General features: G+C 41.0%; 3 protein-coding genes across 6 annotated transcripts; all 3 read left to right on the forward strand.

Annotated features, from left to right (window-relative positions):
• Positions 1-2,655: 2,655 nt before the first annotated feature.
• Positions 2,656-60,476, forward strand: LOC130169851 (tenascin-like). 3 transcript variants are annotated; one of them, XM_056376877.1, is made up of 23 exons: positions 2,656-3,067; positions 14,935-15,510; positions 16,758-17,978; positions 21,123-21,386; positions 21,480-21,595; positions 22,121-22,274; positions 31,948-32,217; positions 33,462-33,647; positions 37,583-37,672; positions 39,439-39,702; positions 43,802-44,077; positions 47,445-47,717; positions 49,874-49,996; positions 51,320-51,463; positions 51,900-52,019; positions 52,479-52,622; positions 53,143-53,273; positions 53,366-53,498; positions 54,150-54,301; positions 55,211-55,307; positions 55,794-55,955; positions 57,087-57,250; positions 58,946-60,476. In XM_056376877.1, exons 2-23 carry the CDS (start codon positions 15,027-15,029, stop codon positions 59,054-59,056), a joined length of 5,079 nt encoding a protein of 1,692 aa, XP_056232852.1. In that variant the 5' UTR covers positions 2,656-3,067; positions 14,935-15,026; the 3' UTR covers positions 59,057-60,476. The 3 variants fall into 3 exon arrangements, with proteins under 3 accessions (XP_056232852.1, XP_056232853.1, XP_056232855.1); XM_056376878.1 differs by lacking the exon at positions 47,445-47,717; XM_056376880.1 differs by lacking the exons at positions 43,802-44,077; positions 47,445-47,717 and having other exon boundaries at positions 2,657-3,067.
• Positions 60,477-61,418: 942 nt separating this feature from the next.
• Positions 61,419-64,928, forward strand: b3galt8 (beta-1,3-galactosyltransferase 8). The gene has a single exon (XM_056375274.1). The coding sequence runs from the start codon at positions 61,538-61,540 to the stop codon at positions 62,495-62,497; it is 960 nt and encodes a 319-aa protein (XP_056231249.1). The 5' UTR covers positions 61,419-61,537; the 3' UTR covers positions 62,498-64,928.
• A 4,521-nt stretch (positions 64,929-69,449) lies between these two features.
• On the forward strand, positions 69,450-100,824 carry zgc:162952 (PKc_LIMK_like_unk domain-containing protein). Of its 2 annotated transcripts, XM_056376853.1 has the most exons (10): positions 69,450-69,681; positions 71,886-71,959; positions 85,495-85,688; positions 86,156-86,277; positions 89,413-89,461; positions 89,877-90,026; positions 93,764-93,937; positions 94,884-94,967; positions 96,614-96,700; positions 98,369-100,824. In XM_056376853.1, the coding sequence occupies exons 2-10, from the start codon at positions 71,929-71,931 to the stop codon at positions 98,471-98,473; spliced, it is 996 nt and encodes a 331-aa protein (XP_056232828.1). In that variant the 5' UTR covers positions 69,450-69,681; positions 71,886-71,928; the 3' UTR covers positions 98,474-100,824. The 2 variants fall into 2 exon arrangements, with proteins under 2 accessions (XP_056232828.1, XP_056232829.1); XM_056376854.1 differs by lacking the exon at positions 71,886-71,959 and having other exon boundaries at positions 69,453-69,681.
• Positions 100,825-125,144: the final 24,320 nt, after the last annotated feature.

Below are 125,144 nucleotides of genomic sequence, written 5' to 3' on the forward strand. Positions count from 1 at the left end.
GAAGGAGAGAGAAAGGGAGGAGAGAGAGAGAGAGAGAGAGAGAGTGTGTGACAGGAAGGTGAGAAAAGGAACAGATGGAGAGATGCAGGGAATCTACATTTACAGTCATTTAAAACAGGTGCTATACATAGCCAAGCTTTCAACCCATCATCTCATCTAAATGATATCATTACATCCAGAAGTCATTAAAAAAAGATCTTTTCCCTTGGACTCTATAGATTTCCCCCTCTCCCTGGGGAGCAGGATGAAAATGAATTTAGGGCCCCTCGAGTCATTGAATTTGCTTTTTATCACCCGATAGCCGTGCTACATATGTGCCATTGTGCTGTATATAGGATTAGAGAGGATCTTTTCTGCCTGACTGGCTACCGGCTCTCAGCAACAAGATGAGGATCATTTCCCCTGCTGAGAAAAGCTCTACTCGGCCTAGACGAGACACTCAGCACACACACCCCACTGGTGTTCAGTATGGATCTTCGCTCACATACCACCAATCTTTATCAACATGTTGAGCGTTTGAGATTGGGAAAGCGTACGTCCCCAAAGGCCGTTAAACATGAGCGAGAAAAACATATATTTATCTAGCTTCAGAATGACTTGGTTGCATCACTAGCACCTTTCAAAGTTTGCTCAACAAACTCCAATTTTTTTACTGAGATGCTCTTTTATGATACATCAAGCAAGAAATAAAACCTACACATCTGTGAAGATATTTATCATTTCCCCCACCGTCATCAACACCAGCCAAGCCCTGTATGATCAGTCTGAGGGGTCATATTCTGAATTAATGAGTGTCACGCCATCCTCCACACTGGCTCTCATGGTGGATCTTTTGATGTGCATTTCTCTGCCCTTTGAAGCCGGCGTTTCTTCCTCTGGATAGTGGATTGTGTTGGTGCAGGATCCTCCTGAGCTCTTTGTTCCTGTGTTTATTTGAGGAGGTTCTGCCTGTTTACATCAAATTCTTGACCGCAGAACGGCTGGTAATTGCAGCCAGTGAACATGGTACCGCGAGCAAACTCTAATCAAGAGATGGTTATACTGACACAACTTTTTGATCCAGTGTGTCAGGTTTCCACTCGGTGGTTGCCGCCTGAGCAGTTGAATGGATGAGTCAGTGGCAAGGAAACCATCATTCAGCTGTTCCACTAACATAATCACCATCTCGATTACATCTGGATTTGTTGGGCTTTGTTGGACATTCAGAAAATGACTAGAGCCAGTGACATGAATGACATGAGTATGACATGTCCAACTCCAATTCAAAGATACTAAAGCCTAATCCTTTTTTCATTATATCAGTACCATACTAGATACCATTTATGGCTGATATTTTGTCAGCTGCCCCCATCCTTTGCATTTGTTTTCCCTAATTTTTTTTCTATAGATTAGTTTTCAATGTAAGTAAATCCACTTTTCCAAATTGTGCGTCCACACACAAAGAAGTCACAGGAAGTGATGCATGCATGTTTTGGATATGATGCAGAAGACAGCAAACAATATGACCCAACCTGATAGTGGCATGGCCGAGAAGATATCCGTGAGTGATATCCTCATGGAGGTGTCATATCATATCATGGAGGTGTCATAGCCATTTACAATGTCTTGACAGAAAGCTTGTCAGGATTTTTTGGGCTTCTTCTGGCCTCTGACAAGTTCTGTAACATGGTGCTTTTCTGTGCATAAAAACAAATCAGTCAGCCAATCAGAAGAAAGGAGGCTCTGAGCCTCTCTTCTGATTGGCTGACTGATTTGTGAGTGATCCAATACAAATACAGCAGATTTCAAGTAAACACTAAGAGAAATTAAATCCTGCGAGGCTGAATGGTGAGTCCACATTTATTCCAGGCTTGGGGCATGCTGCTTTGCAGTGACATCACAAAGTTCCAGAAGTCCTGACGGCTGGTTTTAAGGCTCAGTTTCTGAATACAGACTGTGTGCATTTCTCTATGGACTGAGCACTTTGACACTTTCACAGTATTAATATAGAACCTAGACCTGCTTTATGATCAAAGAAGACATACACAGCTACCATTATATTAAATGACACCTTTAAAAGAACATGACTAAGTTTGCCTGTGCTATAAACTGTGGGAAAAAAAATCCCTCCTGGCACCTGTACTATAGAGGTTCATTTGGGTCCTAGTAACCAAGACCTGACCCAGTACTCATGTTTGGTGGTGGGTTCCAAATTATATGTAGTGTAATAGGAAAGGCGAGAAGCAAAAAAATAATTTATTGCCAAGTTTAACTTAAATGAAAAGCAACATGCAAAATCACATCAAGCAAACAACAGTGAAAATGGAGCAAGTTATCATAGTCAGCATTTTCAAAACTTTAATTGTGATGTCATAATTTTCTATGTTGATCTATCTATCTATCTATCTATCCATCTATCTATCTATCTATCTATCTATCTATCTATCTATCTATCTATCTATCTATCTATCTATCTATCTATCTATCTATCTATCTATCTATCTATCTATCTATCTATCTGTCTATCTGTCTAATCTCTTGCTTTCCATTGGCTTGGCTACTTCAATTTGCAGCTAATGGTCCAACCCCAACCCCCCACCCCATGTCTTTCTCTCAGTCACTCTCTCTCTCTCTCATTTCAGCCTTGAGGCGTCCTGTTTCAGCTCCTTCGCTTTCAGTCACAATGCTGTGGAGAGGGTGAATGGGTGGGGGGCATTTAAGAGAGCAGTAAGTGGGAGTGGAGTCTGACCGCAGAGGGTCTACTGTTTAAGAGAAAGGGAATTCTCCCCTTCACTCACTCTCTTCCTCTCTCTCTCTCTGCCGCTCTCTGTCTCTCTGTCTTCCTCTCTCACCCTCACCCTCTTTCTCTCTCTCTCCTCACTGGCTGCACATCAGCCGGCTCTCTAGGTAGACTCGAGTAAACACTCTAAGAGAACAGAGAGGAGAGGGAAGATGACAGAGCTGTCAGCACTCTGAGAGATACAGACTGGTGAGAACATTTGCCAGGGCTGGCTGATAAGGCTCCCTTCAACACTGCTTCTGCTTACATTTTCTAATCAGTGGAGAGGCTGTGAGCATTGTGTGTGAGGTAAGTCACCTTTTTCTTTTACCTGCGTGGAATGGATGTGTTTGAATGGGAGCAGGATAAATTGGCTGATTGCTTTACCTAATTAAGATGACTGAACCACACAGCTTGACACATTTCTAACTTCGACCACAATCCTCTCAGCTTTTCCCACCACTTTTATATAAGTTGATGTTAAAACTTTCTGGGGGGAATTATTTTCTGTATTAGTCATTTTTCATGAAATGTGCTATGAAGCTGCAACTAAAGATTTGTTTTTTCCTTTAGCAGTTTTTCTGTTGCTTATCATTTGTTTATTATACAAAATGTTAAAAGAAATATTGAAAAATGCTAATATCTTGAAATCATTTGTTTTGTCCATAACCTCAAAATATTCCATTTACAACGATATAAACCTAAAAAACAATCAAAATGTGACATTCTTGCTTGGTTAATTACACATATTCATTTATAATTAAAATTGCTGTCGATTAATTGACTGTTTCATGGCAAATGTACTTATAGTGACCACGCTGAATGCCACATTCTCACCCCAGCGAAGAGTATGGTGCGCTATTAGCAATAAAAGCAGCTTCTGTAATTCATCCTCATGTTTTACAAGAGAGGACTTCAGAGACTGGCTTAATTTTGCTCTTTACTACATGCACCTGGGTGCCAATTATGTTTTACTGTCAAAGTTTTTTCCTCTTGCTGGATATTTTCCATTTATTACCAGAGCAGTTAAAAAAGAGTAATGTCTCCAGAGAGGGAAGTCTATGATGATCTGCTGAATTATTCTGCTTGCATTAAGGCTGATGCTGAGTTGTGGTCTGATGGGCTAGAAGAGGAGAGATGGGTAGGGTTAGTGTGTGTGTGTGAGTGTGTGTGTGTGTGTGTGTGTGTGTGTGTGTGTGTGTGTGCTGCTTGCCGGACTAGGTCCAGCTGTACACTTTATGGTTGCCAGCAGACAGTAGGCTTGTGTAACCCAGGAGACAGACAGCTGCTCTGCATTAGATGCTGCTGGTTGGTTCCTCTCCCAGATCTCAAGCATACATACTTCGGGCTGTACACCGGCAGTTTCACTGACACACACACACACACACACACACACACACACACACACACACACACACACACACACACACACAGTCACAGACTCTTCATCTCCATGTGCTGCCCAGTCTCCTATCTCCAGGTCAGCTTCATTTGTTCGGGGAGATTGCAGAAAGACGAACAGACAATATGAAGGATGAATGATGGAGATACATGCATGCATACATGTACACAGCAGATACATGATTCTGGATTGCTGCCAATTGCTTACATTTATACTTTGCATCAATTTGTTTGATTTTAGCTTGAAAGTTTTCAAGAATTAAAGCAAGCCTGAGTAAACAGCAGCCTCTGTGGTCATGAGTATCAATTACAGGATAAGTGTAAAATATAGTGTAACAGTAGCACAAGTAGAGAGGAGTCGTACTGAGTCAGCGGCTCACTCCTTCCCTCAGGTAGTCGGGAGTATCAGTTACTCAGTGATTGTCTAAAGTTCAGCGAGCATTAGCCACCTTAAGCTAGTGGTCATACCAGACCAAGTAAGGCTGTAGCAGCAAAAGCTCTGGTGTATTGTCTTGACTGCTTATGATTTCAACTTTTAAGAGAGTACATGAGCTATCTCTGCTTTCAAAATGTACGAGCCTCCAATCCAGCTCTTGCTAGGGTGAACAAAACTATATCTAGACCGCACCTGGAATCCAAGCATCTAAAATCCAGATTTACCTCTGAAACTGTTTGAGGAGACTCGTATCGTCACGGTAGCGCCGTGTACATCTGCGCGGGTTAGAGGGAGGGAGAGAGGAAAATGGGTGAGTCACTGAGGAGAGAGAGAAGTGTGGAGACATGAGGTGGGCTGTGATAGAGGTGACCCACAGGATACCAAGGCAGCGTCTGCTGGATGGTATTTGTGTATGAGACACAGTGAAGCGGCTTGGCTGTGCTTCAGCAGATGTAACTTCAGACTCATCGCAGGCCGGTCCATCTGAAATATCCCTTGGAAGGATTTTGTTTCATTGGGATTTATTTTTCACAAGTGTTTTACAGATATGTCAAGCATAGGTTTATGCTCGTATGACTAGCTCTGCATGACAGGCGTGCTATCTGATCGTAGGCGGCAGTGCAGGCTTTGGTACATTAACATTTCATGATGCTTTGGCTGTGGATATGAGTAGCCACTGATAGTGACACTCGGCATAACGATGAGTGGGAAACAGGCCTTTGTTTGGACAGCTGTTAGCTCCCAACGCTGCGTGCCCTACAAAGCTCCCTGAGAGGGTGACTGTCTTTAACCCCACTTAGCTCCTTCACTGGTGATTGAAAGCAAACAATAATTGTGGGTATTCATGATGACCCACGCTGGGCAAGACTCAGGGGAGATGCAGAGATGTTTTGGTTGGACTAAATGCACGTCATCTTTAATTCAGGCCGATCCAGACTCCCATTGCTGCCTCCTCTGCCTTTTGTTTCTCTTCTTCTACATGGTCGCTGGTTTCTGACGAAATATCTTGCTCGCACTAGACGTTGTGGTGGTCACTGAAATTTAACCAGGTTTGACTTAATACATGGGTTCATTTCACCTGGACTGTGCTGCCCAGTGGACACGACCACCTGTGGTCCAGATGGTTCATGAATGCAGGAAACCCAGTGATGCATACAATGCAGCGAAACTGAAGATCTGTTGTTAAAAGTGTGTGGCATTTGTAAATTTTGTCAAACAGACATACAGGAATTGTTGCCTGAAGGATAGATATGCAAATTTTCCTGTACAGATATTCATAGTTCTCAGAGGATGGATTCTTGTGACTTTTTTCTAGCACCATCAGCTCAAATCTGAATTTTGATTTATCCACTACTTTAGAAATAACGTTAACATCAACCTCCGCTAAGGGTTTTTAATTTGTGCTAATTTGTAAATGCTAACAGTGTAACATGCTAAACTAATAGGGTAAACATTAGACCCACTTAACATCAGCACATTAACATTAGAGTGCTTATTACTAAGCACAGCAATGTCAAAGTAAAACTGACTTGTTGAGAGAAAGTAACCTAGTAACCCTTCCCACAAGGACACTGAATGGAATATCACTCATATTTAGTCACATTTTTACCTGATGTATAAATTTAGTTTTTGAATTAAGTTCATCTTACCCGATTAACAAATCCTGTTTACTCAAATTCTTGACTGAATTAATGATTTCTTTTACCCACTACTTTTGTGTTTAAATAAATGTTTGTAAGACTCAGACTTTGCACCAGTGAGTGTATTTCTCCCACCAAAGTCACCACAGTCTTTTCCTGTTTCCCAGTCCTCCCCAGTCAGATTAGCCATCACCACAGAACAAAGACCCCCCCCCCCCTCAAAGAAATCCAGTCTTTTAAGCATCCCAGATGGTTTTTAATGCTCCTCCGATGCTAATGTGTAACGGGAAAGGAGTGGAAGTCTTGGAGCTGTGGGATCCGGAATGCCTTTGTATTGCCCAGCCCTCCATTGGGGCAGCCAATAGATGAACACATGTGGTAGATACTTGGTTCACTCACACTTTACCACCACCAGTGACTTTGCACATTGGAATGCATGAGCTATAATGTTCTTGGAACATGATGGGGGTCCTTTTGAAGCGGGGTAGACAATTTAAATTGGAGAAAATGGTAAAAAACCGGGGAAGCCAATGAAGAGCCGACCCTGGGGATTCGGGTCATTAGGCTCATACAAGTGTCTGAATGGAAGGCACTCCCAATTTGGACAGGGAACACGCTTCAGACTTTCATCACAGACAAGGACAAACAGATGTCTGGGTATCACAGCCAACATGCATGCTTCCATTTGTAGTGGGGAGAAAAAAAAATCCTTTCCAGCCTGTTTGAATGGAAGTAACCCATAAACCTCCAGTGTAAAGTGCTGAAATGTGCAGTTTTGAAAAGCCTTGAAAACCCCATGTTTACTTAGCATACTACTTTAAAAAATCTCCTTCCAATGACTTAATTTACCAATCTAGACCCATACAACTCAAACGTATAAGAAACGTGGCATTCCAAATAGAAAGGGAGGGTTCATAAAAACAAGAATCTAGACATTTGGGTCTCTAAGTTTCAACTCGGTCTTTAGGTCAACTGATTCACACTTCTCAATGTCAAGTCTGCTGTTGGTGCCACTTAAGACAATACACTGGTAGCAATTACATGTTCAAAAGTTCACTTGAAGCGGCAATCATACAAAATAAGGCAGCCAGAGCTCTTTTGAGATTGTCAGGAGACCCTGTTCTCACCTTGCAGCTCATTACCCGAGAGGGAAGGTGTTGGTTACATGGTAAGTTTAGACGATTCCCAGAAGACAACACCAATACCTCTGTGTAGCATTACAACGCAGGCAGCCGCCAAGTATGAGTCAGATTTTTATAGTAATTGCAGCGTAAATGCAGAGGAGAGAGGAAGTAGGCAGAACAGAGGCCTACGCACTTACAAGTGTCTGGAGAAAACAGCAGGTGGATTTGCTGTAAAGGCGGCCAAGCCTCCACACCACACAGGGGTTAGGCTAATAAACAGTAGGCCACCAGTACCCAGCATGTTAAAAACCTCATGAACAATGACTAGCATCTAACCTCTCCATCTGGACCCAGTGAGAATAGCAGCGCAGGAGGGAGGCCCCGCAGGGGAAGAGCCATAAAGAAAATTGATGGGTCTCATGGCGTAGTGCGAGTTAAGTCACAAAAAAAAAAAAAAAAAAAATTGAGATTGCATTGTCTGCGCTACAACTGACCCAATGAGCACTGCTGTTCGCTCAACATTCGTTTTCACCATATCTTGGTGTCAAAGTCGGAAATTGGTTTTGGTTGAGCAAACAGACTTTTTTTTGGTGCGGTATCAGTCAGACATGTCAACTCTGGCTCCAAATCACTCTGGCGGTTCTGTGAGTGTGATAGGGCTCAGCCTTGGCACAGCACTCTCTCTGAGTATCCAGATAAGTGTTTCTGCCAGTATCTCAGATCCAGCCTCCCCGTCCGCCTTATCAGCCATGAGCACACTTACCCCCACCACTCCCCCGCTATCTGTGTCATCGGATCCAATGGGGTCACAGCGGAGAGCCAATAAGCATAGCTTCGGTTTGATGAAACCAATCTTTTTTTTCCTCCATCAAAAACAGTGTATTCCCCATTTCATCTCTGTTTACCATGTGGGAAATAATGATAACAGAGAGAATTGCAGTGAAAGTATTGATATGCTTTATTGATTTCACGTCACTGCCTTCAGTCAGATTTTATTTTTCAGAGCAATAGAACTGAGGGAAACCTTAGACAAAGGTTGAATATAATAACTGTACCTACATCTAATTATATGTTACTTCTTAATTTACACTCATCAATGCAACAATAATTAGCCTGGCTAGCTTGAATCCTAATTAATTCCTAGAATATGAATTGTCATTTTCAAAATTGTCACTGCAATCTCCATCTTTCAAGTCATTTTGTTGAGATGAGTAAAAAAGAATAATCTGCCAGTGTTTTGAAAATATTTGAAAATATTTGTAATTTAATATTTTTCCCGTTTGTTTGAAGACAGTAAGACCTGGAAGTACTGATAATTGATTTTGGCCACTTGGGGGCAGCAGAACAATATGTTAACATATTGTCACCTCATAAAGTGGCTGTACATGACGTGTTTAGAGTTGCAACAAATGATTATTTTCATTAGTGATTAATTATTAATAGGCAATTGTTCTCTTAATAATTTGATTCAAGTTTGATGTGTAACATATTAGAAGATAAGCACAAGATGATTAGACATTCACAATTTTTTTTTTGTATGGAAAATGATGTGAAAAATGAACTGCTATGAATTCATTTCCTCATGATTGACTAATCAGTTAATCAATTCAGCTTTAAACATGTTAACGAACTGGTGCCTATTTACACAAAGAGACAGAGAAGAGCTGCCTGCTGCTGCTGCTGGAAATGATAAGATGACAACAGTGGGAAATAAAACATGGTGAGGTGGCGATCTGCCATTGTTTCATAATTTAAAGCATGTTAATTAATCAATTTATGAAGCTGGTTCCCGTTACCGCGGAAATGACAGACTCTTGAGCCCAGGCCATATCTGTTATGGCCAGGCGTGTCAGTGTGCTGCTGACCTGCTGAACCTCACCTGCCTTTGAAATATGCATCTGTCAGAAGCTGAAAGACTTTCCAGAGGAGCAGACTGAGCGGAGGCTTGTCTGCCAATTAGCTGTGTCCTAATGTCACGGGCCTGACCACATCACTGCCACACTCCGCTTCAACCGATATCTCGCGCTCATACGCCTCGTATCACCTCCCCGTTCCTCCCCACAATGAAATGAGTTGATAATGATTGCTACTCAGTCTGGTTTTCTAATACTGCATCTCTTTTGGCCGTTAAGTGAGCGGTTTGCGTCTTTATTATGCCGTCTGGGTTTTGTGAAGCACAGCAAGGGCCACATCGGTCATAAAAGGCGGAGAGAGAAAGATGTGCCGTGTGTGTTCCAGAGCATGAGGTGATAAAATTTGAAAAACCTTTTCTGAGAAGCAGCAACAACTATACCATCGATCACGCGTCGAGCAGTTAACTCAAGCTATATGCCTCTTCCTGGAAATTCATTTCTGTGTTTGATGATTATAACTCACAGGCATAGTGCTGTCCTCAGCTATTCACTATCTATCTGGCCATGACCTTGGTGGAGATACAGTATCCAAATCAATATTCACCTGCTCCAGCTCAGGACATACGTGGGAGGTTTCTTTCACCTTGTAGGCAAGTTGATTATGATGAATATCTTCATCATCAGATCTGTGGCTCTGTGGGATATTAGATAGCTCTTCAAAAAAAATACCTTTATTTCATGACTCTTTACATGGAAGCGAGTGTCTGTCACTGAGGCCAATTTCCTGGTCATTTTCCCATGTTATAGTGTGACAGCATCTCAAGGTGAAAAGAGCCCCAGACAATAACCCTTCATTCAGTCCTTATACAGCGACCCAGATTTGGATTCTGTACCAAAGAAGGCAAGCTGAGTTTTTGTCATGGGTGACCTACAAAACTAAGCAAGCTTGATAAATTCTTCAGAAATGAAAAGAAAGCGTGTGTGCATCCTATCAGACCTGTTTAACATACAGTCCTGGGACTTGAGTTGTAGTTGTGGTCATTGAATATTTACAGCTTTTACACACCAAGTGGGGCACACTGCTTCATTATTCAGTTTGTTTGTTGTCGCGTTTACAGATGGATGCTGCGGCATCTGTTCACACTGCTGCCATTATCCACTGACTGTTAACAAATCTCGCTCTTTTCATTTCGTCAAAAGCCCTGACTGCATTTCCACGTTTGGTCTACTTGTACACACTTTGCTGTTGAACACAATGATAGACGGGTCACACACTTCATTTTCTTTTTCTTTCTTGTCCTAAACAAATGACATTTTCTCTTCAAAACAGCCGTATAGCCGTATTGCTGACTGACATGTTTTCTGTTCTCGGACCTGCCATATGGTCCGAGTCTCAGCAAAGGTGAACCACAGTGATTAAGTTTGTCAGCATGTGGTCCTCCTGGATGAATTTTAAAGAAATCCTGACTTCCGCATAAGATGTCTGCAATCGTCTCCAGACAGAAAGTCTTCTCATCAATCTCTCAATAAACTGAAAGTAAAACCTGCGAGAGGCGGAGGAAAAAAATAACACTGGTAAAGTAATCATCCATCCAGGATTTATTTATTTCAATTTAAACTGGACTGTCCAAGTGGAAACGAGATCAATTCTGAGTGACAGACCACTATAATAAGACAGATCTTTGCATGCCATGCTGGACTGGAGGTATCCAGTAGCTTATGGGGATTTGTGCTGACTGGACTGTCCTGGTTTTACTCTTATCTTGATCCTCTTGGTCCTCCTTTGTGTGAAATAAATACATTCTCTTGATTCACTCAAGGATTATGGTTTTAGACTCACACAACATGGCAGGGAAAAAAAGACACAACATCTAGGGACATGCTGGAAAACACTTCAAGTTCCTGCAAGGATGGAGGTAGTTGCTGCTGCTTGAGCTGGTTCTAGGTGCGATGGTTTTTACATTACACTAATGGGAAAATCAGGGATGTTAGAGAGGCAAGGATTATGTAAGGAGACGCTTCTGTGGATTGTAAATTTTAGACTCTTTGAGTGGATGCCTCTGTTTCTTTTGGACTGCACACATGGAGGAGTGTCAACTTTTGTCAAAGGAGGTTTGTGCAGCCATTAACATGCATTTTAGCTGCATGTTGCACACACAATGTACAGTGATCTGATGCTTTTACATGCTTGCAACATGCTTCACCAGGCTGCACCAGAGCAAACACATCTGTTACATTCATGTGGCTTTTTTCTTTTAATGAAGACATTTTTCTTTTCCAATCCATCAGCTTGTTTGATGCTCAGGTACACAAGTTGTGTTGTTGATATTTGGGGAGATTGTTAAAATGAGCCCGTAGGTCGTCTGTGCAGCAGGTTATTATGACCCATAGTTACGTTTTGTTGCTAGGCGACATCTAGTGGCTGTAGTAATTATGACGAGAACAAAAGGAAAAGTGCGGTGACGCAGTATAAAGCGATAAAGTCAGCATCAGGAGGAGGTTGTGGTGGATGGATGGGTCAACGAAACACAAGAATATGACACAGGAGAGCGGTGTTCGATTCCCATGTGGAAGTAGCAGTTTATGTTGTTTCTATTTTCTATGACCGTTTGATACATTTTACCATGTTGTTATTATTTTAACCATGACAACAAAATTCATTTAATGTTGAGGAAGTAGTTATTTTAACCCAAGTAGTTTTATTGCCTAAACCTAAACCAAGCCATGACTATTATTATAGTAACCATGGCGACAAACGTAGGTCCAACACTCTCGATACAGTTGGCGTGTTTATTGTCGTAACCATGAAAACCAAGGCAACACTCCTATGGGTCGTATCAGACGGGTGAACAAACGACGTACGTTGGTTCAGGTTGGAGGACTGGTTGGATTTGGGAGTTCATAACACCTTTCTGTGTGTGTGATCTTTCTCTAACCTCAACCAAGTAGTTTGAGTTGCAGTTCAGAAAACTGTCATATGAACCATTTCAGCAGTGGTCAAATATATTTTATATAACAGAAAACACTATTATGAGTCAATTTTGAATGACAAAAAATTGTGTATTTAAATCTGATTTGTTGACTTGTTGGTTGTGACGCATGATCCGTGAGCTTGGGAATATGAAGACCACAATGAATTGGTTTTCAGGGTTGGGGTTAAGGTCAAGGGTTGGCTGTTTGCAACAATAGCATAAAATGAATTGAACATTTCTGACAGTGAGAGGCCTAATCACTTTTGAAACGGACCCCCAGTAGAGCTTTAAAGCATTTCCAGCTCTCACTGTGAGACGTATAAAACTTAAAGTGTTTCCCGAGCACAATATGTGTATGTGCCAGCAGGTTTCCCCTGATAAAATTCTCCTCACATTTGACCACAAGGCGGGCAACAAGCTTTGTTGCTGTTTGAGAAGCTAACTATAGAGCAAAACCAAGTGAGGGAATTACAAAGCAGCAGCAGTCAGATTGTATCAAGTCCATGTCTGTGGTGCCAGCAACCAGCTGCATTAGCATAATGCCAGGGCCACAGGGTGCCCATGAAGGAAGTCCAAACAGAGGGATCAGCTCTGCGTTTCTCAGGGTCACACTCAGATTCTCTTATTGTGATTGTTGTGGCTTCACATTAAAGATTAGTAGATGGCGGCGAAGGGGGAGAAAAGGTCAAATCAAACAATTTCTCAAGACTCTGTGGAAGTTTCTTCTCTTAATCTATTTCTGAATGAAGCTGAGTTTTGCCAGAGCCACAGATTCTCAGACAAAGCCTGCTTTGGTCTCTCAGGGTTGCCTCGCTCAGAGGTCCATGTGGAGAGCAGCCACCCTTCAAAGTGGGAAAGCCAACCATTCGGCCAAAACTAAAACCTTAACAGCAACTCAAAGCAATTTTCTGCCTATTTTGTGATTTAATCCCTGGTTTGTGATGCTTGGGCACAGTGGTGTGTCTGTATTGGTGTGTGTGTGAGTGTGCGTGCGTGCGTGAGTGTGTGTGTGTGTGTGTGTGTGTGTGGCCGTGTCAGTGTGACATAGCGTGTTAGCGAGTGAGGGGGAGGTTCTTTCGGATCCCTGAGGGGCCAGATCCTCAGCGCTCCCATCAGCAAGCTACATTAGCACTTTTACAGTCTACCCATCATTGAAGCGCTCATCCCTTCCTGTCTAATCGGGGGATGAGGAGGGCTGGGTGGGAGGGTGGGTGGGGTGAAGCCGTGGGATCCCTCCAAGCTGAACTCATCTGTCTGCTTTCCTAATCACACGTCAGGCTGGGATGAGTAGACCAAGCATGTCTTCCTGGAATATTACCTGCTGACTGTCAAACCCCCCCCCCCTCCTTCCTGCACACATGAAAATGCCCAGCTAAGATGCCCCCGTGTTTCCACTCATCAGTGTGACTTAGTCAGGTAGTAGCAGAGGAAATGAAACCCCTTCATCCATATTCCAACACAGGCTTGGAATACGTTATATATGCCTGCAATCCTGCATTTTCATATCTGCTTATCCAGACATTTTCACGTTGGCTGCGAACAGCTACTCTTAACCTTTACAGATGCCAAAGCACACACTGGTTTTATTACAGGTAGGAAATGATAGTTGTCACGTCTGCACCGCACGTCCGTTGGGGTAAAAGTTGCAATATAAACTCTGAGACAGACACTTTGAAAAACAGGCAGACTTTAGCTGTGCTTGGAATCTATATTCATAATTTAGTTCTCCCCTTTGGTTCCAGTACAGTCCTCCATCAGCTTCCTACGTATAAATAACTGAAAATCTGATTATTAGAGAAACAAAATGCTTTAAGAATCAGCCCTGTTGTTCATAAATACACCTAACCTAACGTAACCGATGTAGAAGACGGGACAGACTCAGACTTACATGTAGCTAGGGGCATACCTTCAACCAACCAGCGTATTTAATTTAACGCTAACATCAAACAGCAAGTAAAAACATCTGGTTTAAAGGTTGGCTTCTGTGCCCCTACCTCAGCACATTTTTCCAGCAGACCTTTTAAAAGAATCATGTCTCAGAAGGTGGGAGCAATAAGAATCATGTTACAGTACTAAAAGAAAAACCTAGTGGCTGTCAAGAGAGCAGTCCGGGAATGCTGACCTGCCCATTTGCAGGTAGCACAAAAGGTCTTTGCACAAACACAGATGGTAAAGTATACGCTGGTATTAATCTGTCAGCTTGGGTTGCGGGTCTGGACTGTGGCGTAAAGAGGAGGCTCCCCACCATGCAGGTGTTGTTTGTGGCAACCTGTCTCAACATGATCGGAAAAAGAAAGCTTCAGATCTCCAAGGTCACATGCCGTCCCCGCAGTAATTGCTGCTCTTGGTGCTCGAATTGTGAAAAAAAAATGCCCCAATGTCATCCATTAAGTGTGTGTCTACTCCACTGGGAGCAGAGGGGCTAAAATGGGTCAGAAGCAGCAACAGGATTGGAAGTGGTCTTTTGTGGGGGGCAACAGAAGAAGGTTAATTGCTTTTTAGTGGGATACTGTAATATTTCACGCCAGCTATAGTCCATGGTGTGGATGTATGTGTGTGTGTGTGTGTGTGTGTGTGTGTGTGTGTGTGTGTGATGGAAATATGTTCGATCGATCCCAAATGGCAAGGGCAAAGCAGAGAAGTGAATATCAAACAGGATTCTGTGTGAATTCCTCTGTTTTATGTGGCTATTTGCTATTTTCCACACATGTGAACAATTAAGAGTAAAACATGAATCTTCCTCCTTCTAGGACTCAAGACAAGAACAACAATTTGACACTTGAATAGACTTTTCTCCACACGGCTGCTACTTCATCAGAAGCTGCAGAGCCAGGCCGTCATCATGCAGATGAAAGGCTTTCTTTTAGGCTGCCTGACCGTGGCCCTGCTCCTCCAGCTCTCCACGGCCGGCCTGGTGAAGGTCATCCGCCACCGCAGGGAGGCCCTGATGCCCAAGAAAACACAGGAGAACCTCACCCTGCCCCACCCTGACCAGCCGGTAGTGTTCAACCACGTCTACAACATCAACGTCCCCTCCACGTCCCTCTGCTCTGTGGACCTCGAGTCGCCTGGAGGTTCAGAGCCGAAGCACAAGAGCGCCCCGATGGACATGCAGAACACCGAGCACATGGAGCAAACGGTGGACGGCGAGAATCAGATTGTTTTCACCCACCGCATCAATATCCCCAAGCAGGCATGCGGTTGCGAGAACCAGTTGCCAGACATCAAAGATATCCTGAACAGGCTGGAGATGCTGGAGTCAGAGCTGTCTAGTCTGAGGGAGCAGTGTGGCAGCGGGGCAGGCTGCTGTGGCGCCCAAGTTACAGGTACAACTGTAATTGTATGCACTGTTGGACTGTAATTAATGTCTTCTAATGCCAGTGACTTTAATGTTTACTATGCATGTAGGCAACTCGGGTGAAATCTAATTTCTAAAGGGCTTCTAGTAAATCATGTTTAAGTGTAGAAAAGTCATGAATACAGATTTAGGGAATAAGGGAATGAATGCAGCATAATTTTAAAAGCTGCCACAGGCAATATTTTCATGAGACCGTAACACTGGATTTGCATCTTTTAGTCCATTAACCACAAATTGACTGTATTTTACATTACTGTCATCCCTTTTTCTAAAAACGCATAAGTTCATAGATTTATCAGCCAACCTTTTATACAGCCATTGGCTTCCATACTTTTTTTTTACCATGGTATGGAAGTCAGCATGCCAGAACACAAAATTATCTTGAGATAATGAATCCATTACAGTGAGTCATTATTGTTTATTGTCAGTTGCATTATTGCCTGTCTGTGGATTACAGGACCCGACATCTGATTTGTGTCATTCTCATCCCCTCTACAAGTTTCCTGTCCCTCTTCCTCACTGCCTCTCAAATATGGAAGCTGAGAAAGGCCATACTCACGAATATTTTTTTATCCTGTTTACGCGTTTTATCCCGGATAACATCTTGCGATAACAGAGCTTTGATATGTCAAGACAGCGGAATAATTGTCATTATCTCGAGGTTACAGTGTTATCTGGGAATAACAGATAACGGAGCTTTGTTCTCTCGAGATAACTGAATAATTACCCCGTTAATTTGAGAAAATAAAGCTCTGTTATCTCAAGATGGAGTATGGCCTTTCTTGGCTTCTGTACACAAATAATAGCAAACAACCAAATATTAGTAACTCTACCAAAAAATACAAGAGATGCAATGTTCACTGTGATAAACTACATTCAACCTGGCAAGTGAAAAGTAAATCAGTTTTTAGTTAACTGCCTAAAACATGTAAAATGATCCTGTAATCCTGTTAGTAAAACTACACTGATCAGTTCAGTATTCCACTAATTTATATGGATTCACCCAATTTGCATGAACAGTTTCTCTCATTCAAAACTAATTCTCACCTTCGATTGAAGGGGCTGATGTTCTTTTTGTATTCTGTGACGCTGCTTGATGCAGCTCAAGGATATGAGGCTTGAGCTTGTGGATGTACACACTGCCATACTGAATGATTTGCGATCACATTGGAATAATTTGGAAATACTTTCTTTCCCTTTCTTGCCCTCCTCAAGGGGAAGTGTCCATAAAGCCCTACTGTAATGGCCGTGGGAACTGGAGCACTGACACCTGCAGCTGCACGTGTGAGCCCGGATGGAAGGGCCACAACTGCACTGAACCCGAGTGCCCCAATGACTGCCAGGACCAGGGCCGCTGTGTGGATGGCAAATGCGAATGCTTTGAGGGCTTTGGTGGTGATGACTGCGGTATTGAGCTCTGTCTGCTGGACTGCGGTGACTACGGCCACTGTGTCGAGGGGTCCTGTCTCTGTGAAGAGGGCTTCATCGGTGAGGACTGCACCCAGACCAACTGCCTCAACAACTGTCTAGGCCGCGGGCGTTGTGTGGAGGATGAGTGTGTTTGCGAGGAGCCGTGGACGGGCTTCGACTGCTCCGAACTCATCTGTCCAAACGACTGCTACGACCGTGGACGCTGCATCAACGGCACCTGCTACTGTGAGGACGGCTACGCTGGGGAAGACTGCGGCGAACTCACCTGTCCTGGCAACTGTAACAATCGTGGCACGTGTGTGAATGGCCAGTGTTTGTGCCAGACCGGCTACAGTGGAGAGGACTGCTCAAAGCTCACCTGCCCCAAAAACTGCCACGATAGAGGCCACTGCTTCAATGGGAAGTGCATCTGTGATCCAGGATTTGAGGGTGAAGATTGCTCCATCCTTTCATGCCCTGACAACTGCAGCAACAGGGGCCAGTGCATCAACGGAGAGTGTGTATGTGATATAGGATACCAAGGTGAAGACTGTAGCGAGCTGTCCTGCCTCAACAATTGCCAAGATCAGGGCCGCTGTGTTGATGGACAGTGTGTATGTGATAAGGGCTACACTGGGGAGGACTGCAGCATCAAGACCTGTCCAAAAGACTGCATGGGACGTGGAGAATGCGTGGACGGCAAGTGCCAGTGCTTCGCCGGCTTCACAGGTAAAGACTGTGGTGAGCTGACTTGCCCCAACGACTGCCTGGACCGTGGCCACTGCGTGAACGGACAATGTGTTTGTCACAAGGGTTTCACTGGTGAGGACTGCAGTGAGAAGACGTGTCCCAAAAACTGTCTAGAAAGAGGTTACTGCGTCGATGGCAACTGTGTGTGTTACGAGGGTTTCACCGGACCGGACTGCTCCATACTGACCTGCCCGGGAGACTGCCAGAACCAGGGACGCTGTGAGAACGGAGTGTGCGTCTGTGATGAGGGCTTCATTGGAGAGGACTGCTCTGAGGGTAAGACAGACAGCGTATACACATTGTGTAGCTTTCCATAGGTTCATTACAGCAATAGAATGAATCTATTCTGCTACTTGTGACATCCACAAATCGCAGGTCAGTCCAGTTTTCACTCTGCTTTTAGGCGGGTCCACTATGGTCAGTTGCTAACAGACGTGCAGTGTACAGTGTGTAAAAAATCTGAATTTTTTCACTGAAAGCAACTGTCTTCTGCTGCTGACACTGAACCTAACAGTAAGCTTTCTGACCAAATAACAAAACAACGAGCTGAATGACGCTAAAATGGTAGAGCTGAAAAAACTAAACAGCAGCAGTGTGTCATCAGGGCAAGCAAGGTAAGCAAGGTGTTTGCCCAGTTAAAGCTAAAAATAGAGATACTGAGGTAGAAGTGATATCTCTTCTTACATCTGATCTCAGAACAGCGTTCTGTCCCATAAAGGATCTGATACATGTTTGCATTCATCATGTAATTTGTTGCCCTCTTGCGGAGGCAGCAGGGTCACGGTTACCCCTTACCCTGCAAGCTAGCTTAACTTCCAGTCGTTGTACCTGTTGTTTCTGTTATTTTCGTGGGTGTGACCGTGTCCCGTTGACAAAGGGAGTTTGTCAATGCGCCCAGTTTGCGCATGCGTATTGAGGATAAACCTGGTATCTGATGCTTGTGCTTGTCAAGCTGTCCGTGTCTCAGCTTCTACATATGCGCATGCGCGGACGTCTGTTGAAACTGAATTTGCTCATTAGGCATGAAGACAACAGTAGCAAGTAAACCAAATGACATTAATTTATCATCTCTGTGTAAGGTAAAGTTTGAGACAAACTCTTGTTACAGGAGTAGAGCAGCTCCTTTCAGGAATAGATCAGTACGTAGGTTGCGTGTGTATCGGGCAAGGGAGAGAGAGAGAGAGAGAGACGGCTGCCGACAGGAGCAGAGAGTTAGCTAGTTAGTTAGCAGTTAGCAGTACATACAGTGCCATGTATGTGCACTTCAAGCTGTTTGTAAGTAAATAAATGCTACGACTCCCGCGTCTCCCCTGTCCAGATGGTTTGAGCCTGGAAAGGTGAACAACACTGAGGCTAGTAAATACAGGATTCTGCATTGTTACTGAAGTCTGTCAGTCTCAGCTAATGGAAAATATTTTGCTCAGCTTTGCTTGCCTCTCTATAAGTCCTGACTATGCCACTGCTGCATAGTCAGGTGATTCAGGTGAGTCATTTGACTTGTTCATACACAAATACTCATTAATGTAGGGTAAAACAACATACACACAGAGATACACACACACACACGCACACACACAGTATATAAGATGTAGAAGGTGTAGCATGAGAGGCTCATTAGCAGAGCAGCAGCAGCTTGACTCATCTGTGGCTAAATCTAAACCCCAAATGTACAGTGATGTCTTAACTCATCATGCTAGGTCTGCGAGGCCGCAGGACCGAAAGGGGCATGAAGTGTGCTGTAAGGTGGGAATGAGATGGGACTTAAAGACCTCATGTGTTTCTATGGAGATGAATGTTTCTTAGGGGTATTGATATTGGCAACTTCTGTATGATATGAGATTACATAGTAACCATAAAAGATATGCTAAAATGGCTCAGTGAATAAAAGTTCAGTTTACATATGCTACCACACACAATATTATGCCAATATTCAACCCTCAGCTGAGAATCCTCACACCACAGAAGAACAAAAACATACCTACACAGTATTACTAATCTATATTATTCAGCCAGTTCATATTCTATCTGTGAAATATGAAGTCTTAGAACATCAATACACTTATACAACAAAAATGAAAAAAGCAGATGCCTTCAAAAATAAATATGGTACATATTAATCCACTTGAGCCCCCTGGTGCACTTGCTAAATGGTGAATTTGGCCTTCCTGGGGAGGCGCCTGTTCTGACAGCAAAAGTGTGGTGAAATCAAGAGATATGGATTCAGCCTGTCTGTGTCGACGCACCATGCGTTGAGGCACAGTATTGAGTGGAGGTCAGTTAGTAGCCGTTAGTATCTGTTTCATTAGACACACATGGGAAAGATGACAAAAAGCACCTGTATGAGTTACAGGACATTGTTCAGAATGCTGCCAGTCATTTTTTTGTCTTTTATTTTATATATATATATATATATATATATATATATATATATAGTGTATATATATATATATATAGTGAGAAAAATATACAGTGGGCTTTGTCAAGAGACACTCAAGGTTGACTCCAGTTAGCATCTAAGAAAATATAAAATGTAATACTTTTGTGGAAATTTACTTTAATAGGAATCTAATAATGAGTACTTGGGTGTCATCTTATTTTTCCTTTTCCAGAAATACAGACATTTTGGCATCTGATGAAGCCATGTTCGGTATTTCTTTACACTGCAAATATATTATCTGAACATTTTCTTCTTGGTAGTGTCTCTATTTCTACATATAGATCGAAAATGTTTCTATTCAATGTGATTGTGAAATGGTGGAAGATGAGTTTTGATTTCCTGTTGCAACTGACCATACAGTGAATTGCTTCGGTGTATATTGCTCAGCTACTTTCTGAGAATTCACTTGGAAAAAAGTTGAAATGCGGTGTTGGAAACTTCTGCTGTTGGAAAATTTGCCCGTGATGAGGGGCGAGGGGTAAATCTACAGTGAAGACAGTCAGAAAGTTCCATAGATCTCCGACTGCACAGCAGCTCAGATCAAGCATTGCATGAAAATGTCTACAAAGCACTCACTCATGTGTTAAACATGACATATATCAATTTATGTATGAATTTTGTCCCTCTTTAACTTTTCCCTATCTTAAGTCAATGAAAGAACCACTTAAATCCCTGAATAGTCTGTATTATAAAACAACAACAGCTTTCAACGAACTTTACAGACTTCTGTGCTCAGTCTTCAGTTCATACGTATATTTTCTGCAAAATATGAGCTGAGATAAAGTAAATCAATTTCCAAATTCTCGAGGCATCAACTTGACGTTATCTGTCTTCTGTCACTTGTGAAAATGCTCAGCGAGTCAGCTCATCTACCTACGGGGACATTTCTGACAAAACAGTACTTGGAGAAAACCTCCATCACTATGTTAGTCACATTTTAAAATCTTCAATACACATGATTGACTTTCAGTGTTTCTCCACAGTCTCACCACCCAAGGACTTAAAAGTAGTGGAGGTCAACCCAGAGACGGTGGACCTGACCTGGGAGAATGAGATGCGTGTGACCGAGTACCTGATCACCTACATGCCCACAGCAGCAGGAGGTCTGGAGCTAGAAATGCAGGTGCCTGGGGACCAGAAGATGGCCACTGTTCGGGAGCTTGAACCTGGTGTGGAGTACCTGATCAGCGTCTACGCTGTTCTCAGCAACAAGAGGAGTGTTCCCGTCAGTGCTAGGGTTGCAACACGTATGTGATTCCTCTCTGTGGAAATGTACAAAATGCAATACAAAAAATACAGATGAAATGTATTTAGATTTATTTTTGCTCCATTTCTCCCAGATCTGCCTGAGCCTGAAGGACTCAAGTTCAAGTCAGTGCGGGAGACGTCAGTGGAGGTACAGTGGGACCCCCTGGACATTCCCTTCGATGGCTGGAACCTCATCTTCAGAAATACAGTGAGTCCTGCTTCCCATTATGTTAATAGGGCTTCTGTATTCCAGGAGGTGGTTGAACTCTAGAGCCTACCACATCATTATCCATATTTTCCTCGGGTAGAAACCATATATGAATCACTCCAGACTCCCGTCTTCAAATTCAGTAATTCCCTAATGTGCGTACAAGAGGATCAGAGTGAATATCCAGTGGAAAGTGGTTTAGCCAAGCCAGAATGCAAAAACACAGCAGTCAAAGCTGTTAGCATGTCCTGACAGCTTCAATGACCCCATACAGCACATAGCAAATGTTACTTTGTTTACTGCTTTATTTTCCTTTCTGAGTGTTCATAGAAACCTTTCCAAACAGTGCCACTGAGATCTACTCAAAGCCACACTATTAAACTGAGTACCCTGTCAACTCTTAAGTCCAAACGCCACCCAGAGCGCCATTATGTTTGATTTGGATGTTTCTTTCCCCCACTGCTCACATTATGCCAGGACTAGTCTTTGAAGTGGTTGATGACTGCTGTGTTTTGGTGCTGGCAGAAAGAGGAGGATGGTGAGATTCTTAACTCCCTTGGCCGTCCAGAGACCACCTTTGAGCAGTCGGGCCTGGGGCCCGGCCAGGAGTACGAGGTCAAACTGGAGGTGGTGAAGAACAAGAAGCGTGGACCGCCTGCCTCCAAGAACGTCTTCACAAGTAAGTGTACGCATTCACGCTGCTAACTGGCTTATCAATCTTTTGTTTTAGACTTATTGGAATGGTTTTATTCCAGAAGGGTGAGCGTATAGTCTGTTTGCACTCGTTTCTCTGACTTAACCCTTTACTGTATGTCTTTTTTTTTTTTTACTTTTCCTCAAACCATTTCACCCTCGCTTCTGGAAAATTGGGGTCTTCTGATAAATGTATCTGATAATGTGTCAAAAAAAAAGATCACTGCACCACCTCAGCCCAGATTTCTTTTGTTGTGGCAACATGTGGATTGAATACCAAGAAGAATTTGATAATGAGGTGAAAACCAGTCATTTTTCTTTATTATCTGGATTCTGATTCTGTGTGGAACCACAGGAAGCTGGAGACTTTGGGTCATGAAACAAAAATGGGCATCACAGCTCTTCTTTCACTCTGCCTTTGCATGAGAAATAAGTTGTTAGTATTTCGTGGCTCTTTTAATGATGTCACCTTGTTGCATTCTGCAAGGGTTTATTGGGACCTGACTGGAGAACTATTACCACTGCTTGAAAAGTGCAATAATTAATGTTTGTTTTGTTTTTTTTGTGGGGGCTGTTTGTGCTATCATAAGTGATGAATATTAAGCATTCTTGGTTTAAGATATGGATGCTGCGTTCACATTTTTTTGGTGATGACACCGATACTGATCAGCTATGAGTGAGATACCGATCATTTTTGGCATGCATTGTAGATTTCGTACATTATATCAGTCTCATGTTTTGTTTTGGTGGCCTGTCAGGAACTGGCAGACACCAGATTATTAACCACAGGTGATTATTTTAAGGTGATTGGTGACTAGAGGCATTAATTCTGCTCTACCAATCACGTATTTTCAATAAAAATCGGCCGATAATGATCAGTGGAAGATCAATCGGGGCATCCCTAGTTTAAAAACATCTAGTCTGAACAAGACAGTGTGGTTTCTGTGAGTTGGCTGTGGCGTACGGGTGAGCAATCTGGCCAAAAGATCATAAGACACTTTTTGGGTAGAATCTTAATCCTGTATCTGAATTGTGAGTATCTCCACAGATTTAGTTGAATTCATGTGATTCACTTGATTAATACATGATTAGTACGCATATATTTGCCTGCACACAAGGCTGCCACTTCACCTCAAGGCTAAAGGCCCAACTCCCAAATGTCTGCATACTCTTTCTGCTCTGATTTTATTCTGAAAGCCTCATATCATTCCACCACTTTGATGCTTCTTTCAGAAGTCTTCTGTTTACAAATTGTGTCACAACCAGTTACACTTTGTTCATATGGAGTATTGGTCTGGACAATGCTGCTATTTATTTATGAGGTGTTATACCTAAATATTTTAATTTGAAAGTTCAGTCGCTCTCATGGCTCGTCCTGCTTTGTCACAGTCCGTCCCACAGATGGACTGTAACACCACGTCTTGGACTGCAGAACGAGGACTGCTGTCTCCAGCTACAGTTAGTGGGCTAGCTGTTAAACCATTAACAATGGGCTGGTTAGCAGCGACTCAACTTCTTAAATTAAACATGTAAATATTGATTGATTGATTGACTTTATCGTCCGCCTCAGTGGAAATTTGTCTTTGGCTTCTTCTAAAGAAAGTACAATAAAAAAAATAAAAAAAATACATGCAATCCATATAACAAAACACACCATTAAAAACATACAACATGTAAAACACACAATAGTGCAAATGGGTGCTTAGCAGCAGATAGGGTAAATAAATAAATACCAGAGAGCAAATCTTATAAAATAACAAAACAAGTAAGTAAGTGTTCCCTCGTGCAGTCATTTTGTGTTCAGTGCCTGTATGGCGTAGGGAATAAAAGAACCGACAGCCAGATGGAAGCAGTTCAAACTCGGAGTGTAGTGGGTGTGAGGTACTGTATCTGCAACTATGTGTTTAGCCTTCCTTTTAATGACGCGATCTGTATGATTCATCTAAAAAGTATCATAGGCCAAAGTAAGACTGTCCACGATTTAAGATCCAAGGATCGCCCACCCCTACTCTGGAGTAGAGAAACCTATAGAACTGCCTCAAGCTCACAATCATCACTATCAATGGAAAAAAGACCTACAAGACTTCATTAGATTCCTTTCACCCCTTCAGACCATATAATGTCCCTGTATCTATTTTACAAGTATTATTAGATCACAAAGAAATTAGGCAAGGTCATCATTTTACATTTTAATACATGACCATCATTTAGAATGGTATTGTTCTAGTAGGCCACAATATTGCCTTGACACAACAAATGGAAATCTTATTATATTTTGATATGTAGTGTTAAATTGTCAAATTCTTACCCCTACTAAGAGATGAGGGATGAACAGCACAGTTATGAGCACATAACACTGTGAATAAATGGTATATCCTTTACTGCTGGTCAGACCTACATACATCAGCAGTAGCTTATCATTCTGGATAAATTCTTTGCTCTTTATGACCCTGGAAAATACTTGACCCTCAGAAAAGTATCCATACAATGGAGGGATAAATCCCTGGCTGATGGATTCTAGAAAAGCTAAATTAAATATTAAAGCTGCAACGTATATCAAATAAATGTAGTCTTGACCTCTTGCTATTAATCCTTAAAAACACATTCTCCAGACAATAAGCCAAAACTCTCTTTTCAGCGTTCTGGGCCAGAGCTGCAGATTGAGAAAGTGGATTTTCCAGAAATAGAGGTTATTGTGGAATAAAGTGTCACTTACAGCTGTCAAAGTTAAGTGCAAAAACAGGTTGTCACCTTCATACCTTGTGTAGTTCATTGAATTCTATATCTGGCTTATCCATCTTGCAGCTCCCAGCAGAGCATTGTAAACAGGCTGACATGTCAACCCTGACTGATTAGCTCATTAGATTTCATTGTATTGTTGTGATTTAGTGGCGGTAGTAAAAAGAGATATGGATTTCCAGCTCTATTGGCAAGTTATGAGATATCTCCATAGCTCCATCAGGCAATAAAGCCCAATGGCTTGTAACACTCTCGGGAACTTGGGGCTGGGGATCAATATAAAGAGAGAAAACAGGGTTGAATGTGTGATTTCACCTGCCAGATCAAGCTATTTTTAGGTGACTGTACTGGGGGGGGGGGGGTTTAGCACATTCTGCTCCAACTCCTGCTGAAGTTGTTAAATGTGTATTTTCTTTAAAAAAAAAAAAAAAAAAAAGGGGGGGGGGGGCGCCAGGCTGAAACTGAAACCTTCACTCAAACCGTGCTCCTACCCTTGGGAGCTTTCTGTTTCAACAAAGCAGTATCAACAGTGGTCGCCATACATTCAGCATTAAGTTTAATACAGTAAATGGCGGCTTCCTTCCAGCAGTGGGTCAGGCCACTTCTCTGCTTATTTATGGTGTGAAAGTGGTGGATGCATGGAAACTCCATTAGAGGTCTGTCATTACTTTTTTTTTTTTTTTTTTTCATAAACCCAGCAGTAAGAGCCTGTTACTTAATAACTATGTGTAGAGCACATGAAGTCGTCTTTTTCTCATTTCTTCAGTGACTTCTATAGTTAAACCAGTGACAAGGAAATGTAGTGATAATGTCCATTGTGTAGCTTTATGTATTGTGATGTTTGAATCCTTTGTTCTTATGAGTAGCAGATATTGTTCTGGACTCTAACGAAAATGCACCCCATACTCTAAATCCCCATTATATTAATGAAATAACCCTGGGGGGTGACATTCTTGTGAGAAAAGTCCGATTGCAAAGAAAATCCTTTGCATGACTGGATTGCTGCCACCAGAAAAAAATAAATGTTGTCCAGGTTCAAATTCAAGCCATGATTTCTCATTTTAACAAAATCCTTTTAATGTAATCTCAATATGAGCAATATGTGGATACATGGATTCTTTGTACTCTACATACACTGAAACATTAAACCACAGTTTGTCACTTTTATGGATTAAACAAACAAGATGTGACATGTTAATCAGCCTCAGAGATGCTGGTAGCTGTACCTTCATAATAAACAGACATCTATCTCTACTTTCTTTGGTCACAAGTAGTGTAAGACAGTTTGAATTCAGTAATTACACTACAGTTGCTAATCCCAGTAACGCTCCATTAGGAGGACTATTTAGAGTTCAGCTTGTTTGACAAAGGGTTGATCTCAGTTCAGGGTTGAACTGAGGTTGGGGTGCAGGGTAGGCGGTGTCAACTACCAAAAGAGGAGAAATGTTATTCCAGGTTTGATAGAGTGCTGTGTCCTTGGTTGGCTCATTTAGCAAACGGTTGCCACATCATTGGCCAGGTCATAGTTTTATGCTTCAATTACACAGAATGAACAAGGCTGTCGACAGGGTACTGTTTCCCTGTAGGCGCCCAGTATTTATACTATGCATAAAACACTAAGCTATAATATGTTACTTTTCCACATTAAAATGTCAAAAAGCCCCAATCCCAAATGTGTCCAGAAATTTTCAGGCCTAGACTAACTGGGAGAAGCTGACTGCAACGATGGCAATGGTATTGAAAACTTACAACTCCCATGATCCCACACTACTTCACGTCACCAAATGTCATTTTTTTGTTATTGTTTCGATAGAGAGACCCCTAGTAGCAGAAAATTATGTACAATTACATCCCTTGTTCCCCATAGTCATGTTAGCTTCTACAGTACATTTAAATACAAGTAGGAACTGGTCAGTATTTTTTGGTTCTTTGGTTCATACAACAAAATTACACTGTAAATCGTGGCCTGTATTATAAAGTCCTAGCATATGTTGATTTTGTGTAATAGCGAGAAGGTTTTGTGTCATGAAAAGATAAAGTGAGATGTTGAAATGCAAAAAGTTTCATATAAAAATGGAATGATTTAGCATGCTATGATAACAAGGAAAAAATAGTATATTATTGTTATTATTATTATTATAATGTTAATTTTCTTGCAATTTTTATATAAAATGAACAGGAAGTTATTAAAAACATGAAACTAAATTTTCACATCTTTTGACAATAAAATGAGCATTCTTTTCTTTATTTATTTTTTGTTTATGGCAGGAGCAACAAGCTGGTGAAAAAAAACATATTTGGCAGAAAAATAGAGCAGTTTCTCTTTGGCTAAAACCTTGTAAGACAAGAAAAAATCAAAGAGGATGAATATTTTTTATAGCTATGGTTAATGCACACATTCATTGGTGCACACAAATATATACACCCACGTGTCAGCACTATTTGGATTATGAGGCTCAGACTCATCTGTGATGCTCTCTGTCGCTCTCTTAATGTCTTCCATTACACCACCTTGCAGAGCGTACTGTGGGATTTGCATGCTGAAGGGCTAATTGTGTGACGCTGCTCCGCTCCGCTCCACTCCTCTCTCTCCTTCCCCTCCAACCCATCCCACAATGTGTGGGAGGCACCAGTCAGTCAAGCAGTCAGGCTCAGAGGGTCACCGGCCTCCCAGGAGAATGGTATTGTGACATCTGAACGTCACATTCGCAGCCTTCTCAGATGACAAATCTGTGTTAATCTCAAACATAGATTCTTCATTTTATCAGCCCGGCACAGAGGCTTGACTTTCCTGAAGTTGCTTGCGTGTGACAAATCAATTTCAGCACCGGTGAAAAGGCGCCCTTCATGGGCACTGGGATTTGATCTATAAATAGTTTGAATAACCTCATAAATGCGAGAGGGCTGTCACATTTGTCAGTACCTACATTGCTGAAATGACTGTATTCATACATATAACGCCCAGGCAACCCTCCACACTCAACCTGTGCTTCCATCCTTCATGGTGTATGGTCAGGGTCACGATTCATTTCAATCAAAGGGTAAAAAAAAGAAAAATCTGCATTTTCTGAAAAAAATACATATGATTGCTACATCTGCTGCTGTCGTTTATGGCGACTCATGCATAAAAAGGGATTTTATAGTGGTCAAAGCAATGGACATGAACTTATAAGAAAAAATATAGGTATATAAATGTTAGTCAGTTAACTAAATAAATTAATAACTGCCCACATGGTGGCACGATTGCAATGATTTTTGACTATGTGATATGCATTTCACCATGGGCCAGTTGTCTGTCAAGTTTAATTTCACTGGCCTTTAAAATCTTTGAGATATTAGTAATTTTATCCGCTCCTCGTTAAAATAATGATCACTCATCAATTATGAAAGATATCAACAAATGCAAATTGAGAGACAAACACAAAGTTTGACAGTATCATTAAATCTAATGAACACTCAGTAGTTGAACACGAGCTTAAAACAACTTCTCAACTAGCAGTTGTATTACAGATATTCTCACTTATTTTAAATCATTCCTCAAATTATCTCTCTGCTGTTTCTGTGTTAATGAGAACATTCTTCTTACACACCATGTGATGTACCCAGTAGCTTCCCGTCCATTATCAATACTGGATATACTGCTTATCTTTATAGGGTTGCAGGAGGCTGGAGCCAATCCCAGCTGACATTGGGCGAGGGCGGGGTACACCCTGGACAGGTCGCCAGTCAATCACAGGGCGGACATACAGAGACAAACAACCAGTCACACTCACACTCACACCTATGGGCATTTAAGACTCGCCAAGTCACCTAATGTGCATTTGGATTGCGGGAGGAGAGAACCCACACAGGCACAGGGAGAACATGCAGACTGCACACAGGAAGGCCCCAGGCAAGGGGTTCGAATCCAGAACCTTCCCACTGTGATTAGTGCTAAACACTTCTTAAAGTACAACAGTGGCTACTCACTAGGAAACTGTGAAAGTTTCCCAAATGTGACTATACAGACAACTGTGGATGCGCTGGGGCCAATCACAGACAAACCTGTGCTTGATGCAGTACCATGCTTGACCACATGTTTGTGATGCAATATGTTTTCAGTTGTTGTTGCCGTTTAACTGAGCTACAAAACACTGGCTTGTCCAAATCGAGCTAAGTTTACCTTTGTTTGCCCCAGAGACAGCAGTCAACAATTCAAAGCAGCGCATGACAAAGTCTAGCTCATCGTCGTTTTCATTTTCAACGGCAGTGTAGCCGACAGCGTATGATGCTCGTCAAAACACATATCTGTTGTTTTCTATGTAAAGTCCTACACCAGTGTACAGGACGCTGAAGAGTGGTGCAGGAATGGTCTTGACTGGGATGGCCAGCTCAGGAACAGACTCGGGGGGGAAAAGACTTGGTGTCGGACAACTCAGGTACAGACAGGATGTAAGCTGGCATGGCCAACTGAGGAAATGGTGGGACGTTGATTGGGAAACAAACGAAAATTATGTTTAAATAGTCTTTGAAAAAAAGATTAGGTTCAAACATAAATAATTACTTGTATAGGTGCTCGTTGGGTGCATATTTTCGAGATGTGCCCTAAGGTTGCGAGTGCTGGAATGGTTGGCCAGGCTCACTGTAGCTTACGTAGCTTGACCACAATTTTGCCATCTACACACAAAATCCATGTTATTGTTGAATTACTTGCTCGTTTCAGCTTGACCTACATTTAATTTTCAAGTCATGGGGAAGACAACTGTGGTCGTGTTGCTTTTTTTTCTCAATCTAATATGAATTTTCACAATTGAATGTCTGGATTTTCTTACAATTCAATTATATAATCGAATCTCGAATGATCGCTGACAGCCCCACTGTGGAGCCGGGCAGCCTGGTTGATTGATGTCTCCGTGACTCAAGTTTCGTTCTATGGTCTCCCACCCCCAAGTTATCTGAGGGAAATTGCCAGATGAGTCCCAAAGAAAGGAGTCTGGTCAAGGTCTTCTGGGTCAGGATCAGACATGTCAGTCAGTTTGGGAACAGGAGCAGACAGTGGACTAGTTAGTTTGGGACGGGAAGGCTGCAGGCTCACGAACTTGAGCCGCATTGCCTGGAGAGCAGACTGAAGGCTGGCATGCCGATGGCCAGCAGGCTGGAGGCTAGCCGACTGGGAGGCTGGCTGGGAAACAGGCTGGAGGCTGGTGGGCCTGGGGCTTGCCGGCTGGGTAACTGGATGATGGCTAGCAGGCTGAAAGAATTGGAGTCTGGGGAATCAGAGGTGTTTATAAGGTCCTTAAGCCACTCAGGCGAGGGGTCCCTCAGCCATGGCTTTGAGGATGCTTCCTTGCATGCCAATTTCATCTCTCCCTACCAGCGTCTTTTCTCTTCCATTCACCAAACCAGATGTTTCTGCTCAGACCATCATTTGGTCAATTCATACTGTCACTGCACAGGCAGAGAGAACCCAAACTCAGACACATGGAAGGCTGCGGCAGAGAAGATACTTTGATAATGAAAATAAACAGGCTTACAGGCAGATGGATAAACGAACTGGTAGGTAGTTGACAGGCATAGGCAGGAACAAACAACTAAGAACACAAGCAGATTAACAAAGAAGACAGTCAGGAAATGACTCAGAAAACTAAAAAGACAAACTGACAAAGAGTGAGAGGAATACAGGAACAGGGTAATTGGGAACAAGTGAAACTAATCAGGCAGGACAGGCAATAAAACAGACAAGACACACAGAGGAGCAGGAAGTAAAACAGTTGTGGACGCAAAAGAGGGGTGATTTAGAATAAAAGAGGAAATAATAACAGTCCGGGCAGTACGTCACACTGAGGGGCAGATCATGACAAGTTATTAAAGTTACAATTATACAAAACGTGCTTCATCACCAGATATGCAAATGATGATGGGTCACCGTTTTCAACCGCTCGAATTTGCAGCAATGAGAGTTCTTAGTTGCTCAATTTTCCAGTTGGAGGAATGACATTGTATTTATTGAGGCACAAATATAACACCATTGACAGGAAGGTCTGCACAGAACAATAATGATATACTGTAACGAACAATGAAATGTGTTAATTGATTTGTGTTTTAATACTTTCCAATGCAGCTTTAGTTTTGTGAAACACAGTGTGTGAAAATCAGCAGATGAAAATCATTCATTGTCATTTTCAGAACAATAGTCATGTTTATTTAGAATTTGACATCGCACAATAAGTGCACTGGTCTAACAGGGCTTCAACAGCTGCTCCTCTTAAAGGTCCCCTCCAATGAAAATCAAGTTTTTTTCCTTGTTAACATCCATATGATGTTTTTTTATATAATACAAAACATACAGTATCATGAGTGAAATAATCATCAACACCATGACTGAGTGTTTTCCACCTTGAACTGCAGTGAACCAATGACAGCCAGGGTTTCATACGACACAAACCTAAGGAACCAATCCTGTCAACTTGTGGGGACAGGGGGCGGGGCTAAATAAACCTGAAACCTTGTCAGTACAGAGAGAGAGAGTTAGCATTAGCACAACTACTAACACTGCTAACTACATTAAAAGTTCTGATCCGTCTGGTAGTCTCTGATTCCACAACAGACTCCTCCTCTGAGTCTGGGTCTGACTGAGGCTCAAAGACATGGCTCACATTGTTTCACCTGTCAACACAGCACAAGAAGCTGTGGTGGGCGGGACATGAGCCAGATTTCTCAGTGAGGAAGTAAGCATAGATGTGCTTACAGTCCAAGTTTTAGTTTTTTTTTTTTTCACTTTTTATGTGGAAAAAACATTTTAAACACAATTTTTTCATCGTTTAAAAAATGTCTGGAGAGGAACTTTAATACCTATGGCCATATGTGTATGCAGATAGAATGAATTTAATCTATTAAGAGTCCTTTAACAACCTTTACTATGTTACCCCTTATCCCTCTAGTGATTGATGCCCCCAGCCAGGTGGACGTGCGTGACGTGACGGACACCACAGCACTGGTGACATGGTTCCAGCCGGTGGCCGCGGTGGATGGAATAAGCGTCTCCTACGGGCCCAGCTCCGACCCCGCTGACCGCAACGTTGTGGAGCTGTCCTCCACTGACACCCAGTACCACCTGGGAGGCCTCACCCCTGACACCCAGTACGAGGTGTCCCTGACAGCTCGGACAGGAGAGAGGACCAGTATTCCTGTTTATGAGTTTTTCCTCACAGGTGAGACTAGTAACAATTTGCTGTGCTTTATTATAGTCTAATGACTTCTACGACCATAAATACTTTACTTATGGCTATATGTTTACTAGGGATTATATCCTGTTGCATGTATTTATCCTAATATTTAAGATTTATCTTCATTTCTAGGTTAATATTTAAGATTTATGCATATTTGTCATTAAAACACAAATGAAACCATGACAGTTATGTTAAAGTATTAATAAATGTGTTTAAAATAGCCATGTTTATGCAATATAAACCTGGGCCCGTATCCAAAAAGGCATTTTATCTTACCACTGAGAGTAGTCCTAAGTCCACTAAACGTTTCAAAGTAAAGGTTTTCTTTTTTCTAAGTCCTATTCACAAAGCTGCTGAGACCAACTTTTACTAAGGAAAAGTGAAAACCCGTGAGCTAAGGGTGCGACTCCGTTGCTACGGTTGGCGTGAAATTTTCATGGACAAGCTTGCTTACAAGAACCACAGTGATTGGTTGATGAAAGACCGGTGTGTGCCAGTGAAAACGCATGTGCAACATCCCGCAGTAATAATAAAAAAACGCATTGAGAAATAAACAAATAATAAAAGCTTACATTCAGTTCACTCAATGGAAAAAATATAAATAAATAAATAATACATAATAAAATAAAAACCTCACCTGTCATCAACATGACTAAAGCTAACTGGCAGCCTATTAGCCACCTGTGTGAGAAGCCATGTCTCACATGGATATCCACTGTCCCCCGCCAAGTGACATCCAGCTGGAATACGATCCTGTCAAACAGCTGCCTCAGGTCACTCTCCATTAAGATCCATGACTCGACACTGTACAACAATGTCTACAACTGTACAGGCAGCAATGGACCAATAGCATCCTTCACAACAATCATTATTCCCTTGTGACTGTGGTTGTATCTTTTAAGCAATTCACCATCGTTTAAGGTTTCCAAAACATAACTTCTGTGATTGGGAGCTACTCTTAGCCTCAAGATGCTTTGTGACTTCAGACCCTGGTCATTGTTATGTAAAACATGCATATGGATCACATTAAGTTTATTAGTACAGATAAATAAAGCTTAAATATTTGTCTAAATATTTTTTTAGTGTATAAAATAATGATAATCCCCTGATATCAATGGGATTGGATTATAAAAGGAACTACTTAAATTTGGACCTGGACTAGAAGTACAGTTAAATGTAGGTTAGTGTAAAGTCACACCTATTTAAAGTCCATTTCTGTGTGTCAGACCTGGACGCCCCCAGAGACCTGCAGACAGTGGAACTGACAGACGAAAGCATCACTCTTGAGTGGAAGAACAGTCAAGCTGAGGTGGACAACTATCGCATCAAGTATGGACCTCTGTCTGGAGGTGAGCATGGAGAGCTGCTCTTCCCCCCAGGACCCAAGGACACCACCCAGGCTAAGATCACAGGTACTACCCCGCAAAGCCACACACACACACACACACACACACAAAAATCCACCCAGGTTGACATTACCACTAGCTATGTGCAGGGTACAGACACAGAGATATTGTTATGCAACATTTTGCATAACATCCTTGACTCAAGGTTTCAAGAGCTTTCATTCCCCTCTCAGGTTCTTCATCAGTGCCTCAGTTGTCATGGATATACAGAGGGGTCTGACTTTCGAAACCCACTGTATACATGCCTCTATTAACAGTTAATCAATAATTTGCTAATGCTAATTTACACACCATTAATAAGCAATTAAAAACTTCCAGGTTGTGAAAAATCTCTTTGGCTGGTAGTTATCATCCCCATGAAGACACGTCTTTGCCCCTTACCCAGTTTCTCACTGTCTTACATGTGATCCATCAACCAGTTGTTAATAAATGGTCCAGATGATCTTCCAGAAACGACGTGGTCTTACAGTCAATTGGAGGAGACTAAGTTACATTCTGGATATGGGTAAACAGCAGCCAAAAGAATTTTTCAAAACATCAACCAAAAGTTGCTCTTATTAACAGCTTATAATCATAATTAATCTATATAGGATGAGTAAGTAATTTTTTAAAGCGTTAATAAAGCCATATGTTACAATTTATAAAGCGTTAATGTCTTATTAGGAGATGGAAGGACTTTTTACAACCTGGCAAAGTTTAACTGCGGTAACTACGTTTTTAAAAGGAAGGAGTAAAAATATTATGTGGTAATAATGATGATTATATGGTAAAACTATTAAACTGAATTACATCTGTTGGCTACCAGCCGTATATGCGTTGTTATTTCCCAGTGAGAATTGCACAGAAAGCAACCAATTAATTCCAGTCAGGCACTTTGCAGTCTGTGCATACAAGAGATAATTACAAATATACACTCAGTTGGCAGTTTATTAGGTACATCTAGCTAAAACTAATGCAGTCTAATCCTGCATTAAATCTTCCTTTAAAATGTTCAGTTTTTATTAGAATTAGTGTAGAGAGTTGTTGATTCACCTGTATGATAATTATGGAGGATGTAGTGTGCAGAGCTGTTATTTAGCTTACCGCCATTGCTATAAATGGGACGAAATAGGTGGCAGGTGTCTTTACATAGCAATATTAAGCAACATAAATCAAACAGCTGCCACTTCATATAGAATCAACAGCAGAATAAGCAGCAGAAAATGCATCCCAAACCAGACAAAACACTATGTTGCTAGGCAACACAGTAGTTGTTGATGCTGTACAGTGAGTTGCAGCAATCAGCCATTTGCCGCACACACCTGTCTGAAGGTCACTCTTAGTCTCATGCAGCACAAAGTCCTCCACAGTCTGCTCTACATCATACTTCTCTGCTCGCTCATTCTCTGTGCAAAAATATCGTCAGTCCACTCAGCCTCTGTCTCACTGCTCCTCCAAGTTTTTAGACACTGAGCTGATGAGCTGCAGTAACAACATCCATCATCAGAAACAGCAGACAGGTGCTGCACCCCTCACTGACTCTGGCCAGGTGGTGCATCAAATCAGCAGAACAGGCTCTTTTCATTTGTTGCGTTCTCACGTGATTCATCGTAATTTCGTCATGTGACTTTGGCTTTTACTCTGAAGCAATTTCCACTTCAAAGGTTGCGAAGTAAAATTGTTGTACTTAAAAGTGAAATTACGGGTTTTTAAAAATACTCCAAAAAGTACAAGTACACAAAAAATGACTTTGTTTCAGTAGATGTAACTGGTTACTTCCACCCCTGCTTATCACTACTAATCCATTACTCTCTTTACTATGAATGGGACCTTACAGACTCATAATTGTCATGTCATCAATCAGAAATAAATACTGGTACCACTTTATGATAAGACTACCCTTGTAAAGGATTTATAAATGGTTTATAGTTAGGTTATTGATTAAGTTGTTAACACATTATAAATCATAAATAATTATAAAGGAATTTAACAGTTTTCATACAGTGATGCAGGCTCACTATTTAGCAAGATCAAGTTAATGCTTACTACTCATTAATCTTACTAATGACTTTCTGCCACTTATAACTGGTAAAATGAGCCTTAAATAAAGTGTAAAACATCATTGTTGCATCATTTATTAACGAGTTACTATAAGGCTTCTTTTAGCAGTTATAAATAACAGTAACTGATTAGTAAATGCTGGATGATGGAGAAAACAAAGAAAGCTAAGTAACTAACGAGAAATGAGGTTTAACAGTGCAGAGAAATGTGGCAAGCAACAGGTCACTTTTATCTAATGTGTTGTAACAGCTTATAAATGTTAACAAGCCAATTAATGAACTAGTTATGAACCATTCATACATCCTTTATAAGGGGAGTCTGATTGTAAAGTGGCGCCAGATTACTCACCCAGAATATTTGTCATATTGGCATCCTGTTTGTGATACCAGATCGTTGCAGAAGTCACTTACAGTGGGATGAGGTCTGTTCTGTTCATTCATCAAATAGGAAATTATTCAGACAACCACTTGGAGAGAGAGAATGAGGGAATGTTGAAGTTATAGGGAGAAGAAAAAAGCAAGGTTCCAGAAGCAGCGAAAAAGAGTAAAAAACATATTAATGTCAGTAGTATTTGTTTATTAAGTGTTACCAAAATATCGTATCTTATTATCGAAGACTTTTCATTAGAAGAGCAAAAGTTGTTATGATAAATGTGATGCTGGTGAGTTTCTGAGTTCAAAGAATCAGGGATTTTGCAGTAACTGAGAGTTTAATTAATTTATGGCCCTACACCCACTCACCATGTCGCCATGCAATTAGACCGAGACCAGTATTGATCGCTGCTACAGTATAAAACTGCCAAAATGCAAAATGGATGGCTGATCCACTGCATACTTTACAAACTCCAGAGTCTGCTTCAAGTTCAAAAGATAAAGTTTGATGTGTTTATTTTTCTAATTCTTTGGGCGAGTGTTTGTGTTGCTCCGTGTTAAATGGTCACTGTTATATTCAGCTTGCTCATTCCCAAAATGGGTTGCCTTTGTTTTGTGTACTGAAATGTTTGCCCATTGACAAAACAGGCACTTTATTAGAATACCACCCAGGGGGGTTTGGCATTCAGACTTTAAATGGAATAACACCACAGATTGTTTCACTGTGAGATCTTGCTCAAACAAGAAAAGTAGACGCTTTTCCATCTATCTGCTCCACTGACATTATAAAGCCATGCTTTAAGGCGGATGTGGTTTTTTTTCTGTTCTGTTTGTTTCCACACTTTGTGCTGCTGCACGGCAGGATTAGACACCATGAGAAACAACAAAAAAAAAAGCTTCTAAAAACGGGTTAACAGTGTCTTTGTCCGGCCCAATTCTTTGTCCTTGGGAGGCCCATCCCATGGAAATAAAGCACTGTGTCCATTCAGCCGATGTCCCCCTCCGCTCCACACACACCTCAGCACTTCTTTCACCCAGTTATTATCTGTAATTGCCTTCACGCTCGTGATTTTATTGATAATGAGTTTCCTGAGCATTAGGTGTAATTTCATGCTGCAAGACTCTGCGTGTGATGACCTCTGTGGGAGTTAATAAAGGAATTAGAGGCGATCAGGCCGAGAGAGGGCTTAATTGTAGGGACCAAAGGGCCACCAGAGTCTGGCGTATCATAGCAAGTAGTGTTTCTGCTCTGCGACAAGGGCCCTATAGATCCATCAATGCAAATACAACACTGATGTTCCACGGTGAGCGCAGACTTACCATGAAATGCAATTAGGCTGCAATCTATTATGCAATCAAGCCGCATGAGAGCGTTTTTGTGTTTGCCATAGGCACTGGAACCATTAGCTCAAACAGCTGGCCACTTGACTGCAGAGCTTCCCCATCATTCATTTAGTGACACCTCAGTGGATTTGTAGAAACAAAACATGATTCTGTATCACAGTGTTTTTATTTGGTGGTGTTATGCAGGCCTGAGACCTGGCACAGAGTACGGGATGGGTGTCACGGCGGTGAAAGATGAGCGGGAGAGTCTGCCCACGACCACCAATGCAGTTACTGGTAAGATGGTTTCACGTACTCAGTGTTCATATGTACGTTAATAGGCACACATACGTATATCCACATACATACAGTATATGCACCTTATGTAGTTAGAAACATACATGTGTATACACTTACACATGTTCTGCTTTCCATAGACCTAAGATCTCAAACTTCCAGCTCACAGTCACAAAAATTTCATGTATTGAATTTATTAAAAAATGTGGCCTGCGAAAAAATTGAATTTGTTAATTATTATTTTTATTATTATTATTATTATTATTATTATTAATAATATTATTATTTTCTTTATTTTTTATTGTGTTTCACAAATCTTTAGACTGATAATGTAATGCAAAGTAGAAAAATTTTTGGCTGGACCGCAACAGTGGGACCAGGCCTATAATCTGGAATGTGACTGACTGACTGATCGACTGACTGATGATATTTCCAACACTGGTCAGCCGAGAACCGAGCTGCAGTCCACCGAGCTGCTCTGGTTTCCCGGGTGCTGGGGAACTGCAGGGAAGAGGAGGAGCGCTTCCAGTACACTGAGCCTCACCTCTATTACAGCAAATAAACTACATTTATTACATGTATCATTATTACTAACGAAGGCAGAGGAATAACTAAACATAAGACACACTGAGCGGAGAGAGCAGGAGAGAGGGAGGGAGAAAGAGAAGTCATCAGTATCAAGGCTTCGTACTAACCGCTATGACAGACTCTACATATCAAACAGAGGGAGTTAGACATAAAGACCTGCCTCTAATAAAAGTCTGTTATGTTCTGGAGTTGAAGTAAATAAAGACTAAACTATTGTGGATCCAGACGGAGACTGTTAGCTGTGTGAGAGACTAAATAAGAAATATCTGTATGTGCCATTTGGGCTTAGTTCTTGCTGTGGAGGCCGGATTCCAGTCCGGCCTTTGGCCCTTTCCTGCGGGTTAGGGTGTCCCATATTGATTCAAATCCACCGAGTACCGAGAAAACAAGTACTAGAATTTTATCGGGAGGCGGAGGCATCCCACATTGATTCAATACGGGAAGCAGCATATTATTTTCAAATACGGGATGATACTGTATTGTATGGGACAGGTGGCAACCCTATTCACCTGTTTGTAGAGCCACAAAATCAGGCCGCCACCGCCTCCCGCAGGCAGAAAATCCAGCACGTTTGAATTCTTCTTCTTTGGCAATTTCGGGTGGCTCTGCCTGAGGCACAGATTATGATACAGCGCCACTACTTTGCCGAAATTTGATGCAAGCGGCCGCCTCGCAATTCTCTATGCAGGAAAAAACCCTGCAGTTATAAAATCAGGATTTGACCATAGGCGGTCCAGACATATATACTACTATAGACCTAGTCTTGTTTTTTCACATTTAACAAGCTGCATCCAAACTGTGCAACATAACTCTGCTCTCTCATTGTTACCTCCGCCAAGAATATTATTTCTTTGCAAACTGTTTTTCCAATACTTTGGTAATGCATGTATGGAACATAAAGTATGGTCCTGCTTTCTTTGACTGTGCAGCCACTGTGGCTTTTTCTGCTCCATCTTATCTGTCCAGTTGCTCTGCTCTTTATTTGAAATAAATGTTTGCTAGAGGAGAAGAAGTTTCATAACAATGTTATTGATTGGATTAATATTGTATAATTCTATGTGAATTGGCGCTCAAGAATAACAAAAGATAAATTCATATAAAAAAGTCTCAGATGATGGCCTCGAGGTTTGCCTTAGACAAGAATCCATTCACCACTTTTCCTCTACCCCTCTAATTAGCCCTGGATGCTCCGAAGGACCTGACCGTCGCAGAGGTGACGGAGACCAGTATTGTGCTGGAGTGGAAGCGCCCCCTGGCCAAACTGGACTCCTACAGGCTGGTCTATGTCTCAGCTGACGGCCACAGGTCTGAGGAAGTGGTCTCAGGCAGTTCTGAGTCGTACACCCTGAGGAGCCTGACGCCCGGCATGCTGTACACCGTCAGCATCGCTGCTGAGAGGGGCCGCAGGACCAGCGCACCGGCTACAATCTCAGCACCCACAGGTCAGTGCTGCCAAAAAATACACTTCCTATGTTCAGACAGAAAGTTTCTGATTAAGCTGGTGGCGTCTTGTTTGACATTACAGAGGTCTGTGAGGAAACAGAGGAATTCCACTCATTTCTGCATGATAATACTGACACTTCAGATACCTTGCTCTATATTATTACCCACATAAGATTTCTGTCGGAGGCTATTTCTGTACAATTGATTCATTTGAACTACAAAAACCTCAAGTAGTAGCCATGGAGATAGTCGTGGCTTTCCAGAAACACCGTCCTGAATATTCTAACTCTAAGACTTTGTCTCAGACGGTTTTCAGTGCAGCAACTTTCTATTAAAGAAATAGTCCTTATGAGCTAGTGTGTTCTGTGGATTAACCACAGTAACAAGGGATGCAGTTAAATTTTTTTTAAAGCTGCACTGATGTCTTTACGTGAGTCACATTTCTACATACAACCAGAGAGGAAGTAAAATTTTGCCTTTGACTGTATTAGTAGCCACACTGAGACTTGGCATGTGTGAGATTGAGTATGTGTAAAATGTGTCTGAGACAGAGGCTCCTCTGAATGTAGCTCTCTGTTTCCATGAACTTTCTAGCTGGTGGCGCAGTGTTAGAGAATAAGAGAAGTTCTCATTAACCATAGGTTCACTTTTTTTTGTCCTTTTAGTGCCGCAGCCAAACTGAGGCAATGAATTGAATTCATTGTTAGCCTCTCAATGTAAGAGACTCTGTCTCTACCCCCCTCCGTCAAGGTCCATTTATAGCATGTGGGATTATTTTTCTTTTTTCCCAGTTTTTTTTTAACCAAAACAAGAAAAGACAAATGAGGTGACTGTGGTATATTTTTCGTGCTGCGGTCAGGGTGCCTCCAAGCCAAACATTTCACAAGTAAATCTTCCCGTTATGCAACGAGTGCCCATTAAATGCATGGCTACGGGCAAAAATCGATATTGCATGAGGGAAAAGTTGGTGAGTTTCGGAATAACTGTCTTTTGTTGCATTTTTATGGACTGCAGGCTGCCAAGAAAAACAGAATACAGACTTCTGTGTGTGTGTGTGTCTCTGTGTGTGTGTGTGTCTGTGTGTGTGTGTGTGTGTGTGTGTGTGTGTGTGTGTGTGTGTCTCTGTGTGTGTGTGTGTCTCTATGTGTGTTTGTGGATGTGGGTGGGTGAGTGTGCACGTGCATGTGTCTACTCTTTATGTCTACTTGTCTGTGCGCTCATGTGTGGCACGTATGATTGAGAGACTGATAGAGATTGAGTGAAGCTTTGGGTGTTGGTGTGTGTATGTGTGAGTGTATGTGTGTGTGTGTGTGTATGTGTGTGTGTGTGTGGGAGGCTGGGAGTTTGTATGGACGTGTGTGCACGCTGCAAAATGTTCATTCATGTGATAATTGTTGGCGTAAGCCCTGCTCCCCTCTGGTTTTGTGCGATTTGACCACGATGAACTGTGGGTCTGTCAGATAAAAGGCCACATGCTGGGACTCCTGTTAAAACATTGTCTCGGGGAAAATCAGCAGCCCCTCTAATCCACAGCCTGGCCGATCTGCAGCCTTTATCATCCCCAGACATGTAGCACAAACACAGATCACACTCTCCTACACGACGGATTGAAGGAAAGAGGAGGGGTGGACGAGGTGAGATGAGGTTTGGAGGTTGGGGATTCAATGATTCTGACAATCGTCGAAACAATTGCAAGAATTAGATTCTGGGAGTGACCTGCTGAATCAATACCAAGCCGAAATGTGCTCCTAAAAATCAAGAATCCTTAATACCTAATAATAATAAAAGATGTAGAAACAAGCCAATATAATAAACACCAGGGAAATCAGTAAACAAAAGACAGGATTATCATAATTTAAACTAATCAGTTAACTGGAAGAGAATCACAGACTGAAAGAACAATGATAACAAATGTAGAAATTATAATGACTTCAGCAGTAGTCCCACATTCAATGCCTGTATTTGTACAAATGAACTGAACAAACATGTTTGACTGCCATTGTACAATACATTATTAAAACACAGAGGAGTCTTGAACTGATATGAGCTGCAGTGTCAGTAGTTCGACTTGTCTTACTTCACATGATGACGTGCATGAGCAGCTGATTCTCAGCAGGGGAAATCAGAAAGGCAAGATCATTGTCCTGCATGCACCGACATGATCTGTGCTGCAGTCTCCGGTCTCATTCTGAAGACTGATGCATTTTTAATGTAGTAGTATTATACCAGTGTGTGTGTGTATCAAATGACAGATATCAGAATGACAAAGTGATATCTCAGGAGTCCATTTGATTTCGCCACGACACACATCTCCAACTGCATGTGACAACAAGGAGTGAAACTGAGCTTAAAGAACTGCTTTAGAACTGCACCACTGACTTTATTACAAACAGTGGTATTCAGAGATATCTGTCTCTGAGATCTCTGTTTTTACTTCACTACAAGGGAGAAGAATTGAATTTTGTGGGAGGTTTTTACACCATTAGAAAAGGAGATTTCCAGAAACAGTGACCCTGTGAAAGTACTTCCTTCAAAAGAAATACAGTCCCTGAGAAAACTTTTGACAGCATGTTTCTGAAAAGCGAGGTTGCTGTTGTAAACACCACAACTGAAGTTCCATTCACATCCATTGTAGTGGCGTGGAAGCTTAAATCTCAGAGGTGAACGTTGCTAAACCTGGGCTAGAAAAACCAAAACCAAAACTTATTAATATTAAGGGAAAATGTAATTTATTTATTAAATTGTCATCTTTACTGAGTGAAAATCTTCAGATCATTTTATTTTTAGCTAGCTTTTTCCATCTTCTTATTTAGCAAGATTAGGAAATGTTTCCACAATGTTACCCTTTACTTCCTAATTTACTATTTTACTACCCTAAACTGCAGCTTAGAAAATACAGCAACCGTACTGTCATTTATTATCATTATTTTAACACACCAACCACAGAAGGAATTACAGCCATTAACAAATACATAAATAAACACTTATATCGTATATAAACCATTTATTAAATCTTTATAGATAGATTTATTAATGCCAACTAGGAGACTTGACCTTTTACTAAATAATCATCAGAGCAACTTTCTCACAACTTCAGGAAAAAAGTTTTGCAGCTGACTCAAATGCCGCCCACAATCATCAGACACATCACACAGTAAATGCATTTTCCTTGTCCATGCACACACACATACACACACACACACACACACACACACAGAGACACACACTCACATAGACACACACATACCCACACCCCATCCCATCCCATCACATTCCTATTGTCTACTTCCATTTGCTCTCCACTCTTCCACACAGTGAAAAGAGGATAATGGGAGCCTTGATGTTTACCTGGGCCATCTATCTCTGTGTCTTTCTAATCGACTGCCTGAATGCTTGCACACACAATGGACTCCAATTATATAGGCAGCTGCATGTGGCTCTGCATGGCCTCCCCACGGGTTTGAAGTGGACGGTGTACTTCTGCCATACCGGCCGGGCTACGCCGCACCTTCAAATGTTAATGGCTCATTCACAGCCATTAATGTGCACAAACTGCATCAGCATGTCTGCCCGCTTTAAGTCTTTCCACTTATATGGTAATTTAGAAGAGATGGCTATAGGCAGCCAATTGATAATGACGCTGTTTGTTCCCTCTGACCTTTTGTAGTGCAAATATGGGAATATTTCCACTCCAGACAAAGTAAAGGGCTTCTTTTTTCTGTTTCAGCTCTTGACAGCAACATGAAATGATGATGAAATACAAATGAGAGATCATCAATGTTTTTGCAGCTGATTTTGTCAAGGAGGGTTCATCCACTGTTTTGCAGAAGCTCTGTCTTGTTTGTGTGATATATTTCATAATTTTCATCAAGAAAGGACCAAATACACCCCAAGAATCTCCTGAGTCTGTGCATGTTTGTATGTTGTAAGGTTGGACCGATATGCAGAGCCAATTCTGGATTTAAAAAAAAAAAAAAAAATTCCAAATAGTCCAGCATCAGCTTTGAAACCTGTATTGGTCTAACCTTTTTTTTTTGTTCATCCTGCATGTGTGTCCCAGTCCTGTAACTCCATGTTGATGTGTTTGTCATCACCCAGAGGAGGAGAAGCCTGTGGTGACAAATGTCACTATCAGCGACGTGTCATGGGACAGCTTCCTCCTGTCCTGGTCTGCCGAGGACGGGGCGTTTGAGACCTTTCTGATCGAGGTTACAGATGCAGAAACGGGCGCTGAGTGGCAAAACCACACGGTGCCTGCTGATGCTCGCAGCCTCGCCATCTCTGGCCTCTCCCCCACCACCTGGTACAGGGCCAATCTGTACGGGGTGCACAAGGGGGTCCTCTTAGACCCTGTCTTTGCAGACACCATCACAGGTATCAACGCCGTCAATTCTAGGGCCTCGCTCTTTCCTCTGCTTCCTTTTTTATTCTGCTCACACAGTGAATTAACCAGTTTTCCCTGTGTGGACTTTCCAAATGACATTTACTTGTAGTTGTCAAATGGTGTTTGTTTACTCATGGAGCTCTGTTGTGCTTCATCCCTGTCTGTGTTAAACTGACTCTGATAGGTGCTATAGAGACATTTGCTTTCATACTGTCAGACGTAGATTAGCGCTGTCGCTGTGTTTCCATGCACTTCAACAAATGTCAGTGTCAAGGAGTTGTTTGGAAAGAAAATCTTGATTTTTAAGAATATTGTTTAAAAAAGTGATCCGGCAAAAGTGGGAGCTTGAGTCTGGCATTTGTCATATGCAATCAGAAAGACCACAATATAATAAATCTTTGTGAACTGAACCTTCTTCCCGCTGTACCTGTGGGGATGGAAGCTTGTTTTGTTCGTCCCCATGGAGATATTTTGAGGCAGCAACTCAGCTCCCATTTTCTGGGCACAAACTGTTTACCTTCAGCATTGGGAGAACATTTCAAAAAGGTGATTAAGGACAACCTACCTATCAGCCACTGTGGTGGAAGTTATTCTTCACAGGGTAAACAGAATCTCCTTGCCATTCAGACAGTGTGCACAATCCAAATCCCCAAACAAAACCCCCTCATCAGCCATCCATCATGCACAAATCCCTTTGTTAAATGGGCTAACACACCGAAGCAGCATGCACACAAAACCCATTCAGTCTATATTAGTCCAGCCACAGATCTGCGTTTGATCCACCTTTAAGCTGTCAGTCTGCGTGTTGGTACGAGTCCAGTCTGAAACAGCACCTGGTCTGTTATGTGAACAGGCAAAAAGACTGTAATTACAGTATGTGCCTAATTACTGGGGTGTAACCAGCAAAACCAAAAATATGCTAATGATGCCTTGTACCTCTGAACACCTTTACAAAGCATAACCACAACAAAATACCCTTCGAGGTACCTTATAAAAACCTTTTTAGCCGGACTAAAAGGTAAAAAAAAAAAAAAAAAACAGTTTTGGGTTGGTTGACAGTTTTTATGTCTGCGTCTATTCAGACATTATCATTCAACATTTCACTGATGAGGATCAGTCAAGTGGAAGAAAGATGGAAGGACTGACAGAGGAAAAAAACCCTTAGGCGCTTTTGTCGCTTTGTGTGAGGGCTCTCTTCTGTATGCATCCCCAGTTCCCCCAAGCCTGGACGGCTCTTCATTCTCATGCTGCCATTGCCCCTGGGCTCTGGTGCTGGAGTGCCAGGGGCTTCTGGGGCCACGCAGAATATGGCATGCACTCAGCATGGCCCATTGTCTGCATGCTAATGGCTGGTGACGCAGCTTAACATTTTTCATTAGCATCACTTAATCCATAAAACATTCCAACTTGTGAATACAAGTGTTGCCTAATTTGATTATGTTATGCACGGTGGTCATCGTCAGTCTGCCGGAGGACGACGTTGCAGGGAAAATAAAGTCCTTCGCTGCAAACAGGCTCTCTTTTGAGAGCAGAGATTGTGTGGAGGGATATGGGGTAGAAGGGTAGAAGTGGTGGTGGTGGTGGGAGGGTGAAATCAGAAGTAAACTAGCACATGTTAGCTGATGGATGTGGCCCTCCCTCTCTTCCACTGACCAGCTAAAGCTGCCCGGTGGCTAATGAAGAGTGACAGCTCCCTGGGATTTGTCTGCTCTGCTTCTCATTTCCACTGCTTCTTCTCACATCAAATGCCTCATGCGTTTCCCCTCACAATGAAAAAAGGGGGTTTCAGGCTAGTTCAAGGACCCCTGAGACCCTCACATTTGGTGTAGCGTTTTAATGAGCAATGGCGCTGGGCTTTATTGAGTTTTTTCTGAGCCCCCTTATATCTATTTCTGTCCAGGCTGCTTTAAAAGCTCTGTCCAGTCCTTGTATCCATCTGTGCTGCTACCGGAAGTTTTCTCCGTCTAATTAGCTGCAACAGACTCATCCTCTGGAGAAACAGAGCTTTTTCTCCAGCCACTGCTCCTGCTGACTCTCAGACTCTCTTCCTACCACTGCCATTATTAGGTGCTGCTAATGACTGCTTAATACTAGCTTTTACGGCATGTCATGCACACACTCGCATTTGTATGCATATAGTTAGATGTGTAGTTAGAAAGAGGTGTTGCCTCTTTACTTTGAAATCCCTCAGAATTGCTTGAGAACAAGACCAGGTCAGGGCTGTCACTTTTAAGCACTTAGCACTTGTCTGAACTAAGCTAACATGCTAGCTAACTTAGCATGTTTGCTAACTTAGCAAGTTCATTAGTTCAGAGAGCTATATTTCCTGGTCTGAATAATACCTTCAAATGAGATCTTGAAAAAAATGCCAAGTGGAAGTAAATGGCTCAGTATAGAGAAAATAGAAGCTCAGACAGCTATTGTGACGGACTCGCGTTAGCCCAGCAAGCGGTTTGCTCATCCTACAGTCATTCCCCATTTAGCTGTTTGAGTAGTTACTCCATCACCAAGCTTCTAGAACTAAATGTTTGATAAGATGTATGGATTCATTTTGCTCTTTATATTCAAATTGTTTAGTTTGTGTGTGCTACCACCATTGATTCACTTGACTGACAGCCTTGTTGCCAGTTTTTCCATCTTTGGTGTTGAATCCAAAATGCTTCTCACATCACCTTTCAGATAGTTTGATGTTTACCTGTTTGGTACAGATTGCTAGTTTTCTCCATGTTGTGTTAGTGAAGAGAAAATCAATAGCCTAGAATAGTGTCTGTGCAGTAAGCTAGTCTATAGAGATAGAAACTCCCCCTGCTAGAGCACAAGTAGTCTACATGGCATAGAATGTGGCCCTTGTGCATTGAGTTTTTAATTCAAAGAGATTATTAGCCTAAAGGTAAATATTAAATTTTTTGTTTCAGCAATCAATCATACTTTGAAAAAAACTGGCAGCTCTATGTCAGACTAATTGTTTCTGTAAAATTTCCTGAAAATGAATTCTGGTCACAGTCTTGAGTAAATCAGTTTTCCATCTTACTAACCACAGTGGCTTTGTAAGGTCAGTTTACTAAGCCTAAAATAAAAGCAGCTGGAGACTTTTGTTTGGCTTAAAACCTACAGCCTGTTTCCTCAAGTTCATTTCTTCCGTCTGTGTTTTGTTAGCCAGCTTGCAATAAAACTCATCTTTTCTCTTTCCACTCTGCAAACCCAAGTTTTATTTGTTGACTGATGCTAAGCTTCCACATAACCAATGCTGGCTTTTTCACATAGACTATACACTCTCTCTCACTGCCATGTCCCTCAACTGTCAAAGCACTCTTAAGTCTCACAGAGGAGGAAAACTGACTTTCCCCTGTCACTCAGAGGCCGAACCGGAGGTGCAGGCTCTCCTAGTCTCCGATGTCACCCCCGACAGCTTTAGGCTGGCCTGGATGGCTGAAGACGACACCTTCGACACCTTTGTCTTAATGGTCAGCGAGGCTGAAAGCCCGGCCCAACCAAGAGAGCTGGTTCTGGGCGGCGAAGAGCGAAGCACAGCAATGACAGAACTCACTGAGGACACAGAGTACAAAATCGAAATCTTTGGCCTCGTTCTGGGAAAACGCTCCAAGTCTGTAACCGAGAGGGTGAGAACAGGTACACAGTGAAATGACAAATCAGAGCTGTGAACTGAAACTCTGGACTGGTCTTGTCAGCGTAGCTAATGTTGTCAGTGTTGTCTTTTATGGTAACAGCATGAAAAGTGATTAATACCTATGTTCTAACACGTGTCGTTTTGTCTATTAATCTGGTAACAAGGTGTCATGGTATTCCTTCAAGGCACTTATTGGACAAAATGAAAAAGGTTCTCTTTCAAACCTCGCTCAGTATGTCATTATGGGAAGCGTCCTCTGGCATTGACCAATCACGGAAGGTCCACTACTACCACGTCTGTCAGAGGACAGACAAGTCATCTGAGATACATGATCAAGCCCGTCCCGTCCCGTCCCGTTTTACCGCCTGGACGTGACAGTGCCTTCATTGACGCACTCAGGGTTAGTTCATCTTAATGACATGTTACCCCTTGGGGAGAGCCTGTGGTGTCGACCTTCTTAGGCTGGGGTATTGTGGGCATGAATTTCCCCGAGGGGATAAATAAAGTAAATATCTATCTATCTATCTATCTATCTATCTATCTATCTATCTATCTATCTATCTATCTATCTATCTATCTATCTATCTATCTATCTATCTATCTATCTATCTATCTATCTATCTATCTATCTATCATCTATCTATCTATCTATCTATCTATCTATCTATCTATCTATCTATCTATCTATCTATCCATCCATCCATCCATCACTCTCTCTCGCTCTCTCTCTATCTATCCATCTATCTATCTGATCCGGGAGTGGGCCATGTCTCCTATAGTGACATTCCAATGAGGTTTGAGAGAGAATGTTTGGTTACCAGGGTAACCCTGCTGAGTGAGGTGTGTCACAGCACTGCCCTGCTTGTATGTGTGGAGCATGTGGAGGGAATACGCCATGGAGCGGCTATAGGCGGCTGTAAAGGGGGACGGGCTTGGATCATGCCGCTCAGATGATTGCTCTGTTCTGTGACAGATGTGGTGGTAGTGGAGCTCCTGCGATCGGTCACACCGGAGGGTGCTTCCCATTGTGAGATACATCGCTCAGTTTTTCACAGAACCAGGGTTACCTTGGTAACCAAAACTTTAACACTGACTTTTTGATGATGTTCAGAGGTGATGACAATGTGTGCCTTGTTTCAGCAGCTATGTGTTTCACCCTGTCTGTCAGTGCTCCTGAGTGGTTCCAGCAAATAGCAGTGGGCCACATGGCGGCTTATGGGCTGCTGTTCTCAAGGGTGCAGACTGCTACTGGATCAGAATCAGACTTATATATGGGTTTACTAATATCAGGCTTTTATTAAAATGGTAAAATGATGATAAAGAGCCAATTTTATTGATGATGCATTATTACTCTAGGTACAAATTTAGTATCCCATGATGGTCTAAATGCTGTTTTGAATGTAAAGGGTCAAAAGTAATGATGATATTGAATTGAATTTGTATATGAGCATAGCAGCTTCAAAACTATCAGAAAAAGCCTCATTGCAGTCGACCCCCACTCAGGACGTTTACTCAGCACTTAACTCATTTCGTTGTGTTGTCTTCGTTCAGTCCTCAGTCTTTAACTGCCTGGCCCCATGTGTCAGTGTCTCTCTTTGTGAAGGAGGTGGAGGGGCAGTTGTCTATGTCACATAGAACGGGTGTCTATGGCTGTGTCCCCTGTCCTCCCTGGGGGTAAGGCTTTACTCTTGGGTTGTGCAGCGCATGTTTCACTTTTGTGTTTCCATGAAATGGGGGCAAGTTAATCTCCTCAGGTCTGTCACGCAAGATACTGTGGTTTGCTGTTAGCTGGAAAGGGTTTCTCCGTGAGACCAGGCCTCCCCAGGCCCCCTTTGTCTGTCTACCTCGCTCTCTTTTACACACTCTCTTTCGCTCTGTTCTAAAACCAATGTCTTTCAGCGGTGGTGGATCTGCCCTGGCTAGAGTAACAGAATATGTGTCTGTCTTTTCTTTTCTGCTGCTTAATTCCAAAGCGGAAGTTACTCACTGTAATAAAATGTATCTATACTGTGCATTCGTTCAGTTTAGTGACACATACACTGTATGTTCTCTTTTCCGCTCCTCACCATGCTAAGAGGGTTATACACATACTGACTAAACCATCTGTTTTTTGTCTGTTCTTTGCCCCCACCTGCTGTTTCTGTCTTGCTCGTGCCAGACCTGGGCTCACCCAAGGGCATCCGCTTCTCCGACGTCACCGACACGTCCGCCACTGTTCACTGGGTGATTCCAAGAGCTCGGGTGGACAGCTACAGGGTCACTTATGTGCCTGCTCATGGAGGTCAGTGTCCACATGTGTGGATAAGTCATTCACAGCTGAAACATGGAAGATCTGGATGCTTATTGCAGCAACGTCACTTGATTCAAGAAAATCCCCCCAAAGCTGTATAAATGCTAAAAGAAATTAACAACAAACCTAAAACTCTCAAAGTTTTACCCTCAGCTACGTCCCTGCTTACATCCACAAGAATTGGTTTTAAGATTCAGTGCTCAGCCGTCTTCCAATAAATGGATTTCACAGTGTAAACAATTTTGAGATCAACTCAGGGTTGCATTCCAGGTTATTAATGAAAATTCCCACTGCTCCATCATTGCTGTTCCATCAATCTCTTTAATCCTCTATCAGCTCCAGGGCAACTCTTTTCTCCAATGATAGACTGATTCTGCCCCCTAGTGACCAGTTCCAGGTATTTCTATTGGACAAGGTAATAAAAGAAACTGAAAATAATAATTCAAAAAAGGAAAAATATATACATGTAATAATAGTCCTTTCTTTTTCAATTTGGCAAGAGATTTCTGCACATAAAGTTATTTGGCCCTTTCAGACCCAGCATCAATTTCTGTAATGAAAATATTCAAATGAATTCCTCCATATTATTTCACACAAATCAGAAACAAAGTGCAAGTAAAAACATACAAACATGATAATAGCAATGGGTGAAACTGGGACACCCCAATGAGCTTCAGAAGCTTGTCAATAGTCACGGCACGTACAAAATATAGTTTCAGCCGCAAGATACCTAAATCCTAATACCTAATACCCTAAAAAGAATAACCATATGGTGCAAACACATCCATCCCATCAGTCCAAACATCCATTCAATAGGCAATACACACAAACAGCAATAAATGGTAAATAAAAATAACAGCTCAGTAGAGTAACCAGTTCTGAGGACCCCTGTGTTTTTGGATAAACAAGTTTAAACATATTTTAGTAGCAGTAGTTGCTTTAAGTTCTTTTTAAAAACAGACAGAGAGAGTGACTTTTTTACAGTGTTATGAAGCTCATTCACACCTGTGGAGCTCGACTCATACATTAAAGTTTACCTTTCTCTCCCTGTATAAGATGCTTTTGTCTAGTCTTGTGAGGGAAGATAATATAAAGTTTGAATTTGGCTTAGTAACTGAACTGATTATATTTAACCCACATGTGAAGTTCAAGACACAAACTATTACTTAATAAATATTCTGAAATTGATTTGACATGAAAAGGCAGGTGCTGACACAAAATCAATGATAATGTAAAAGACAGTGAAGACACAAATTTGCACCAAACATTAGCCTCCTTACTACAATCACATCTCTGTGTTGTTTTGACTTCCAGGTAACGCTAAGACGCTGTCAGTGGATGGCTCTGAGTCTCACACTGTGCTGCCCAACCTGACGCCCGGGGTCACCTATGAGGTCACCATCGTCGCTGTCAAGGGTCAAAGGGAGAGCGAGCCTGGGTCAGACAGTGTCACCACAGGTACAGTAAGGCTCATGGAAAACACACACACACAGACACGCACACACGTTCATTGTCTTATGGCAAAACACGATAGACGTAAAATTGTTATTTTGGCTTGATATTTCAGTTTTGTGATACTGCAACAATTCACTGGTAAAGCAAAGAAAATGTACATTCACAACAATCATTAAAAACTATTCAAATAATGCTGCACATGCAGAACTGACGTGATCAACAACTCAATGTTTCAAAGTTTTATTCAAGTGTTTTCATCAAACATGTTTGTGTTCAAGTAACAGTGAGGCTGAAGCTGGTGAGGAACACAACCCAACACAAGGTGCATAGGGAGATATTTAAGGTCAAATCACACTAACTGAGTGTGTGTGTGTGTGTGTGTGTGTGTGTGTGTGTGTGTGTGTGTGTGTGTGTGTGTGTGTGTGTGTTCATGGTACAGCTCTGGATAAGCCTCGTGGTCTGACTGCAGTCAACATCACAGACGCTGAAGCTCTACTACTCTGGCAGCCCGCCATCGCTACTGTCGATGGCTACGTCATCACCTACAGCGCTGACTCGGGTATGTAGCATCAAAACATGGAGAAACACTGATACTGTGCATTAGAAATGAAGGAAGAGGTATTACCTCCTACAGGAAAGCCGTTTTATAGAAAACAACTTTTTACTCGACAACAGTTGCTTCCATGTTTTAATTGGTGCCCTGTTGTCACCCTGATCAATCGTTTTCTCCTGCCATGCATTCTTGAATCGAGATCCAGATGCTGAAAATCAATGGTGCAGATGATTGTTATGCCCTTTTACATGAAGAGCTAATGTAGGTTGATTTTTACAGCAAATAATGCAAAGAAAATCTGGTTTTCCAGAAGCTTCATAAAAGGAGGAATCTCAGTCAGAAAAAACAAGACCAATGATTCAATACTCAGTTTTAAATAAACCAAAATAAGGTCTGAGTGACACATCACAATACAGCCACCCTCTGATCCCGCGTGTTTGTCCTTTCCTGTCTGGGTCGCTCCAGTGGCTCCGGTGATGGAGCGCGTGTCCGGGAACGTGGTGGAGTTTGAGATGACTTCTCTGACACCGGCGACACACTACACCGTGAAGGTGTACGCTGTCAGGGACTTGGCCAAGAGTGCAGCCACCACGACTGAGTTTACCACCGGTGAGCTGTCCTTCCTAAACGTAGATCTGTTTCTTTTCAAAGACCTGAACTGTGAGATTTCCTGATTCAAACTACAGCTAATGTCACAAATGTTAACAATATAAAACATGCAGATATTACTGATATCAATATTATATATATATTTGAATATTATTATTAATAATGTCAATATTCCTAACCTCAATTCATAGGTAGGTTGAATGGGGAATTGTTTCTTCTCTTGAAATGATTAAGGTCTCTGTAGGGATCCCCTCAGAAATGGAAGAAGTGGTAGCACCCTAATGTAAACGCCTTAAGAAGACCAATCTGCAGCCATAGAACTAATCCATAAAAGAAACATATACTATGGATAAAACACGGTCTACTCCTGGGACATCAACAGGATTAATGGCTGCAGTATGAAAACGTAAATAAAAGATTATACTGCATAAAACATAAGTGAGGGACCCAAACAGAAAAACATGCTTGACATGAAACGAAAGTTACATTTGAAATGACTGTGTTAAATGAATGTGTTTAGATGTGGATGCCCCCCAGGATCTGGCTGCCAGTAACATCCAGACAGAGAACTGCATGCTGACCTGGAAGCCGCCTCGCGCCGACATCACCGGATACATTCTCAGCTTCGAGTCCACTGACGGCACCGTCCGGGTGGGTAGAAACCAGGACCAGTGAGTAGTGCCAAAAAATATTTTAAAAAAATATGAAGAAATGAAATGTTTGAGCATTTTTTTTTCCATCAGGAGGTGGTTCTGAGTCCCAATGCTGTGTCATACAACATGGCTCAGCTCAGCGCCTCCACAGAGTATTCAGTCAAGCTGCAGGCCATCGCTGGTCCCAAGAGAAGCAGAGTCATCACTACTGTCTTCACCACCAGTGAGTAGATTCATACACAGGATTCACCGCTGGTGGTCTGTATGTCTGTAGTATCAAACTCTCAAAGTAGGGCTGCACAATATGCAAAACAAATCATAATGTGTTATTTTGGCAGTTGGAATGGTTGTTTTTGAACATCATTTTCACTCAAATAAAATTTAAATTGATGATGATGATGTCATTTTTGTTGGGTCTTGTACCAAATACACATTCTTCAATTCACACTGGAGAATATGATCTGTAAGCCGGGGCGTCTTTGAAGCACCACAACGCTTATGGTTCTAACAATGCACAAGAACACATTTTATCTTTATGAAAATTGCAGCTGCTGCGATTTGGATATTGCACTTGGTCATATTGCGATTTTGATTATATTTCGAGTAACTGTGCAGCCCTATCTCAAACATATTCCATCATCAGTTTTGATACTATCGGAAAATGCAGTGTGAGGACAAATGCACCTTTTTCATTTTTGTAAATCCTGAATTATGTTAGAATCCACAGAGAAAAAGATGACCAGACTCTATAGTAAACTACCAGGCGTTCCATCTCAGACTGTAAACATTCGGAGTTGAAGGTATAAACTTGTACACAACCTGTTTTATCCCATACACTATCTTCTATTTTGTGTGTGTGTTTGTGTGTGTGTAGCTGGCGTGCTGTACAGACACCCCAGGGACTGTTCCCAGGCCCTGCTGAATGGTGACACCTCACCAGGCCTGTACACCATCTATCTGGGTGGAGATGAGAGCCAGCCCATCCAGGTCTACTGCGACATGAGCACCGATGGAGGCGGATGGATCGTAAGTCTCCGGCTCACAGTGACACACTGTATATGGTCAATATGTGAATGAGAATTATCACCTCAAGTTCTCCAAAGCTCTGTGGAAGATTTTACCATTTTACATTCTGGTTTGTAGCAAGTTCACCAACAACTTTACTGTTTTGGTTCAGTGTCACAGCTCCCATCAGCCTCATTTCCACTCACAGCAGGCAAAACAGTTTTAGGCAAAGAAGCTCTGATAAACCCACTTGTGCACGTCCTGGCCTGCACCACACAGCAGACACACAAAGCTGGGGTCTACCCTGTGAACATAGTGCAGCATTTAGCAGGTGAAGAGGCGGACATTTTTCTTTGGGGTTGGTGGATTTACATTTGTTGGATGGTCAGAAGAATCATTTCTTTTTTTTTTTTTTCAGGTGCAGCTAATTCAGCTTTGTTTTTAGTTTTTTGGGGGGTTTTTTTGGTGCAAAAACAAGACAATAGTGCTGATCTGACAAAGACTGAAACACAGAGTCAAAATATCAACAAACAGAAATGAAGAGAGAGCGATACAGTGGTTGTGATGTGCAAATTTGACAAGCAATTACTGTGAGTTCAGTGTTATAGGGTTAGAGGCTATGGTATATTATGTATTGATTGGGGTAATAGATAGTAAAAAAGAATGCAGCGTTGATAGCAGATAAGAAGGAATTAATCGAATACTGAGACTGTGGTTCATTTCTCTGGATATTAGTCTCTAGTCTGCACTTCCTCTATTCCAGTTACGTTTACCTAACCGGAATATTTTAAAAGATTCTTTGGCTTCTTTGAAAATCTCATTCTATAATATATAAAGGTTGTACCTGTATAGATGATTCACATACAGGTAATTCAGCAGAACAGCAGAGTCTCACATTATTCATCTGTTGTTGTTTATTTTTCTTTGCAGGTTTTCCTCAGACGACAGAGCGGTCGACTGGAGTTTTTCCGCAACTGGAAGAATTACACGGCCGGCTTCGGTGACATGAATGATGAATTCTGGCTCGGTAATTTCTAGCAAACACCAGAGCACGACACAGTCTTCCACAATACATAAAGACATGGTAACACACCAATATGATCAGCAAGTAATGAAGGTGACTTATACAAAATGGATAGCATTCAGTGTTGTCTGTGTCATCTGTTGCTGATATGATGTATTTTGTTTGATTATAGATTCATTGCTAAAATGTATAAACACGATCATATGGATTGACTTTGATCAGACTGTTCAAAAGTTCTACACTGATTGCAATATTTCCAATAAGTGTATGAATTCCGTTTTACTGGATAATATAAAATATGCTTAACATATTAAATAATGGAATAACACAGGAAAACCTTCAGCCATCAAATAGTATTTATTGTTATTAATAATATATATGTTTTTATCTGAATGTAAAATACTGTATTATGTTATATATCAGAATTGCTCATCAATTATTAATCATTGCTATTCGTCCAGTTTATATATAATCTCCTCTCTCACTCAGGTCTGTCCAACTTACATAAGATCACAGCTGGAGGTCAGTACGAGCTGCGAGTGGACCTGAGAGACAAGGGAGAAACAGCCTACGCTCAGTACGACAAGTTCTCCGTCTCTGAACCTCGGACCCGCTACAAAGTCCACGTAGGAGGATACAGTGGAACAGCAGGTAAAGCTGACTTCTGTAGCCCGCAGCCAAACACGCACACAATGCTTCAGTTCATCTCTCAAGACTTTCAGAAACCTGTCTGTGGCTCTCAGCCCCGAGCCCCTCGGTTCCTACTGAAGACATCTTTTAAAAGTGCTCACAAATATATATTTGTATTTTCAAAAGAGGCTCTGTGGTTTTCTGAAGCTGTTGGTCACTGTAGTTTTATCAAACAGTTGTTGTAAATGAATACACATTTGATGATATAGTGAGAACTTCCAGTAGTATTAACTTGTATTACCACAATGATCAATAATATATAACAACACTTTTCATGAAGAGGATACAAACATACATTTCACAATGACATTAAATCTCACCCTGATACACTTTTGAACAAATTCAGTTTACAAACTTACATAGATACATACATACATACTGTATTTGTTATGTTACCCTGTTTCAGTTTGGTGACTGGCTGTCTCTCTGTCACCTTCTACTACTTTGTGATATGTTTGGGTTCATAAGTGATAAACTGTGTTACGGTTTTATATCTGACCTGTATACAGAATTAGATTTATATGAGTCAGAGGGGAAGTTGATGCTGTGGTGCAATGTGTGCTTGTCAAAATGTGTCAGTACAAGAAGATGATATATAAAGTATAGAGATTGCTGCTGTCATTAAACATGAATACATTCTTAATATTAGTTATCTATAGTTCTAATATTACTGTTTTGTGAAGAAGTGAGGTTTGTCCATTTTGGCCCAGTTTTCTATTTATCTTTATCAAATTTATTTTGAATTTCTCATGATTTAGATTTGTGTTCATGTATGTTTGGCTTCTGAAAATATTTTATTTTTCAAGTTACTTTCATGGTTTTATTCATTACTTCCATTAAAAGTTAACAGTATTAGAGTTTTTTTCTATATATTTGTCATTAGAAAATGAACATAAGAATAAAGTCTGAATCAGAGTATATTGAAACGCCCCAGAATAGAATACTCTATCTCTTCTGCACATGTAGAGTCCAGGCTGTGCACAAACTGTACATGCTGTTGTCACAGTGTTTGTCCACCACATGAACGTAACAGTCGACCTGCTGCTAACAGAGACATTTAGATGACTCTCTCTCTGTTGTGTGTCTCTGTAGGCGACTCTATGACCTACCACCACGGTCGTCCATTCTCCACTTACGACCACGACAACGACATTGCAGTCACCAACTGCGCCCTGTCCTATAAGGGAGCGTTCTGGTATAAAAACTGTCACCGTGTCAACCTCATGGGACGATATGGAGATAACAGTCATAGCAAGGTAAAGTATCGCTGCATTCAACTCACCGTGCAGTTATTGAATTTTTCTAAAATACAGGTTGACTCTTAAACTGTGTCCTGAGAGGCTTCTGTGGGGCACTGAGGGCCCCTGGAGGAGCTGCTTTCCTAAAGAGGGTTCAGCCATGTTTGAAGGGGTCCCTAATGGTTTCTCATTTGTCTTTGGTCCAAGGAAATATCCCAGTGAAGAACAAGTGTGCTCTCTGGATTTACCCTGATCTATATACAATGTGTATTCACTTGGAAATCTTAACAGCAAAGGTCATCTCACTGAAAGAAAATCTAACAAAAAGGGTGTTTTTGGCCAATTCTGTCCAATCCCAAAAGTTCAGTGACAAGGAGGACAAGGTCTCAAGCAACTCTGATTTCACGCAGGAGACATTAGTTGATAGACCTGAAATTAAGGTTTTAAAATTATAACCACAATCTCTTCCTGACCTAAACCAAGTGTTTTAATTCTTTGACCCTGCGTTAGGGTCACAGGCTCAGTAGCTACACTGCTACAGAGATATCGCATGGAAATAACAACTCTGATTGGTCTGCTTGTTTTTTATTGTTCATTGTTTTCTCTGTACTGTATTTAATGAACAAGTGATGATAAAACTGTTTAAGACTTCAGTAAGAAAATCAACCTGTAATATAAAGTGAGGGGGGCATGCCTCCCCCGTCCCTGGATGCCCTTGTAAAGTGAAAACAAGATGAAGCAAGTAAGCAAGTGTAAGGAAGTGCTCAGTTATCTTCTCTTTTTCAGTAATACACATTTAAACAAATCCAGCTGCTCTGCAAACTCTCTGCTCAGCACAGTTATCATCCTTTATCATGGTGAATGAAAGAAAGGAGTAGTCTCTACCAGGATGGAATTCCAGTTATATAACTATAGGTATCTTTGGCCCTGTTCAGACTTGATATTAACTTCCATCTCAGGTGATCTGATCACAAGTGAGTCAGCTCTGAGTCCAGGTGTGAACACACCCAAGGCCGCATTGAGGACGCATTTTAGATCTGATCACTCAGACCACATTCAGCGAGGGTCTGTGCCACATGTGTCCACATTCTTCAATGTATTCTACAAATACACTGAAGGACCGCTCACTCAACGGAGGGCCACTGCCACAGTTTCATAATGAACCGAAAATATTTTACTATTTCAAATGGATATAACTGTATTTCATTAAAGCTGTGCTCAGCGCACTGATTCACTCAACCCCTCTGCACCCTGCTCGCTCTCTCTGTCTCTCTCACATACACACACACACAAGCACATTGTCAACGGACCTGTGTGTCGGAGTGTCTGAAAATAACAACACGTACCTGTTTATTTGCATATAACGCAGGAAGTGAGATCCGATCACAAGTGGTCAGTCCAGACACATTATAAATCCAGTGAACTGACGAACTCAGAGCTGACCACATGTGATCAGATCACTGAAGACACATGTTAATTTAGGTCTGAACAGAGCCTTTCGGCGGGGCGGCCATTAACCCCTTGTAACAACGATCATTTCCTTAACCTTAACCATACTGTAGCTGCCATGTACAGAGAAAGAAAGAATTTTAAAAACTTTGGTATTGGACAGAATTGTCCAGTATTAATGTTTTTGTCTGGCAATAGAGTTGCTTTTGCTGTAATATGAATCTGTGACAGGACCATGGCTAAAGACTGTCTCCTCTTCTCCAGGGTGTGAACTGGTTCCACTGGAAAGGCCACGAGCACTCGATCGAGTTTGCCGAGATGAAGATCAGGCCTTCCAACTTCAGAAACCTGGAGGGAAGGAGGAAACGGTCATAAACCATCCAGAAAGCTCCACCACCACCACTAACAACAACACTGCTACTACTCTGTCTGGACTCCCCATAAACCACCCCGACTCCCACACCCACCCACCCACCCACCTACCTACCCACCCACCCAGCAGCTACCAAAGCCACTGCCAAGAGCCCTGCTGCCTCCACACAAAACCTTCCTCCCTCCCTTTTTTCTCAGAAATCAGCCTCGACTCCGTAACCCCCCCTTCCCCCTGTGATACGGTTGTGGAAATACTGCCAGTGCTGAAATCAATGTGCATGTTACAAACTGGAATTAAAAATCAAGCCCACGCAGATTCTACTCACGCACCAAAGAGAGCAAAAACGACTCCATCTCACCTGATTCTGATCCTTCCTCTTGTGTTGCAGCATTTGTGGGGAGGCGTGAGTGCAGCTTGGGCATTATGTTGTGTACAGTAATTAATACAGTTCCCTATCTCACATCCAAGCCACGTTTGGGGTATTACAGAAAGGACAGGCTGTTTATAGTACAATGTGTTCTTGTTTAGGTTCAGGGTCTCTTTGCTAAAACTGCTAAAACAGTGATAATTCAGATGGATTATCATTCTATTCCTTGTACAGTACTGTACATGTATGCATCTGATTGAAACATTTGAAAAGGGATATTCCTCAGATGGCACCACTGAGATGTCAAGATATCTCCATCCAACTCGCCATTTGTTTGTCTTTGTGCAACTTCACTTGTGTCAGTGTCACCGTATCCTCCCCAGGTCCCCTCGTCTCCCTCAACACAAGCCAACATCTGAAGTGATACAGATGGAAATGTAAAGAGAAAAAAAAACAATTCTATGGAAAAGTATTTCCCATGTCCACCTGGATGGCAATGTTTCCATTCATTCTGTGAGCACCTGAAGGGCATCATACTACAACCACAGTATTGTGTTTTAAAAATCTAAAGAACAAAGAAAAGAAAAAAAGCTGACGTGTTTCGATTTCACTTATGAATCCAAGGCAGGACCTGTTATTCAGTATATAATGACATGCGGTGATGACGTTGTTCTTTCTTTCTTTTTGCAAAATGTGAATACAGTACACGCTGTATATGTGGAACAAGAGAATGTTATAGATGTTGATGCTCAAAACATGAGAAAAGGCCAATTCCGATTGAATTCCAGTTGACATAGTGCGGCCTCAATGCTTATGTTGATGAAAATAGTGTTTGAACAGGCCAAAACTAGAGAACTAGTTACTGTTTCTTACCCCCCCAACACCCACGACCCCCTGCCCCTATCCCCTGCTATGGCAGGATACTAAACCACTGACCTTCTAAAGAATGCCTGTGTAAATTAAGTTTGTTTTATTGTTTTGTTTGTTTATAACTGGGTGAACAACAGGTGTTTCTCTGTAAACTGTATTACAATAAACAGTTTGTTTAAAAGGAAGATGTTCCCGTGTCTTTGATGTCTGTGATGAAGAAAAGCTGACGCGGTCTCGTGGTCTTCCTCAGTTGTCATGGAGATTCTTAAATGAATGAATAAGCAAGATTTTAGGGTGCTGAATACAACTGATACATCATACTGAGTAGTTGCCAAGAATGCCTCATTACTTCCTGATTATCTGACCATCACTGACTCTTTTTGTATAAACTGATGCACCATCATACAAAACTAACAAGTAGCTACTGGATGTTTACAGAGGAATTCACTATTAGTAGCAGAGACATTGGGATTCTCAACCAGTCTTCAAATCATCATATATAGTAATTGCACATGATGTCATAGCCTCAAACATAAATATAAACAGAGTAATTGCCAGTACTAGTGTTATTACTGTACACTTAATGACTTGATCATGGAGCTGTGGGAAAATAGCTTCAAATACAAGTGCTTACCTACAGAGCGTCTCAATGTGTGGCAGAAATAGTAAATAGCAGAGGTGACGTCACTATCGTTAAGACACTGACATGTTCATGACTGACAGTGGAGGAGTTGACTGTCATTGGTTTTTCTCCTGTGATGAACACAGTGTGTGGTCTATTACATTTTTATATTTCAAAGAAAAGTTATTCCACTGACTAAAAGCTCTGCTTCAAAGTAAAAGTACTTCATAGAAATGTAGTATGGGGAATTCAGGTGTCCAGCAGCTTTTAGGGTGTAGGTGAGCCACTTATTTAATTGAAATAATTTAAACTATTTAATTTAATTATTTAATCAATTCATTATTATATTTATATTTGATTTAATTTATTTTTTATTTTAATGCTTTATAAATAATGCTCTCTCACTCTCTCTCTCTCTCTCACTCTGCTTAGTCGGATATCTGGATCCCTGCCGTCTTTGGCAGATATCTATTTCCTGGTCCCTGGGTGGGCGTGGCCGCTGCCCTCGACCGGGAAGCTGTAAGATTCCGGTTTTCCTTGTTTCGCGTCGGACGTGTAAATGACGAGAGAGGTTCCTTACGCCGAAACGCGCTGATAAAATAAAGAAGTTTCTCCTTTGAGGCAATGAGGAAAACTTTCTCCTGGAGATTTGTCAAATTACTCGCCGTGTCAGCGCTGCTCGTCCTGTCTGCTCAGATCTTTGTGAGTACACCGAGTAAACACCTACCAAAGCCCGGCCCACTTCCTGAGGACGAATACAGGGTCATATCCCCTGAAACATACCAGTATATTCTCAACCAGCCCGCTGTATGCCGGGACAGAAGCCCTTTCCTGGTCTTTATGGTCCCAGTTGCCCCCCAGGAGGCTGCAGCAAGGGAGACTATCAGGAAAACATGGGGTGCACCAAGTCAGGACACCCTCACTCTCTTCTTTATGGGGCTCCCTGAGGGGGGGCACCTGTCCGGCATCCAGGACAAGCTGGAGGACGAGAGTAGGAACCACGGGGACAACATCCAGATGAGCTTCCAGGACACTTACCAGAATCTGACCATCAAGACCGTGATGATGATGAACTGGCTGGCGACCCACTGCCCAAAAGCCTCCTACGTCATGAAGGTGGACGCTGACATCTTTGTGAATGTGTTCTACCTCCTCAGATGGCTGAGGAGCTCCCCACGGCAGAGCTTCATCACAGGGTCAGTGATCAACGACGGCCGGCCGAGGAGGGACAGCAACAGTAAGTGGCACGTGTCCGCGGAGCAGTACCCTGAAGACAGCTTCCCTCCATATGTGTCCGGGGCTGGGTATGTCTTCTCCGCAGACATGGCCGGCAGGATCTCCCGGGCGTCCAGGTTTGTCCGGATGATCCCTCTGGAGGACGTGTACGTGGGGTTATGTCTGCGCGTGCTGGGCGTCCGGCCCGTGTACTGCATCAGCCTGCTGAGCCTCAGGAATCTCTTTGAAATAAGAAACTTGGAGTACAACAGGTGCACCTTCGCCAAACTCATCATAGTCAATGGGTTCAAGCCATCACAACTGCAGCGTGCCTGGCAGGATTTCTCCGAAGGCCACACCAGCTGCTGACAGTAAAGTTTACCAGGTGCTTCAGTGTTCAGACTGTATGAAGGAACATTAAACAAAATGGAGTAAGTAGCCTGCTGTAAAGGAGAAAAAGCCATTATACACACAGCCATGCGGTCAGGGTGTTCAGATGAAAGGGTATAGAAACGTTAACGAACATTATACAAATATTTAAATGAAACAATCAGAGATTATACTCTGTGATACATACTCTCTTAATTAAAATCGACATGTGCAGCCTGTTTAAAGCGGCCGCCCGGCTTTTGTTTTTAAAGGCCACAAGCCAAAGATGTCTGGAGCCAATGGTTTAAATCAATCCTCAAGCTAAAACAGAGAAACTGTGCCTCTCTGATTCATTGATTTGCTGCTTGTTGCTGCTTTTTTTTATAAAGTCATGAATTCAATATCTTTGTGTCTTGGACTGTTGGTTGGATTAAAAAAAAAAGCAATTTGAAGTTGTTGCCCTGGAAACGGAGATGGGCATTTTATACACTAAACAATTCATTACACACATTAATCAATAATGCAAACTAGGGCTGCAACTGGTTATTGAGCCAATTACTTTGTTTCTTAACTGATTGACTTCAGAAAAAAGCCCATCCCAGAAACTCAAAGTGGAGTCTCCAAGTCTTGTTTTGTCTCACCAACCGTCCAAAGCCCAAAATATTAAGTTTACTGACTGATAGGAAAAGCAACAAATTGCTGGAAGATTCACTTAAAAGTTTAAGCGATTATCAAAAAAGTTTCTGTTGTTCAACTAATCAACTAATTGAATGTAGGTCTGAAATAATTAGTTGAGTCATCACTTAGTTGATTAACAAAAAAACTTAATTTGATGATTGATAAAAATGTGTTTTATATCATCATAAACTGCATATCTGGTGTTTTTATAGACTAAACAGTCACTCAAAAAAACAATTGACATAGTAATCAAAAATGAAAATTGTTTATCAATGAATTGATTAGTCATTTGGCAGAAAATAGTGAAAGTTACAAGAGACCACAGGGAGGTCTTGATAATATTCAGGTTACAATCACATCAGTACCGTCAAAGACCAGACAGCCTTTAACTCTGTGCAGCTGAATATATTGAGAACTGAATACTGCTCTCTAATGCCTGTCCTATTCCAGAGTGTTGTATATTTTGTTCACCTGTGAAGCACCTTGTAGTTCTGCTGTTGAAAGCTGCTGTAGAAATGAATGTTTACACATTTACATAGAATAAAAATGTAAAATGCAGCAAATGTCCTCCACTGAGGAGCTGGAACCTTTAGGTGATGCAGACTGAAGCCAAATACTATAATCAAAATAGTTGCAGATCATATTTTTTTTTGGCTGTAACTGATAATGAAAATAGCTGCTGGCTGCATTAAATGGGTTTCAGCCTGACTGCAGAGGAGGCAACAACTCTTTTAGCCTTATTCACTGTATTCAGTCATTCAGCTTCTTTATCCAAAATGCTGGAACAGACTGTAGAGTAGTGCTGTCCTAGTAGAGTTGTGAACATGACTTAATGTATCCTCAGAAATTGTAATTTACACCAAAGACTATTTAAACATAGACCCATTTTACCGCCCTTGTGCTTCATCTTCGTTTGTGCCTGACAGGTTGGGGGTCCACCTGTACTTTACTATGTTAAAAGTTAAAGATGAAAAGATGAACTTAATATATTGCACTGCTGCTGAGACCTTCACATAGTCTAAATATAAAATATGACCTTATAAAATAACCTGCAGCTTAGCTTTGTTAGGTTACTGTGCCTCTATATTTACAGTGTGTGTCTTACAGTAAGACAGAGTGCCTATTCATACACAGTATGTGTTGTAGTTATATATGAGAACCAGCTGATGGCAGCATGTGTCAGCAGCTGACATGTAAGTTACACTTAACCTTTTGACAGTGATAATTATAATTACAGGTAAGAAAAAAAATTGTTCTCAGACGAGCATTTATTAATTATTTATATTGACGCCGCTGACTAAGATCTACTGTGCACCAAAATGCCTCGGAGTTATACCTCATCTCGAGATATTGAAGCTCTATATTTTTTACTGCATATTAATGAGGAAATATGCAGCAACCGAGTATGTATAAATGTTTATCAGTGAATGTTTTCATGATATTCTGTCACCTTAATTTACTGTATTTTTTCATTTTTTATTTGAATGAATTAGGACATTTTGCCATCACTGTTTCATTATTGCTATTATTGTTTTGAGGTTATCACTACTACTTAGTTAATACATGCTGGAATAAATGCTGTTTCCATTCAGACTAAATAAAAATATTGGACAAATATGGAACACACATTTTATGTATTTTTTTTTTTTTGATTCAAGATGTTTTCACAACTGTACTGTAGTGGTTACATACAGCACAGAGTGATACACTGTACATTGTGCTTATACAGTCAAATAAAGAGAAATACCACTTTTATTTGGGCATCATTAAGAGACATTAGGCAAAAGGAAAAAGAAACACAAGGAACAACAAAAAGGGTTGAAAACTAAACATGTTAATAGCTAAAGCAGATATGGAACATGAGATGAAATATGCAGTGATGCAAATAGTATGCAGATCAGGGCTCTCCAACCTTTTCTACTTTGAGAGCTACTTTAATAAAATACATGGGGCTGAGCTCCTCATGTCTTTTTTACTGGTCACATTTATTCACATACCGTATCAAAACACTCAAACTGATCCAAATCAGATGAAGAAGATCGTTTAACAAGTCATCAAATATCAACTTCTAAAAACACATTTTGCACCACAAACATCTGAAACTCACATCAGACAAAATTCTGAGTTACGATTCAGTCAGACCTGAACACACAGACATGAGAACACCACCGCAAATACACCTCCAGAATGGTTGTCAGTACATCCGGTGACGCATAGCAGAACTTGAAATAGATAATTCACATCACTTAATTTCAAAAATGTAAACAAACATAGGCTAAAAAAAACTCACTGTATCCATAATATAGAAACTTTATAATAATAATAATAATAAAACTTTATACTTTCAGAAAAAATAAGTTGATTCCAATAAATTCCTGCATGATGTTTCAGATGGATTTCCAGTAGAATAGTTCAAAGCCTTGAAAAATAAGTTCAGTCCATACCTCAATGATTAGGGGTTTGAATGTTAAAGGAACAGTACACAGTGGCAGGCTCTGCTCCACCTAGTGGCTTCTCTTTGATTGGCCACCAAAGGAGATAACATACCTCTGAATAACAATTGGTCCCCCTCTTAAAAAGCTGGGTTAATCTTAAACCAGTCACAAAGTGCATTAAGGAAGACTTGCACTTGTTTCCTGGTTAGAGAGGATAAGTGTGCTCAAAATGAACATGTCACATGTTGTTGTACCTCCTAAAGATGTTGCCAAACTCAGTTCCCAACAGCATTTTTTTTTTTTTAATGTATATAAAATGTTCACACAATTCATTTGGCAGGGTTAGAATGAAAAGATGAATTACAGAGAGGCAAATAACACAGATATGAATGAGTGAATCCAGATAATGACACAAACACATGGATTAATAATGAGTCTGTTAACACTAACGTTGGCCATGTGGCAAAACTTCCAAAAAGCTCCTTTAAAAAAAAAAAAAAAGGCCTGTTGCATATCACATCAACAGATTGGATGATGGTGACCTACGGAGAGCAGAAGGTAACAGCGTTAGCTGCTGTGTATTGACTGGCCTGCTGACTGATGACTGCAGTGGAGCAGGTGAGTGGGCTCAGAAATAGACGGGTGCTGCTTCATGATTCAGCAGTGAGGCTGAGTGTCAGAAGATGGCAGCTGCTGGTGTATTTAATCACAGAAGGAGAAGGCTGATATTGTATGTGGTGCCAGTGTTGGCCCACCCTTGCAAGAAACACAGCGCACCGTCTTGGTAATACTGACAATCCTCAGCGGGGGTGGGGGATCTGACCCACCTGACTGAGACTTGGACCCCCCCAAAAGAGGTAAAAGTAACAGTTCAGGGGGGTTGAAACATTTATCCTACTCACCTGGGCGGCTGTGGCTCAGGAGGTAGAGCGGGTCGTCCTCTAATTACAAGGTCAGTTCCTCCGGGTCACATGCCGAAGTGTCCTTTGGCAAGAAACTGAACCCCACATTTCCCCTGATGGCTGTTCCATCAGTGTTTGAGTGTGCATATGAGTGTGATGTATGAATGTGGCAAGTATTGTAAAGCGCTTTGAGTGACCAGTAAGACTAGAAAAATGCTATATAGGTGCAATATATTTTGCGTATTCATGCTTGGATCTTGTTCTAGGATTTCAGACACCCCTAAAGTGGACCGTACCATTTCTAAACTTCGACGTTAGCTGCACATGTCGTCTGCCTACCTGGCTCATGTCAACCCCTACCCTTTTCTGTCATACTTTGAGGTCCTGCCTCTTTTTCAGGTGCTTGGTGGGCGGGGCATTGATCATCTGCACCAACTGTGATCACATGGGCCCGGGTGCTGCCAGCCTTGGCAGTCTCTCTCCCTCTCCTTCCATGGAGGCAGCTTTTTTTGTTAGGATGGTTTAGCTCTTTGTTAGCTCCTTTGTTGTACTTTGTTTTCATGCACTTACACGCATTCACGATGCACACCCTCCACTCCTGATTCTGCTGATATTCACATATATTATATTGATGATATTCATGGATTGTTGTTTTATGTTCATTCTCAGGTGTTAAATAAATCATTTATTTTTGGCTGCTGGAACTGGTGTATCTTCCATTTTGTCATCGCCTTATGTGCCACGTGGTGACGGTAGCAAAGGGGTGACGCTTGTCTATCATGCAGCGGAGGTGGCGATATGTTGTCGTGGAGAAGAACCCACGCACAGCAGTTCCCTGCCAGTGCTTTTCTGCCAGAGAAAATATGCTCTATTTTGGCTTCCACCAATCTGTGAGAGTAATATCTGGCTCTTTAGCTGCAGATGCTCCGCTAAGTTCACCAGTTAGTTGCATTTCCTTTCTGCTGTTTAGTGCTGGGCAGGTAGTGTGAGGGCAGTCTATTTAAGAACAGCCAGTTCTGTGCATTAATAACTCCAGCAAATGCAAATAAAGAGCATTTTACTCAGAGCATGTTAAGACTGAGCCCTAAAGGGATAGTTTGGGTTATTTGACGTGGGTTGCCAGTTACGAGAGGCACCGTCACAGAGATGTGTTGCCGTGCACGGGGGCCAGCACAAAAAAATGTTTTAGACACTTTTAAAAGACGCCCACTGAAACAATCCAATATCTGTTTAGATGTAGGCTTCATGTAGAATATTTTCAGCGCTTTATCTTCCCGTCAAAACAGAACTTTCTTTTGGCACTACATTTTTTTCAACAGCTGAACTATCGTATTCATACACACAAGCGGACCTACAGGATTTAGACAATAGATATTGGATTGTTTCGGCGGGTGTTTGTGGTCTGCAGGTACTACACTGACTATGCATGACTACCTCACACAACCCCATGTCAAATAACCCCAACTATCCCTTTAAAGCAACATTTTCACGACATTGGAGGTGCATGTGAAGGACTCATAACACGTCGCAGCAGATGTTTCCCGCTGGCTGAGCATTGATTTTTACTTAGAAAATTGGTCGAGTTCCTCTTTAATAATCAAGCAATTAAGTGAACACCTGCAGGGTCCCATCATGGTCATAATTCCTGTCTCAAAAATTAAAAAAATATAAATGAGGCATTAAACACATTCAAGTGTGTGGCATAAATAAAACATGAACATCCATCTAATGATCAATCTGAGAATGAAAATAATTATTTGGTTGACTTGCTAACAACCAGCCTGCCTTAAACGTGTTGTTAAATGCATATACTTATACAGTGTTAGCATGTTAACAAGCTCCATCATGCTCGCGAGTTCTCCGCATGTCTGCATTTTGTTATTTACTGTACATATTAAAGTGATATGAAGCTCCAGCTCAGCAGCTTAAATTAGCCTGTATTGTTGTGTTCCTTTTCTCATTTCACCATGTAAAGCTCTCCTCCATTCTCCACAGTGTCCATTTGTCTGTTATTTGTGTGCCTTCTGTTCCAGTCTATTCATTTCCCACACTGACTGAGTGGGAGTTTAAGCTCTGGGCCAGAGCTCTACATTGTTCAAAACACTCCCACCTCTGTGCTGTGCTGTATCTAGATACTTCTGATCAGCACAAACAGCTTTCCGAAGAGACTGTACTTCATTTCCAATGGCCATTATGAGGCATTATACACTAATGTTTGGAGTATAATAAAGACTACATGCTTTTATTGTGAGCTTATTCCTTAAGTGGGGGCCTGAAGGGGTCCTGAAAGGATTCAAAAGTTCTCAGAAAAAAGCAATATATATGAATAAATGAATAAATAAGCATCTATCTGCCATCATAGATTTTTAAATTCTATCATTTTTTTTAATGAATTCATGAATGTATTTTTGAATAATGAACTGACTTTCAGGTTTGATGTTTTATGTTGTTTTTGCAAACCTCTTTTTAAATTGAGCTATTTATTGATCATTTATTTGTAAATTGTTTTTTATAGTTCCTCTTCTTATTACCTAGTTCTAAAAAAAAAAAAAAAATCAAAATAATTAAAAAAAGAGGATTCTAGTTTTAGTGTTTCTGTATTAACAAGATAGTTATCTTGTTAATTCAGAAAAACGGAGCAGACTTTTTTTCACAAGTGAATGCATTACACTTCTGTAATTACCCATTCAAATATCAATGCGTTAATTACTTTATAACTTAGTATAATTATTAAGCAATGAACACATTCATTTGTAAACAAATTTATTAAGGCATATTTTTAATGCACAATCATTTATTAATTGATGAAATGCTTTATTACTATTTCCGTTACACTTGTGGTCCTCTATACCTAGACCGAGGAGCACCCACAGACTTTGACAGGCTGCCTGCCGCTGCCGTGGGTGGAGTTAAATTCCCCCGACGTGCGGGTGAAGCTGGTTCCTAAGACAACCCATAAAACATGCATTTGCATTTGCGAGGCTTGTTTCGACCACCACATCCACAGAGAAGTGAGCTGCCGCAGCAGAGCAGAGAGTCTTCAAACAACCGGGACTTCCTGCACAAACAGCAAAAACTAGAACGGATATATGATGCGTAATACTTTATCAAGAATTTAAACCTTGAGCTGTCTTTTTTTTACCCACAACGACGCTGGGACTGAATCTATGTAAGTAGACTGTTGCAAGCCTTTTGTTTTCTTCTGTCTTTAAAGTTTAAAACTGTCTGCTATAAAACTGAAGAAGAAGAAGCCTGTCATAGATTAAATCAGACAGATATCATGTCCAAATGGGGGCATCTCAAGTCTGCTGAAAGATATTCTCCCACCCAAGGCAAATGTTTATTTGATTTTAATGTAGCACCATCAAGTATGCAAAATGTATTATTAATGAATCAATGAAATTGCTAAAACACATTATAATTATTGCAGAAACATTACAACTCCAGGTTCAAAAACCTTGTTGTAGCAGTAGGTGTAATGTTGATAACTTTCCAGGTTGGTAAAATACCTGGGTTCATCAAACTCTGCAGACAGTGAATCCCTAAAATCAAATCCTTCATTCACATTCTCTGCGTAGTTTCTTCTGCCTCTCTCTCTGAGACTACAGGCCTCAACAAAGAATAAAAAAGACTGATGAGGTAAACAAAGGCGTGACACTGGAGTTAACAAACATGTTGGACCAGTTTAAAGTTGAAGTTCCTGCAAAATGTGATATTGTATTTGATATATATATATATATATATATATAATTGAGAGGGAGGAGTGCTCAGCCTACTGCTGATGTCACACGGCCAGATTGTGTGAACTGTAGCAGTGCAACAAGGAGTTTACCTTCAGATAAGGTTAAGTGCCATTACGTAAACAGCAGGGAATTATTTTACTGAAATGCAATTAAAGATAAAGTTGAATAGATATTTTCACTGTGCTTTTTCTACCTAAGCTTCACAGGTACCTGCAGCTGTAGCTCAGCCCCCCAGTGAGGAGCAAACCAAGCAAAATGAACAATTAGTGAGGAGAGGTTTAATGAATGTCCCAGAGCAGTGACAAAATATGTGGTGAAAGCACCACGCTCCTTCAGCTCAGCAGAATGTCAAGTCAAGTCGAGTCAAGTCTCACTTTTATTAAGTTATCTCAGGGCACTTTTCATATTGAGCATGTCCTGATATGCCCTCCATGAGCAAGCATGTGGCAACAGTGGCAAAGAAAAAACAAACATATCATGGTGTGATAAAGTTGTTTAGACGTTCCGCAGACACTGAGGAACAGTTGTCTGTCTGGTGACCTGATGTAATGACCTGAATGTAAGCCCAATATTCTCACTTTTTGGCTCTAGTTTGGTCTCCACCTGCAACTAAGAAAAAGATTTGGCTATTTAGCTGCTAAATGCAACACTGCGTCACTATCACAGTAAAAATAGTCATGTGATCCATTTTCAATACAAAAATATTTAGGCTCGTCGATATTTCCAATATGTTAGTCAATAAATACCAAGAAATTTTAGCACATAACTGTCAAAGTAGATTTGTAATACCTACTCAGAGAGAATTTGCAGGTTGTTTTTTCCACTGAAAAATGTCCCTCTTTGTATGGTTGCATGGTTGCAGTTCTTAAAGTAAACAGACCTAAAGGGATAGTATTAAGATCTTTTTGTAATGTGGGTATATACCAGCAATATCATTTGATTTGTTTGAATTCTAAAAATAGCTTATTGGCCTCAAAAATCCAGTATGGGTGGGGCTATAGTAGAAACATTGGGACTCTGGCCAAAGTGGGTTTGAGGAACGTTTGTGTGACTCAACAGCAGCCCGAACCTCATTCACAGCCCAGGTCTCCCTAATGGGTTTATCCGTCTTTCTGTTCATTTTTTTCTGACTTTTCTCAGATGTTTGCTTTTTTTTATTTTGGTAGACTGGAAAGTTTACATCTTTACATCTCTGAAATCCTCCTGAAGAGACAGTCCGAGAAGGAAAAATACTCTTTGATTGAACTCTTGATATATCTATCATGAGGATTTAAAGTTGGGAACCACTGCTATTTAAGGATAAAAACATTTCTGAAGTGCAGTCCCTGTAGGGTTATTCTATAGTGATATATATTTTAACAGCAGAGGATCAGTTCGTTTGTTTTTTACATTTTTTATCTTTTGTAGAAACCTAATATAATACAATACAACAGGTGAAAGCTATCTTTTCCAAAGCATTAATACTGTCACAGGGAAATAAACTAATGTGACATATTTGAAATCAGCAATACACATTGTCTCATGTCTGCATTAATGTTAGTTTTCAATGTTGCTTGCTTGACAGTCGATGTGTTGTACTTTGTCTGTGGTTTTGCTTATGTCTTGTTGCATGTATGTGGTTCCTCCTCAGTTTCTGCACAGAGACCTCTTGAGTTTGTCCCATCACCCACAAGATGCATATGAATAGCTTATTAAATCAATGGAGTAAGTACTAAGAGATTCAAATACTTCTTCAACTCTTCTTCATAGTGTTTACTTTGCATTTCTTACAGTAATTCACCAAGCAGAAGTGATTTAAATTACTTTTATATGTAGACTCACTCAATAGTAATCTGACACTCAACTGAGAAACCACAACTTTGTCAGCTGACTTGATTTGTGTGCGCAGCGCTGCATTGCTTGCTGTCAGTGTGTCACATCCGTTACAGTCATTGATTTGTTTCTTCTTAACCTTTTACCTCTTTTTCAGAGAATCTATTTTAGGCTTGAGCTCAACTAGTATTGCCAAGTAGTTTTGAGCAGTAGATAAATATGGAATCCCAAAGTGTTCAATTCATAAATAAAGGAGACATTAAGAAATACCTATGTTGTCATTGTATGAACAAACTGTGTAAAATACAAATGAACCAACAATTTGTAGCCGTAGCTTAACAAGGCCACTCATGCTACCTGGCTAGCTGGCTAACTAGCTAGGTGTGCTTGAGCTTGGTTATACTTCATCAAATTGAAAGGTCAGTTTTAGCAGTGCTCACTAACTTCTGTTGGCTAGAGTGACCACAGAGAAAGACTGCCCTTTTTACTCTCTATAGACTTGTGTTTCTTTCTCTGAGGAACATCTTTAGATTCAAAACGCTAACCCTGAATTCACCAGCTAACGTTAGCTGCTGCTGTTAATACTGTCTCTGGCGCTCATAACCCCTCCTAGCTGGTTAGCCTGCTGGGCAGGCAGCATGTTATTGGAAGCGTTATTGAGATAAATGAATCTTTATTGGAGGCGGCATTTTGCCTTTATTCAGACAGTCAGTGCAAAGAGTGACAGGAAGTGTGGGAGGACAGAGGGGGAAGACATGCAACAGGGGCCCTCTGGTTGGTACTTGAGCCGCGGGTGTTGCATGCACCTCAACCATTCAACCATCAGCTTACCCGCACTAACTAGCTGAAACTGGCACTTTGAGAGGTGTTACTGTGAAATACGCCAGTATGAAAACAGAGCTGAAAATTTCAAATATGAAGTAAAAATGAAGTTGTTCTTATTTAGATAGAAACAGAGTATTATAGTGTTTAGTATATATTATAATATATTATATATATATTTAGTGAATATAACACTCTGTTATCATGTAAATAATAACATTCTTATGTAAATAAGAAGAATGTTAAAAAACATTCAATAATGAGTTGAGTATTAAGAATTTCTTAAATTATTGTTTTATTCATGTATTTTACACTTTTTCTTTCTATTCTTTTTAAATATTGTAATTAATTCAAAACACTTTGGTACTCTTCATGTACAGTTTGCATAGATCATATAGCAGTTTTCCTGAGCTCCAGGGATTGTTCTCTCTTGCTGTGTGATTGAGAAATACAGCTAGGCATCACATTATGCTGATCCTAGTCCAAAACCAACACCTGCATCTGACAGTTTCCATTTGACATCAAGAACCACATGTAACTGGAGGACTGTTTTTGGTGACCTCTGGCTTGTGTGTTTTTTATTTATTATGTGACATGATCCAGATCAGTAGTCAATAATATTGTCTAGCCATTTACACTTTATCGAATTAAGTAAAATCCAAAGTATATATAATAGTAAGTACATCAAGTAGGTGTCAATTGCATGAGGCTAAAAAAAAATATTTTTTCCTGAAATACAGTACATGGTTAGCTCTGTTGGTGGCTGTTTGCATTGTAATGAGGACTGGCTCAAGGTCTAATTTACCAACTTTTTATTTACCTTCACACTGTTTCTGTACACATTACATGCCTGGGAAGCTTGGTTACTTAGCTACAAGGTTCACTGGCTGTGTAGGCTGCAGCCAGCCTTTGAAAACAGTTTTTAGCAAACCATCTGCGCTGCCTCTCTATCCCTCACTGAGGACTATGGAATATTATATCATTCAAAAAGACAAGGTCTTGTATCTATAATTTTAATTTTGTGAGCTTGTATATATTTGTATCTTCCTACATGTACATTCTTTTTGAGGCTTTTAATCTCACTTTCACAAGCTGTGAGGCAGAAAAACATGCGGGTGTGTATGTGTGAGCTCACAGAGCTTTGACAGGTTTACAACATGGTAAAGTTTCATGAGCAGAGCTTTATAAAAGAATCACAAAGCCTGAGAGGGAAGGACATTCAACTTCTGACCAATCAATGTCTTAACACGTGTCATAAAATACAACCTAACACCTACCACTGGTGTTACGCTGTATTCTATGACCCATCAGATATCGCTTGTTCTGCTTACAGGGCAGTGTTTCCCACACATAGACTTTACTTGGATGGGCTGCGCAGGTGTATTAATGGCAGCCCAACTGTGTCTGGCAAAGCGTTATTATATATATTTCTATGTCTCCATGGCAGCGACAGCCAGGACCGGAGGCATATTGTTTTCTGGTTGTCTGTCCCACTCTCTTGGATGCGATATCGTATCGATATAATGCCTTGATGGAACTTCTTCAAGTTTGGCACAAACATTTACTACAATGCCAGGACAAACTGATTCAATTTTGGTTGTCAAAGATCAAAGGTCAAGGTCACAGCGACCTCACAAACACTTTTTTAACCATTAAACAAAACTTCACACAGCAATTACGACAAAATTTCACACAAATGAACCATGATTATTCATCTGAGACAACAACACTGTCCACAATCAAATATAGTGGAGGATCTCCCTTTGCTCTTCCTCTCCTGTACCTGAGGCCTGTACTATGAAGCAAGTTCAACATACCCAGGATATTTTTTCATTATGTTGACTTAAAAGAACCTAACATTGTCCGTCCTGGATAAGTTGTACTAAAAACTAAGCTGGTTATCAACTGGCTCAGGTAACTCTGGGTTTACTTATCCTAGCTACAAGTGCGTTTATGTGTAGTTGTTTTTTATAGGCAACACCATCAGAGCCGTGAATAAAGGATTTATTATATGAGAAGAAAAGCTGATACCTCCAAGTTGCCTAAATTCAGTTGAAGCGACATCCCAAAGTGATATTCAATGAAATGAAATGTAAACAATATTATCACATGACCAGAGTAGAAAAGAAACACTAGAAATAATTTACAACTATTTAAGTCCAGCTGAGGATATACTGAGTTTCCTACTGAGTATTTTCACCTTTTTGTCTATGAACAAACTATTAAAAATGTGATGCAGAAAAAAGTTAAAGTAATGTCAGACTGTTGCTGCTGCCAAAGCAGAGAGTAGAGAGGACTTGTTACTGAAAGATAATAATACTTAGTTATGTTGCTACTGTAACACCTGTTATTGGGTGTTGAGTTTTCCATGCTTCAAATGCTGCAACCAGGTTATCTTTGGTCAAATGTTCTCATTTTTGGCTCGAACACGGGATGACTTCAGTGTTGGGGAGTGGGGGTGGTGGTGGTGGTGGGAGACAGTAGAAAGGGACATACATTGTAGAGATGCAGTGGAGATACATTGTGCTGTTTGCACATTTTGTTTGACCTCCAACACTGTCTCCAGCCCACTCGCCCATCTCTACAAGTGGCATATTGTTTTCAAACAGGATTATGCCTATGCAGAAAAAAATTTGAGCCAATTCTCTGCCAATGTTTCCACAATGTTTCCGCAAGCAGCCAGGGTGGCATTCTGTTTTGGGATAGAATTTGCACTGTTTGTTTGGATGCCATGCATAGACTCTCCAGTTCCCAGATGGCCCTGCATGCATTTGGAAAAATGCAATGATTTAAGTTGTTCATTATGACTGTTTCCAAATGGGCACAACACAATCCCCAAGGCTTGCTTGATCTTTTTCCAAATTTTTATGCCTCCACACGCAGCCAGAGCCGGTGGCATATTGTTTTTGAGTTGTCTCTACATCCATTTGTCCTGTTCTCGCAGACAGCTTTGTTAGTTGACTTGATGTATATGTGCAGAGCTGCTTTGCTTGCTGTCAGTGTCTCACATCCATTTCAGCAGTGATATGTTAAATCAGTTATTGTTTTGTTTCTGCTTTTCCTCTTATGAATTCCCTCTTGTTCAGAGAATCTACTTTAGGCTTGAGCTCAACTACTATTGTCAAGGATTTTCAAGTAGTAGATAAATATGGAATCCCAAAGTATTAAGTTCATGAATAAAACAAAAGAGACATTATAAATCATACTTGTGTAAAATACAAATGAATTGACAATTTGTAGACGTAGCTTAACAAGGCTAAATATGCTACCTAGCTTGCTGGCTAACTACCCAGGTGTGCTTGTCAGCTTGGATATACTCAGCATAGACATATACATATTATACATAGAGGCCAACGTTGCTGCCATATTGAAACGGGCAAGACTTCTCTGTAAACAAATATAATGGAGGAGCTACAGTTTTTCTGGATCAAAAACACTATAATGTGTATATTTCTAAACCGATTTCAATTAGTCATTTTTATATTCAAGCTTTATGATCTATGTGGAGTACGTAAAGTAGTAAGTAAAAGTTCAGTTGGACTCAAGGAACTGGTTACATGTTGGTTGCCAAGGTCACGGTGACTTCACAAAACATGATTATGGCCATTAGATTTTAAATTTTTCAAAGGTCATTGTCAGTGTGCCCTCACAAAACACTTTTTAGCCATTCCTCAAAACTTCACAGAGCAATTATGACAAGATTTCACAGAAATGGTTCCTATTTTCTATGAGTCTGGATAAACAGGGATGTAATCTGAAACTAGTCTGAGTGGCGGAGGTGTGCATTTGTGAGGCGGTGATTGTAGTTATCCATTTTTTTTTTAGAATAGGTCTCACATGTGGGATTACAAGAAGTTGAAAAGATGCTAACATGCACTCCCCAAATGTTTACCACTACCATCCCTTCAGCAAAAACAAAGAATGTGTACTGTAACCCCCTCCCTTTTCTGACCACCAACCCCCCCCCAATCCCATTTTATAATTTATGTCCAGCTCCTTAGCACAGCACTTCAACTCAGCGTGTGCATAACTGTTTCGTCTTCTTCCCTCCGATTTAGTGCTGGGATTGCAACAATAACCACATTACCACTTCCCCATGGTATTAGGTGGTGTACCGCAGGGCGGAGGACATTACAGCTGTGACCCTAATAACAGCTTTCTGTTGTATCTGAGAGTGTTTCCATCTTCATGTTGGTTATGACGTAGGTGTTGTGTAATCAGAATCATAAACAGTGTTTACTATCTGTTCTCTAAATTATCCTGTTTATTTGGTTTGAGACTTGGATGTTCCAGTATAAAGAGACACAGAAAAACAGACAGTGTGAGTTTACTCTTGCGGCTCATGAGCTGACCACAGAAATACTTTCCAGGTAAGAAAAAACAAAACGGTGTAACCTGAGCTTTAGCGAGGTAAATGACGACAGTGTGTGAGGTCAACGGAGCGGAAGAAACAGAAGAAGAAATGTATAATGTATCATATCCTGAGTGACAAGGGATTGTTCCAAGGAAAGACCCCAGAGCAAGCAAACTCTTTCATCAGCTGGTTGAGTAAGTTGCCAGTGAGCCAAATTTGATGCTTGTTTGAGCGCATCCAAAAGTATCTAATAGCTTTTACACGTAGAAAACGCTGGCTAAATTTTAAGTCCAGGAAACACACGGGCTTCAGAGAGTTTTGTGCTTGCTTTTAAGCCACTTACAGAATCTATATTTGTTTGAATACCAGGTTTTAAATGACTTTCATGTGGAGATTTGTCACAGCAGTTACAGTGGTTTACTGGTTAATGTAGCAGCAGCCTTTCTGACAGCATACACCTTATCCATAGACAGTAAGTCAGTCATGGTGAACAGTGATTGCAACGCCTGTGCTGCTGTGTCATGCTTCGCTCATTATCTGAAGTGAAGTTTTGCTTCCTCACTGGAGTTCTGTGGAAGTGCAGGAACAGTGCGCATATTAGCCTGGAGTTATCCTACCATTATTGTCATTACCATTCATTACATACTGTTTACAAGACCAAGTCAATATTGCATTAGTTGGAAATGGATTCAGACTGATTGATCTGCAGTAGTGCTTCCCATGGATCCCTGCACATATAGCAGGACATTGCCTCAGGCTCACAGCACTGAGCATGAGGATTGCTATTTTTAAAGCCGGCGCCCAAATTAGTCATGCAGTATGATCTCTGGGTGACATCAGCATGAAGGTCTAGTATACCAAATGGCTTGACCTATTTTATGTTGTGTGTCATTGATATGTAGCCGGTTGCAACACCTCTAAGCAAGGCACATTGACAGAGGCGGCTCTAAGGATTTTTAACTGGGGTCAACTGTGGCCCAGGGGTGTGTAGAGGTGGCACAATGTGTTGTGCACATGTGGAGTTATATGCATTGATATTCTTATGATTATAGGCTAAAACATAAATTATTATATACAAAAGTTAGCAACTCATCATTGTTGCATCCACCATCAACTGTGGCTGACGGCTGCGGGGAACCTTATTCATCTGATGTGAGCCCATCCAGCATGAAACTGCTTTCCATCTCTGCCCTCCACAGAAGAAGGCATAGCTCTGAGGCGAACATCACCTCGCTTAGCAAAATCCATAAAGCAATTAACGGCTACTGTGGCTTGGCACAGGCCAGTTTTAGGGCTCAGCTTTAATGTATGCAGCTACAGCCAAAAAATATCAGGACTACAGGGCTGTTGAAGGTAGATTAATGCTCCGCTATGGAGCAATTGCCAGCGTTGTCCACATATTTTATGCTTGAAGTCACTGGGCCTCATAGGATGCTGTTACTCACCTAAAACCTGAATCCAAGACTTAGTTGGCATTAATTAATTTCCAGTTTTGCTACGGAGTGCAACACATCAACACAAGTTATCCACATTTGTGTGCTTTGATATTTAGGGTCTCAGGCAGTGCGTGTCCTTGTGGAGGTGTGAACTCATAACTGAGTCACCACCTTGACATCACGTGAAGGTAACAGGGTCCTCCATGACACATCAGAAGCCTTTGGTTTTAAGTGCATAAACACACACATATATACATTCCCTCTGTTTTGAGCTAATATCACATGTCTGTATGATCTTTTTAAAATTCCTCAGAGAGGATCCTTGTGTTGAGAAATGAAGCTCTGGGGAAAAATCTCACTTTGGTGTGAACTGATTTTTTTTCTGTGAAACGTTCATGGGCTGACATTCCTTATCAGCTGAGTGGACGTCAGCGCGGCGATGGCCAGCCCTGATATTCCTGTTGACGCTGTGCTTGGTCAGACGTAGGTGAAACTCACAGCAGGTTGTGATAAGCGCCCTTCACCATTTGACAAGACATACAGTACTTCCTGTGTGTGGCTTGTGTAACTTTCCAGCCCTACGTGTGAAAACGCGCAGACAGAGCTGGTAAAGAAACGCTTCTCGGAGAAGCTGACAACACAGCAGCCAAGAAAAGCAAACTAAGTGCGAAACGGGGTGTGGAGTGGAGAAATGGAGACTGAGAAAGGAGGGGAGACACAAACTGCAAAGCGTGTCTATCTTCAGCAGCAACAATGAAAATGAAAAGGAAGTTAAAAAGTCTGTCAATGCCGAGAGATGTGAGATACAGATAGAAAGGACAAATTATCTCTCCCGATTTTAGATGTTTTAACTTGTTTTAAAATACAAAGCTAATCAATATTTTATTATCAATAAATAGAATTAACTGCATAGTGTGAAAAGGTGCTGCTCATAATGATAACCAGGGTTCCAATTTCGGGGGTGCTGGTGGTGGTGGGGCTTAGGAGGGTGATAACGGCCTAAAGGAGGTAAAAACAACAGGGATCAAAAGTCCTTCTCATCATATTACAATATATATTGCATGTTCATGTCAGGAAGAATCCTGTGATACGATTTCAGACACCCCTAAAGTGGACCGTACCATCTCTTAATCTTCACATTAGTTGAATGTATCATCTGCCTGCCGCAGAGGCTTGTGCAGGTAAATCTAAGTAGCTGTACCTTACTATATAGCTAGGGTTACCACCTTTGATCCATCCCTCCCTCCTTCATTTTTTTAAGTTTTATTTTATTTTAATTATTTTTGGGGGCATTTTTGCCTTTAAGTCAGCAAGTGCAGCAAAGGAGCACAGGAAGGAAAACAAACTGTAGGTGGCAAGACACAGGAGCCCGGCTTTGATCCTGAGGAGTGCAGCAATATATTTTCTGACAAGCAGCTAAAACTATGCCCACATTTCCCTGCAACTTTACAGCTACTAACTGTAACTCTGCTCCTGTCACCAGCCTCACCGTCACGTACATCGCTGCTCTCGCTCCACCGCTCACACCCGACGCACACCTTACGCACACCCGACGCACAGAGCAATAATGGAGCCACGCCACTTGTATAACATTTAGTAAATATGATGCACAGCTCCTTATGGAAAACAGTGATTACAGCCAAACTTTAGCCAAACTTTTATTTTCACTGCACGTAGATCAGATACCCTTGAATATAGAAATGACTCATTGAAATCGATTGAGAAATATTAAATGTTATAGAGCTTTATATCCATAAAAACTGCAGCTCCTCCGTTGTCCAGACCAATATGGCGGCCAAAGGCTCAGAAATTGTATAGGAAGTGGTGGAAAGTACAGTTTGAGGTGTTTCCATTTTATGCTACTTTATACTTCCATTCCACTACATGTATTTGTTTCAGTTAAACAAGCAAGATACTGTAAGGGTTGTAACACTGCACTGCGAGCCCCTGCACTGGCCTGGAGACAAAGTCGACCCCACCGATTGTCTTTAGATAATTTGCTCTTGATGATAACCCCACAGAGAACTGTTACCCAACTCTGCAGTTCCCCTCAGCTCTATGGGGAGTTTTAGTGTCTTTTAGTTGAATTGTTTTGGTTGTAAGGCCTGAAACTTTGCTGTTTTTGTTCAGTTTATCAGCTCTCATCAGCATTGTTTCCAGACACAACAGGCATCTTCTGGTGAACATAGCAGAACATTTAGCAACACAAAGGGCCAGATATTCATCACTGTTTTGTTGACGCACATGCCCACGCTTAGGCATGCCACATATAGCTAGCAAGATGTATTCAGACAGAAGAAACAACATGGTTGGTAGGTTGACATGATGGGATTGAAGCGTTTGACAGGGAAGGAAAAAAAAAGATCCTCATCAAGCAAATGCATCAGTCAAATCCAAAATATGACACAGCCTGTATTTGACTCATTTTATTGAACCAATTTGCATAACAGAAACTCATGAAAACCATGCATCAAAAGAAACATGTAGTTTATGTTCTTGATGTAAGACATGTTTTGGGATGTCTTAACTATTGCCTTACATATTGCTTAATTAAACTATCGAAGGGCTGTGGGTAAAGCAAGAGCACGGGGACAACTTCTCTGTACAGGTCAATCCATCTTTATTAATTCCCGGAGAACCCAACCTAGGAAGACCGAACACTGACTACCAAAGTGACATGTCACCTCTTACATATCCCTCCGCCACTCCTAATCATAACTCACATTACCTGCCACTAAAGTGCGCCGTATTATATAGTTCCAGATTAAACTTAAACAGCAGAATACAATATTTATAAATGTAGTTACAAATAATTAAATTATGTGGACTCAAAATAATGAACAATGCAAAATAAGGCAATCTGTTGAATATGTCCTCACAAGAATAAATCTCATCTTACATTGATAATGTTATTTCAGTTAGATTAAACTGGGCTCCCTTTGCTGCTGGTTTTCTCAACTTTTTACATTATAATGTCATAAAAATGCAGGTAAAGCAAATTTTTAGTGGGCATGACATTTTTTTGGCTTTTTTTCTTTTTAGTAAAAAAAAAGTTTGGGAGCCTGTGCTATTTCCTGCAGTGCAGAGAGAAAGGAAGGAGCGGCGAAGGACTCAGACAGCAGAAAGTCGACAGAGCGAGTGACAGCTAGATGATAGGGCTGCACTGTAAGCGTTTCTCTCTGACAGTGTTGGAGCTGAAAGTGCAGTGATTGTTTAGTCCGGAGCCGAATGAACAAAAGCAGCCTGAATAGCCGGGGTTGATTCTCCCGGTTTGATTGACGAAACCCTTCCAATTGTGTTTGCGTGTCAGCGTGTGCTTTCCACCAGCGTCATTGTAAAGGCGAGAGAGGCTGTTGTCATGGAAAAAACAAAACTCTGACCTTCAGTGTTGTCACACCGCTCCTCTGTGGCTGAAATTAGGTCAGGACTACCCCCTCTGAGGAACAGGGAGCGAGCTTCGCTGTGGTAACTCAAGTTTTTTTCGACACTGCCCTTTAAGCCCAGCCAGGCTGCAAACAATGAAATGATGGCTATTGGTTCAGCATCTGTCTCTCTTCTGGATCTCTCTCCATGAAAAGATATTGCCTGCCTAGTTCATTTTGTGTTTGATTTGTCCAGTGTTTCCAGTTGCTGAATAATTAGAATAGAAGAGTGTCTTTTATCAAGGCCCACTCGTCCTGCAGGCATTGGATGCTGTTTTACATCAGATGTTTTAAGGCATAATTCAACATTTTCGGGAAATATTTGTTTCATTCTTCCTGAGTTAGAGGAGAAGACTCATATCTGTGCATTATCTGTGCTTGCTGGGAGGTGGGTTTTGTTACCCTTTCAGCGGAGCAAAATTAGGTGTTTATGCTAAGCTAAGCTAACCAGCTGCTGGCTGGAGCTTCACATTTAGCAAACATGGCATGTGAGTAGTGTTAGGCTTGGGCAAGAAAACAAAGAAGTGTTTCCAAAAATGTCAACGTGTTCCTATAGTTGTATAACTTTAATCAAACTCGTATAAGTACGAGTCTACAGTCATGCATGTGACATATATTACAACTTGTCAGATAGGATTATAAGGAGGGCTTTACTTTCTTACCTTTTTATATTGAAGCATATTCATAAAGCATGTCTTCTACGTATTCTTATAGGCCTACTACTTATTTTCATTTTTCACACAGATTTTGTCCAAAAAAAAAAAAAAAATACAATACAAAGATCAATAATCGACTGTGTTTACAGCCGGAGGTGTCTGTCAACAGTTTTACAGGTGTCTCTTTTACTATTGTGGTCTATAGGAAAGAATTTTTGGGATGCAGGGGATTTTTTGCTGCGGGGGCGCCGTGTCCAGGTCTTAAAATACATCCATGGTTGAATTGCATACTGGTAGCTGTTTGTGAACCATCTTTGTCATGTCAACATGCTCCATTCTCCATGTTGACATGACTGCATCACATCCTTTCCAACATTTGTCAGCTGCACATTCATGCTGCCAATCTCCTGATCTACCACATCCCTATGGTGTTCTGCCGGATTCAGGTCTGGAGACTGGGTGGGTGGGTGGGGGGGGGGGGGGGGGCACTGAGGTTCACTGAACTCACTGTCATGTTGGTGAAACCAGTTTGTGACCACTTTAGCTTTGTCACATGGAGCATTGGTCAGTAACAATACTCAGACTGTGACATTCAGACCATGACTGATTGTTTTTTTTTTTGTTTTCTTTTGCACACATATTAGTTATTAGTTTCAATAACATCAGTTTAGTTATTGAAATCCTCCTCCTGAAAACCACTTGTCAAAACAGCTATCAGGGTTTGTTTGGCTAACCTCAGCCGTGCACTGTAGTGGCTCACCACAATATCACACAGGCCTGAGAGAAACGTTGCAAGATTATTAGATTGGTCACGGACCATCCACAGCAGCTCGCCTTTCTCCCCTGCTGCCTGCGGGAGGTTGGTCCTCTGTGGGCCTGGTGGTTGTGTGGTTGTGGTGTTTCTGACAACTCTTGCTCTGTCTGACAATGACATGTTTAGGATCATTGGTTATATTGTACATCCTCTGACTGATTGGTATTAAGAAGAAAACATTCCCCACACCATCACACCACCACCACCAGTCTGGACTGTTGACACAAGGCAGGTTGGGTCCATGGATTCAGACTCTGTCATGACCGTCTGCCGCCTCAGCACAAATCCAGATCCATCAGACCAGGTCTTCACCTGTCCAGTGTTGGTGAGACTGTGTCCACTGCAGCCTCAGGTTTCTCTTCTCGGTGACAGGAAGTGGAAGCTGACTTCTTCTACTGTTGTAGTGCGACCACCTCAAGGTTCAACATGTTTTGCATTCTGAGTTGCTTTTCGGCTCACAACAGCTGTAAAGAGTGGTTATTTAAGTTACCATAGCCTTCCTGTTGGTGGGTATAGATCATTAGCTGACATTATGTGTGTGCAATAAAATGTATTGTAGATGACAGGAAAAATAATTAAATACAAAAATAAATGATGATAATTATTATAAAAATAACTAAAAACATGATCAAAAGTTCTCATGGTCTTACAAAAGTCTACCTTCAATGCACATTTACCATCAGTCTCCTAAATACCACAGTATGTTTTGTATGACAGAAATAAGATTGTACCTACATTATGTCCGTTGAGGACAAACAGCCCACTTGACCACTCTGAACACTGTGTGTGTGTTCAGTGACCAGCTCTGTTATCCATTGGTCCTGCCTCTATTTTCAGCCTCACATTATTCACCGTCTTTGTTTCAGTCTGTAAAGTGGAGGCACTTTCCCTCATCTGTGCAGCTAATAAGTGGCAGAGTGAAATTAGATCTTTTGTGAGCGTCTCTTTCATCCAGGGCTGCTTTCATACTGTTAAATGCATAAATTGCCCTTTTGGTTTGTCATCATCTTTTGTGCTGATCACTTTAGCAGCAGTGTACAATAAAAATGATTTTAAATATTGTTGGGGTGATACTTTATATAGATATACATGAACGTAGATGTAGATAATCAATATGAATAGTGTGTTGCGAGTTGGTGCTGGTCAATGCCTGCAAGATTATGAGCTGCAGGAGCTTAAACTCTGAGTGAATGAAAGTCAATCACATTAACACATGATGTTCTGGTCCAGTTCGCCCCTCATCAGATTAGATTTGGAATGCATCGCATTATCCCATCAATTTAAAAGGTCGTTCCACAAAATTACAGAATGTTCTCACTTCTAGTGGTGATGCACCTAGTAAGTACACTTAGCGCCTTGCGGTGGTCTGCCTCCACCACTCAGACTAGTTTCAGGCTACATCCCCGTTGATCCAGAAACACATAAAATATGAACCATTTGTGTGAAATGTTGTCACAATTGCTGTGTGAAGTCTCAAATTATTGCTAAATAATGTTTTGTGCAGTCACACTGACCTTTGACCTTTGACCACCAAATGCATGCCAGTGAATGTTTGTGCCAAATGTAAAGAACTTGCGTCAAGGCGTCACAGAGATATGGTATCCACGAGAATGGGACACAGACAAGCTGAAAACAACATGCCTCCGGCTCTGGCTGTCGCCGGCGTGGAGGCATGAAAGTCAAGTTGAAACAAATGAAACTGAGGGCAGGCTAATACAAGAAAAGAAGGGGTTCATATAACATGTTGTACAACCATGTCAGAAATCAAAAGTGTTTATACCTTAGCATAAATTTTCCATCTCAGAGAGAAGTTCAATTCCTGCTTTCTCACTTCCAAACAGGTCTGTACAGTGATGTAGACCATGTTCCCATTCACCAGAAACTCATTATCATTATTATTATTATGTGTCCCTACTTTCCCAGTGGATATCTCCAGGATGTGTGATGTGGATGTGTCCTCAGAGCCCACCAGCCCCACCCTATATGGTGAGTCTTCAGACAAGTACTACCATGTGGACCGTTGGCAGAAGCTCCGCACCGCCGTCCGCAAACTGGAGTTCTGGGAAAACTTTACTGCTGAGCTAATCGGAAGCGGCTTTTTCTCCAAAGTCTATAAGGTATTCCTTCCGTCCTCTCCCCGTTTTGCCTTGTTGCCAGCCTATGTGTCACTGCCATCAAAGCTTGCTTTGTTCCAACCACTAATTGGGACATTCTTGCCATTCTGTGATTGGCCCACCAGCTTTGGAGACCATGGGGGCGCAATACTCATCCCCAGCTGAGACCTTACATAACTCCTAATGTGAAACCAGTGCTGCAGGAGCAGAAGATTTTAATACTTTTAGACTTTGTCCATGATGAAATGAGCTAGAAAGAGGCCACAGGATGGATGAGTAACTGGGGAAATCAGATCCGTGTCCGTGTCCGAATTGAGTGAACTGGAGAAAGTACAGCTTTGCTCTCTGATTTTGGACTGATGTAAAAATTGAATCAAAATATGAGCAGAAAACACAAATCAGTTTCCTACCTACACCTTCAGAATTTAGTTCAAAAGCTCCTGTCACACTGTCTACACTGTGTCCTTCAGGTGATGCACAACACCAGTCGGAAGGTGATGGTGGTCAAGATCTACAAAAACGATGTGGACCAAGACAGCATCGTCCGAGAGATCAGCCTGCTGCAGAAGCTCTCCCACCCCAACATCGTCAGGTAACAGTCTGCTCACGTCCCACGTCTCGCTGAAGCTTTTCTAACGGGTTAAATTCTCCTACAGCAAAAGAAATTGCCTGAGCTTCTCCCTCGCAACAAATTCAGTTTCTCTTCTCTGTCTCTGTCTCTGTCTCTGTCTCTGCCCAAACCCAACCAGACGTCACACTCTCACTTTTCCTTTCATCTCAACTTCTCAGTCTGTGGTGTGGTAGCAGTGTTTACGGCCACCACAATTACAGAGCAGTATAATGATAATACTCTTTAGACTTGTTTATACATACTTAAACTAATAATCAATCCCTCCAGAAAGTTGTGATGCTGCGATCGCAATAATTACTAACACAAATTCAACCAATCCCCGTGAATTCTGCACAACCTTGCATTTTTGTCCAATCACCGCAACTTCATCCATTTCCTGCGGGTTGAACAATGTTTTGCATGAAAGCAGGGTTGAATTGTTTTGTACCACATCCAACATGAGGTGGAGCCATAGGTGTAGAGCTGCTGGACGCTGCCGGCGCTCCGCTAATGTTTTGGTCCAGATGAAATAAAATATCTACAGTTGAAATAATGCGGTTGATATTTATCTGCATTTTAAGCGGTTGAAGACCCGATCATCATTAAAGCGTATGTCAAGCAGAGAGCTAATTAAAACAAATGACAATTTTTATGCCATGTGGAAATGAATAGAAACCACAGGCTGCCTGCAATAGTAGGAAAAATATATTAGAAATTATACAGGGATCAGAAAAAACCTATTTATAGATTGAGCACACGGAGGCAGTGGAACAGCACGTGCTGCGAATACTCACAACACATCGAAGTGTTTCCAGCAGACATAAAGACGTGACGAGGGAGGCGCCTCGGTGGTTCACCTGGTGAACTTGTTGTTCAATGCTTTTAACTTCACAAGCCACAAAAGCATTGTTCCATCCAGGTCCATCACTTTTTATTGTCCTCTGGAAACACTTCTGTTGTGTTAGTGTGTGAGTATCTGCAGCACGTGTGTTGTCAAATTGATGAAGATTTTTTCTGAAGTTGCTTGGGTTTTATCTGTTTGCGTGTGTTTTCTTAAGCTGCAGCGTGGTGAGCTCTCAGGGCCACCGTAGGAACAACACATCTTATATAAAGTTGTTCTTATTTAACACGTCCAACACGCCCAGAGTAACATTATCTGAAAACACTTTATTTTAATTTAAAAAAGTGGAAAATCCAGAAAAAACCTAAAAGAAACTGGTACCAAAAGCTCAAATAGCTTGCCAGTAGAATGTTATTAACTGCATTTACTTTGGTGCCTGTAACACAACTGAGGCACAGCCCTTCTGCAGCCACAGCCAACACAAACCAGACCTTAATACAGGCCCTGTCATCTGCAGCAGTTACATAAGGTGAGAAGCCAGGCAGACATACTGTTTGCCTAAGCAATCTTAACTAAGCTATATAGCAAGGTCAGGGGCAGTAAGTTTATCTGAGTGTAGCTTTTTGTATCTGATGAGGTCATAGTGTTGGTACCTGGTACACACCAAACTAAACCGAACACAGTGTGTGAAAGTTTGTTGAAGCCTTTGTTCTCAGAACACAATGAGGTTGCTTAATTGTTCTTCTATAAAATATCAGATTTGAAAATAATCTGTGATCAGGTTTAAAAATCCTGTCTGAAAAATATAAATAAGTTGATTTAGAGCAATCTAGAATAGAAAAGGGAGAGGTCACTCAATATTTTAAATGTTGTTAAATTTGATATTAAAGCTTTTCATTTATAATAACCTTGTACTACAGCTTGCGTTGAATCATGGTTGTGAAAACAATGATCCCTTTATACATCATTTTATACATAATTTTCTTAAAACTGCAACTTCCAAATTGCATGTTACGAGCATTTATGAGTCTGTTTTGACCTTGTCATTTATCTGCTGGTTTGGGTTCACTTACCCTGAAAAACAGAAACAGGTTGGAAGGCATAGTGAGACTGTTCAGTTAACCAGCTGGGACAAATCTTGAGGAACTCTGAGAACCGTACAAAGCCAGAGCTGTAAGAAAAAAAAGGCCCAGTTGATCCTGGCTGACCATAGTCACCTCCTGATGCTCCCATCTGGTCACAGATATATATATTATGTCCAGATGCAGGACCAATAGATTCAAAAATCCATTTGTTCCTGCGCCCACTGGTTTTTGAATAGTCTTATGTAACTCTGTCTTTTGTGTAAATTGTTTGAGTGTAAGTTGGTGTGTGATTACTGTATTTATTGTAATTAATTACTGCTGGCTGTGCAACAAATTACCCCTAGGGGATAATAAACATTACCTTGAAACTTGAACCTTGAACCTAGAGGACAAACTCAAGGCTAACCGACCCATGAGTACTGAGTTGCCAGTAACGACCACTGAGTATTCATAGGTCAGAAAGTCAACATGCTGATGGGCGTTACAGCTGGTGTGATCCAATCGCAAGATCGTCTCCAGTTTTTCCTATTGTCGAGAAAACCCATAAAAAGAACAAAACCAGCAGTGAGCGCCTCCGACCAGCAAGAGTTGTGTTTGTATCCACAGAGCTCCATTGTTTAAACAGTGAGCCACACTGTTGCACTGGCTGACATGTTCCTTCATTACCATGAACACTCACTCTGTAGTTGATTTTGACTCAATCCCACATACACCGTCCTGCTGCCAGAAATTCTCACGAGAACATCAGATGTGGATTATTTCACAAGTGGAAGTAGTCCCCAACAAATGCACTATTTCCTCTTGTATATTTAATCAGTTTTTAAAGATTCTGGTCCTCAGTAGGAGCCAGTAGACTATAAGAGCCACACACAGGATATAAAAGTAAATATTGAGAGACGGACTAACACATGGTTGGTTTCACCCTTTTCCTAGGATTTGTTGAAAACAAGAAAAATAAATGAATATCACCTACATCAGCACATCATGTTTAAAGTATGGTGACAGTTAGCTCATGTTTATCACTTTATCAAAAAGCTGCCAGGATTAACGTCATCGATAAACAAAATGAAAATATACTGTATACATAAGCAATTTAAATAACAAAAAAACATTAAAATTAAAAAATATAAACTATTCTGATGGGAAACATGATGAAAAAGTAATAATACATGTTTTTTCCTCTTATTGTAGATATCTGGGAATCTGTGTCAAAGAAGACAAACTCTATCCGATCTTAGAAGTGAGTCCTACCCTTTTTTTTCTTGTTTGTTCTTGTGTCATTGTTGCGGTGTACGTTCCCAGGCTGGCTTTGTTTTCTGACGTGAGCTGATATTGACAGTGAAATGTTGAGTGAGTTGAGTCAGGTGTTAATTATGTAACCGGACCTTGGTCCAGCAGTGAGCTTAAATCTCAGATCTTATCATAAAGGTGGCGATAGTCATAACTTCAGAGTAATGAGACTGTACATGAGAAGAAGTTGCACATAATTAGATATTTTTATATTGTCCACCTGCAGCAACATCATGTAAAATATATGACAGTTTCTATATAAATAATTCATTTTATATTACATAAGACAAATGCTGCTATTTAAATTTGAAGGAGTCTTTTATTTTGACACTGTCTATAACTGGGTGTTTTGCTGGCTGTTTCAGTATGTAAATGGTGGCTGTCTGGAGGAGCTCCTGGCCAGGAAAGATGTCCCCCTGAGCTGGAGAGAGAAGGTGGACCTGGCCTGTGACATAAGCAGAGGAATGATCTACCTGCACTACAAGAACATTTACCACAGAGACCTCAACTCAAAGGTAAGACCCTCAGTCTCCTGTGTCAGACCAGTGTCCCCCACAGGGGTCATTAATGTTTCATCTCATTTCTCATCATCCGCTATCACAGCTACCACAGAGACCACACAGGGGAGGCGCTGTAGTTGACACTGTCCCACGGGGACAGACTGAGGGACTTGAAAACATTCCGGTACCTTGAAGTGTATCCGTCAGAGCCTGCGCCTCTTGGGATTTGTCATAATTGCAGAGATTAAACCTCTGATATGCAACATAAAACATCCAAAAGAATTAACTTGAAAAGGACATGCTGGTTGTGCTGAATTCCTGAGCCTCATTGGCTGAAACGCTCTGGAACAGAGGCCTGGTCAGATATATTATAGATTAGGTGTGAAAGTTTACTCCTAAACAGCATCAGACATTGTTGGACCAATGGGGTGGGGGTTTGGGTTATATCTCACATTGTCGCTGATGTCTCCATTTGTATTTACGATTTTTGTATTTAGTTAGGTTTTGTTGCTAGGCGACATCTAGTGGTCGTAGTAATTATGACAGAAGAAAAGGAAAAGTGCGGTGACGTAGTATAAAGAGAGACAAAGTCCACGTCAGGAGGAGGTTTTGATGGATGGATGGGTCAACAAAACACAGCAATATAACACAGGAGAGCGGTGTTCAATTCCCATGTGAAAGTATCTGTTTATACTGTAACCGTGACAACAAAGACCATGTAATGTTGAGGAAGTACTTTTTTGAACCCAAATCATGAGCTTTTCCTAAATCTAACCAAGTAGTTTTTGAGCCTAAACCTAACCAAGCCATGACCATTATTAAAGAATCCATGGTGACAAAGGTAGGTACGCCGCTGTCAGTACAGTCCACGTGTTTATTATTGTAACCATGACAACCAAGGTCTGGTACGCCAAGCCGCTGTAGGGGCGCCATTTTAGGAGACACTCCTATGAGTCGGATCAGAGGGTTGAAAAAAAAAAAGACCTGTGCGGTTGTTCAGGTTGGAGGAGGTACAGTATATACAGATATGTGACAATCTGCTTCACTCCAGACCAGAGCACATAAATGACTATAAAAAATTACTTTTGGACATAAAGCAACTTCATGCAGAGTTCCTGCAAACTTGTTGTGTAGTAAACATACAGTAAAGTTAGAAATTCACAAGGCCAAAGAGAAGCAAAACATCCTCCTCAAGGTTAACTGGTAAAATGTTTCATGTAGCAGGTAGGTGAATAGCATGCTGGTAGCCGAACCAGGCACTCACAAAAGCTAGTTAACCTCTCTTTAGATGCTTACCTGTCTGTAATTTACCCCAGTAAAGAAAGCCAAACAGACTGAGCTCACACTCTGGATTTGAAAGCCTTGGCAGCACAGCTGACAGACCGTGCTGTAAGAGAAACATGATCTCTGGCCTGAGTTCCTCTTCCAAGACAGATTTTTCCCCGCAATAGTAATTTGTGGTTTGTTTGTAGTCTCTTTAACTACCAGATTCTTTGGAGATGTCCCATAGGAAAATCACATGAGTAGCAGGGTGTTCATCGTCACAGTAAAATAAGGAAAAGGCTAAGTATCACAGTTTGCGTGTATGAGCATGGTAAACATCAACAAAACATTACATTTAGTTTTGTGTTTGTTCTTTGCTCATGCAAGTCTATTTTTTCATATAATGTCTTTAATATTGTGTAAAACCAAAACATATGAGTAAATGAGGCATGTCTCTCACTATATCCTCTACTTATTAGCGACATCAAAATTGTTGATATCGCTAATAAATATTTTGTGCTTTCATTATAGTATAGTATTAATATAGAGCCTAGAGCTGCATTTTAATCAAAAAAGACATGGACATCTCACTGTCCATGTTTAAATCCCTAATCGTAACTCACCTTTTCAGAACTGCTTTTTATATGTTATAATTTTGTGTGCTTTATATTTTTTGTATAATTTTAGTTTCTCTGATCATTTCCACTAATGTAAAGCATCTGTGTGCTATAAAAAGCGCTTTATGAATAAACTGTATTATGTATTATAAGACCTTTAACCAAATTACAGATGTTGGAGTTGTCAGTTTTCTTGCTGTGAAAACTTGTGTGATGTCATGTACTCAACTACTGTTGCAGAACAAATAACATTTAGTAACAGCTAGTAGTCATGACTCCAGCTCTTTGTTAAAGATATGAAACTCTTGTTACTTTGATGAAAATGACCACATTGATGGTAGAAAGATAAACCCCAATCCAAGTTTCCATGATTTAAAAAGCAAAAAAAAACTTCTAATCTTACACATTTCCTGGAGCCTGTTTGTCTGTGGTGTGACAAATGGTCCCTATAGCTGCAGTAATGATAATCCAAATCCCAGCCTGAAAAGTTGCACTTTAAATTTGTTGAAAGAAAGTTTCCTGCGATTGAGTCGCTCAGTGTCCTGACGTCAATGTTTCAGGACATCTAAAAGGCAAATGACATTCCAGAGCTCCCCCTGAACTGATGCAGTCATTGTGAATATGCCTCAGTAACCGATTAACTTGAGTTGAAGCTATGGAAAATTGAGGCCCCGTTTAATTAGTGCTTACAAGCTGCCTTTTTTTTTCTTTGTATCTACAAGAGCTTTCCATTTTTGTTCCCCAAACCGTTACTTTCCTTGGCAGAGAGGTGAGGGGCCTGGAGCTAAATTTAGGGGTGAAGTCTGGGACTGAAGTTTTTTCCCAGTAGAGCCTCGTAATGACAGGCTACTGCATGGAAAAGGCTTCTGGAGCAATGGGAGCCAGATGCTAAGAGACTCAACTTCCACACACACACACACACACACACCCAGCCACACACACTAACACACCTTACAAACAGAATTGTTCATTGTTCTCAAATCTCAAATGTTTCTAAATACTCATGCAAGGAAATGTAATGATTTAATATGTTATAAAATAATGTTCAGAGCTGAGTCAAAGTCACTCCAAAACTGCGTACAGAAGAAGAAGAAGACGTTTTTCAGTACAAGAGAGCAGATATGATCTGAGAGGTGTTTGCAAGTTTGCTGTACAAAAAGAGAAAAAATGGATGAATAGAATATGTATTTCTGTTGTTTGGGTAGACAAAACACACAAATCACATTTTCGTGTTTCTGTTCTCTATCAACAAAGATTCTCTATATACATGCAGAGTTATACAAATGCATCAATATCACACATATACGCCACACACACACACACACACACCCTTCAGGCCACCCACTGTTGTTATGCAACTGCAGCTCTCCCACTGTCTGCCTGTCATCACACCTCCAGCTCTCATCCTCTAAACTCCCTGAACCGTGATTTAATCTTTTTTTTCTTTTTTTTTTTTTACAGAAATTATGAACTTTTTCATTAAAAGTCAGATATCAGTCGGTCCGGGTGATGGAGGCTGCCTACACCACACGGGCAGCTGTGAACTGACTCTCTTCACATGTGGTGTTGGGTGAATTATTTAGTGCTCTGGAAAGGTGCTGACAGCAGATCCCATTGAGCCTATTGATAAGTGGAAAGAGTAAAGAGAGACTGTTTGTCTGGCAGCTGGATGTTCACTTTGTTCCAGGGAACACGTGCACAATCAGTGGAAGCACATTCAAACATCAAGACTTTAAAAAAAAAAAAAGAAATACATAGTGGATAAAAGAGACTGTTGATGCTTTTTCAGACGTCAGCCTCACACTGCCATCTACTGACATAATGTTACATTGCAGCTGCATTAACCTGTAACTCCTGTTTGCGTTTCTCCAGAACTGTCTGATCCGGGTGACGTCTCGGGGACGCGAGGCCCTGGTGACGGACTTCGGCCTGGCGAGGGAGGTGGTGGAGCTGCCGGTTAAAGATCCCGGCAGGAAGCTCTCACTAGTGGGCTCAGCCTTTTGGATGGCCCCTGAGATGCTCCGAGGGGAGCCGTACGACCGCAAGGTGCTGGATAAACTTCCTGTTTTTAGTACACACACTCATGTTTTACTGTAGAATTTTTTTTTTTTTTTGTTGTTTACTAGTGACTTTGCATAACAGAAACAAGTGTGACACGAAGGGCACATAAAATAAACAGACATGTAAATGACAACAAAAACAATGTGATGTGTATGGTATGTGTGCGGGTGTGTGTATGTACGTGTGTGTGTATTTTTTGAGGTTTGTATGTGATGTAGTCATATGTATCTGTTTTGTGAGAGGGTGAAAAGGAAAGTGTAGTGGACATTAATGATGTAAAATAAATATAATCGTAGGGAGAACGCAATAAAGATAAAATAATTGAAAATAAATAAGTGAATAATAATTTATATGATATCCTATCAATGTAATAAAATAAATAAATAAATAAATCTTACCACAAAAATATGCTAATATGATATAAAACAATAAATTAAATGAAATAAATCTACTTATTATTTTCTCAATGAATCTATTAATTGGTCAGAAAACAGTTTCCTACAGCTCGTCCAAGCTGTTGTCTCGGAGCAGATATCAGTCGGTCCGGGTGATGGAGGCTGCCTACACCGCACAGGCAGCTGTGAACTGACTCTCTTCACATGTGGTGTTGGGTGAATTATTTAGTGCTCTGGAAAGGTGCTGACAGCAGATCCCATTGAGCCTATTGATAAGTGGAGAGAGTAAAGAGAGACTGTTTGTCTGGCAGCTGGATGTTCACTTTGTTCCAGGGAACACGTGCACATGTGATGTCCCGAAGGTTGTTTTTACAACCAATTGTCTAAAACCCCAAAATGATTAATTTACTGTCATATAAAGCAAAGGAAAGCAGCAAGTTATCAGAAGTGAGAGTCTGGACCTAAGTAATGTTTGCCAACTTCAAACCAATGTGTCTGTCTGCCTAAATTATTGCATCCTATCTCTCCTGCTCCAGGTGGATGTTTTCTCCTTCGGCATTGTGCTGTGTGAAATCCTGGCCAGGATTCCTGCCGACCCAGAGATACTACCCAGAACACAGGTAGAGGTCGAAGAGAAGCCAGTCATCGCAGCAGCACATGCTTCATATCAGGCTGCTTCTAAAGGGAGAGCAATCATACACATACACAACCTGGAAAACTACGTCACATCAGTGGTTGGCAATATATAAAATATTTGCCTCTTTGTAGCTTGAATGTTATCAATCTCGGAACAAGGGATTGAAGAAGCCTATTTCCAAAAAATGTTTACTAACTAACTACTAATGTTTTGCTGTTGCTATATAGCCTACTATAGCATAAAACTTTACTTACCAGCAGAGGTGGGAGTGAATCACATATGTGCAAGTCACAAGCAAGTCTCAAGTCTTAACCTTCAAGTCTCAAGCAAGTCCCAATTTACTGTGGTGAGAGTCAAGTCAAGTCACTGCTCGGGTCAAGCAAGTCACAAGTCAAGTTATACCAAATACTGATGATCAGCCCCAGTTGCCACATTTAAATCAGGTAGAAGACAGTGGTTATTAAAAGTTTAGTTCTATCAACATTAATGAAAACTGTTGCAGCTCACTGATCTAGTCCGGTTCTGTGACTGCAGCCACCCAGTGCTACAGTCATGGTCAGGTTCCAGTTAATGGGGCAGATCCAGGATTTTTTTTATCACTTCCTATAATGTATAGGATTGTTTGGCCTTGGCAAAGGTATGTGCTCTACTGAGTGCCATTCTTTTTTACTATTGCTATACAGCGCTATTTGAAATGAAATTTTTAGTACTTTTGGACTCAGTCCCCATGATAACTGCCTTGTGCGTCGGCCTCTGCTGGTCTGCTGCATCCAAAAGGTTGCCAGGTTCAGAAATCACCCAATCATGTTTCAAAAATAAAAATGTAACTTCTCAATATCTAGAAAATGCAAATGTTTGTTGCAAATCTAAGTCAAGTCTCAAGTCATGAATACCAAGTTAAAGTCAAGTCGAGTCTTTTATCAGTATTCGTCAAGCAAATCTCAAGTCCTCAAATTTTAACTCAAGTCTGACTTGAGTCAAGTCATGTGACTAAAGTTCCCCACCTCTGCTTACCATTCTTACCGAGAGCCTCAGCCATTGTTGCATTTACAAGACAAGAGGTTATAATACATCCTCTGAGCAGTGCTTCAGGGCAGCCGGGATGCTTTAGCCTGACTCAGTATCAAAAAGTGACGGGACGAAGCTGGAAACTGGTTAGCATGCTAACTTCAGTAGAATAAAAGAAGGAATAGAATATAAGTAGAAGCAAAACAATATTGGTTTTGCTTCCCATTCCTAGTAAACATCAGTTATTACTAATGTTGGCCATGTAACGACAAAACATATGTGAATATTAAATGTTAGCACTTAGCAGTTCTTAAATATGGACCTGCAATACACTTATGAGTCAAACCACACCTTATGTGTCATGTGTGAGTCAACACATGAATATTCTTCTTCGAAACAGCATGTGAATAGCAACATATGTTAGCTTGATATGTGTTGTTACCAATTCATCACAAGCTGTGAAAGGGAAACAAATTTGCATTGTTCCAGGTACACACACAGTGTGTGTCGTGTTATACATAGTTTTATGCAAGACACAGTTCCTAGTAAGTGCCTAGTAAAATGTAGTGTATAGCATAGTGTGCCTATACTGCAGTGACTGTTGATGTAAATGTGTTTCAGGACTACGGGCTGGATGTGAAAACATTCAGGGAGTTGGTGAGCGACTGTCCTCAGCGTCTCCTGGAGTTAGCAGCCAGCTGCTGTATGGTAGGTAGAAACACAGTGACACAAAAACAAGTTCACAGCATTGTTCTTGCCTTGTTGAACAAAACGTGCAATGTTAATCAAAAGCTATAAGACTGGTATGTTTAATTTGTGAAGACAAATCGACATGAAGTAATAATTTGTTAGCAAGTAGTTTAATTAGTGTTTTATCTCGCTATTGGATGGATTATTGGTTGGACTGACTGACTGACTGAATGACTGACCGTGACTGAGTGATCATATTTCCACCACTGGTCAGCAGAGTGCTTCGTCACTGAGTTGGAGTTTCTGGTACAAACAGGTTCTATTAGGGCTGTTTGGAGCTGCAGCGTTTCCAACTGAGCTCATTGTCTCTAGATTTAGACACTTTTTTCAAACAGACTGGCTGTAAAGCTGATAAATGACTGGACTGTGTATGGATGCTGACCAAGGGCCAGGGGCTACACCTCTTGTTTCAAGCAGTCTACAGAGCCGCACTGGTTTCCCGGGTGCTCGGGAACTGCAGAGAAGAGGAGTGCTTCCAATACACTGAGCCTCACCTCCATTACATACATCACATTACATGTATCATTATTACTAAAGGAGGCAGAGGAATAACTAAACATGAGACACACTGAGCGGAGAGAGCAGGAGAGAGAGAAGTCATCAGTAACGAGGCTTCGTACTAACCGCTATGACAGACTCTACATATCAAACAGTGGGAGTTAGACGTAAAGATCTGCCTCTAATGAAAGTCTGTTACATCCTGGAGTTCGGAGCCAGTGGCCCGGGTTCAAGTCTGTCCAGTGGCCCTTTGCTGTGTGTTATTCTCTCTCTCTCTCTCTCTCTCTCTGTCTCTCTCTCTCTCTCTCTCTCTCTCTCTCTCTTTCTCAGTGATCATTTTACAGTAAATTAAAGAATAAATTTAATTTATGTGTTTGGTGATTAGTCAGATGGCGTTGCGGTTATAATATAAAATCAGGATTTGACCATAGGCGTCCAGACATGTACTAGGTTCAGACCTAGTCTTGTTCCATACATTTTTCGGGGAATCATCAGTAACAGTCATAAGGTTTATGTACCTGCTCTGTGTTAGCTAATCAATTTTAAGTGGTAAATGGAGGCAGACAAAACAAGAGGGATGAGCATTAAGTTATCTGAAGAGATGGTCAGTAAGCCACTAAAAGAAGGAGGAGAAGTTCGTTAATGTTCTTTATTTCACCCTTCAGAAAAAAACACTTTCAATATAAAGTAATACAATTCAACTACATCCTACAAAATGAACATTACAACCTTCATGATAAAAGGATTTGTTGCAGAGCTGTTGGATTAGACTGCATTAGTTTTAACCAGGTGGACATAATGAACTGCCAACTAAGTGTATATTACATGTTTCTTTACCTTTTATCATTTTATTAAAATTGTAGATCATTAAATTCTGCTGATTGCCAGAGGCCATGCTGAAGTGTAGCACAACAGATGGAGATTTGTTATGTCTACTCTCCGTCATCATATGGCAGAACAAATGTGACACAGTAGGGGACCCTACTGAGCGTGGGCCCCTGCGGTCGCTCTGCTTATAATCTGAATATTTCTTCCACCAATGAAAATACCACTGATATAAAGCAATAAGCCAAACTGCCAGAAAAACACTTGTCCTCACAGAGCCACTGTCTTTTTTTCTAATCTAAGCTGGAGTCCTTCAGACGGCCGGCGTTCACAGAGCTGCTGGATGAGTTGGGAGAAGTCGCTGAGACCCTGGAGTTGCCGCCAAAATCTGATCTGACCACGAGCTGAGTGGTTCATCTGAGAAACCTCCACAGATTCAGCGACAGGACCAGAGGGGTCTGCGATTACTTGTCACTGTCTGGAACTGGAAACAGGAAACTGGACTGAATATAAGCAAAAACACACCTGATCAGCTGCACAACACATGACCACGGCGGACCCTGACTTCACTGAGGTGGTGCAGATATACAGTATTAGATGTGTTTTTTTTAAGTGAGCGGCGGAAACTCTCCTGACCTTCGTGGACATTTTGCTTTGACACATTTGTGTACATGTAAATAGCAGTATGACTTCTGTTTTCTTGTCTTCCTTCCTCTGTTTCCTCCTGTTTGTGAGTGGTTTTGTTTTGTAACCGACGAGACGGATGATGAAGTCTGTTGATGTGTTTTCTGCCTCCTCTGTCTGCTCGCCCGTCCCTTTTGATTCTGCAGGCCTGGACTCTGGTTCGACGCTTCTCCAACAGGAAATTGCATTTGTTGACAGAGCAAGAGTCTTCTGCTCTCTACTGGGACTTTAACAAAGAAATCACCAGACGTTACTTAATACTACATGGGACAGAAAAACTGTTTCAGACAACAGACAAACCATGAACACACACAGCAAATGCAGGACTAAGGAGATTATAAGCTGTTTTCTACTATATGTTCAGAATAGTTGAACCTGAGGCAGAAACCTCAAATATGGCAAAATCAAACCCAATCATATCATGTCATATTTAATGTTGCATTAAGCACAGTAATACTGAAAGCCTCCAACATATCAGCTTTACAGGAACAAAGAAAAAAATCAGTTTTAGGCCATTAGACTTTACTTAGCATGACGACTTTCTATTTTTAGCAGCTGCGACAGTGTGTGGCTGCTTCTGTTTTCAACTTGTGAAAAGCCTCTGGTGTGTGTGTGTGTGCGTGTGTGTGTGTGTGTGTATGTGTGCGCGTGTCATCATGGCAAAATGTGGTCCTGGAGACGCTTACTGTAGCAGGAGCTAGCACAGAGTAGTGTGGCAGGTGTTTTAGCATCGCAACTGTACAAGATACAGTCATGAAACGTGACAGGTGACGATGTGGTCCAATGAACCCATGAGATCTGAGTAGTCGTGTAATAATTTAGTAATAACTACTGAGTACCTAGTTTTTCTCAACAAAAACATACCTTTCTCAACAATAAAATCACAAAACGCGTCCATTTCCAATAATCAAATGCACAATTTAACGTCCTAATCTTTTTTTCCTTTGACATAGTTTGTTGTTATTGTTGTTTATAAGGCTACTTTGAGCTGAACATGTGTGTGTAAATATTTAAGATTTTCTCTTTTGCTTTCTCTTTTTTTTTTTATTAATTCTGCCACCTTTTAGTGATTGGAAGTGTCCAGATTCTTTTCAGTTTACCACTTTTGACTACTTTCTGGTTTGTGTGTTGTTAGTGATTTTTTCAGGCAGCTACAAACAAAATGAATTCATAAAAAGCCACTTTTATTTTCTGCCCGATTAACTTTCTTCTGCCTTTTTAAATGGAAATATGTCAGCTGGTTTTCAGACTTCAGAGTTACAGGTTTAGTTTTCTTGCACATACACACACACACACACACACGTGATAAAAGAGTGGAAAAATATAAAAGAGAATAATGAAATACAGGTAAAACGCACAAAAACCCAAGCAGACTTTTAAATATAGAAATAATAATGAGTTGGATAACAGACTCACCAAGGAGAAGAATGTCTGAAGAGGAGAAAAATAAAAATAATCTAGAACTTTATTTCCCATTTAGACATTTACACAGGCAGTTTTCTCCATTCTCCAGGTGAATTCTCATTCAGACTTTTCATATCACACCGTGGAAAACTAATGTAACCATTTTCATTTATTCTACTTAAATAAAATTTGTATTGTAAAGAAAGTGTCAGTCCCTTTTCATATAGATACCCGTGTGTGTAACTTACTTTTTTATACATATTATGTATATTTTACATTCACTGACACCAACAATAAAAACTGTTTATAAATGCTCATAAAATGTGTTATTTGCTGGGATAATTCCATGTTAGTTTTTTGTAATTAAATGACTGATGTACAACTCATCTTACAGGGATTTGTTCAATTATTTTTCAGTTTCTCAGTTTATTGATGTAATGCTTCTGTATGGGCCAAACAGACAGTGGGAGAATATGTAATCTAATCCTGACGTGTTATAAGTTTGGATATTGTTGCCTGATGGTACGATAATCACTGGACCATAGAGCCTCTAGCTGATGTGCACATTAAAACAGGATAGATGGATGAATGGATGGATGATTTTCTATACAACAAATAAAGTCAATGCATTGCCATGCATACCACAACAAATAATAAAGAAAGTGTGAATACATCAGCTTACATTGTTAATGAATCCACTACAGTCAAAAAGGAATCTTTAAATTGCTTCGCCTGGATTGTTTATCCTGTTTACAGAAAAGATAAGTAAATACACGATTCAAAATTATATAACAACAACAACAACAACATAACTATTTGCCTAACTTACAATTATCTCAAATGACATAATGGCTCCAACACATGATCTGCTTCCTCAGCGGCAGGTATCAAACAGCTTCTCATGATTCTGGATCTGTTAAGATACAAATACACAATAAATTGAAATTCACTGCATGTAAAGAAAACTTGAAGGAAAGAAACAACAATAACCTTAAACAATGGCAAATTATTTCGAACAACCTACTGGTATGACCTCCCCCTACCTGTTCTCCCGCCCTGTGCTCCTGCAGGTGAATATCTCCGACCACCCAGTCTCTCAGAAGTGACTGTAGAGCTTGAGATTCTTATTCCATTACTGAGCCATTTAATATATTTCATGAAGACTCTCCTCGTCACCATTGTCTGAAAGGTCAGGGTCCCTACAAAGACGACATTTGTTGTGCTTTAACTAATCTTCAAACTGTTGTGTATTAATATGACTGAGGTCGATGAGTCACTTCACTGTATCTATGGCTTTTCTCTGCGCTGCATTAGGTTTTACCATATACCGCCATGTAAGTCAAGTCAAGTCGGTTTCATTTACACAGTCCCAGATCGCAGCAGAAGTTATCTCAGGGCACTTTTCATATAAAGCAGGTCTAGACTCGTTACAATACTAATGTGGCAAGGAAAAACTTTATTGAAACCTTGAGCAACCTTGAGCAGAACCAGGCTTTGGGTGGGGGAGAACATATTACAGTGCAAGTTTCACATAGAGATGTATTATAATAATAACAGGACTAATGATAATGATTGTAGCAGTGGGTGGTGCGCAGGATCATGGGGGCAGTAGGCGGCTTGCTGTCACAGATTGAGCCTCGACAGCTCCGGAGGCAGAACGTACCTGCAGAGAGCGACGGGAGGAGAGAGACGAGGAGGCAGGAAACTACAGAGGAGGGAAGAAGCAGAGTCAGTGAGGTGTACTGATGGGATATAGATGCGTACAGATGGAGAGGGAGAGGAGGAGAGAGGAGCTCTGTGCATCATGGGAAGTCACCTGGCACCACACATGACTTTTTTTAAAGTAAAAATACATTTATTTAAGAAAACTTCATTTAGTGTGCAGTCACTTCATCAGTAATGTGTGAACATGCATGAGTGTAAGAAAACCAAATGTAAATCAATCAGAAGTCCAACCAAACCAAGTAACCTAAGGGAAGGCTGACTGCTCAGGCACCAATATACAGTACACAGGTGAGCAGTCACCAGGTGTCAGCCATCACTCCCTCCGAGCCACTCCCCACTTCCCAACAAGCAGGAAATTAGTCTGGAGGCCTAGAGGCCGTCACAAGGCCTAAAGCAGCATAACTAAGGGATGGCTCAAGGCACTGCTGCCATCCACATGAATATTAAAATCATCAATAAGGACTAAACTTGATAAAAACGGAGAAATTCATATGAAGAATTGCGAGTACAGGACAGGAGCAAAGCTCACTCTAACAAACAGAACTGCCTTTGGTGTTTTCCAGATTGGACGTGACAGATGAACAACAAGGCTTTTGAATGAGTTATGACTGAGTTTAGGTTCAGGGTTGATTCATATGCTTGAGTCTTCAAATGTCTTCAACTCCACCTCTTCAGCTGGTGCCTCAAGGGAAGTGAGTAATATGACCAGGGATGGATTCATTTAGGATTTAAATATAATTTATACATGCATATTATCATGCATGGTAACATGCATTACATGCATCCCTTTGGGGAAAGGTTTGTAGTAGAAAGAAAGAAAGAAAGAAAGAAAGAAAGAAACCATTGTCACATCACAAACCAAACAATGTGTCTATATTTGCTCAAAACTGTTCAAAGACATTTAAAATATAATCGACAGAAAACCAAGCTTTTCTCTCAAGCGTCTTCTGTTGTGTTGTGACTAGTTGCAGGACGTGTGTTGTCAGACTGATGAAGATGTTTTCTCTGTTTGTCTGTTTACATGTGTTTTCTCAAGTTGCACCACCGTAGTAGATACAGGTGAAACCGAATGATGTCCAAAGATGAAATCATACAAAACCTGTCATTAACTACAAACAATTTCTATCAGTTTTATTGCCTAATTCATTTTTGTCTTAAGCTGAGTAAAACCCAGTGATCCATTAGTGCATGAGACGAAAGCAGTGACACTGAGGGCTTCTGGTTGTTGTCAGCTCCGACTATAATACAGAAATAAAGTATGGTTCATATATACTCCTGTGTGGCTGCCGGCTTCGCCTAGTGAGAGATCCAGCCTCCACACAGTCCATTACAGCAAATAATAAACTACCATCTTAACTTTTGCTTGCTCTTAAATTATTTTCTAAGTCAGGATCTAACAAACATCTGTTGCTACAGCTGTGGGCAAACTGCTTTCATGTCGGGAGCACTTAGTAGCTTCCGAGGAGGTCTGACCATGTTAATTATGTCTTTGAAGCGAAGCTTTTTAGCATAATCAGTGTGGAAACATAAAGGAAATATTTCTAATTAATGGACCAAAGACCAAAGACTTCTCTTTGAGCCGTATGAAACACCTCGCTGTTTAGGCTTTCTCCTGCCTGCCTCTCAAGACACAAAACACACACACACACAGACACACACACAAACTGGCCTATCTTACATAAAAGCACCACACAGACCCATCAAAAGATCATGAAACATTCAGTGGCTCCTTTCAGGGGTTTTTTTTCACAACACGCTATGTCTGCCCTCTCTCCCACAGCATCAGAATATAAAGAATAAGCTTGATGAGGACGAATTATGCAGACACTGATCTGTTTTTGTGGCTGGTTTTGGTCTGATGAGGGTGATGATAGGCTGTGTAGCTCTCATCAGGTCAGACAGGGCGAGAAAAATATAAGACTTTACCGCTAATGCTCTTGTGCTCTTATGAAACACTGGATCATGAAGCTTTGTAATGCAATCTGACTACATTGGTATTATCTTATTTTTTATTATATTTAAAATATTTTTTGATATAATCACAGTAATTCATCAGTATAATGAAGTGGCTAAATTACGAAACTGTCGTCTCATATTAGAATGGAAAATTGTAGTTGGCCACTATAGCTTAAATAAACAACAATATAATAATCATAATTATTATTTATATAGCACTTTTCTTAACAAAGTTACAACGTGCTTTACAGAAAGAAAAAAGGGGAATTAAAAACAAGAGAAAAATGAAGACATCATAAGTCAGTAGTAAGTTACATGAAAATATAGATTGTCTGCATCATGGGAAAATAAAACAACAAAACAAACTGTCATAACAATAACTCAGTGTTGTAAAGAGTAAGTAAAAGTGAAGATACAATAATCTGGGGTCCATTGCTTGAAAAGGTGAGGCACAAGTCCCACTGTATGGGATGTGAAGATGGGCATAAAAATGTTCTCAGTTCCTCTCAGCCTGCGAGGCTTTGAGTCTGTGACCTGTGAGGAGACCTCACCTGGAACAGTGAGGGGGTGAGATTATTTTCCAGTCTGTTGAATGCCATCAGACGGCGGTGAGTCAGTGGAGGTTGCCGTCCAGAAATGTTCAGACTTTCTGGGAAATAGCGTTTTGAGTGCATTAATGTGAAGGATGGTTGAAACTTCTCTGGATGAAAAGGTAAAACATGTTTTTTTTTACAAAGTCCTTTCAGCTCCGAACAGAGGGGGATGGTTTGGCTTTATATAATCATAGTGGCATCAAAATACTTTAAAATACATCTTAACCAATCTGTGGGCAAAAAGGTCGAATCTCCATTTCCAACACAAAGCAGCAAACTCTCGTCTCTTTCACACTCAATTTTGAAGTAACATTTTAAATATTCAGATCTCCTCCATCTCTTACTACATATGGATAAATATTTTATGTGAATTTACAGTAAACCTCACACATATCCCTCCTTCACCTCAGATCATATACTCTATACTTTATTTTTCATTTAGACCTTTCGAGCTCTACAAACTCTCCACACTGACCAACTGTTGAATCGCCATTAAGAACTGGATGTCAAACAATTTCCTACAGTTAAATGCAGATTAAACTGAAGTAATCATTATTGCTGCCGACAGCCTCCAATCAGCAATCAAGGAGAAGCTCAGTGACATGTCCTTTTCCTCTCAACCCAGTCCGCGCAATCCTGGCATTATCTTTGACCAGTCCCTGAGTTTGAATGCACACATTTATTTTAACACAATCAAACAGATGTTCATATTTAACCCCTATTTTAACATCTCTGCACTGGCTTCCCGTTAATTTTAGAATCCGCTTTAAAAATTTGAATGCTCACTTTCAGAGCTCTACACGGCCAGACACACATTTCCTTCACCCCTTTTACATAGCTTGTGGTATTTTATGATTTTACTGAACTCTCTTGTATATTTTATCCGGGGTTTTTATTTTGCTTTTAATTGATGTATTTTTATTTCAAATCTTAGTACAGCATCTCTAAATCTGCCACTCTCTTACAGAGATGCCACATTGTTGGATTCAGCTTTATAAGCAGTCACCTGGGGAAAGGAGCTCGCTGGTGGCAGTGTAATTGATCACGGATTATGTTTGAGCTAAACAAAAGGTACAGCCTATATCTCACTGCACTCCCAGAGGCCTTCACATTCAGAGGTACAGTTGCTTCCTTCAGGGTGAAGGTTTTACCAGAAGTAGCATTAATATGAGGTACTTCATTCATTCAGTCTTTTAAAACACAATTAAAATTTGTATGTTACATTACCTACCTACTACCTAAAGATACATAATAAAGTGCAATAAGGTGATTTTAACAACAAGCTTCTAAAGGGTTTTGGAAACTTGTATGTAAACAGGTTACAGTGCCACTGAAGTCTTCAACTCAAATGTATTGTACTGTGCTGTAGACAGACATTACCCTGACTGTCCACAGGGTGGTAGTGTTTGCTCAACCAAGACTCTGCCACTGATCCCACGGCTCCGTCGTCTGTGGATGGAAATGGACAGTAATATCAATAGTTTACATCTTAATTGTGAAACCAGTGACTGTTAATGAGTGGTCAAGATGAACAACAGTGTCATCGACTGCTCTGCAGTAACGCCTCCCTGGTCTAAAAGCCATTCAAGTCTGCCTGTAATGTAGATTTCTTTCAAATCACTGTCAAAATGTGTGTGTGTCGCTGAACACATAAAAACAAGGTCAAGATGTCAGTGACTGATTGTGTTTGAGGAGTGAAGCCAGTGTCACTTCTTGTTGGAGAGCATCTTTATACTAGTTAACTGCCCCATTTTTGTCTGACTTTAATGAGGAGACACTTTGTAGGAGCACCTCACCTTTAATTGAGAACCAAGTAGCGACCTTTTGTTTGGTGCTACAAAATAGACAGAATTTCTGCTTTTGTAATAAACAAATGTATTCCCACTAAATCTAACCTGGTGGCTCACAATGGAAACTACAGCTTGCTAAACTTCCCAAGCAACTGTCTTCAAATTAGTCTTGTATTATTCTTTGGGACTACTGAAAGAGTGATCAAAAGAAATAGAAACATCAAAACTAAAAGTGTAATTTATGTATCATGTAAAAGATGTCTCTCATAGAGAATGATCACCTAATTGCGGTTGCACTGAACTCTATTAAATGTATTAGCATCTTTTCACTAATGGTTTTAGTTTTACTATTAAATTTCCCCACAAATTTACTGTTTTCCTTCAGTCTTACTCATCAACCTTGTTTCCAGCAGCAGGCAGCTGTTTTAAGCATGCAGTGTAAAAGCCAAATGTTTGCTAACATGTTGACAAATGAAAGGTGCCATGTTACAGTAAAGGTGCTGTGGCAATAACATGTCCTCTTGGTGTTTACTGCTTCACACCACAGACTGTCTGGAGATAGATAGTCTGTCTGTCGGCCTCTGTGACGTCACCCACGGGTTTCTGAAGAGCGGTTTGAAGCTCACAGTGAACTGCTCCGCCGTTGCCATCTTGGCAGTGCCTGACTCCGCCCTTAACTCCCGGCTAATCCAAAAATGTACAAAGAGGTGGGGCCTGTGTGGAGCTGAGACTCCGGTGCATGTCGGTTCGTGGCGAGTATACGCTCACCCACCGGTCATGCAAAGCAGTCACACCCTCATTTATAGAGAACTTTAAGGCTTTAATAAAATGTAAACAGGTTATATAAAAAATTCAGCCCCCGTGCAGTTGTCATGAAGGAGGAAATTAGCTATAGAGACCAAAACAGCCTTTTTGCAGCAGGCTGTAAACATGTTTATTTCTGCTGTTAAGGTGGAAATTTGAACATCTTTAACATCATTTTTCAGCCCTGGAGGTTGCTTCAGTCGTTCAGGGGGCTTTCAGACAGTAAGGAAAAAGTAGTTCTCTTATGTGCACTGGTACCATACCATGAGAACCTTGTATGTGATTAAAAGTACTTTAAAATGGATTCTAAAGGAGACTGAAAATGACACTAAGATTGGTGTGATATGTTCTGGCTAGTACTCTGGCTGCTGAATTTAGATCAGTTTGGAGCTCCTCCACAGCTCTTCAGGCAAGTACACAAGGCATTACAATAATCTGGACGGGAGGATATAAAAGCATGTGTCATTTTCTCAGTGTCACTAAAAGACAGAATCAATCTGATTTTGGAAATATTCCTTAGTTGATAAAAACACTACGAAACACCACTTTCCTCACATGTTGCTCCGGGCTCCAGCCACAGTTCAAGATAATACCGAGCTGACTTTATGTTTGGAGTGAAGTAGCATAGAGTGGCTGCACTTGTGTGGAAATGTGTTCATGGCCAATGATGATGACAATCAACTATTGTCTTTTCAGAGGTCTATTTATAACATTATGGGGCATCCAGTCATCCCTGTCCACTTAGCAAGGCCATATCAATGACTCCTTAAAACATTTCAGCCCTTTTTTGTCATCACAGGTGAATCATGCAGCAATTAGTTTTTATTAGCAGCGTGTTTACAGCCTGCAGTGTTAAAGATATAGAGACTTTTTGGGCCTTTATCTACCTCAAGGTAACAGGCAGATTTGTATTAAAGGCAGGTCTTTATTTCTAATTCCCTCTGTTCGATATGTGTAATTGGTCATAGCCATATTTTAGTACATAGCCTTGTTTTGATCCACTCATATTACAGTTACTACATTATGTGTTAATACAAATGCAACACTTCCTGTGAGCATTTCAGATTAAAGCATGTCAGAGGACAGAAACCTTTAATTTCTTCACAGGGTTTTTATTGCTGTGCTGCAGTAAGCATATGCACTAATGCGCTAAATGCACTTGCGCCATTCACTTTACACCATGTTGCAGTTTAAATCCGATAACGATTATTAGTAATCAAGGAGACCGATAACCGATATTTGGAACCGATATTCCAAAACAAAACTACTGTTTCAAACATAAGGACTCTTGCAGTGGTGTCCAGGTGATTCTGTTACTTTGTCGACCCCATTTATATCAATGGAGGTAGGCTAAATAACAGAAACGCCTCCTCTCTGTATAATGTCGCGCAGCTCAAGCAAACAAGAGCAGCAACCATGTATGACAACACACAAACAATCAAAGCAAAACAGGCCACAAACAACACAATAAATCAAATAACAAATCACAGAACATTTTGAGCATGAACTCAACTACGCGAATAATGAGTAGCTGGTGTCATGGTTACAGTTCTGGCCAAGTTTTAACCAGAACTTTAAAATCCTGAATCATTTGAACCGAGAATTATGGGAAATCCAGACGGATTTGCAGTTTGTTCACTTAATAAATAAAATAAATGTCTATGTTTAATGCGTGTGCATGTAAGTGTTTCTCTATTCAGCCTTCATGACATCTGTCCTAGTTATAACCAACGAGAACTTTAGTCTCATTTGACATCTCAGTCCCAGTTGGGTGTTTGAAGCGGATAAGGTGTACAAAGCAAATATCTTTGTGTGTGTGTGTGTGTATGTGTGTGTGTGTGAGCGTGTGAGTGATTATGTGTGTGTGTGTGTGCAGGTAAGGAGTGTATGCACTGCCTCCTAGACATAGATTTAAATATGAGCCCACACCTGGTGAGATAATGAGTTTCTGGACTTGTGGCTGAGACTATAAAGATTAATATTCCTCCTGTCTCACTGAGCTCATAAAAAAACCCATAAAAACCCAGTTATTCAACGGTATGAAGACAAAATATGAGGGTCTCCGTGTATATGTTAGTGAGGATATGTGTGTTTGTGCTACCTGAGAAAATGTGTAGCTTTGTTGTGATGGCTGTGTTAAGGATAGGGTAAGGGGCTGTGCATTATGTCAATGTTGGGTTCCCACGGATAAAGTAGAAAAAAGGACACGTGTGTATGTGTGTGTGTGTTAGTGTGTGTCATAAAGGATGTGGAATCAAAGTTAGATTGGCGTATAAAAGCCACTGTTAAGGTTATTTATGAGTCTTTCTGGTGTGGGATGTTTTCAGTGCAGTAATCACTGCAGGCCTGACAGAATGTCTTCCAGTTTAATGTTTTGTCTGAAATGGGGGTGAACACAGGAGAATGGTGGGGAGGAGCAGATGATTTCACTCCTGGAGGAGTGAGGTACGTTTACATTGACCTTCGTCTTACACCTCAATAAAAAAATAAACCAACACTCCCTTGCAGAAAGTTTACACATGGTTAATACGGTTGATGTCCCCACCAAGTCCAACATTCACCTCCTTTTTGATCTCCCCCAACTCCTGAGGGAAATAACTGGCTCCTAAGCTGCTAATGCTCCACTATGTTCACCTGCTATTTGCTAATTTTGTCTGTACATTGGGTTTATGTAATCTTTATTGCTGAGGACAGTCGCATGCTTTAGCTAGAAACCAAGATTGACGAGAATGGTGAGTATAAAACCTAAAGCAGTTGTGGGCGGTAGCAAAGTAAACAACAAGCTCAAAGACAGAAAAATGCTCCACAGTTCTGAGGCAACTGCAGCTGGGTGATCATTTCCTTTGGTTGATTTATACTTGTTACTAAAAATGATGTTGCATTGGAGATTCAACTACCTCTTTTTATCATACATAACACCTAGGTTCACTTTTACCTTGATACCTTGAAGATGGTTGATGGTTTTTAAGCATATCTGGTGTGAATTGTAATAATAGCAACATGCACAGTATTATAATCACACAGGAGTATGTTGATGGAGGTTTAGCTTTAAGCAACTACATCAATAATAGGAATGTTTGATAAATGTTGCCATCCTTGAACATTGACAATGAAGGACCAAAGACAGATAATGACAATGAAAACACTTGAAATGATCTGTAATGAAAATGAAACACTTCAAGCTTTTTGTGACAAGATGATTTTGTAAATGAACAACATTTCTAAATAGAAATCCTGTGTGTGTGTGTGTGTGTGTGTGTGTGTGAGTCATCATAGTAACAGAAGGTCCTCATATTGAATAGCAGACACACTAAAGAAACACATCATTTTAACAACATCAACAACAGTGGTTCATTTTAAAATAACATATTGGAAAGACTTACTGTTTTGGGTTTTCCATGAAGCTTAATTTAAAGTGCTAGTTCTGGTTATTTGATGTGGGGTTACGCAAGGCACCTATGTATAGTCAGTGTGTTACCCTGCAGTAGCTTCAGATCAGCGCTCTGCCAGTTCAGAGAAGCAGCCGGAGCACCGGCACAGAAGCAAAGTGATGAGCTGCTGTGGACGGGATCAACCAATAGCTAAATAAACCTGAAACCCTGTCAGTACAGAGAGTGGGAGTTTGAAATAGCACAACCACCGACACTGTGTCAGTCACTGCCAGTTGTGAGCTAACAAACAACATAATCAAATAAAAGATGCTAACTACACTAATCGTTCTGATACATCTGCACTGTAAAAGATTTTTGTTGTTAAAAGCCTGGCGGGTGTTTGGGGTGTAAACACCGACAGAAAGACTCTTTTGTGAAGATTGTTTTGTGTGTTACCACTTACCTTTTACCAATGCCTGAGCCTTTTAATGTTTTGTGTTTTATAGTCGGTTTATAGTTTTTATCTTGTGGGAATTTATAAAAATAATTAGTACAGTAACAGTAGTGTATTACGAGGCAAGTCACTGCAGAAGAGGACGAAGGCTCTCCCCACCTGGAAACCCTCTCAAAAGGAGCCAAGGCTAACTAGCCAGAAGATAAAGTAAGCTGCTCTCTGTTTGTGCTCTCCCTCCCCCTACTCACCTCCAATTCTTTCATTGATCAGCAGGTTACGGAAGGACAAACCTGCTCCTAATCGGACTGACATGTCACTGGAAGAGCTTCATGATTAGCCCCCCGAGGATCACAAAGGCCTGAACCACCTGAAGCACGGAGAGTCAACCAACCCCATGGTGACTGAAGGTTTTGCTGTCGCCTCCTGAGCTCCAGTCCGGAATACTTATCACCATTTTTAAAATAAATTGTACCTTGCCCTTTTATCTGCCTCTGTGTCTGGTTTTTGGCCTAATTTGGTTCCCGACTGGTCCAGTTTTAAGAACTTTTAAATATTTAATTGGTGTGTTGTGACATTTCTACTGTATTTTATTATACTGTATTGTACTGTAATATCTCCAGTTAATATTGATATATTACAGATAATTAATATGAATTATATAAATTAAAACTAATGATAATTATTACTATTTGCTACAGATAAATGTAATATTATAATTATAAAATAATCTCCAGTCACTAATACTGTATTACTACTGAATAAGACTAAAAATCAAAAGGCAATTCAAACTATTCTCTTAATAAAAAATATTTTATTTATATATCAATATTCACTAATTTCAAATAATCAATAATAGTTTCATTAACATTAGTTACTGTATTTGAGGAAATCCATGTTTTTAATTGTTTTTATGTATTATTATTAAATTAAATTGCAAAATAAATATCCAGCTTTTTGTACAGTGAAGTTGTCATTTTTTCTTTTTCTTATTTTGCAACAGCAGCTAAATAACAGTATGTTATTGAAATGAATACAGTAGTATACAGTATATTGTAGGTTATACAGTAGCACTGTAAAATACACATAACAGTATAATACTGTATTTCTTTATACAATATGGAAAAAAATAACAACACAATACTTACAACTTACATCTAAATCTTTTCATTTTACAGTATACTAAAAACTACTGTAGTTAGGTTTACAGAAATTTCACCGTGGTATGAAATACAGCAACTATTGGATAATTGTTGCCACTAATTCGCTGTTAAATTGACCATCTACATTTTACAGCGTGCTAGTCTCTGAATCTGGTCCCAACAGACTCCTCATCTGAGTCTGGGTCTGACTGAGGCTCAAACGTGTCTGAGTCTCTCTGATGTTTCCTCCACTGACCATCTTGATGCTCTATGATGTTTCACCTGTTTCAACCTGGAGCAAGCAGGTGGTGGGCTGGGATTTTTCAATAAGGAAGTAAGAGTAGATGTGCTTCTAGCCCCAGTGTTTGATTTGATTTAATGTTTTTCACTTTTTATGTGGGGAAAGCACATTAAACAAAATATTAATCACAGCAGAGGATTTTTACAGAGTTTAAAACTGGAGAGGAACTGTAGGAACCAGCCAGTATTTTATTGGCATCTGATTCCTGCAAAGTAATTAAAGTTTAAACCACAGGCTGTTATTACTGTAAGTTTTACCGATCATTGTTTGCATAAAACTCCCAGTCTCAGCAACAAGTAATGCCAAAATCAAAAATAAATACACCATAAATATAATTAGAAAACTTTAATCTGTTACAAATGGAAAAATGACTAACTCTACAAATTGAATGCATCCGCTTACATATTTTTATTAGTGTTTGCAGCTCGTCCGGTGCGTGCCAGGCTCTTTCAACATATCAACACACGGAGCCTTTGATCGATGAACAGCCTGGAAATGTCAGACCCCAGGCGTGGAAAAAGCAGGCCAGAGGGATGCAGCGGGATTCAGCATGGCGTCAGAACAGTTCCCTGCAGATTCACAACCTATGGCCTGAATAGTTCAGACAGATGAGACATCTGTGAAATAGTGCATGAAGGTGTGTTGAGGGGGATTGCTTTTAAGATCAATATTTGGAGATAAGAAAAGTGTGTTATATCAGTCATTGAGTGTGCAGCGTGAGCAGTGAGATCCTGGTTGATTAGACTGTCGTGTGATGTCGGTTCGGATGGCTATTTTTGTTTTTTGTTTGTGTGTCAACACGACTTTCACGATAAAGAACAGGAACATGTTTGTCACGAACTATTTTGTGTTTCATTCCCTGACTATTAAACAGCCCAGATAGCTGTTTGTTTTGAATAGTTTTCAGGTCAAAGTCAAGAGTCAGTTGCCAGTGTGTGTGTGTGTGTATGTGTGTGTGTGTGTGTGTGTGTGTGTGTGTGTGTGTGTGTGTAAAATAGGCCAGTAGGAGATTCTGGTCCACAAAGAGGGAATTGGCCAAAGTGATCTAATATCAAAGACTGAAGCACAAATTGATTTTGGAGGATGGATTTTTGGAAGGACATTTGTGTCAGATTGCAGCTGTTCACAGCAGTGTGTGCATTTTTGTGTAAACACTGGACAGGCAACCAGTCTGCCACGGGGGGCAACTCCCTATCCATCCTAATTGGCAAGTGCCAAGCACAAAATCCTGTACTTTTCACAACAATGTGGAATCTTATAGTAGAGATGAAACCATATAAAAATGTCACGATCATAGTGACGAAAACTGTTACGGTTATCAGTGTTATTGCTGTGTTGTTAAAATGTGCTGAAAATGTTCAATAAGTAATCACATACAACTTGAAATCCATCCACCAATTGAATGTCTGCATTTAAATATTAAAATAATATCATGTCCAACACATCTGTGTCACAGATGAGGACAAGGGACCAGTAACAGTACTGGGGTTGTCTGCTGCATGAGCACTCTATGAACAAGGGGATAGTAAATGTGTTGTTTTTATCTTCCGTGCTGTGACGTCTCTCAGAGCAGAGACACTGTAGACACACCTGTCACCTGTCCAGCACAGTGCTGTTACTCTGTGTTTGGGGATGAAAGAGTGAGCAGCAGCCCCGATGTAAGTTTTAAAAACATGCACTTATCGATCGCAGCGCCTCACACGGAGGCTCAGCAGCTCTCTCTCTCTCTCCTGCGTCTGTGTGTGCGCTCTGTGATCATGCGATGTGCCATCGCTCCGAACTGAAAGGTAAACTCGTCTGACAGTGGAAATGGTTGATGAAGTACAGAACTTCACATGAGCTAAATTAACCACAGTAATTAACCAAAATCAGATAACATTGTAATTCCAACAAACTAAACGTGATCATACATTTGGAGGTTTCACATAATCATCATGTATCTGTAGAACTCGTGGCAACATCTTCTCAGTGCACACACCTGTCATCAGCAACTGTCAGGTAATGAACAGGAACACTTGTCCACCATGAAATATTAAAGTCAAGTTATTTAAGGAACAGACCGACATGCAGGGGGAGAGTTATTGGTGTTGAGCCCCATTTAACTTTAGGCTCAGGCGCTCCTGAAAGATACCTGACGTATTCATTTGTCTCCCTGCAGATGACTCACCCTTAAAGTGCTGAGAGAGCTGGAAGGAGCAGTGGATGTGCATGAGTGCGAAGGCGCCCTGTCAAAGGACAGTTGGAAGGAGATATCTATAAAGCACTGAACAATGTGAAGGAGGGAAGGGAAGCCAAAGAGAGAGTCTGGCCATTCCTAGAGGTTGGACAATACAGATGACACCCCCACCCTCTAATCCCCACCTCGCCAAGTTTCAAGTTGATCAAATCAGCTGTTTTCAAGAAAATTGAAGGACAGTAAGACAGAAAGAGATTTCTCCATTTATTAGTAGGATTGGAGTGCACCCGCTGACGGAGGATTTACTGGTGTGCCAATAAGAGGATGACTGGAGATAGATCAGGGCTGGCAGAGGAGCAGCGGACTATCGTTGGGCTTCGGTGACAGAGTCGTTTGTTATCCACTGACCACAGGCCAAAGCTGGCTCAATGCCGGCGTGAGGACTCCGGCAAAGGAAAATGTGAGCGCACAGTGATTAAGTGCAGCCAAGGAGGATGCAACTCGAAGAAGATGATGGTGAGAACCAAAACTAGGTTTGTAGGTTCTATGTTGTCCGTTGTGAAGGCTTGCGGATGCCATGCACTGCACATACAAACCCACCTTGTCACTCCCTTAAGGTGCTAACAAAGGGGAGGACAACTTCAGGGACACAGTGACAGCAGTGATTTTACTGGGAAATAGGGCCATTCTGGTTCAAAGTCATTCATTAATTCATCCATCCATTATCTATACCGCTTATCCTTGTTGGGTCGCAGGGGGGCTGGAGCCAATCCCAGCTGACATTGGACGAGGGCAGGTTACGCCCTGGACAGGTCGCCAGTCCATCACAGGGCGGACATACAGAGACAAACAACCAGTCACGCTCATATTCACACCTATGGGCATTTAAGAGTCACCAGTTAAACAAATGTGCTTGTTTTTGGACTGTGGGAGGAAGCTGGAGCACCCAGAGAGAGCCCACAGGGAGAACATGCAAACTCCACACAGAAAGGCCCCAGGCTCGGTGTTCGACCCCAGAACCTTCTTGCTGTGAGGCGACAGTGAACTAACCACTGAAGAGCCCTTCATTGATTCAGGATAATGGAAAAAAAAAACCCAAAACATTTCTGTAAATTCTGTGTGGAGTAAATTGGTAACTGTTGTTACCATCACTCATGTATCTTTTCTCTTGGATCTTTTTAGTTTATTGTAATGTTTTTAACTTAACTCACCATTTGAACTTAATTTAGAGATATGATATGCAATACACTTTTAACTCACTTTTGCTTTCACATGAACTTAGCTCTCACAGTGGTAAAATTATGACATGAACTCTACAGCACATAACAATGTAAATTAATACAACAACTAATAATCTTAAACAATGACCTCAAACAGAGACGGACTCCAACTTGCATTGTATGAATTAGCCAGAAGTTTATAACATATATGAAGTACTCATAGTAATGAATCAACACAACATATTTAAAACATAAAAATTCTGTTTATATATGATTTTCTTAATCATTTCTTATTGATACATACATGTCTATCTTTTATACATTATATATAACATCAACATACACTAACAGGCTTTGGGATGGATATATATTTATGTAATGTATATCTACAATATGCATAAACATACATGTTTGTGTTAGCTACACATAAAGTAGATGTCAATATATGAAATTGTTCCATATATAATGTATACATATACTTATATGTAAATATATAACTTTACATATACACATACATACACATACATGTACATATATTTCATATATGGAAATGAAATACATGTACATTAAATGTGTGTATGGGTAAACAAAGTGTGAATATAAAGCTAAAGGAAGACAGTTGTACAGACGAAACTACTGTTAACATACATTCACATGTGTATGGTGTGGTATGGGTGGTCATGGGGGAGTAGCAGGAGAAGAATGAAGAAACTCTGGCCTTCACTTGTCTGTGTTGAGTGACGAAGAAAAGTGTGATCCTCCCACTGGAGTCCCAAGGTATTACCAATAGATAGTGGAGGAATTAAACCAGGCAGACGAGGATCTGCATCATCTGTCTGCATCCTTCTTTTCGTTGTTTAATCAGGACTGATAATCATCTGCAACCAAAAATTAAATTGCATAACCATGAAAATATAATCCTGCAATATCTTTAGACAAGAATCAAGTTAACCCTTCGCATGAATTATCGCTCGCATACTTCCTTATTTGTGTCTTACATATACATGTCACATATTGACCAAAGAAGTGGTGGCTGTGGATCCGGCAGTTTCACACAATCACCTTTTTCTCTGGATGGGCTGTAGCTGTCAAAGCTAATCTTTGCATTAGCAGCAGGAAAATGAGAGAATGGGATGAATTACTGCTGCAGCTTTAAGAAAATGTGTCGGGATGCCTCAAAGGAATGTCAGGGAGAATATGTCCAAGTAGATCAGTCCCCTGAGTGTGCTTAACACACACATGTCCTCATCCAAAGACATGCGGAGAAGCCATAATCATACACAGGCACAGTAGCTTACTTGCAGACTAACACTTGGGAAAATCAACCCTGTGCATTTTGAAAGAAAATGTATTTTTGCTCTTTGTTCAGATATCAAGGACTTGTTATCGGATGTATCAGCAAAATTAGGTGACAATGTATTTAATTTGGCTTTTTGCTCATGTGACTCTAAGCACTTAAGGTGAGGGTAAGACTATGAAGAAGACAGCTAACAGTGATACAAGAGAAAACATTTAAATCACAACCTGAAAATTGCAACAGATGATTTTTTTTTTGATCCGAGCTGTTGTAGTTAACTTACAAACAGCTGCCTGTTTACTCACCCAACAGCTATGGAGCAACATTAGCATTCATTTCATGTCATGTTTCTGGAAACCTGACAAGTCCAATATTCACTGTCATTCTAGCTCTGTTTTTGTCAACCAACTCCTGAGGGAAATATCTGTCTCTTCAGCTGCTAAATGTTTCATCAGCCCATCACAAACCTCTGTCCGGAGGTTCCTCAGAGCCTTTTGAGTGAAAACAGATGAGGCATGTGGAATCAACACTATGAGAAGGGTAAAAGTGAATAAAACTAGAAATGTTGCAGGATGTAAATCCAAAACCACGCATTGGAAGATGTTAAAAATCTCTGTAGATGTAACAGGTACCAGACTGCAGCACCTGTAAACAGCTATAAATATCCTGAAGTACAGGGAAAAGAGGATGACACATGGAGACGTGGCTCGACTTAGCTGAGTCTTCCACAGTTCTATTTATTTCCATTGTTCACTGAAAACTGTTTGCACTGTCCGTTTCACATTTTACCATCATTTACTGTCACTGTATATTTATTGTCTCTCAACATTTTTCCATGGTCATTACACATATAAAATAAATCAAACCAAAAACATACTTTTTCTCTCTGTCACTTTCATACTGCTACATTCATCACAATTGCATCTTAAATGCATTGACAAGCTGATAATATAAAGCAGCACTCGGACTTGCATATCACAGTAATAATAAAATAGACACCACCTTACAGCTTTTGAACTCATGAATTTGTGTATTTTAAACTCAGGAATTAGTATATTTTAATTTATGAATTAGCGCATCTTAACTTATGGATTTGAATATTTAAACCATTTTAAACAGTTCTTTACACAATCCACTTTAAACACGCTAAAATAAATCATGGAACCTGTTCATCTATACTTTGACCCATAATAATGGAGAAGTGTGGCCACAAACCAACATCTAACCATAAGCTGTTTGCTAACACAGTAACTGAGCACGGCACCGCCAGCACCACCAGCACCGCCACACCGCCAGCATCGCCAGCATCGCCAGCACCGCCACACCGCCACACCGCCACACCGCCACACCGCCAGCATCGCCAGCATCGCCAGCACCGCCAGCACCGCCACACCGCCACACCGCCACACCACCACACCCCCACACCGCCACACCGCCACACCCCCAGCGCCGCCAGCACCGCCAGCACCACCACACCGCCACACCCCCAGCGCCGCCAGCACCGCCAGCACCGCCAGCACCGCCAGCACCGCCACACCGCCAGCACCGCCAGCACCGCCAGCACCGCCAGCACCACCACACCCCCAGCACCGCCAGCACCGCCAGCACCGCCAGCACCACCACACCGCCAGCACCACCAGCACCACCACACCGCCAGCACCACCACACCGCCAGCACCACCACACCGCCAGCACCGCCAGCACCACCACTCTCTGCAGGCGCCCGCTTTTGTAAACGTAACAGCAAACTACCTCACCATTCATTTTTTTTACACTTGTACTGGAGCCAGAATTGTCTCTGAACATTTACTAATAAATAATTTCATGTTTCCGTGAGGTTCTGACATTCTAATAACCTGACATACAGGGAAAAGAGGAAGACACGTGGAGAGTCTGAGCGATTTAGCTGAGTCTTCCACAGTTATGAGGAAAACCAGCAGGACATGCGTCCTCGCTACAGTCTCTGTGGTAACCCTTTACCTCACACGGCCCCCTACTGTCCAAAAAGAAAACCCCGTTACTGCAATTACATCTCTGGGTTAACAAACAATATCACTTATACAAAGTAGGCTTTTTTTGTACTTCTACTCCGCAGCAATGGCAACCATTAAAGCCTTTACTTTACAACATTTAGGCAACAGTTTTGCAGGAATTTGACGGAATACCTTCAGGTAGCCGCTATTTACAGATGGAGACCTTATTGCAATACAGCCAATCAGATTGGCGCCTGCTTACAAGCATGAACACACACCCTGTCCTGCAACTTAGCTGGCCCAAACATTCACCAGGCGAAAGTGCCCTCGGTCCAGTTGGATGTTGGTGTGCTCCTTACTCCTCAGTGCCACGAACATCACACTGTTTGCCCCGTGACATGTAGCCAAAGCAAGTTTGTTTACTTTGTCTCTTGTTCCCTACAGTGTAACACACTCTGGCAGAGTGTCAGCTGCTGTCAATCAAACACAGACACTGACACACCCCTCCAGTCAGATGAGAGGAAACAGAGCTTTTCTGATATTTCCCCAAAGACACTTTTGTTTTCTTCCTTTTGATTAAAAAAACAAAAGAACAGAGAGATGACGAAATGAGTTTTCAGTTGGACTAGGTGAAATTTTCAGTGTATGGCTTTGACTTGTAATGGAGTATTTTTTCAGTGCTGTATCGCTTCTTTAACTTCAGTGATGGATCTGAATGCTTCCCCCATTCTGCCTTTTTCTTTACCAAAGTCCTGCAAAAGAAATGAAGGCTAATAGGTGTAAATAACTATATTTCCCCTGGGGGGCATTTACAGGTGAAACATCTATAATAATGTCAGAGTGAACAACTCTTGCTCTGTTTTAACACAAATGTCTTGTTTATTTCCTTCTTATAGATCAGTGAAACGAACCCATGCATCGATAGAACAGTTATACACAGTACATACTGCATGTCATCACTTTTAATTACCCCTGCGCTTCACACAGTGCAGTGGAGGCACGATGAATTCCACAGTGAATTGATCGTTGGTGTGGCTAAAAGGTCACAGGCTCGACAATTATGTTATGTAATGTGCTTCTGAAATATTTATTGGGCTCTTGACCACACAAACACCCACCTATCTTTATACTGATGAATTGGATGCTGCCACCGAACAAGCAGATAAATATTTGTGTCCTTAAGTGATCTGTCTGCGGAGTGGGGTTTTAATGTATTTGGCCAGTTATTTGTACATTTATCATCCTTTCAGACCTAAGTCATTGTAAAGCATCAGCTTTAATAGATATTAGACATTACAATAGAATTCATAAAAAGCTGGTCATCTAAATGCTACAGAATAAATACGTTTCAGAAAGTGAAAAGAAAACAGAAGTTCAAAGACAACGAACTGGATAAAGCAAGGCCTGAATTGTTTATGACTGCTGTTAGATTGTTACATGTGCAGTGTCATGTCATTACTGTATGTGATGTGTCGGCCGGTTGTTGACAGCTGTTTTACACTCTCTTTGCGATCGGCTATTGTTTTTGGGCCTAACTGTAGAAGGGTCTTCTGAAAATCTCTCAGGCTAATAAAATCTATACTGCAACTCAAGCTTTAGATCAAACCACCAAGTTTATCACCACAAATGGAAATTAAAGACACTTTTCCGATGCCATCCCCTGTATCAGTCACTGCATCTTCCAACTCTTTAAGGTCTGCGATAATAAAAAACACACATTCTCAAGTCATTGTGCCTGCAGAGTAGGACCAACTGTATGGGATCTAGGGAACAGTTGTGTGGCTGTTTCTCACTAAGTCTCATGTAAACTGCTAAGATCTGAGCCAATTTGATATTTTTGACTTCAAATCCTGGTATAAGATGAGGGACAATGAAAGACTTTAAAGTTTTCTTTGACATCTCTTCCATCCATCACATCGTCACAGCTGTGTGGCATTTTGATTGGTTACACTGCACTCAAGATGCAACATCTGGCGCTGAACGATTAAGCCAACACGTGGTGTCAAAGAACTGCAGTTCCTCAAATGACCATATAAGGCAGAATCCAAAAGCCAGTCTATCCCCATAGACTCCAGAACACCTGGAGGGAACTTCATAACATCTGGCACAAATGTAACTCTGTGTTTGTACTTCAGTGTTGGCTTCATTTTTCAGCCTGGAAGTTTGAGGCTTGGTTCTCTGCAGAGTGTCACCAGCCCTCTATGGCTCAAACAGCTGATCTGTGGTGTAATACAGTGTGCAGTGTATGTACACTCATGCGTAGGAATATGGAGGTTGAACACTTGAAAAAATGTAGTGCCATAGGAAAGCGCTGTTTGATGTTTGATGGCAAGGTAAAGCCATGAAAACACTCAAAATATGGCGTCCACTTCAACCGATACTTGGGGTATTTTTTTAGGTGGCTAAAATACGTTTTTTCTGACGTCCCCGTCCACAGCAGCACAATGCTAACTGTCTGTACCAGTGATCCCGGCTGTTTCTCCAAACTAGCAGCACGTCCACTTCAATCTACTGCAGGTAGTACACTGACTAGATAGATAGATACATACTTTATTTATCCCCTAGAGGAAATTCATGTAATATATAGACTATAGATAAGACTAATCTGAAATCTTCCTAAAGTTAGATTACTTATCTGTCTGACCTTCACTTATTTACTTACAAAAATAAATGGATCTCAACAACTTTTGTTTCTTGCCGCACTGTGACATATAGTAATGATTTATTTTTTTACAGTGCAGGGATCAGTCAGTGAAAGTGGTGGTTTGCGGGGGGGAGAGCTGATGGGACTCCTGATGATGCTGAAGAGGTCAGGCTGAGGCCAGCGATGCACTTGCTGATGAAGTTTGTGCTGATGCTGTAATGATGTCATGACGCCGGAGATGAGTTCAATGATGAAGCTCGTGCTGAAGCTAATAAGGAGGGTGAGGATGATGTTGTAGGTGAGCAGCACAAGTACCACCATTAGGAAAACAGTTTAGCAATATATGACAGTAATTTCATACGATGAGGGTTTCGCTGGTAATTTTAGGGCAAGACGCAGCACTGCTTATTTGAATATAGTCAATAAAAGACTGAAACACAATGACAAGGCCACTTTACTGGAGAAATTTATTTCAACCGTTTAAACAAATAACTTAAAGTGATTAGGAAGCAGCTGTGAGGAGACTGATGGTGCTGTGAGTCAATATGCACCACTCACTAAATCCATTTCTTTTCAGCCTTTTCTCTCTCTCTCTCTCTCTCACACACACACACACACACACACACACACACACACACATACATACACAGATAGATAGATCGACAGAGAGAGAGAGAGAGAGAGATCAGATGTAAACATCTTCTGACACTATGATCTATACCTGGAGTTCAACCCAATTAACCTTCAAACCAAGGCTAGAGTGTTAGGAGATCTGTGTGTGTGTGTGTCTGTGTGTGTGTGTGTGTGTTGTGTGTGTGTGTGTGTGTGTGTGGAGGGAAGAGAATTAGATGAGAGACAGAGAGGAACAAATATACACTCTTTACACCAGCATTAGTGTGTATATGCAGGTTTTTCTTAAACAAGGCTAAAACCCAGAGGTGGACCACCGCTCCGTGACTTGAGTCACAGCACAGATCCTCCTGCTCAAACACACTCTAATACAGGGGAAAGCTCAGTTCAAATTTTTACTTAAAGAACTGCAGCACTTGCTTGAAAAATATTTAAGTATTTAAGTACATGTTTATAATACACATTGTTGTATTTTTCCACATTTACAGATTGAAATGACTGTGAAACAACCGACTGAATGAACTGACTGAGTGTAGGACCTGTAGAATACAGGTATGCTTCAATTCAATGGAAATCACCATAAAAACGCAACTGAATAAACAAAAGGAGCCATTGTTGTTTTTGTATTTCTTATGTATTAGGCAGTGATGAAGTCTGCTCATGGTAAACAGCAAATATTTAAAATGAAAGGAAACTTTCTGTATTTCTAAACCTTCAAACATTGACTTCAGATAGTGCTGTGGTGCTGTAGTGAAGAATCTTCTGCCTCATCTTTATTTAACATCATCATTAGGACACTGACAAGTTCAAACATGACTGACAGTGGAGGAGTTGAAAAGTAAACTCAAAGTAAGAGTACTTCATAGAAATGTAGTGGAGTCAAAAATAAAACATTTGTCTTTTATGTGTAGTGAAGTTAAAATCTTCTAAAAGATTCTTCTTCTAAAAAAATACGTTTAGCAACGTCGTTACTCTCCACCTGTGGCTAAACCCGCTAAAAAAGATGGTTGACTCCCTTTGCCACGAGTTTTGTTTTTTCTGCTGTGTCACGTTCGACATCACAAATAGGCCAGAAATCAGAACCAGCAAACCAGTAATTACTCAATCACTCTCACTTCTCTATCTTACCAATGTTGCATCTTGCAGTGTTGAAGAACGAAGCCGCCGTTGCGTTTCGTTCCCACAGACTTTGAAAAACTTGTCTGGAACTTCGACGCCCAAACGCTTCCAATAGGAGGAACAAGCTGCAAACGATGCAGATTCAAAAACACACAGGAAAATACAAAACAAATACAACAATGGGAACGTGCTGCAAATGAAAAACGTTCTGCAGGAAGACAAAGCAAAGACATGAACAGCAAACACGCTGCGAATACTGAAACGATGCAACAACAAAAACACACAAACTCACAAAACAAACGCAACAGAAAGAAACGCTGCATATTCAGGCAACACAACGGAAGAGCTCCAGGCTCTAAGTGGAACGCCTTGACCATAAGCTTGAGCTTTGACCCGATGACAGACCAAAGATACCCCATACAGAAGATAGGATCCAGGATCATATCAGTCTAATAATACTCTGTTTTCCCTCCAAAAACAGTTACATGATAATAATAGGAATAATATTGTTAAGGAAAGAAATACAGGTTTTATTTCAATTAAAACTTTTCAGCGCTTTTTTCTGTTGCATTTGTTTCGGAGGGTTTGTGTGTTTTTGTTGTTGCATCGTTTCAGTCTTTGCAGCGTGTTTGCTGTTAATGTCTTTGCTGTTAATGTCTTTGCTTTGTCTTCCTGCGGCATGTTTTTCATTTGCAGCACGTTCCTGTTGTTGTATTTGTTTTGTATTTTCCTATGTGTGTTTTGCATCATTTATGAATTTGCTGCTTGCTTCTCTTATTGGAAGTGTTTTGGGCCGCTGCAGCTCGTTCGCCCATCCGCGTTTCACGTTTCATCGCTGCTGATCGGAGCTGGAGCCGATAAATATCCCAGACAACTACAGATTCATTTGACTTGGGAATCAATGCTAATTGTACCTTTTCACATAGAAGATAAAAGCCAGATGTCAGTGAGAGTTTTTTTTTGTCCAGTATGAAGGGAAAAAAGAGAGTGGGGGGTGCTTAAGAAAAATTGAGGAGAACAATCACACTCAGAGCCAGTCACAGCCGGTGGAAATCCTCTCTGAGAAGCGCTGTAGGGCAAACAGCAGCAGGATTTAAAGCCTGTGTTATTGTAAAAGCCTTTTATAGAAACCATAAACTCTGCTCTGTGATCAGCCTCGGGGAGGGAGAGTTGTCAGTGAAGAAGAGCGCCTCAGAGGGAGGCTTGAAGGTCAGGGCTGCAGTGAACTGTGTTGTACTTTACACCTGCTCTTGACACCGATCTGCAGCGGGGTGTCAAATCTCTCCAATCAGGAGGAAACCTTCACAGTTTCAATCAGAGAGGTCTGAAGACTTCTCCTCACGTGGGATGACAACAACAACCTGCTGAGGAAAGGATGGAAGTGGAGGGCTTCAAGGAATCTTTTACTAACTGTAGTGAAACTAGTTGCATGTGGTGTATTAACTACTCTATGCTTGTGTCCTGTCATCACTGGCTGTATGTGTCTGTGTACTATGATTAGTTGAGGGGTTTTCAAAGTGTGACATTCTGCCCCCAGAAAATTGACATTGTCCCCATTGACAGTACTGAATCGGCTATGAGAAGCTTCCATTTGCAGTGTACACATGAACGCACCTATCACTGGATTAGTTTGGTACTGAAGAAAACTTAAAGGTCCCATATTTTACACATTTCTAAACACATTTAAAAAAAATGCTCTGTTGTTGTTACTGCATGTTTTTGGCAGAGTTGACAGAGTTTTTTAATCATTAATTAATTTGTCAGTTTGTCAGTGCAAGACTGTCCTCCTGTAAAAAATGA

This window comes from Seriola aureovittata, chromosome 5, assembly GCF_021018895.1.
Source record: "Seriola aureovittata isolate HTS-2021-v1 ecotype China chromosome 5, ASM2101889v1, whole genome shotgun sequence".
NCBI classification, from domain to species: Eukaryota; Metazoa; Chordata; class Actinopteri; order Carangiformes; family Carangidae; genus Seriola; species Seriola aureovittata.

Coding starts and splice junctions, on each gene's coding strand:
- LOC130169851 (XM_056376877.1), top strand. CDS start 15,027: ATGCAGATGAAAGGCTTTCTTTTAGGCTGCCTGACCGTGGCCCTGCTC. Junction 17,979..21,122: donor TGGAGAGGACTGCTCTGAGG/GTAAGACAGACA, acceptor GTTTCTCCACAG/TCTCACCACCCAAGGACTTA. Junction 51,464..51,899: donor GTCAGACAGTGTCACCACAG/GTACAGTAAGGC, acceptor TTCATGGTACAG/CTCTGGATAAGCCTCGTGGT.
- b3galt8 (XM_056375274.1), top strand. CDS start 61,538: ATGAGGAAAACTTTCTCCTGGAGATTTGTCAAATTACTCGCCGTGTCA.
- zgc:162952 (XM_056376853.1), top strand. CDS start 71,929: ATGCATATGAATAGCTTATTAAATCAATGGA. Junction 90,027..93,763: donor ACAGAGACCTCAACTCAAAG/GTAAGACCCTCA, acceptor GCGTTTCTCCAG/AACTGTCTGATCCGGGTGAC. Junction 93,938..94,883: donor GGGAGCCGTACGACCGCAAG/GTGCTGGATAAA, acceptor CTCCTGCTCCAG/GTGGATGTTTTCTCCTTCGG.